The sequence below is a fragment of the Chamaea fasciata genome, unplaced genomic scaffold, assembly GCF_029207755.1.
Source record: "Chamaea fasciata isolate MVZ Bird 193981 ecotype frontalis unplaced genomic scaffold, bChaFas1.0.hap1 SCAF_1, whole genome shotgun sequence".
NCBI lineage: Eukaryota > Metazoa > Chordata > Aves > Passeriformes > Sylviidae > Chamaea > Chamaea fasciata.
The window spans coordinates 91,027,422-91,171,600 of NW_027094086.1; the positions used below are offsets into that span (position 1 = coordinate 91,027,422).

The 144,179-nt window shown below is 41.4% G+C and overlaps 1 protein-coding gene across 5 annotated transcripts; it reads left to right on the forward strand.

Moving 5' to 3' along the window:
- Positions 1-319: 319 nt before the first annotated feature.
- Positions 320-89,895, forward strand: RNF144B (ring finger protein 144B). Of its 5 annotated transcripts, none has more exons than XM_066189220.1 (12): positions 356-408; positions 10,392-10,632; positions 11,240-11,502; positions 14,563-14,578; positions 37,637-37,801; positions 54,015-54,203; positions 67,222-67,326; positions 75,042-75,102; positions 79,638-79,842; positions 80,984-81,128; positions 82,862-82,951; positions 83,151-89,895. In XM_066189220.1, the coding sequence occupies exons 6-12, from the start codon at positions 54,039-54,041 to the stop codon at positions 83,289-83,291; spliced, it is 912 nt and encodes a 303-aa protein (XP_066045317.1). In that variant the 5' UTR covers positions 356-408; positions 10,392-10,632; positions 11,240-11,502; positions 14,563-14,578; positions 37,637-37,801; positions 54,015-54,038; the 3' UTR covers positions 83,292-89,895. The 5 variants fall into 5 exon arrangements, with proteins under 5 accessions (XP_066045335.1, XP_066045317.1, XP_066045330.1 ...); XM_066189233.1 differs by having other exon boundaries at positions 11,255-11,502; XM_066189238.1 differs by lacking the exon at positions 10,392-10,632 and having other exon boundaries at positions 320-408; positions 11,255-11,502.
- Positions 89,896-144,179: the final 54,284 nt, after the last annotated feature.

The following is a 144,179-nucleotide window of genomic DNA, read 5'->3' on the forward strand; positions in this document are numbered from 1 at the left end:
GGGTACCGCCCCCGGAGTGCCGCCCGGCCCGCACCCAGGAGAAACCCGCGGCCAGGCAAAGGTAGGGAGCGACAGCGAGCGCCGGGACTCGGCCGCCCCGCAGTGCCCGTGCCGAGCGCGCCCCGGCAGCGGGAGGCGCTGCGCTCCCAGCGTCGGCGCCGCGCTCTTCCCCGGGGGGCTCGGGGAGGCACCGACCGGCACCTGCAAGCGCGGGGAAGGGAACTGAGCCCCTTCCCTCCGTCTCCCGAAGCTTCTCCGCCTTTCAGGTGAAGAGGAGGTGATTGCTGACTCGAGGCATGTGTGTTAATTGCGTTACCTTCTGCAAAAGAGGTGAACTTTTAAAGTTTAACTGAAGTTTGCTTTGGGATTTGCGTGGGGTTCCTCTCGACTGGAAGTTTGGGAATGCAAGTATGCTCCGGGGCTAACATAATGGGATAATGGCATTTAGTGGGGATTTCATTTTGCATCCTTACAAGTAATATTCTGAAGCCCAACTGAGGTTTAATTTGTATTTTCAATCACATTCATTTAAGCCTGTACTCTAATTTTGACAGTTATTTTAAGCTATTTTTGACATACCTTTTCTTTAGGTGTGCTTTGCTACGTGTAAGGCGTGAGTGCAACTCTACAAAAGCTTCTTAGCCTTGAAGAGACTACTGCTGTGATTACTCTTTACACTTCTCAGGTTCAGGCCCTTAGTGTTTACTATGAAATACATAAACTAGATGCAGAAACAAATATTAAACTATCCAAATGTTCCCAGTCCATAGTTGAAACAATTGCATTTATTATATGAAAAAACAAATCCCAACTGAAGTTGTTTAAAGGTTTATACACCTGGCTGTAATATTCAATCTACCTTAAAATTCCATGTGAATTCTGTATGAATTATGCCTTATTTTTAAATGAATGTAACTTTACACTGAAAATACTCATAGCGTATTAAAGCAATATCCATGGCCTGGCTTAGACTAACAAAAGCCATAAAGTTCAGTATGGAAGCAAAGAATTTTTATCCTCATTTCACCTCTGTATCCTAGGTTTCTAGGCATTTCTTCTCACAAATTATGTAGTTATTCATTGTTTGACCCTTGCAGGGCTTTAGGTTTAGTGAAGTAAGTAAACGCCAGGTGGCCAAGTTCGGTTTCCAGCTACTTCAGACTTTACACCATGGTAACTTTATTTATTTCAGAACTGTCACTGCAGATTTACCTGAGTGTAACTGGAGCCCGAATTTGTTCAATAGCTTCTGTCATATTTTTTTTACTTTGCCAGCTTAAGTCGAAGTTTTTAATACAGAATTTGTATGTAAATTGGATAATGGAGTTTAATTGATTCTCCTCTTTGCTAGGACTTGCTGAATTGGAAATATGCTTTTAGAAGAGACAAGAAACTGCAGTGCTGTTTTGTGTGGCTAAAAGCTATAAGCTTTCAGTCCTGGTGACTTTCTGATATGACAGAACTAAATGCTTTAGTGAAACTATTTTATGTGTAAGCACATAATGAACTTGCAAAGTTGAGATGAGAGAGGCTTTTAAAATGTTAGAAGAATTCCAGCAATGACATTCTGAAAGAGAGACAGTTTAAATATAGGAAGCTCATATTTTTCCTTTCTGGTGGCTGGACTTCAGAGGCTTCACTGGTTTCTGCATCTGGCTTCCTTTTAGTGTGAGGTGGGCTCCACCATCGCCTAGGACACCAAGGAAAGTTGCAGGAAGCCTGTAGAGAGCTGCAGAGGTTTAGCACAGGACAGAAGATTTAGTGTTTTGTAAGTCAGGTTTTGGTTTGTTCTTGTTCTGTGTTAATGTGTGTTTAAGGGGGCATTCAGGTAAAGTTTGTTTTCAGTATAAGAGCCTAGAAAGACATATTTTAAATTATTAAAGTATGTAAAGGGAAAATTTTATTTTTTATAAAGAAATTTGATATTCAGGTATGAATGAATGGAAACAGATTGTCAATGTTGTAAATGTTGTCACAATACTTTTAAGTGGAAATAAATTTTGAAACACTTACCTGAACTATCACTTTTGATAGCAGTACCCTTATTTTGGAGAAAACATGGTTTAATATCTGATTTTGTATGTGAGACTCAACTGCTTGTTATATGAAGGGGAAAATTAAAAGAAGCATTCTGAAGTTTTTGTTGAGCTGCAGTCTAATCTAAACATTATAGAAAGGTTAGAACTTTGTAATTGTAGTCTCTGTCACTATATTTCTCCACCTTGTTGCCTTTTCATTTATCATTTTTCCAAGTAAACTTTAATTGATGTGTTTTATTTAGAGTTTGGAGCATGGTAGATTTGCACTGACATGCATACATTACATAATTCCAAGAGGTATCCACATGCAGTAATGATTATGAAAAACCATAAAAAGGGAGAGTGCATTTAGGCTGAGACGACTGAATCACTCACCATTCTTTCCAGTGGAGCTACTGGATGAAGAAGCTCATCATTCTGAAATGTGCCATTGTATAGTGCATTCAAGTGATGTGGCAAGGTCTGAAAGCTGTGAAACTATTAATTCCTGACTAACAGCTGTGAGCACGGTGATAAAAAATTTCTTTCTTACCAGAGCTTAAAATAAAGACTGCGCCTTGGTAATTACCAGATAAAGCAATCTGGCTTGCAGAAATTACAATAAGTAAGAGAAAAGTCTCCATGTTAAAACTTCAGGTGGATAATTTTGCTTGTAACAAGCAGGGGTGAGTGAAATTCAAGGACACTCATTACTTTGGTGTAGTATAAAGGAATGAAGATGCTGGCATAGGAGTGATTAGAAATGCTACTATGCAAAAGCTAGAGCCAGATTTGCAGAATTTGACTTCTCCCAAATTTTTCCCTAGGAGTTCAGCCATTCTTTGTGGAGGAAGACACTGACTTAAATTCACTGGTCTTGAGTGGCTGCTCAGCTTTTTTCTTTCTGTATGGGAGAAGCATGTAGTCGTAAATTTTATTGTTCCTTGAAACAGATTTTTTCATATTTTGTTCCTTTTCCCGTGACAATAGCAGATACATTCAGAAGTCTTCTAGTATAAAGTAGTGTATTTACATGTGTTGATGGATTTTAGAAAACGTTTGCTCAAGATTTAGATATTTTTAACCAAATATTGCTTAGTTCTTCACCTTTGAAAAAGTGGAAAGGTTTTTCCAGTATGGAACTAGAAGACAAGTTACAAGTCCTATATGCATGAATCTGAAAGTCACCTCCTTTGTCATCAAAGACAAATTAGTGAAAGTTTCTGTGTCTGGGCTTTGTAGGTAAAATATGGAGTAAAAAATTACAGATTCACAGAATATTCTGAGGTGGAAGAGGCCCGCAAGGATCATCAAGTCCGGCTGTTGAGTGAATGGCCCATATGGGGATTGAGCCCACCACTTTGGTGCTCTTAGCACCATGCTCTAACATGGATATTCTGAACCTCGCTCAGAAAATGAAGCATTGTATTATGCCCAGTGAATGGAAGCTGTGTAAGTTCTCAAAATGGTTCATGGAATTGTATGTTATATTTTAAGTTGTGCCTGTAAAGTTGGGCTAAGCCTTTCTGGTCAAAATACCCAAACACAAGAGTATCCACTTAGATGGAAATCAGTACTTTAGTATCCTATTTATTTTGCAGATGATATCAATACACTGTTTTACTTCATGTAATTCTAAAAATTAGATTGCTCTGCAAAATACTTTGGTTACAGCAATCCCTGTACAAGTCAAAATTATTGCAAGGATGTCACAGAAGGAAGAATTTGAGTACTGAATTGCCTGAAGATGAATGATGCCACATGTGAAATGTGGACATTACAAACAGACTTTCCAGAAATAACATCACATCATTACCCACATGCATCCTTGGGTAATTGGTTAAGCTTTTCCAGAAAATTCACAGACTATCTAGGTAAAATTCTTAAACTAGTTGAATTTGTCAGTTAGTGTCTCTAAGTGAAACCATTTCCAAAACACCACATTTGGAGTAGTTACTCAGGTACAATCGGTCAGTCGGTGGTTCTTTCCTCTTTTTTTTTTTTTTTTTCTTTCTCCCATTTTGTGTCTTCGTAAATTGAGGATTAACATACTATGAATATTATTTAATAACAGAACTGGAAATAAACTGCAAGTCTGCTGATTTCCATCCATATTGTGTAGGCAGTGGAAAAAGAAAATGGAAATTTACAACATCTTTCCTAAAAGTCAGTAAAAAAGGGTAGAGTAAACTGATCAAACAGTACAGTCCCAGACAACCTTTAATTGTTAACAGGAACAGTTTAGCTGGAAATGGTTCTGATGCCCGTTCTGCCTCCTTTGGTGGTTTTTCTGCCTATGAAGCAGCAGCCTCACCGTGCTCTACAGCTCAGTGTGTTAGGATGAAATGCTGGGTTGTGATCCGTGGAAGGCAGCTGGGATTCGGGACAGAAACCTGAACACATACTGGATATAGGCTGATGATTCAGGCTGATAGAGGCTGATTTCACTTCCAAATATTCTTTTCTGTGCTTGTGAATGTCTGTTGGTTTTATGATGCATGTTTTGCTGGCATGAAAACTGTAACACAGTTATTCTCTTCAGTTTTTGGGAGTGACTTGAGAACTTCAGCTGTTGGTGCTTTTCAGGATTTCAGCACAGAGCAACCAAACATCTGTTACTGTAGGTCCCCTATCTTAGGGCCAAGAGGTGTTAGTGAGAGTAAAGTATGCACAGATCTGATGCCTCCTGTGTTCTCACTTCCACATTTTTTGTACATTGTGAGCAGATTTTAAGGTAGATCCTGTAATGCAAGATTAACTTCAAAACAGATATTTTTTTGATGTGTTGTTTAAGATGGTACATTATTTAGAACATTATGTAGAACAACTGTTTCACTTAAATCTTATTAATGATCCAATATCCACAGATAGGTGCATTACAATAATTTTAAAAGGTTTAAGATTTGGTAAATAGACCTTGGGTTTGTTCAATTTCTGCAAAAGTTTCTGAAGTGTTTCAAATTTTACTCTATAGTTTTTATATAAATAATTTTACAAGACACTTCTGACTTTTTATTCTTACAAAACTTTGTTGTTGCGGGTATTTTTACTATTTCTTCAGTTTAGAGGAAGGTGATACGTATTTCAAAAGAAATATCCCAACTTCTCCAAGTAATTATTTTATAAATAAGGTAAAAGTCTTTCATACTGAAAAATGAAAACCATCAAACTTGTCAAAATCCTGTGATTCTATGAAACTGTCTACTGCTTTTGGAACAAAACATGTGTAGTTATGTGGACAAAAGTAGCTTTGTGGAGTAGAACGTATTCTCATGCTTTTTGATAATTTGTTCCTGATGCTGAAGATCAGTGTATAAAAATCAGACAGAAGTAGAGAGCACACAATATAATGCCTGTGCCTTGAATTCAGTTGAGTTTTTTGAAATAAATTATTATGTTATGTTCTTGTTATAATAGGTGGTAGTCTGTAGTAGCTGCTAAGTGGAAAAGTTAGGTAGGAATTTTCTCCATTGTTTTATGTCTGAATGTTGTCTTTGCATATTCACAACTTAATGAAATATTCTCCTTTTCTGATGAAAATTTTATGTTTGGTTTTAGTCCAGAGGTTGACTTTCCTGGAAAGCTTATGGGAAAATACTTTGGCTGGTTTTGATTAAAAAAAAAAATTGTGTGCTTTTCCCATTTGAAATGTAGCTGGAGAAAGAGACTGGTGTTATATAAACACAGCTGTATATTTCAACAGTTTTAGCCTGGCCATTTCTCATTGAGGGTTTAATTACTTTGGAAATTGAAAAGATTGAAAAAGTATTTTAAAATTCTGGTATCTGTTTCTAGTTTACTCTTAGTTGGTTTATGCTGTTTTGAAGGACTTGCACCCCGGTTACTACCATTTGGTGAGGCTTGTACCACTGTGCTCCTAAACTGCTGTAAATTAGTACAAATTAATAAATACCTACTAGACTTGCTGCTGCCTTTGCTGGGATGAGGCTTCCTTGGATGCTTAGTTAGGCCTTAAGGGAAATACTTAATCCCTGCTATGTAAAGTAGCTCTTAATACTAATGAGAATTAGAATTTTTGGTGGTGGATTGCAGCATTGATTACAAGATCCTTGATCACACATGAGCTTTGTAACCTGAACAGTCTGATGTGTTAATAGGAGTCTGCCTCTCAGAAATAGGTCCTGAAACCCCTGTGCTGTAAGTACCTATGAGAGCGTTTTCCTGATTCGCTCACTAAATAAAGATGGATTATTCACATACTCAAGGTTTCTACAGTTGTTTGCAGGATTGTAGATCTTAATAATGTAACATAGCTGACATCTCTGTAACAGGTTTTAAAGCTTTATAAAAGATTGTACTCCCTAATATTAGGTCTGGTTGTTCTGTTATACTTCCCATTTTGGGCTTTAAAAGTAAACATGTCGAAGACCCCAACAATTTGCTTAATTTTCCTTAAAATTTGCTATAAGATCTGTCAGGTCCTAAAGCCTTGTCAAATCTTTCCAATGTTTTAAAGAAATCCTGGATGTAGCAACTGTGAGAAAAGTCTTTTTGTCCATGGTAAATTGCAATCTGATGTATCCTGTTACTGAAGCCAGCTGGGAGTGTACCCAGACTGAGTGATGCAATTGCAGAGTTTCTATGTGTCACTTCTGACTTGTAAATGTCAGTTCAATTTGTAAGTTTAAGCCTTCATCTAATCTGCAGCAGGCTTTGGCTGTGAGAGAATGCATATGCTGAAAAGTGAAGGGGGATCTAGCATTAACTAGAGAACTTGAGGCTTATTAAAAACGAATGCCATGGGTCTCATCAGAGTAAGAATTTAGTTATGTTGTGGCTATTTCTTATTTAAAATGTGCATATATATGTAATTTTCTGGGCTTTTTTTTCTGATGTGTTTAAGAGGTGACTTGCCAAGGCAGAATTTGGCTTGCAGTACGCATCAGAATGGTCAATAATACAGCGGTGGTATCATATATGTATTTTCTTAGAAGTCTGAATGTTGTTAGATTACATCTTTTTGTGTGTGTGTGTTTCATTGACTAAGCAATTATCCTTTAGAAAATACATTCACCTTTAGTTTTCAAAAAAAGTTTTGATTTTCAGAGTAGTTTTTACTTTTAAACTTTATTGAAAAAAACCCCAAACCCAAGATATGTGACCTTACTTGGCACAGAAGGTCACATATTTTGGCTTTCCATCTGGTTAAGTAATTCAGTTGAAAAATGAGCTAGGCAACAGAGCCATTTTTGTCATTTTTGCAAGTGGCTTACAAAAATACTTACTTGAAATGCTTTCACTTCACACTTCTTCATAGCTACCTTCCTGCCCAGTTCTAAACACAGCCCTCTGTCTTCACTGCATTTTGTGTCTCAGAAAAAATGAATAGCAGCCTCTAAGCTTGCATATGTAGGAACATTCAGGAAAAAAATATTCTAAATTGCTACATGGACATTCTGTATTATGAATTTGAGCTAACTTCAGAAGTTTATGAATTAAATCACATTCAAATCTGTTATGGATTCTTTTATTTGGAAGTGACTTTTGTTTGTGAATTCTAAAGTAAATCAAGTTTACTTCTTAAGTAAATTAAACAAGAGCATTTTACAGTCACTTTTAAACTTTAGTTACGGTTTAACTAATGCATTTTAAAAGCTTTTTCAAATTAATCTTCCCAAAAGTTCTGGCTAATAAACCCTTCTAAGTTGTAGTAGGGTGATTGCAGAGGTTACTATGTCTAGTTTTCTGTTCTGCCCTTCTCCTCAGTCTCCTGGACAAAGAGCAGCAGAACAAAGTGGATACTTGTTGAGCAGCCAGGGGGGTTCACAGATGGTACATAGCACAAACTTACGTTCAGAGAAAGCAAATACAAGGGACTGTGAACTCTGGAGGCACGAGGCATGGACAGATTGCTTATTGTGCTGCAGTAAGGGCCATCTTTTGCAGAAAGTGGGGCAGGCAGCAAAAAAGGGTAACATCTTCGGTGTTCTCTGACATCTTCAGTTGCAGGTTTTGCCAGGACTTGTGTCAGTAGCAAGAACATCTCTGTAAATGATCTGTCTACAAACAGTGGAGAAGGAATGTGCTCTCTCCTGGAAATCTGATTTAAGTTAAACTGTATAGTGAGGTGGTTTTGGTGGTGTTTTATTTTTGTTTGTTTGTTTGTTGTTTTCTTTTTGGTTTTTGTTTTGTTTAAGTTTGTATTTTACTGGTACTGAAAATGCTTCTTTCAAAGGAACTTGCTGGAAAAAAAGGCAGAAGGTACAAAACCTGCATTGCTCCACACTGAATCCAGCTTTGGGTGTTACTGAATATTTTTGTTCAATGTAAATTGTACTGAATTATAATGCTCATTATACTGGAGCATTCAGCTCATTACATGTGGAAGTAGTAGTTGAATGTTTGAATTTGTACTATATATTCATATCCTCAATTAATACAGAGTAATTTCTTTGTGTAGATAAGCTGTAAGGGTCCTTTTCTTCATTCATGCAATTCTTGAATGTATTCTTGAATATCTTTCCACACTTTTCAAGCAGTACAAAAGTCTGCTTCTCATGTAGACATTCCTGATTCCAAAGATCCTCACACAGTGAGGCCATCCTGGAGAAACTGCAAGAGGAAATTTTGAATGCAGTTAGTGGTGGGATAAGGCAAACTTCCTTCTCTGGAGTTATGATTATATTCTGTACAGATTGATTTGGATGAACATGTGGAATCTTTCTCGTTTATGTGGTTCTGGCTGGGAACACTGACTACTTTTCAAACTTGGTTTAGTAACACATATTGAACTTCTTTATAAGCTGTAAGTAGTTACACATCATTTTCTTCTCCTGTAATTTAGACAATAATCTGGAATTTTCCTGGTAGTAACCTGCAAAAAGCTCCAAAATAAGCCCCCTTAAACATTCCTGATGCTTCCCAAACCAAATATTCCCTTTTGACTAGTCAACCAGATCATGTTCTTTGGCATGGGCTCTGCTCCTGACCTCAGAGAAACAGTCTTGAAAATGAATTGAAACAGTTGAGAGCAGTTGGAAGCAGCTTCTTTGGAATTACTACTAGGTGTTGGTTTCTACTTTCTTCACAGAATACCTGGTTTTGTGCTTGGGGTTCTTCTGTAAAGGATAGTATAAGTTGTCTTCATAGACTTACAACTATTTCTATTCTGTATTTTGCTCATGTAAATTAAATGTTACATCCTTACAGCATATTGGGACTTTTAAAACCTGTTCTTTGGAATGCGGATTTTTTGCTTTCTTGCATTCTGTCGTCATTGCAGAGCTGAGTACTGGCCCATTTTGCTTTCTGTGTTGCATTTTATTCTGGCAAATATAATATGGAAATTTGTCTATATTTGTTTGTGCCAGTTGACATTTTCAGATACATTTGTAGAAGTACAATAGAACTCAAGTGTTTCAGGATATTTTAAAAGCAAATTTGTAGGTAAGTGAAAAAAATGAATTAATCTAAGTTTATAGGTGATGAGGAGAGGGGTGAAGAGAAATGTTGCATGTACAGTTATTGCACATTTGTGTGGCAGTAGATTTCCAGATCCTTCCAGTGTACAATGAGATGAAGATGGGAAGAAAAAAAAAACAGCTTGAGTGAAATTATTTGGTTTGTTTATCTATTTATTAAAAAAACAGTGGACTAGGAAGAAAACTATTTATTTATTGCAAAAGTGGTGCTGTTTTAGTGGGATCGCTCTGTCATTCATTAAACTGTCAGAAGAAAATGATCAATACTGGGGTGTGGAAGGATGTGAAAACTGCAGAACCCACTCAAACACAAAAGTTTGTCACATGCCTGACCATTCATCCATCACAAGAGACTGCGCAAGGATTACAGAGAATGGATGTGCTGGTTGGTGCCTGTTGGCCTCACGAGGTGGAGCTCCTCTCCTTCTTTACCTTGCTTTGGGCCCTTGGAGGAATTGTCCTCGTCCTCGACTTTGCATAGGAATACCTTCAGTCTGTGCTTCTGTCTCTGTCCTCTGCCTGGCCACTCACCAATTGTTGCTGCTCTTCTTTATGCTACTTCAAGCATTTATTAGCCACATGATTAACTGGATAATTGACATGGACTAGTTGGAAAGGAATCCGGTTTTTTGTCATTTAAGGCTCTGCCCAGTGCCCAGATCTTGCAGATCACATGCCAACACCAGTGCTATTCTGGCACAAATATAAGTAAGGGCCCTCTTTCTTTTTTGGGGTGTAAGATGAAAGTTCAGTTTTAGCTTAAAACTATGCCCTGGCATGTGGCTGGATATGATGCTGTCTACTACAGCTGCCATTCCCATAGGAAGAAGGGGATTTCCCTTACTTTTCTGTGCCAATTCATATACTTCCTCTGTTTCTGGGGTAAGTCCAGTAAACTGGTCTGATGAAAATGGTTTCTCTTTTTTTGGAGGTTGGCAGAAGACTGACTAAATCTTCTGTAAGATCCGTCAGTGGGACTGTCTTTGTGGTTGCACAGTTCCCAGGTCTGGTGGAGAGGAAGCTAAGGAAGAGAGATGTGAGGGGAAAGGAGCAAGTTGGAGCTCTTCTTTCAGGGGAAGTCCACAGTTGCACCAGACTGGAAGGTGTTGGAGACATTGCATCTAAATATTTAAAATAACAAAGTACAAATTAAAGTAAAATTTCAGTTGAGGGTATGTTTCTTTCTGTCCTCACAGTTCTAATGACTTGCTTTTGAATCAAAAGAGTTGGTCTTTTGTCATTAAGGGAAAATTTTATAAGAATTAGAACTACTTTGTCATTAACAAAACAAACTACTGTTTTAATTATTTTGAATGCTTCTGGGGGTTTTTTAGCTCTAATGAAATGTTTCTCTTTTCTGTGTGTTAATAAAGTCAGTTTTAATCATCAGATTTTGCAGTATCCACAGAGATTAGCTGACTGGTCTTAAAACCAAATGTAAAGTAATATGAATAATATTCATTGAGTATTTTTTTATTGAATAAAACATAGATTTTTTTTTAACATAGTATACATGGACTTATTTATATTAGCAAAACAAAATAAATTACAATTCTAGTATTGCCTAAACCCTGAAATTTATACTTGCTTTTGTTTAAACATTTGAAAATATTGATTTTTTTGTTACAAATGACTCAGATTCCCACCAGCCTGCTAAGTGTGTTAATTTACAAAAGCTTTAAAAGGCAGGAATTAAAAAAAATCAGAGTGTGCAGTGTGCCCTTCAGCACTGATTACATGCTCATTGCCTCTGACTTCCCTTGTGTGGTTTGTATCCAGGTTCTTTATTCTCAGAAGACACATGCATGTGCTACTTTGTCCTGAGTTGCTGCCTGGGAATTAAGGGAGCTGTCATAGTCCTGTTGTCCATCAGCTGAGAAGATCCAACTAGTGAATGAAAGGATGCAGGAATGAATTAAAGCACAGGCAGAAGCTGGACTGGCACAATGTGTAAAGGGATCCAGAGCGTGCATATGGTGATACCTTTGGGATGGCAGGAGGGAATGTACAGCCCCTGAAGACCTCCCTCATGCTGAATAGTGGTATGTGTGGATTTACTGAGCTCCTATCTCTCTACATCCTTCTTTGACTCATTCATCATTTGCCTGTTCATTGTCTATTCCCTTGGCCCTCTGGCAGAAGGGTTTGGGATATAAAGCTGTTAGTTCAAGCTCAACTCAGACAACCCGATGACATTAACAACAAGGGAAAGGGGGATGTGTTCTGAGAAAACAGTGAGTTGTTTGTTCACTAATATTTTAGGTTTAGGGCTACTGCTTGTACTTGAGTAGAACAAGCAACACCAACTCAGCAGGTTTGTTAATGACGCCAAGCTGTGTGGTGAGGTCGACAGGCTGGAGGGAAGGGGTGCCATCCAGAGGGACCTGGACAGGCCTGAGAGGTGGGCCCATACAAACCTCCTGAAGTTCAGCAAGGCCAAGTGCAAGGGCCTGCACCTAGGTTGGGGCAACCCCAAACATGGATACAGGCTGGGCAATGAGTGGATTGAGAACAGCCCTGTGGAGAAGGTCTAGAGGGAATTGGTGGGAAAAAAACTGAGTATGGAAGCCTATTGCATTCTGGGCTGCATCAAAAGAAGCATGATGCATGTTAAGACAGGGTATTCTGCCCCTCTGCTCCACTCTGGTAAGACCCCACCAGGAATGCTGTGTCCAGCTTTGGGGCCCCCAGCATAAGAAAGATGTGGATCTGTTGAAGCAAGTCCAGTGGAAGGCCATGAATACTATCAGGCCTAGAGCACCTTCTGTATGAGGCCAGGCTGAGAGAGTTTGGGTAGTTCAGCCTGAAAAAGTCTCCAGGCAGACCTTAGAGCAGTCTCCCAGTACCTAAAGAGGGTTCAGCTATGCCATGTGAGCCACAGATATTAAAGTACACAGTGAAGCATTGTTGAGCTGGACAACTTTCCAGAGCAGTTGGTTTTCCCCCCCGACTTCTTTTTAAACTTTAAAAAAATTGTTGAATGTATATGAAGAGTTTTACAAAGAACACGTCAAAGTTCCCAAATCCTGTTGCCTTCCCAATTACGTTTATTTTAGAGGGGAAAACTTGCTGGTTCTAATGTATGGAGCTGAGTTCTAATACATTTTTTTTTCTTTTTTATTATTTCAGTGTTGGTAAATTTGAGCTTTGAAGTCATGACCATAAAGGTTTGAGTGTATTTTTGTAGGAAGGACAATTACAGACACAATAATTGATTAATAACTAAATTGAATCAGGTTTCATAATGTTATTTAAATATTAGAGATTTATGTGCCAAATATTACTTATCATGGTATGTTACCATGAGGAACAACACTGCAAATGCAGGGAATCAAAACTGCACTTGTCTAAAGTCTGTGAACAGCTACAGGCAGCCCCTGGACATGTGCTTGGAACAGCACTGCTGGACCAGGAGAGCAGCCACTGCTGAGAGGTGACCACTCCAGCTGCCTCTGGAAGGTCCAAGAGTTTGGCTGCTTTTCTGGTTGTTTACTATTATGATTTGCTCCAAATTGCTGAATTTTAATGTCACACCATTCTTAATTCTGTATAACTGAACCAGTTTCCAATGTGAGGCCTGTGTAGGACTGATGGCTGCTCTCTTTGAAGCTTTCATAGCTTGAAGTAAACAGAGTTTACAAACTGATTTTGCCATGTAGGATGGTGGCTGTCGCATGTATTGCCTTTGTGCAGCAGCTCCCTGCTTTGTTCTGGGTTCCACAGAATTTGAAGTAGCTTCAGTTTCAACTAGGAGCTTAGTTCATGCTTGACTTTACATGAAACAGTTGTAAAATTTTAAGTGTCTGACTTTTATTTCACTTGAAATGGGTTGAAAGCATCTCGGGCAAATATATAAATCTCCTCATCTTTCACATGTAATGTTAACGGGCATTTGAAGAGATCAGTGTAAAGTCTTATGAGATCCATAAACCTTTTTGATTGGAGAAGGAAAATGCATTCATTTCTGAAATCTCTCTGAGAAGTGGAAGAGAAAAATAGGTCATTAATCAAACGTGGAACAGGAAATGTGAAGTTACAGCTTGCAAATTATTTTTGTTCAATGTACTTTTCAAAGATGAAGACAGAAGCACTTGTAACCTTTATAACTACAGAATTACAGTTCTCTTTAAAGCATTCGCAAAAGATGCATATTCATGCTATGATTTTCAGTTTTCAGATGAAGAAAATATGCTTGCTTACTTGAGTTTACCTTTGCAGAGTCATCTCTCTATAGGGATCTGTAGGGCATGGTTTTTTCCTTACCCTGACCTCTTTTCAAGGACGAGAAGAAAAAATGTTGAATGAATTTGGTATATTGTGTCTCTTTCAGGGATAGATTAGTTGATAGTTTTGGCTATGTCAGGGTGAAAATGAAACCTTGTGTTTGTGACAGTTGACTTGAGAGCGGCTGTCAAATGTGTTTTTGAGCCATGGAAGTATTTGAAAATGTTCCTGTCAAATAATGGCATATAAAGTTCTTTCCTGACCTTGGAAATTATTGCTTGTTTTAACAAAACATTCTTGTGGTATCTAGTTTCTGTGAACTAAGACCAGTAGAGTTCTTCAAAACTAATCCGTATTATCGTTAATATAATAAAACAATCCAATCCCCCGTGTCAGAGCATCATAATTAATTTGTTCTAGTGTCAGTCTGCTTTCTTTCATTTCATTTTCTAATGGAGGTTACAGGAAGAGGGAAATCATAACAGGACACTGAGAATTGAACTCTAATTTACATGGGAAAATATAATAATAGTAAAGTAGCAGTAAATTTCCTTTGGGAAAACAAGGTTTTCATTGGTAATGTTGTTCTTGGTGAAGTTGTATGTGCTTTGACCTTGTTGTTAATGGTCTCAATAGAATAATTCCATAAACTTAAATTCACTACAGGATTTAATGTATTTTCCTTTTTCTTATATTCCCTAGATAAGTTTACTGATTTCATAAGAAACATAAATTTCATTTACTTTTAGATAACCAGTGCTAATTCCAGGATGTTATAAACATTTCTAAAGCTTTTGCACAAATATTCTGTAACTGAGGTAAGTGAATTGACATTTTCATTCCATATTTAAAATAGTTTACACTTCTTGTTCTTACAGTGACTGCAACACAGAAGTATCCTTTCAAGTCCCTGAAGAAAGAACCCTGTAAGTAAACATATGGGAGTTAAGACTATATTACATATTCTATATTCTTCCTAATGGAAGAGTGAACAGGAAGTCACTATTTGGCTTTTCATATGTCTAGCTAACAGAGCTCAGACAATGGCTGGTGTTACATTTCCTAATCCTGTTCATTTAGCAGTGATTTTGATTGCACATAATATACCATTATACTAAAGGAAACCTAAAGGTGGACTTTGAAATGACATCTCGAGGATGAATATCAGTTTCCTTTGAGGGGATGTCTTTGCTCGAACTTTATTCTCAAAACTTTTGCACAGTCTTTTGAAAAACCAAGTTATAGAAATCTAATTTTTTGTAAGAGTATTTAATATATTAGCTTTTATCTCACTGCACCATTACATTTCTAGCCCTTTCTCAATTGCAGTCATGCTGTGGATATAAAAACTACTACAAATCATGAAAGAAGCAGGAATAAAGTATCTTTATACTTTGACATCTAATGCATTATGTCCCTCAAGAAAATGCTTTGGTGTAGATGAAGAATTGCCTCTCTTGCTGACAAGGATCCTTCAAGTTGAGAAACTTTTTAAAATTCACATTCAAGAGCTGTATCCAGGCTAGTTAAAGTGCTGTAGAAGTACCTGTGTAACCACTTGGTCCATACAAGTTGCACTCTTATAGCTTAAAGAACACAGTAGTTTTATCTTTGCCATCTCATTATCCTCTAGACACATATGTTCTCTACTCCTGGCATAGGTAGTAGAAGTACCTTGTCCTGGACAATTTTGGGTGCATACTGGAGAATTGTGAGAGCTGAATCAACTTCATAATCTCCCGTGCAAATTTCATGCCTCTGATGGTGGCAGTGTGACATCCAACACTTTGCTGTTGCTAAGACCAAAGGCTCTGTCTGTGCTGCTGTAAATACGAGATAGAAAGGCCTTCAGCTAAAGTAGAGGGGAGGTTTGGTGCTTTGGGGGGCTTTGGGGTTTGGGTTTTTTGTTGTTGTTGTTGTTGTTGTTGTTGAAAGCTTCCTGCAGAGTCTGAGTATGGATTTTGTACAATACTGATTGCACAGTGAAAGAATAACTCTCTGGTGTGTATAAGTATACAAGTAGTTTCTTAAATTTGAAGTACCCAGAATGTATTTTTCTTTCACATCTGGATTGTGACTGCAGTTGACAAAATAGTGTTTCTAAGGTGTAAGTGACAGTAACTTGCTGATATTAGGATACGAAAAGAAAATCAGTTACAATTTTGTACTAACTTCATTCTAATACTACAGCTTCTTGGATAAGAATCAGTTTCCCCTTAAAAATGGGAATGGTATTCATTCTGGGATAGCTGGCAACCACCCTTCACTGGTAAATCCATTAGGGATTGTTACTGGTGGGGGTTGGAAGATTCAGTAACAAGTACTGTGCTGCTAAATGAAACTTTTTTAGGAACAGGAACTCAGGATATTGGACATGACATCAGTAGACTCCCTCCAGACAAAATGTAAGAAAATTTTGTGCAATTTTATGGATTGCCACATCTCTGTCTTGAAGCTCATTGCAGTGGAGGAATGGGTTAAAAATTCTTTCTCAGATGCTGGATAGGGAACTTGAAGGCATATTCTCTGTATTTTTTCTCTATAGCCTGTGGTAGCACTGAGGAATGTCTTGGTGTGGTTCACAGGTTATCTTCCACAGGCAGTTTTGTTGACTCAGATGAGAGAATGGGGCATGTGAATGAATAAGAAATCTTAAGCTAATAGCACCTTTTCTCCACAACATGATCTGAAGGTTTTTTGTTTAAAATGAAGTAATTGTTTAAAGTGGAATGGGGTGGTCCTTCCTGAACTTACCTGAATAGAACCTCTATGGAAAAAAATACCTCTCTGGAGATAATTGCAGTGTGACCTATTAGTCACTGACTTTCATCAGTGATGAGTGAGAGGGCTGAATAAGTTTGAAAACTGAAGGCTCTTTTTCCATATATAAATAAACTTGTATCAATGAATATTATTAGTGGATGACTGAAATGTTGTTTAAATCCATGAGTCCTTTAAAATTAGACAGAAAACAATGAATTAGACAGAAAAACATGAACATATTTTCCAAATAACAGTCTTAACTATGGAATTTAAGTTATTTTATTCATGCAGATGTATCACCCAGTTACTCAAATTCATTTTCTTTCCTTTAGCTGGAGGTGTTTGGTAGATCTAATAGGCAGACATTTGCAAGGAAGTTCCTTTCTTATTTGAAATAAAATATTATGGCTGCTGTTAGTGAGCGCTAGAGGGCTCTTTAGACTAAAGCAAACGAATACAATGTCATATTTATCATCAAGGATAGGTCTGAGGCATTTTGGTATCTCGAATTAAATAATCAAAACTACTGTTTTCATTAGAATAGTCTAAGGCTTTCCTTTTCAAGAAAAAAAATAAATCAATGTCTTTGAAAGGAAAGGATTATAGCCTGTTGTTATGTAGCAAGTGTTTGAATTTTTGAGAAGCGTGGCCTTCATATGTAGGCATCCTACTGGTTTAAATTTTTATACATTTTTTTGATTAGCAGTCAAGATTTTTTCATGTTACCTTTCCAAGTGGTTAATTTTAAGATATCTTTTGTGCATGGTTTATGTTTCTTTCTGCTTGTCTGTCCACCTTTAAATGTCTTTCCTTATGTGGTGGTTAGTTTATAATAGCCCCTGTATTATGAAGTCAAGGTCTGCCTTGCAGTCTAATAAACATGATTGCTGTATGCAGAGGTGAATGCAAAATGTAGCTATGCTTCTTTGGAAGTGTTTTTCAATCACTTTGAACTTGCTTTTCAAAAAAGGGCCAAACATAATACATTTCATGAATGTCAAAAATGATTCTTAGCTGGTCTGAATTTCTAGTGGAACCTGAAAAGGCTTTGCCATCTTACACTGGCTGATATATGGACTGAGTGTGTTTATTCCAATGTTAATCGTTGCCATTTGGGGGGGAGAGGAGGAGCTGTATAACCTACTCAATGCTGATGGGGAAAAAAAGACATTAAAGAGGACCACTTTATAAGTTGTAAGGGAACAGTGGTCTCGTCTTGGTTTACACAGTCTTTCTAGTCAGATACATTTTTTTAATACATCCTCTTGGATTTTCCTTGTATAGTCATTCTTGTGCATAATTTGTTCAAGTGTTTTTCAAGGACACTTTGGTGTTGTAGAAGGTAATTGATATTAGAGAAAGGGAGAGACATTAAAAATTGAATTAGCTATTACGGCACCCAATTTACATCACTCTAGGTAGCATAATTTTTTATTGTCAGAGGGAAGCCTGAAATTATGAACCAAAATTAATACAACTGCACTTTCAAATGTAAAGCTTTTAGACACAGACATAAATGTACACTTGTTTCAATAAGACTTTGTAGAGAACAATAGTAGGCTGCTTATTTAGAAAAATGAAGGGCATTTTTTTCCCAATAGCAAGTCAATCATCAAAGCAGCAAATGAGACTCTAAATAAAAGCTGAGAGATAGTTTATTTGTGGGACCAATGTCTTAGAAACCAGTCGAGATTTTTTGGTCTTAAATAATGTTGGCAGCAGTAGGGTAATTTTACTTGAGACACTTTCTTTGTCTGTCAAACATTCCCCATTTTCTTGTATTTTCCTGGCCCTGATCTACTGTTTCCAGTCACAGGTATATGCAACTTATTTTTAGCCCTTGGTGGTGTTCTGTACAAAACATTCTGCCTCCAAATGGAATTTTTCGAAGTAAAGAAATGCAATGATGTAGTGGGCCCAAGAGCAGGAGATCTATTTGAACTGTTTTGAGATCAGAGTGATCTATTCCCATCGAGCTTTTCTTTCAGGTTCCTGAGACCTGGTGACTCAAAATGTCCATTGTTTAAAAGGGGGCTATGAATTTACGAGAAGGAATCTTTCCTAGTCAAGAAAGATTCTTACTGATGTTGAGTGATGTGTTAACTGACCAGAACAGCTTGCAAAGAAAGCAAGGAAAGAACATCGTGGTCCATTTTATAATCTTCTCCCATCCAAGTCCCATCAAGCTCACTTTATTGTTCTTACATGTTAGAAGCTCTCGGGGGAAGTGGGAGAAAGAGAATATTTGGAGAATGGTTTCTAAGAGTAATGGAGGTGGAATTGGGGTACTTTGCTTGCCAGGGAAAAAGTCAGGAAAAGGAGATTCAGTGTTGAAAAGCAATAGGCTTGAGGGATCCACTGTACTGAGGTCAGACTGTGAGGAGAAGTGGGGAAGGTTAGAGGAAAAGGAGGCAAAGAAAACCTGCTACAGGTACAAATCGTCCCTGACTGCTCCTAAACCTCGTACCCCTCTCAGAACCTTCTAACTCCTTGCTGGTACCCACTCCCTAGGGGCATTTGGGAATCCCTCTAGATCTCTTTCAGGTCCTCACCCTTTCTCCACTGCAGTCCAACAACTTCCTCACCTACTATAACCCCACTCCTATCACCTCTGCCCTACCTATATCCCTGCTCTGCTGCTGTTTCCAAATACTGCTGGCGCAGGAATGAGGACAGAAGTACTTAGTTTCTTCTCATCCTCAGGGCAGTAGCATTTAGTTTTATCTATCTTGCTGAGGTGCCTTGAAGTGATTCCATGGAGGACAGCATAGCTCTCTTCTCCCAAACACTGTTAATATTAGAGCTAACAATTACCAGAATCAAAGTAATTTCTGTTTTCTTTGAGGATGAATGCACTGTCTGTGTAGTTCAGTTTGCTGCACATGAAGTGAATTTGAGCAATAATGGACATTAGACTTCATTAAAATGTCTTCTGGACACTCTTTTGCCAAAGACATGTCTGGCTGCTGTATTTCTATTTTTCATCACTGATGAAGCATGATGTGTGTGGTGACTTAAGATTAGAAGATGACAAGCTTGAATCTGTCTCTGCTGCTACTTCTAACTATCATAGGAACCAAAATAGCATAAGCTACAACACAGTTCACAGAGCTTGCAGAACACACTTGCCTAGGGAAAATGCCAGCCAGGTATCAAATACTTTGGCAACGAGAAGGCTCCTTTGATATAATCAGCAGTTTATCCCATGAGTGCAGTCTAGGATTTAAGGAGAGCCTGTGTTGGCACTAAGCTGAACAGACAGAATGCTCAGTGAAAAGAACATAATGCATTTAGAAATTATTTCAGTCTTCTGTGTCATGGTTAGCTCTATTTGGCTAGGGTTTGTTTGAATAAAAAATAGAATGCAAAGTACTGTGATTCTGGGAAGCCCGAGCTCATTTCCTAGCTCTACTAAGTTTTTGCTAATGTGACTTAATATATACACATATGTAATTCCTACTTGAAATAATGTATTGTAATATTTTTAGTTTTTTCAATTCTAGGTTTTAGGGCAAGATTCAAGTAATTGCCAAGAATTGCAGCATATAAGGAGGAAACTAAATTGTGACTAATAGAGTCAGGAAAGATAAATGTATTTCACATTATTAGAAGATAAAGGCTTATGTTTAAAAGAATCAAGTAATTCTAAAATGCTAACTTGTCTGAGGACAGGACTCCTTGAAGGAGAATAATTTTGTTCTGTATTACATAAATTCTGAAGCAAAAACTTGCTGTAGACAACATTTGACTATATTGTTGGTAAAAACATTTTGAAAAATTAATGAAATGTTTAATTTTGTCATTTTCTAAATAAGTAGTTATGCCAAGCCTAATCATCAACAACAACAACAACAACAAAAAATCAAGAATTAAAAGCACATTTAGAATTCTGTCTTTCTGATGAAATAAATTCCATTGGGAATTTTAACAAATGTGGGGAATCCTCTTTCATATGTACTATTACTTGTCTCAATGCCTCTTTTAGTTTATAACAAGTTATATTAATATCGTTCTTTAAAGGCATGGCTCTTTCTAGAGGAAAAGGTGATGTCTTCCTGGATTGTAGAGAGAGAGTGAAAGAAAAAAAGGGAAGAGAGTGAAATGTTAATGTTAGACCCTGACTTCTGCTGATAGAAAATGGTGGTAATGGGGCCAAACCAATTCCCATTACTTTGTATACCAGTAGGGGTGGGAATGCTGAAGAGGTCTGTGGTTTTGATGAAGTTTATAAAACCCACAGATATTTATTAAGCCATGTAAGCAATATAATGAATGTTAATAACTTTTCATATAAATGCAGCTTATTCATAATCTCAGAAGGTGGGTGTTGGTGACTCTAATCACAGCTAAATACTTTTCTGTGATAGGTATGCAGATATATTTTTCTCTACCCATTATCTAAAAATTGATGTCTCCCAGTTTTCAGCTGAGAAGTTCAACTGGAAGTGGGAAATTTTATGTGGGTGGTGGTAAAAAATAACCCTTATTCCAATGCAAAGCATACAGACACGCTCACTGTATCCATGACTGTGTCCCTATCTTTCCACTCTCGCTTTTTATTTAGTTTTTATCGGACAGCCTGTCCAAAGATTCACGAAGACAGGCTGGATCCTGTGGGCTTGCCCCAATTATCCATGTTCGTTTTGCCAAGACTTCATACCTTTTCCGATTGCACATTTCCTCCACAGAGCAAATTTTGCTTTAGGCTCCATGACACAGTTTAAAAATACAAACACAAAAACTGTCTGACTGCTATTGAGATCTCTCAAATAAGACAGCAGCCAAAACCTTGTTAAATCTCTTGCTGATACAGCTCTGATATCTCACAGCTGGAGGAAACTGAAAAGCTTGCCACAAGTCCATCTTTTTTGAGGAATTGCATAGTGCACCCTCTTCTGTCATGCCTGGGCCTTTCTGTAGGTAGAAGATAGGGCTGAGAACTTCAGTCTGAGGCAGCAGCACTGATCCTTTTAGATAGTTTCTTATCAGCTTCAATAAAATGCATAAAACTTAATAACACACTCACTGGCTATTTTCTCTGAGTTAGCTGTGCGAATAAGCTCCTAGAAGCAGAAGTTGGGCAATGAAAATAATTATCTCAGGACATTTTTGAAGGCTGAATTTTTTGGTAAGTCTGTTGTCCTGATATGTTTCCTGAAAAGGAGAACCAAGAAGCATCTCAGCAGACTTTTCAAGAGACTAGGCTTTCAAAGAAAACACAGTGTGTGCAACCACCCTATGTATTCCTTCGTCTGTCCGTCTTCCCTCTAATGGTGTTGTGCCCAACTTGTAGTGGTTCCCGCCAGGTTGGAGGAGACAGAGTTCATGTCTAGTTCATTATGTTCAGCTGCTCCTGGTCACCCATCAGTGCAGATGTAGCACTAGGCTGGCAGGAGCTGGGAAGGAGGAAGGAGGAGGTGGTGACTGTAGGAAGGGGAGGGTCATGGAGAGGAGGTAGTGGAGAAATGCTGTGGGAGGACACTCGGGCAGTGATGTGTGTGATGGCGCAGTTCAGGGTTGTGCAAGATTGCTGTGAGGGAGCATAGGGAATACGGCTGTGTTGCACTGGAGGACTCAGGCACTGCATTACACTGGGGGTGCTAAATGTAGGACATGATTCTGTAAGAAAATAGGCTTCATTAGTCCTGCTGTTCCCAGGGTGACTTACAGAACAGTAGGCATGCTTTGACATATGGCTGTAAACCAGCAAAACTTTCTGTGAATGGCTGGAAGACGGAGTGCTTTCTTTTGTTTCAAAGACACATTTTCATTTCTACAGAAAATGGAATTATTGAGGGCCTGCTGTGGATAGAAAGCCTGTAATTTATCGGGGAGCTGCACTGGTAGGCATATCTAATCTGCCTAATCCATTGCCATTAGCATTGAACAGACAAAATGTTGAAAGCATACCTAAGACTGCTGGTGATATAAAAGCGCCTACAGCTAAATAGATTTTTTTTGTTTCTTGAGATTTATAGCTCACATATGTTTGCTATACAAAAAAGCAAATCCAACTGAGTAATATTACTGTAACTTAGTTAAAGCTTTCTATTGACAGCATAAATCATGAGGACAAAGCTAGATTCCCTTTTATGTGCCTTTACAATATTTATATAAAAAGAGACCTTTTTCTGTTCATATTTCTTTACAATAGTTTCAAAGAATGCAGAGGCAGTAGTTCTACTGAAATGGATCTTTAAAATTGAGACTGGCATGTAGTTGCATCAAAAGGGAAATTCAAGCACTTCTGACAAGCCAAAGTTTCAGAGGGGATGGAATCATCTTTGGTCCGTGTATCCAACTCCTCTGCTGATTGCCACTGAATTATTTCAAAAGGATACCTTTTTCTAACATTCACAAATGTGATTGTTTAACAACATTATCCCACACATTGTAATGTAGAGCAAAATAAAAGGAGGGCAGAAAGAGGACTGAATGAAACTTAGTGAACAAGCTAAGGTTGGTGTGGCAAAACAAACAAACAAAAAAGGTAAAGTGTAGTTTGGTGCACTGTTTGGCGCTCTGAATCTCAAAGGCATTTATCCTGCAAATGAGCCACTGGGAACACCAGTAACTTCCTCCTCCAGCAGCATCTATCTGATATCAGTTAACAAAGATTCTCATGAACCTGTGTGATGTGGTCTGAGGGGGATAATGTGTTGAACGCTGTGATAATTGCACTTCTTTTCAGACATTATTCACCTTTTACATAGCAGTGTGTTTTTCTTCAGTCTAGTAATGCCAGACGCTATCCAATTATCACACATCTTAATTTGCATTATCTTTTTAAGGTTTTCTGTGTTTTTTTTTTTTTACTGCAGTACCTTTGACTATGTAGTCTTCTATTTTATTAACTATTGCCCTTATAAGCTAGGGTAAATAATAACTATGACCTGCGTTTTGAAGTGTTCAGTATTTTTTTGGTCTTGAAGAACCACTGAATAACTGATCAGAGATGGTTTTCAGGTCACGCCATAGCATGTTCGTTTAGCACTTTGCTCAGCAGCTGTTTGAAGGAGATGGGGTACAGCAGCAGAGGGCTTTTAGCACCTTTTTTTCCCTCTTGGAAATCTTATTGGAAATTCGCGTGCAATGCTAGTATGCATTAGTGATTTTGTCTTTTGCAGAGGTTGAAAAGCTCATTAGATACCATCAGGTTTGTTTTGTGCTTGATATTAAGACAAATAATGCAATTGTATGATCAAAGTACTTAACTAAACCCTGTCCAGCACTCCAGATGTTGGAAACATGCTGCGTTGAACCTTTTGACTTTCAGGCCAGACCCCTCTGTGACCTGTTTCTTGTTTTACTGTAGTTTTACTCAACATGGAGCAGTTGTCCCGAGAGGAAGTCTACAAATGTAGCACAGCCCAGATGAGGCTGAAGAGCTGCAGGGAACACAAATGGGCCAATACTGTTTTCTTGTAGTGGGTGTCAATATGGGGGGAAGGGACTGAAAAATATATGTATATAAAAAAGAGGAGAGCTTGTTCAGTTGGGTCTGGCTGGCAGAAAAGATTAATTGTTCACACTTAGAAGTGGAGGTGAAAACAGAGGAGGAGCTCTGTAGCCCGTGATGTTTCTCAAAGGCAAAAATCTTTCCCAGTGTCTTAAAATCATGGCAAGGCAATGCTCAAGAGTTATCTGAGCTTCAGGAGAGCAGAGCACTGTTTTGCACACACTGGGTTTCAATTACTCTGCTAGACAGTATTGAGTAGTATTGAATCTGCCACTTGACTGGAGGCAGGCTTGATAAAGACAGGATTCATGATAATTAAATGGCTCAAACAGACTTTGAAAAGAGAAACGTGTCTAGCTAAGGACTGGGATAGTTGATCCCTTGCTGACTTTGTCAGCAGGGCTTCAGACTTTGTATCTGAGAAGAAGCAAAGCTTTGTGTGACACTGCAAGGGGGCTGAGTCAGGGGATCACTAATATGTCTGGCTACAGCCAACCAGTGACAGACGGACAGACAAACAGAAGCTTTCTAGAGCCTGGTCTCTGTATTCTTCTTCCTCTGTTTTTCAGAAAGCTGATCCACACAGAGCTGTTCTTCCAGAGTGGCCTGTGGAGTGGTCCTTGATTTCATGGCATTTAAACACTGCTTTGTTTCTATCTCCTAACTAAGAGCTAATCCCTCTTAGAATAGTTTCCTTGTATCTTTTTTCTGGACAATCAGTTACTGAGGCTCCAATTACATATGCCAGGGAAAGTTCCTCTCAGTTGTACCTGTCAGCATAATGTCTTCTTTTATTAAGGTGACTCCCATTGTGGAGGAAGGCTACATGGCAAAACACAAACTCTGCCAGAAACACCTCCGCAATTGAGGTGTTGGCAGTATTTGTGTCATGATGAAGTAATTGGAGCACCCTACTGATTACTAAAACAGGTTCTTCACAGACCTGTCTGAAACAGTGAGGATTTTTGAGGGGGAGAGGGCAAGTGGGTTGGTGGATGAATGAGGAAAAGCTGAAAAGGGGGGAAATCTCCCAGGAATTATTCACTTAATGCCATGCAGGGACTGTCAGCTTTGGGATAAAATGTTTGAGATCAACTGTTGCAGGAATACTTCATGGGGCTCTTGAGTCTGGAAAAGTGTTCTGGCCAACGGATAAAAACCTCTTGAAAAAGTTAGTTGTTGTTTTGGGGATTTTGTTGGTTTTTTAAGTGACAAAATGACCAGTTTGGAAACAGTGAAAGGAAATGTGTGGTTTTGCTGTGAGTGTTTTTCAGGCATTAGGTGTTACCATCAAACATCCTGTGGTGCTGGCTGTGGCTGTTCAGCTGTTTGTTCAGTCCTTACACTGGCCTGTAGCTTGTGCTGAGAACCGTCTCTCCCACAGCCTTTCAGCAGGGAGGATTGCTGCTTCTCCTCTCTACCTTCCTGGTCCTCCACAACTCACTGCTACTCCCTTGTCTTCTGCCATAGATGTCATCCATGCTTGTGTTGTTATGAATTTTTATGTGGGCCCATCTATTAAAAAAAAAGCACCTTGCCTTATTATTCATAAGGGAAACATCTCTTCTTTCAGCTTCTTCGCTTCCACTATGACTTGTACCAGTGGCTAGCCAACAGTGATGACTAGTTAATGCTGGTCAAGAATTGCAGCTGTTTATTTTCTTGATGAGGAGGAAAGGAGGCTGAAGAAGAAATGTCAAATGTTCTGACTGATTTCATTGTGTACAAAAGTGTCTTGTATCTTCTTCCTGTCACATCCTTCCTGCGTCGCTTTTCTTGTTATTTCACAGGTCTTCCTCTGGTTCCCTCTGACTGCAACTCAGACTGTGAGACTGTGAACTCTTTCTGGCAATGTGTTTGGGTGATGCCTTGCAGGGGGTCCACAGTCTGAGTAGGGTCCAGAAAATCTGTAACATAAAAATTATTGATACCAGGCTACTTCATAGTCTTACAACGTACAGCTTCTTATCATTACTTTTAAAAGTAGAAATGTTAGCAGTTAGGATTTGTCAAATAGGTGTTACCTGAAGGAGTTGCCTTCTGATAATCCTATGCACACATTAATGACAAACATTAATGTGTCATGGTCATGCACATTACATTTGCAGTAACATGGGAACCCAGATGTAAATACTAGAAGAAAAATTGTTTGTTCAACACATTTCACAAGAAGGCCTTTAAGGCAAAAACAAGGTCAAGCACACTGGAGCATTTTTTGTATTTGTACAGATACAAAAAAATCATGAGCTAGTGCCATATGCTCAGTGGGATATTTGGGATTCTACTTACTGATAGAAGTAACTATTCTGAAGAAAAGGTGAAAAGATTTTAGACTTTTAGAGTAGATTCAGACAGGTTTCAGACAGGTAGTGCAGGAAGTTTTAGACACTGTCTGCCAAACATTTTGTGTGGCTGAGATAACAAGATAGAAAGGGCGTGAGTCAAAGAGAAGATGGTGGGAAGGTGGGAGAAAGAATACAGGAAGAGATTTAGAAATGAGAGGTATCAGTGGCCCCTTGGCTCTTCTGCAGGCATTTTGTATTTCTGTTGTATTAGCATCTAGTATTAGCAGGTAGAACGTATACAGCATTTTTCTCTTCTACCTTAATTAAGGCAGGATTGATAGAAGCACATGTAGACACTGTGTATTGTTTGAATGGTTATTTGTATTATCTTCGAACCAAATACACTTCATCAGATCAGTGATGTTCATTAGTGAATTTCTTTTTATAGGGACTAACTTCACCTTTTAATTCACTCCAGATTTCTCTTTGAAATTTTGCGTTTCGCTGCTTTGCCCTTGAATGCAAGACACTTTACTGTAACAAAGTGTACAGGATAGCTGAGGCATGTGTTGTATACTTTGTATACAAGTAAGTAAGTAAGTTTTTTTGTGGTGTTAGATATGATAAAATTACTGTGCTTTTCCAGGGTCAGAGGGTGTTTGTGGCAAAGCCTAGAAAAAACCCCCCACAAAAAAACCTTTATCTGTGCTGCAGATGTTTTTTTTGTTAAAGAGCTGGAAAGCCTATTGCAAAACTTCTGAGGTTGACTTCCAATGGTCAAAACTAGAATGTCAAATAAAAGCATTTCCTCTTCCTATTGTGTATAATGAAACTGAAAGGCTGTATGTAGTCACACATTTGAAGAGTACCCAGTAAAGTGCCCTGACTTTTGCTATGATTTTGTGAAATGATCAGTCTAATCCTTAAAGGTTTGAGCTGATTTAAGTCTCCTGCTTAACTGAATTTCTTAGGGAAATAGAGCTTATGTGGATTACACTATTTGTCTGCTGATACACTTGACAAATTTCTGAGCCATTGATGTAAAAAGGCAGGCAGGACTCCCCTGTTGTACATTTTCTGGTACATCCTGTCAAAACACCAGCATCACATATAAGGCTCACTAATCAGTGTGCTTGTGGGGCAGGGGCACTTTGGAAGCCATACCAGGGAACTAGGGTTATTGTTTTAGTAGTGTTAAGGCACACAAATCCTTAGAAACCAGGCTTCATCAGTTATGTTGCTCAACCATTTCTTCGCATACAGGTTTGGAGCATAAAATCTGCCAAAAAACCTCAATTCCAAAGGAAAACCATGGTTTACAATGCCTTCTGAATGAGGAAAATAATTTATTCACTGACAGTTTTTCAGCAACATGCTGGAAACTCTTGTACAAGTGTTCATTATTTTAAATTCATAAGCTTTTTGGACTCTTTTTACAATAGAAAAAATAAAGTTGTTTGGCAATGGATGGTATAGAGAGCGGAGATCTTGATCGTCAATTTAGGGATACTTTAATCTGAGAGAATCTTAAACCTTCATACAGTGCCAATAACAGACTTTGTGTGGTCTAGACAGAGTGATGGATGGGCCATGTGGCCCATAATAGTTTTGAAACTCAAAACATCTTGGTATGTGGAGTGTTGCACATTTGGGTTATCACTAAGAGATAAAAAATTTATTGTGCACTTGTTGCCATTTGAAGGAGGCTGAAGCAACTTCTCTGTTTCCTGGAAAGGCAATCAAGGAATGAAAGCACATTATTGGAATTTTTCTTTCACTGTCACTATCTGCATTCCCGTCATATTCTGTTGTGTTTAGTGGAAATTAACTGCAGCAGAACGTCCAGAGAACATCTGATTTCCTGTAAAACATTAATTTTATTTATTCTTCCTACGTGTTTTTCAGTTCTCTCCTCTCTGTCCTAATCCTGTTGACAACAAAAGAAATTAGACTAAAGATCAACTGTTGGCTTTATGTAAAATATTGCATCAAAATAATGATTCATTGAAAAAATATTTCACACAGTAAACACACCCACAAATACCCACTCAGGTCACAAAACCATAAATACTATCAATAAGGACAAAGGAAGTTGTTATTTTAGTTTTTGAACAGTCTTGATTCATGTTTCCTGTCATTTTGCTTGGGGAAAAAGAAGCTTTTATCCTTAAAAAAACAATTTAACAGAACTGCCAGAAATTCTTCAAATCCTTAAACCAGTATTATCAGGAATAAATACATAGTTGAAATAAGCTACATTCTCCTGCTCTCCAAATTCAGTTTCCACATACAAGTTTGAATGCTACATCCCACATCACAATCTGATATTATTTTTAACCCAAAGGCAAGAAGCCATTATTGTAAACCCTGTTTCTGTGACATAGTGTGATGTTCACCATATTTCAAGAGGATCTTAGGTGGAGTTTCTTGGTTCTAACCAAGTTGTGCTGTATAATTACTCTGAGGTTTGCTCAGTAGGAAGCAGTCTATTTGTTCCAGTTTTGTCAACCCAGAGAGGTGCTTCATGCCGCCTTTTAGCTGAAGCCTGTGGTAGCTTGCTCCCTGGGACATTGAGAGACTGGTGAGATGTTTCTGATTACCAGCAGGAGTGCTGGGGATGCTTACATGTCTGGATTTTGACACTGAGTTTGTTCTCTGCAAGGCTATTGGGAAGTGCTGTTTGTCATTTTTTGTTTATGTTGTTCAAAAAGCCATGAAGATAGACAAAGCTAAAAGGTCTTAGTGTTTTTTCATGCAATGTTAGAAATATTCTGTAAGTGTATATGATTCTTCTTCCCTTTCACTTGTTTTTTTTTCAGTATAGCATATGTACTCTATTCATGAACCAAAACCAGAAAGACTGGACAGTGTTATGCTCAGTCTCTTCATGCTGATAATTCCATATTCAGGAGAGTCAAATGGTTTCCCTGCCTTTGGCCTCTGTAAGAATCATGGAACATTTTGGGTTGAAGGGACCCTTCTATTACAACTCCCCTGCAATAAGCAGGGACATCTTCAACAGGATGACATCTCTCAGAGCCACATCCAACCTGACCTGGAACATTTGCAGGAATGGAGCATCCACCACCTTGCTAGGCAATGTGTTCCAGGGTTTTACCACCCTCAGTTCCTAATATCTAATTTAAACCAACTCTCCATTCCCCCATTCCTGTCACTACTCGCCTTCATAAAAAAGTTTCTCCCTAGCTTTCATGTAGGTCTCTGGAAAATGCTATAAGGTCTCCCTGGACCTTTCTCTCCTCCAGGCTGAACAACCCCAATTATCTCAGCCTGTCTTCGTAGGAGGTGTGCTCCAGCCCTCTGATCATCATTGTACTCCTCCTCTGAACTCACTGCAGCAGGTCCATGGCCTTCCTGTGTGTGGGACCCAAGAGGGGCAAGCATCACTCCATTTGGGGGTCTCATGAGAGCAGAGAGGGGGAGAATCCCCTCCCTCACACTGCTGGCCATGGTTCCTGTTATGCAGCCCTGTCTACGGTTGGCTTTCTGGGCTGCAGGTGTACATAGCTGGTTCATGTCCAGCCTCTCATCCACCAAACCTTCCTTGAATTTTGTGTGAAGTTCCTCCTTAAACTTCATGTTCTCTCATACCTCTTTGGCAGATTTCCAGATCCTGAAAGTCTCTTTCCATCTGCCTTCTGCAGGTGGGATTTGACCCAGCTTTGCTCATTTGGTAAGTGGGAGAGGTGTCAAGACTTCTTCCTTGCAAGTAGGCCAGTTGCTTCTCCTTTTGTCTAAAGTCTCTTTCTCTTCTTCCACAATGCAGCGTTTCCATTCCCTGTGATTTAGGATATTGTTTTTCCCAAGATATGGAAATTGCAAGCACGCAGGGAGTCATCCTAAGGATAATGTAAGGAAAATTTAGTTTAGAAAAATCTACTCACAGTCAGAGGTCACTGAACAGATTTCTTCACTTTGTAAGCTAGAGCTCCTGGAAACTAAAAATTCAGAGTTCGCAATTCAAAGCTTCATTTATATTGTATAATGCAAAGTAATTCTCTGTGGGAACAGATTTATTGATGCATTTTGCTCCGACTGTGTTTTGTTATGTCCCAGGAAATACGTGTATACATATAAAATCAAAACTTGGAGGAAATACTTGATCTGTTTAAATTTCTTCCTGATGAGTATAGGGCAGTTAAGTGGAGCCAGGGGCTTTTCAAAGATGAAGTCAAGCTTAACAAAAAGATGAGTTCACTTGTCATTTCTTCAATGACCGCAGATAGTACTGAAGCAAAAAACACTATTTTCTTGGATTTTAGCAGTGTTTGGAAAAGCAAAGGTTTTGATATGCCTCTTGCCCTTCTGCCCCTGATCAGTCTTGTAAAACTCAGGTTTCTTTTCCTAGAGATTCTCTCTGCTCTAATGGGTATTCCTAATTTTATAAGAGTCTTAAACAAATTACTAGGTTAAAAGTGCCTATTTTTATTGGAGTTATTTGGCAGTTGATTGTAACAGATACAAAAATAAAAAAAATTAAGTAAACCCCTCCCAAATTATTTCAGTGCAACTGAATAAATCCTTACGTCACTTGCAGCAAGCAAGCAATGTGCTTGGCTTTGAGTTCCCACTATCCTAATTTTGGGATTGTTGAATTTAACAACTGCTTGCCAGGTGGTGTGTGTTAAAGGTGTCCTTTCAAGGAGATTGTTGTAATTGCTGCCTGCTCTGCTCTGAACAGAGGAGGGGAAAAAGTTTTATCACTATCCTAACAAGAGACTGGAATGTGAAGCGATCTTGGATTTCATTACTACAGTTGTGATGTGATAAGAATGCCACCAGCAAACAGTTGCACGTGTTTTAACACGTTGCTGCTTCTCATCTGGGAAATGGTACTGTGTCCTTGTTGGATGCTGCCATTACAAAAGTGGCCAGCCTAAAACAGCAAGGAGAAGATAGGCTCACTCAAACAGCCCTGCTGTGGTGGACTGAGAGGTTGAAATCCTTAGAAACTATTAGTTGTGTTATCTGACCACATGAATCAATTCCATAGAGAGAAAAGTGGACCTGGAAAAACCTTTTCCTATCTAGTCTCATCATAAGTGGGTGAGATGTAAATTGTGGTAGGGAAAGGAGACTGTAAAAGGGGAGGGGAATGACATGGAGACCCTTCCTGGAAGTTGAGTAAGGAGAAGGATGCTGTGAGTGAGGGACAACTTCTTGGTTTTCCCCTATGCATAAGTGTCAGCTCCATTATTTCCCTGCATAGCCAGTCCATTGGAGTAACCCCTCTCCAACTCCTCTTGGAAACTATTTCTCACCCTAAATTAACCAAAGGTTAAGTGTGTCATACTTAAATACTAAAGAAAAGTTATGAATCAAAGCTATATATTAGCTCCACACCTTGGTCCTTCCTGCCAGATGTCTGTGAAAGTCCTATTGTTGGCTTTTATAGCCATTAAATTAAGTGCCTCATCTCTGTCTCATCTCTGACCTGCCCATTCTTGACTTCAAAGGTTAGTTAAAACAATAGGGTCTGGGCTGAAATGCATTATTAGCTGCCCCCTGCCACCCTCCCCTCCAAATTCTATCTGTCTTTTAAACCTGTAGATACTCTCATCAGGCTAAGGCAAAGCCATCACCTAGGAGACAGGCTTGGGTTGGAAGGAATGAAGATGTCTCTTAAGATTTCCAAAAAAAGCAGTTAAGAGCTTGAGGCAGGACAGAAAACACAGTAGAATCAGAGACATGAAAACAGTACACATTTTTATCTCATGACAGGGACAGGTTGATGACCTTCTCTGTAACAGAGGAAGCTTCCTGTGTTGGCTGCCAGATGGTTTTTTCCCCTCTTAATTTTTAAAGTGATGGTGATTCTGATGTCTGAAATCACTGCAATTCCAGGTACACTGCCAAAACACTTTGTTAAAAGTCAACAGAATGTGTCATTTTGGGTACACAATCAAAAGGAAGAAAAATATCTGTGTATGGTTGAAAGTCTGTGCCATGCTCTGAAGTTAGCTATAAGCACAGTTAGTAGAAAATAAATTAATTTAGGTAAGCCTGAAGTTATCCCCATGCAATTTTTATATTCTGTTGTTAAAAAATGTGTGCTAACTTTAAGAGAAGGCAGGAGAAGAGGACAATTTCAGTGCCTCCTCTTTCATGTGTATTTAGTATGGTTCCTTCAATGCTGCTTTATAAATTACTCTTTTCACAGCTAGAGAATCTCACCTGTTACCTGATTCCCATAAGAACTGAGCAACTCCACTTCTATATGTGTAACACATGAATATGAGAGCAAAGCAAGCTATTTGATTTAATTTTATTTTTCATCATCAGTTCACGAGGTGGTGCTGGTTTGGGGGGAGCTACATGTGCTGTCCAGCTGGGGGACTGGACTTGCTGGCACAGGGTGGCCTCTGAGCCCAAGAGGTGTCCCTGGCTGCGGTGTGTCCGGAAGTAGTGTTGTCACTGATGATCACACTGTGGCTGGGGAGGGACACAACTGCCTTATGTCACAGGAGAAGGTCAATGGGGAGTGTGACAGTAGCCTGCCTCTTCCCTGCGTCTCGACTGCAAGGGGGTGGCTGAGGATGTGCCCTGGGCTGAGGATGCTGCTCTGTCTGCCCCTGGGCTGGACATCTGCTGTTCAGTGGCAGCTCATCCAAGTCTTATTTACAGCAGGCTCATAGTAACTCAGCTTGTTTTCTTCTTGCAGACTGGTTCTTCATACACTTAGTGAGCAGGAAGGAGTCAGGCTAAGCAAAAATTTCTGTAGAGTTTTTGCAGAGCTGTTTGGTTGCCAGTGGCAAAATGCCCGCTCCTGGTGGTATTGCCAGTAGAGCTCTGCCACCGGTAGGTTTTGCTATGGGGCAAGTACACTTTGTCTCGATGCTTCCAGGTCCCAAGAAGACAAGATGCACTGGAATTCCAGTAATATGCTCTCAAAGCCATTGGCCTGGATCTTTAAGCTGAGAATTTAAGTACCTGAAATGCACCCACTGGGGTAGCAGGCTGACTTCTCATGGTTTTCTGCTGAGGCTTTATTTTATTTTTTTCCTCTAGCACGGTTCTGTATGGATCAAATACCAAAAGATAAAGTACAAACACAGGAAAAAATATGGATGGAGAAGAAATACAGAACTTAGGGAAGCCATATGATTTTGCTTGGAGATGGTCCACTGTGCCAACAATTTTAATGAGTATTGCAATTTGCTTTGTTTGTAGGAACAGGATGTGTGTAAGTCACCTACCACTGTTCTTTGTGTCAGAGACAAATCCACACATTTTGATATCATAATCATAAATGTTCAGTAGACAGTGCGCCATCCCACTCCCTTTTTTCGTGTAAAATAAAAAGCCCCTTACATTGCACCTACTATTCTTTCAAAATAATTGAACTTGATTTATTTCACTCCAATAGAAAACTCCTTATAATAAAGTTTTATGTTTTAGCTGAAGGGATTAATGAAGATTTCAAGCCTGGTTTGTCAGTGAGTGTCTTGCATACCAAGTCAGAATTGTAGAACAATAGGGTTATTTAAACAGGAAAAGATGTGGTCCTGATTTTCTTGTAGCTATACTGATTAAAGCTTGTCTGCATGCAAAATATTACATAGCTCTGTATTTTTCTGCACTTACATCTGATTTATAGCATTGTGTGATTGTATAAATACGTATTTGAAATAGAGATTCCTTTTAAAAACATTTGGTTTAGGAAGGTACCATAAATGATTTTGATGGTGTAATCCCCCTTTAAAATAGTTTCTATTGAAGATAACTATTAATAGTCTGTGACATCAGGGCCGTCACACTTGCAACTTCAGATAATATATGTATACTCCCTGAGCAAAACCCCTTCCTGTTTTGTTTTCAGCATGGTTATGTTACTCATTAGTATCTATTTTTTCTGTGGAACTGTCTCTCTTATGTCTACAAATACTTTTTTTTTTCCATAGGGAAATGAATTATTTGCATGTACGCTAAGTGAAATGGATAAAGACTCATTTTTTTTAGTTAGGCTCTGATTTTAAAAAAACTTGTCATAAAACCTACTTTTATATTACACCTATGGATAGCAATTGCTTTTCAGGTTATTAGTTTTTTGTTAATTGAAAACTGCAAAACGGTACCGAAATTTTATTTTTTTCCCCCCTCAAAAGTTAGTCCTATTTCTTTATGCAGAATTACAGTGAAACTGCTAGTTATACACTAACTTGGTGTTTTCATTTGCTGTTAATGGTTTGTGGGATGTGAGTGATCTTTTCACTGGTCACACTATTACTTTTTTACCTATCTATGTCAAAAATTAATTAGTAATTTCAGTTAATGCAGAGTGGCTTAGTCATTTCTGAAGTATTTCAAGTCACTGCAAGGATGACACAGCCATGTTAGTAATTAACTATGCCAGCCTTTATTCTTATTCTGGCTAGTAACTCAACTAAAAGTTTCCAGTGATATTGCATTTTGACATCTCAAAGGCTCGGCTATTCCCCCAGTCCGGATGTATAAAAGCATCAGTTAAGAGTGTCCAAAAAATTAATTAGACCCTCTCAGTTTTGTGCTTTACATCACTGTTATTCAAGAAGAAAGCAGATGGGGAGAGCTTAGCTTGTGCCTTGTCTGGAATTGTGTGACAATGTGAACTTCTTTTTTATTTGCTGGCTCAGAAAGGAAACCAATCAATCTGGTTAAGAGATTCAGGGATTTGAGCTGGGTAGCAATTTTAGCATGACTCATAACACTTCACAAAATTAGCTTGCCAAGAAGATGTGCTTCTGTGAAACTGTGAAGTACCTGGGCTCGAGGTATAGCTGGAAGAGAAATCATTTTGACTGAAGAGCTCATAAAAGTCCAGCTCACGTCTTTTGGTGATGTCAGTAGAAAGAATCATCAGTATTGATCATCTCAAGTCCTTACAGCTTGAGCTCCTGCACAGTGCCACATCACCTTCAGCTCCTCTTTGCTATGGAGATCCTGGATAAGCACCAAAGCAGGGGCAAATACTGAAGAGAGGATGGAAGTAGGGACATAGCCAGTTGTCCACAGAGCATCAGTAAGTGATTGTCCAAAGTGTAAATCTGGGCCCCACAGTTTAGGATTTGATACCCAAGAAGTGGAGTGTTTGGAACAAGCATATCTTAACATTTCCAGTTAATTAAAAGTCTTGAGAAACATTCATAATTTTTCTCACCAATTTTGTGATGTCTAAGGGAAAATAATTTTGTTGTAAGCAGTTTTGCACATTTATGCAATCACATTATAACTTGCATTAGGACAATGGGAAATGGGATAAAAATATGATGGGATGTTTCTAGCTGAAGTTTTCAGAATTTTTGTGCATTTTAATGTACTAAATCTAGTTTTCATAGTTTAAAAGAACACCCCCTCCCCAGATACAAGCTGGCCTCATCATTTATCTGAAGGGAAGATGACTAATCTTTATGGTAGTTCTGTCTCTTCACTGGTGGAAGTTACTTCAGTAAAGCTTGTTTTTATTTTGTCGTGCCAGCTAGGAGTAAATATCAAAGGAGTTGCTACTTTTGCTACTCTGTTACTGGCAGCTGCCCTGCTCTGAGTCTGAATTTACTGCCCTGCCGTTTTCCCTACACCTGCATGGATGACTTGATTTCCTTCATCCACCCTCTCTCACCACTCTCCTCTTTGAGATAATTGCCTTTTGCTGTTCAAGTGCTGTGGTGCTGAGCACAGGGGCTGAGAACAGGAAGAGTTTTCTTGCTGAGCTTCATCTGTGGCCTGTCAAGTAGTTGTGTGATGGAGGCAGAGTAGCAAAGGGGGCAGCTGCAAGAGGAAAATATAGGAGCTGAAAGCAGAGGTAAGATAGTGAAGAGAGTAGTGGTGGAGCCTCAAGCTATTTCATACTAGAACAGAACATGGAGGATAAAAATCTAACCACAGAAGAAGAATTGTTTTCTACTCACAACATTTTCCAAAGAATTTCCAAAGAATTTTCAGTACTGCTCTAGAGCCTAAAAAAATAGCTCTGAGCCCTCAGTGTTTCTTGAGTCTTGTCTAGGATTGGCCACTGCTGAGAATATATTCATCTGCTCTGCTGGGAAATGCTCTGCTAGCTCAAGTGGCACTATATGTAACGTGGTCTAGTTTGCCTAATCCTGTTGTAACCCTGTTGATGAACATCATAGGGATCAACCAGATTCCACATGTTGGAACAGCTATATTTTTTCTGGTTATTATTCCCTCCCTCCCTAAATATAGATAAATTGTATGTAAATATATTAAAAATTGTAGATGTAAAATTACATAAATTATATATGTTATATAACTATATCTAAAATTATATATAACACTCAGTGTTAAATAGATAAATTCTAAGTTTGTACTTACTCTGAAAGGAAAAGAGTATAAGATGGTAATTCAAGCAAAGCTGTAATAAAATGGAATAATTCAGCAAGGAGGCTGAATTAAAGTTGCACAAGCTTTTTTTTTTTTTTTTTTTCTTCCTTAAATTAATCTGATGCAGTATAATTGTTTGAAAATAACTAAAAGCTCTGTTTTGAGCTTTTATACACCCTGGAAGAAATGCCTATATATAATTTTTCACAGGAAAATACTGAAGGCAAAAAGCCAGCAATGATTGCATGAAGTACAAAGTAAGTTTATTTCATCATAAGAAAATTGCAGATTAACATTTATACCTCCTTCTGTTTTTCTGCACCCTCTGCACTTTGATATATCTATATTTCTTATCTGTGGGTGTGGTGCATTTCCTACAGCAGGAAAAGTTCTTGAGGGTTTGGTGTCATGTGGCACAATTAGATATTCTCCTGCTACTTGGCTGCTGTGAATCACACCCTTAGGTCTGGAATATGGAACGGCAGGATTCCCAACCCCTCCTGCACACAGGGACAGCTTAAAGAGTGAAATTTTAGTATGGACTGAATAAAATGAGCACCATCATTAAACACTCAGATCTGAAATTACACGGGTACTTTAAATTTTTTGCTCCCTGCTTCACTGCAACGTGAAGAAAGCACTTTTTTTTTTTTAATTACTTTTTTCACAAGCAGAAGCACAAGGTTTCAGATATTAGCTGCTATGCAAATTGCTCTTCCCAAACAGGTTAATTTGGGAGGGCTTTGATGAGTGTCACATCTGATGCCTTGCTGCTTTCAGTTTTACCTTGTCAGGGCTCGGATGGGAGTTGTGGTTAAAAGCTGCACAGAGACCCAAGTCAGAACGTAGGGGTGTGCATTGGCTGGGAGCTGACAGGGTTTAAGTAATCACCTGCAGCTGAATTGAGTCTCGGATGGGAAGTAGGAAGTGCTGCGCTCAAGCTTCCTGTACAAATAAATGCAGCTTTCCCACAGCTACTGCATACAAGCTGCGACGTGCGTTTAAGGTATAATGACAGCGCGCACTTAATAGCAGGGAGGGAATGATTTCTCGGAGTGGCAGAGGGGCTGGGAGACGAGTCCTGCTGCAGTCCTTAAAAGTGTGCAGCTGTCAGATACCCAGAGAAGAAGAAGGGCGTGTGAGAGCAATCTGCTCCTCTCCTCACTGCGAGCTCCGGGGCTCTGTGACATCGTGGTTCTTGGGAATGCCGGAGTCTGCGTGCAGCCGCTGAAAAGTCACACAGCTGGCAGTGAGCGCTACTCTCCATTCAAGGTATGTTGGAATACAGCTTTGGGTCTGGTTTTTCCTTAAGAGCCAAGGAAACCCTAAAAGAATAGAAAGCCAGCATTTGCTTCTAATAGAAGAAAGTGGAAAAGGCGCTTTTTTTTTTTTTTTTTTTCTTCTTTTTTTTTCTTTTTTTTCCCCCCTAAGGTAAGGACTAGAATGATTAAATAGCTAAAAAAAAAAAATGTTATTTGTGGTTTGGCTAAAATCAAACTATGTGGTGCTTAGAGCTGAGGCAGAAGAAAACATTGGTGTCTTGACTCTTAAAGGCTGAAAATAAATAGACATCAAGTACTCCCTGAAGGGTGAAATGACTTTTGTCAGTGTAACTTTTGGAGAAATATCTGTGTGAAGTGTTTAAAAATGCTGCAGTATTAGGATCTATCTGTGTGGAAGGCAACTGCTAAAATGGCATACTGTCAGTATGTTTTAGTTTAAATAGAAGAACTTCTTTCATACTGAAAAAAATACTGGATTAAGCTGGAGAAAGCCTGACTTTAAAATGCTGATACTTCCTCCTGGTTTAAAGGAATTTCTTTTGCCACAGTCTCACACAGCTGCTATCAGGAAGGAAAAAATCTGTATTGTAAGTGTTAGCTTCTAATCTGTGTTAATGTACACTTCTAATCTGCTCAGGGTTTAGGGTTATGTGGTTTATGTAAGCAGATACAAAATATACCATACTTTTTTTTTTTTTTGCATTTAAAATTTTTTTGGCACTAAGAATAGACAACTGCATTTACTGGAATGTTTGTACTGCTTTCTCATCATTAGGCTTTCTCAGTGCAAAGCAGCTTTAGTAATGAAGATGTTTCAGTCTAGTTTATTTTAAAGCTCTGTATTTTCTGTAATACAAAAGCACTCTGCTTCCTAACAGCATACAGCAATATCAAATATCTTCCTTCAGAGAATATCTCTGAAGCAATATCTTCCTTCAGAGAGCACTGTAAGTTGTAAAATATTTAGAATTACTACAGTAAAGAAAGCATTGCAGGGTGACTTTGAATCCTCTTAGTCAACAGACACTGATTGCTTTAAAGAAGGAAATGTTAGCAGAGATACAGCCTGTGACTGAAATCCCCCCATGCAGCTTTCCAACTGCCTGTGAGCAAGTATAGCAATCTGATATGTTTGGCTGCCCTCAGCCTGAAGGGCAAGTGGTCTCGGTTAAGGGCAGGCACCGGGTTTGGGATTCCAATATTAACGGGAGCAGAAGTTTCAAAATCCTGTCCTTAAATATTTTTCAAAACAAATATATTGTCCTGATTCTTGTCCTGTATAGGACTTGTCTATGCTTGAATGTGAGTGGGTGTCTGGGTTGTTGCTTTAACATGAAAGTGGCTGAAACCCTTCCGTCAATGAACGTAAGCTATTTTGGAGAAAGTACTGCACATTGATAAGGGCATGGCTGCAGTTATGCTGCTGACAGTAATGCTTTAGATTATGGATTGAGACTTATGTGTTTGCAGAGTGTCTAAAGCTGTAGTAAAGTGGAGGTACTCTTTCAAAATAAACTAGAGCTACTCCAGGGCCATGCCAGTGTGATGAGAATCAGACTCCTTTTCTCCCATGCATCTCACTGTCTGATGGGGGTATTTCACACAAAGTCCTGTCTGCTCACACCAGGACACAGAAACCTCCCTAGGCTTCTTGTGGAACTAGCATTTGGCAACCTGGAGTAGTTTCTGTTCCCCATGCTGGAGTATATTGTGCACACACCTCGCTTGTGGGCATCTTTCCAGCAGATGTGACATTTTGGTGATTATGTTTGTGTGATAGTAGGCTTTGGGGCAAAAGCTAGCAATATGAATAGCAAATAATATGAATAGCAAATAATATGGAATTTTTTCTCTCTATCTAGGTTCTTTGATTGCACTCTATTCTCTAAATGCTTCGTAAGCTTTGTAGAAATAAATAGTGTGGAAGTGGTTGTCTGGCCTTTCCATTTTGGTGGAGGAAAGTATGTGCTTGTCCGTATTATTATTGTGAGTTTAAAACACAACTGTGAGAAGCAGCAAGCCACTCCGTACGGAAACAAGCAGTGCTAATGCTTAACCTGGTTCGCAGCTCATTGGTATGCCTCTGATAATATCTGTGGTGTGAGCCTGAGCCCTGTGCCTGCAGTTCACCCTGTTCAGACCTTTCAGTGACAAGACCCAGTAGAGTGTGTTGCTTTGATGTAGCTCAAAAGAACTGCTAGAGGCTTGCTGTCCCTCTTCTGGAGTGGGGAGTTTTCTTGAATGTGCCTGAAACTTCACAGTGCCCATAGGTTATACCTATCACATCTACAAATATCTCCTGGGCTAGTAGTACTGTGATATGTGAGACCATAATTACAGCTCTGGGCCCATGGATATCTCAGCCACATGTGAACAAAATACTGCGGCAGGCTGCCAGTGTTGCTGTGAACTGAGTCCATCAGACCTCCTTGCATATCCTAAAGCAGACATTGCCTTCAGCTTCATGAGGCTGAAAGTGATTCTGGAGCTGTGCTTTTCCTCTGGTACTTGCTCAGAGCTGGGTACGGTTCCCTCCTCCTCCTCTGGCTTCTGCATGCTAAAGCGGAGCCCAGTTTAGTCCACTTCAAAAACTGGCTTCTTTGTCCTTACATTCATTCCATTTGAAAACTAATATTTTGGTTTGCAAAGGGAAACATTGAAGAAAACAAGAAAGAACAGATCCAAATGGAAAGACAGCAATGATATTAAGCTCAGCCTCTAACATTCTGTATTTCTGTTGAAGCATAGCTGAGCTCCAGTGCTAGACTATGAGCCCTCTCACTTGACAGAAGCACAGGTCTGAGGGCCATCGTACACTGCAAATTTACCTAGTCTTGGACAAACATTTACAGAGATGCTTGTGCCAAATAACTTTCTGCTGATCAGTAAGAAAATACTGTTCAGTAATTGTTCTGTGTCTCCTCTAAATGCTTCCTGCATGGAGTTTCTTCCTGTGTATTTCCTGAGCTTGTCGTAAACACAGCCATCATGGGAACTTTTTATACATGCTTTTTGTTGGAAGGAGAGACAAGAGAGCGTAGAATCATGGAATGGCTTGGGTTGGAAGGGACCTTCAAGACTATCTAGTTCCAACCTACCTGCCATGGGCAAGGACACCTTCCACTAGACCAGGTTGTTCATAGTCCTATCCAACCTGGCCTTCTAAGGAAGAGACATCACAACTTCTCTAAGCAGTCTGTTACAGTGTCTCACTATCCCTCTGAGGAAAAAATTTGTTCCTAGCACCTAATGTACATTTCCCCTGTTCTAGTTTAAAACCATTCTGCTTGTTCTGTCACTATCTGCCCGTGTAAAAATCACTTTTCTTTTTTTTTTATAGACCCCCCTTTAGGTACTGGAATGCCGCACTGATGTGTCCCTGGAGCCATTCCCTCTCCAGGCAGAACAATCCCAGCTCTCTCAGCTGGTCTTTGGAGCAGAGTTGTTCCAGCCCTCTGATCATCTTTGTGGCCCTTTTCTAGACTACTCTAACAGGGCCATGTGCTTCCTGTGCTGAGGACCCCAGGGCTAGATTCATAATTCCAGGTGGAGTCTCAGCAGAGTAGAGGGGCAGGATGCTCTCCCTTGACCTTCTGCCCACTTTGCTTTTGATGTAGCCCAGGGTGTGGTTGGCATTTTGGACTGCAAGTACTGATGCTGTTGACTTATGTCCAAGTTTTCATCCACAAGAGCCCCCAAGTCCTTTTCGGCAGAGCAGCTCTCAATGAGCTCTTCTCACATTCTGTACCTGTGTCTGGGATTGCCCTGACCCAGGTGCAGCACTTTGCACCTGGACTTGTTGAACCATGTAGTTCTTATGCACCCACTTCTCTAGTTTGTCCAGATGCTGGTTAGGAGACAGAATACAGAATCACTTTTTATTAGAAGGAAAAATTACCATTTTACTGTCATGCTCATGCTTCTGCCCTTTAATTGAGACTATCAGTATTTATATCCATTGCAAGCTTTTCTGCCTTTTGCTTTGTTGTAAAAATGAGGAGAGGATGGAAAGTGTAAGACATGAGTCATTACTCAAGGAGTGGACGTTGTCTGCGTATCTGACAGAGGCTTTGATGATATTCATATTTGTTTATACAAACTGTTGAATTTTCAGATAGACAGGAATGAAACTTACATATCTGAAGAAATTTATGTATTCTATATATTTTCAAAAAGGAAAAATCATTGGAACAGAAGAACTGTATCTGTTTTCAAGGGCTGGAACGATTTCTTTGAGGCTACTTCTGCTCACACTCTTATGTACTGTATGTTGCTGTGGCATGGGGGAGATTTCTTTGCACGAGTATATATAGCTGCAAATAATTCAAAATTACATGCTCTATATCCCTATGTACATAGAAGGAAAAACACATTTCATGACAACTAGCATCCAGGCTAATCCTTTGCATGCAAAGAAAATTCCAGAATTAAGTAGAAGCAGTGCCACGCAGGCTGGCACTGGTTATGTCTGCGCAGTAGATGGGAGATTTCATGTGTTCTGTTTGTGATTAATTTTTGAAGCATTCTGATGAATATGGGGAGGTGGTGAAGGAAAACAAGTCACTCTTTCCCCCCCTAAAAAAAAAAAAAAGTTACAAAGCTGTAGTCATTGGGGAAATCGAGCTGATCCTGTGGGCTGTTTACCATTGCACTCACTGGAACATTTTTCACAGCAGTAGGCACTCTGCCAACCACTGATACTGGAACTCTTCCCCATGGGGATTACCCGTTTTAGGACTAAGATAACATCCATGGGGCCAGCAATAACTTGCTTGCTGAAATTTTGCACAATGGAGGAGATGCAGTCTTGCACCCTCTTGACCTCTCCACTGATGGTTTCAGTGGTGGGGATTCTTCATCACAGTTTCCACAGAAAATCTGTGGGAAAGGCAGTCATGCCCTTTGCCAGGAGTGAAGTAGAAGCCACATACATGTATGTAATTTAGACAACGCTACTATGAGGACATGTATTTTTTTGGATTGGTCAATGTTTTTGTTGCGAATACCCAAGCAATGTGCATGGCTTGAGCAATTTCAACCCCCTTGTTAACTTTGCTTATCACATTTTGGGAGGATGGACCAACAAATTTAAGGAAACATACACTTGTGAAGAGTAGAGAAAAAGTCAAGAATTCTTGACTTTTGTCCAAATTCTGCAATAATGAGGACAAAATGCCTATTTTTCTTTAGGGCATTAGTTGTCACGGTCATAATTAAAAGACCAGCTAGGAAAAAGTTTCTAGAAAGGTTTTTGTAAGACTGTTATTCTATAATATAACAAGTCTATGAGTTTTCATTTGTATTTACTCATTTTCTGAGAGTTTGGCAAGTGGGATGGCTTGTTTTGAAGATAAGCTCCCAGTTGCTTATCTTTGCACACATAATGCACAGGTCCATTGAAAAACACTCCTTTGGAAACACTCCCATTGGCAGGACTTAGACTGCATGGCTAAGATCATGTAGAGACTAGCCAGTTGTTACCAGATGCTGAGGCACTTGAGGCTGAAATCTCGTACGTTTCCAGGTGCTGTTCTCCCTTGTAATTATTTCTGTAATGAATGTTGAAATTTGGAATTGAAGTGAGGGAGTGATGAATGCAAACCTCTAACTGCATTTGATGGACACTTCTGTTTATTACATGTCTTATACTAACATCTGGATTTCTAAATAGTTGCTTTGAGCCCCTGAGAAATTAACTGTGTTCCCTGTGCTTGGCACAGTACAGGTAAAAATCTTGTGAATGCTTGGAGCCTGAAGCACAGAGACAGAAGGGGGATGTGGCAAATAGGGTGGGAGAGGGCAGGGCAGCCATGAGACAACCTTGTGTTATGTGAAAGACTGTCATCAGTCAAACAGCTGTTTTACTCAGATTTAAGAAAATGTTGTATTTGTCTTACACTGTTAATAAAATGCAGAGCAAAATAGATAAAGTGTGTTAAAAACGTTTATTTATAAAAATGGGAATATACAGTTGTTTTAAAAATACATGGCTGTTAAAGTCAGTCAAGACTGTGAGTCTAATAGTAGTTGAAGGTATTTTTGCTATTCAAGCATAGTTTGCAACTTCTGTTCAGTAGCCTGTACATGAGGCTTATCAGAGGTTAGAGGTGCCCCAAATTCAAAGCCTGGGCACATGGAGCAGTAGGCAATATGGAAGGAATTGCCTGCAGCAGAATTCCTCCCAGGATCTCTCTTTCAACATGCTGGGCTCTTACCTTTTCCCATGTGTTGGCTGGGAAAGAGGGGGATGAAATGTGAATGCTGAGAGTACAAGCAGAGAGATGCTCAGTCGGGGGATTGTTACTGGTGTTTACTTCTCCTTTTTGCCTCTGCAGATCTGGCCAGAGCTGGAACTTGTCCTTTCCTCATCTCCAGTTGCCTTTGGAATGACTCATTGAGGAGCTGGAGCTCATGGTTTAGGGATACACTCTGACTAGTAAAATTACCAGTCATGAAAAACAGTAGTAATAGCTACTTCAGTAAATGTGTTTAGTTTCAAAACAGCCTCGTGTCCGGGTCCAAACCTCTACTATTGTTTCTTGCCAAATTTCAGCACAGTCAGTAGCTGTTTGTGTTGTTTTCTTAATGGCAATGACTTGTGTTAGAGATAGTGACTTCCCCAAGGTCTCATCCTCAGATTTGATTCCCAGTCTTTGATTCACTGACTGTCCTTGTAGCTCAGACCTGAAAGTTACCACTGGGTAAGTTTTCCAAGTCATTGAGATACATTTTGATCAAGGGCAGTTTTCAATGTTTTAATTGTTTTGTTTTGGTTACCTCGATAGCGTATTTACTCTATAATAATGAGTGGTGTATTTGCCTGTAAGATTAGATAGGGGCATATTAAAATATTATATGTATTTTGTTCATTGAGCAGTCACACAAAAATTGTTATAAAAGGAAAATCAACTTATTCTGATGTTTCTGTTGATGTAAATCTAAAATGATTAAAAGTGCTTTTCAATGCTTGCAGTGGAAAAAGTCTGTAGGACCATATTCTTGCAAGTTTGCACTTTCTGTGGCTTGACAAAACAGAATGACAGAGATGTTAAAGGTATCATCTTATTGCAAGCACTGAAAGAAAAATTCTCAGATCACTCCAAGAATAAACACGTTAGTTTTTCTTTTTTTCAATAGATGGCTTTCAGTACATTTTGCAGAATTCGGTGGAGGGTCAGTTTCATTGTTCCTGTCAGCTGAGTTGTTCCTTGGCTTCTGGCAAGCTCTGCATGCTTCTCCTGACACCAAGAATTTTCTTGCTGGTCCTTTTGAGTTCCGGCTTTGTCACATCTCTATTTGCCTTGACCTGCTTGCCTTGCAGTCAGGACACTGCTTGCCCCAGACACAGCTTTGGCAGTGTCCCACCATGGGACCCCAAGAGCCTAATTAGTTTCTTGTTAGAAGAAGAGTGCAAACTACAATCACATCAAGCTCTCTGTTTACAGTGGAAAACAGGTCCCTCTGTCTTCCACTGCTTTTCCATTGTTTTCCACTGCTTTCACTTTAACAATGTGTGTTTACAAATATCTCCTAAAAATCCTCGATGTTAGAACAGGCCAATGTTGCAAATGTCTTCGGAACACACCCTATCTAAACTGCAAATGTTCTAGCTCAGGGATTTAGCATATCCCAAGGTTTTATTATCTGATTAACAAAAGTAAACTTTTTTTTTTTTCTGTGTCAAAGGCAAATTGTTACATCTGACTTCCCATTCCAGTTTCAGCAGAGTCAGCTAGCAAAGTTATCAACCCATCTGACCTCCTAAAAGTTCAATTCCTTTTACTTAGTAAATGCCACAGTTACCAAAAGCCTTCATGTGGTCTGAAAGAAAGCTCTATAATTTGTAATTTTGAAGAATTTGTTATTATTTAATAGTGGTATATTACATCTTGTCAACAGGATGTTAAAAGTAAAGTGAACCAAACTAGTTTGGGTGGAAATTCCTTGTAGCTTAACATTAACATATGCTACATAGTGTCATTAAGAACAGAGGATGTTATTTAGAAAAGCTTTAGATTTTAATCTCAGACCTGGTAACCAGTACTTGGAATTCCAGTTCGTATAATTTTGTTGTTTGAATATGTTTTGGAAATATTTGGAAGTGTTTGATGCCAAAACACTCTAGTTCTCTTGTCTGGCTGCACATTGTTTCACTGCAATTTGTGCTGATCAACTGCTGAGCACTGGGACCAGGATGAACATAAAACCTTAGGAGAATCCTGCTGTTGACCTCGTGCAGGACCAGATGTGTCACCATAAGCCTGTGCCTGGGGCCAGCACCATCCCACTGCTCAGGCACAGTAAGGTTCATACATCTGGGTCACCCCGAGATAGAAACCCAGAGGCCTGCCCAGGACTCACATCCAGTAGATCTGGTGCAGGAAGCTGTGGCTTTCCAGCCTGCCAGTGTTGATAAAGCTGTGTCCTGAACTTTGATATGGCCTAGTTTCAAGCACAGAACTGAGTGAAAGTGGAGGCTTCTGCAATAGTGTCTGACCTCATCCCATGCAGAATGGATTGCTCCCATCCTCATGGATTCAATGAGTATTGCCATTGTGTGGCTCCTTTCAGTATTGGAAAGAGTTGAATACCATGTTTTGATTATGCATTTCAGTTTAGTAACAGGCTGAGTTATTTCTCTTTCAATTGACAATTTTTTATCTTTAAGTGATCCAAAAGTGTTTTTCCTAGCTCCCTTCAGCTGTGAGTAGCAACATTTATTTCACCATTAGTTCGTAAATTTATTTCACCATTAGCTCATTCTTGGACTCTCCTGCTTTTTAAGAGTGTAAGGGGGAAAACCCTACTTTTTTCCCCTCTTGCTCTTCTCAAGCACTATTGCAAGGAAGTCTATAAAGGATTCCCACAATTACAGAGTCACATCTGTTTCAGAAAACAAAATATATTCTGCCATATTCAGTTAATATTCATGATCTTGCAAAATACCCCACCTCCCTGAGGACATATTGACATAGGGTCCCAAGAAGTTGCTGTGAAGAACTGGTGTTCTAAATTTTCAGAGTTATTCATACCTCACAGTATTACAGTACAGTAGAAAAGTTATCCAACAAGTGTACTCTCACAGACTTGTGGAGACTGATGTATGTGCATCCTAGTGGTGTATTGGTTTCTTAGAATGTTTTGGAATGATTGGGTGCATGTGATATTTTGGGAAGCTGTTCAATGTGTATTACTGAATGAATGCTGAATTACTATAGTCAGTCCCTTAACTTTTTTTTTTTTTGTGCAAGAGGCTTTCCACTCACTGCGTTCCTTTAAAAGTATTTGACATCATGCTAGCAACCAAAAAATAAATACATGAAAATACTCCATATAGCTACTGCTTCTTGAACAGCAGCTCAAGGTTTTGGGTTTTTTTTTTTTTTTTTTTTTTTTTTTTTTTTTTTTTTTTTTTTTTTCCCCCAGGCATTCCAATAAAAACAAGTGAGAGAAATTGCCTTTGGTGTGTTCTCATGTACCAGCATATTTACTTAGGCTGCTTGTCCTTTAAACAAGTTTTCTGACAATAAAATTTTACAGTGTAGAAAGCTGTCATGAAATATTATACATCTGACTTTTCTTAAGCCTTGCTCAAAGAGAACAGATATTGAAATGCCTTTATTCTCTCTAATGCTTCAGCTTGGTAGCATATTATGGTAATCCAAAAATAGGTTCTCCTCATACATGCATGTAATCAAGTGCTTGCTGTTTTAAGGCTCAGATGTAATACAGTAATTCTGAATATATTAAAAATGTATTTAAAATGAGACCTTCTATTTGTGGATCTGGTTGCATTTTTTGAGGCCATGATTTCAGAAAAATCTAAGTACATGTTTAACTTCTTAATAACGTCATTGCAATGAAGCAGAACATTCAGGCTTTGATACCCAGGAGCACTTAAACTTATGATTAAATGTCATTCTTGAAGATGAAGGCTTTTTTAAATTGTGGCTTTAATCATATGTTTTACAGCCTAACTGGATCACTGCCTGATAAGTAATACTGTATGGACTGGATAGGTAGCTCTGTGTAGGCAATGGATATTTTAAGGAGAAATTAATGCACCGAGGGTTAGTGGTCTGCCTGTAAGACCACAGAAGCTCTAGTGCAATTGATTCAGACTAATTCTCTGAGCAGAGATGCTGAGTTTAAAAAAAGCTGTCTTAGTAATGAATTTTGAATGGCATTATCTTGAGGGAGTTGGGACAGCTAAGGACTTGTAACCAAAAGTGGTAATGATGGCGTTTCACTGAAATTGATAGAAATGTGGGTTTCTGACAGCTGCTTTCACAAGTTCTAGTTTCATAGCTCAGTTTATATCTTGTAATTTGACCACATTATCTTAATATCACTTTATTTTTTAAATCTTTCTGTAATTGCTCTTTTCCCCCAAGGACCTAATTTTTAGCATTGGTTTTGAACACTCATGCTTTTCAGGTAGTTTTCTTTCTCTATTTTATTTTTTAAGGAGGGAACCTTAGTCAAACCAGGTTTTTGTATGGCACTGAAGTAATTTCATGATGGGTGGAGTACTTGAAAAATCTCTAGGGCATGAGAAAGGATTACTTGCAGTGCTTGCAAATGCTTCTCCAAGAGAGTTTTGTAAATATCTGGTACACTAAATAGGAATGTAGCACACATGCTGTGAGTGTGTTTTGATGGTGGTGGTTGTTTTTGTTTTTTGGGGTTTTTCTGTTTGTTTTTGGTTTTTGGGTGGTTTTGTTTTTTTGGTTTTTTTTTTGGGGGGGGGGGTTTGGTGAAAGGGGGAAGTGCTATGCTAGGTATTAGATCCACTGAGCATACAGCTTGACTAACTTCAGCAGAATTGTTTGTAAAGCAAGACTTGAAGTAGCCTCTCCAAGAGCTCTGTTTTTGCAATTGTATGCAGCATGTGAAAAATGAAAGCTTAACTTGTGGGGATGAACATACTCCATTCATTCTCCTCCAGCTTCAGTGCAGGAGGCTCCAATCATTCTATGTGGTGTTTCTAAGTGGTGGAAGTCACATTCAGACACTTTTTTTTTTTTAGCTAAATACAGTGAGCTGGTTGCAGGCACACTGACAATGTCCTGATGTTGCAGCTCAGGAGACTGACTTCTTTTCTCTATTGCATATACAGAGTAACTTCTGTTCTTTGGTAGTAGTCGTGGTATGAGGCAGCTGGGCAGACTCAAGTGAGCCTTTGTGTGAATGTAACAAGGATGTTACCTTAAAATTCCTGCTTGCAGGGAAAGTTTCAGCCGTAGGTTGTATAGATTTTTGGGGTTGCTGTCTCCTCAGACACCCACCCAGCTGCTCTCTTACTCCCATCACAGGGAGTTAGTAGTTTCACCTTCAGGACATCAATGCCAGGATTTGCAATGGGTACCTGTCTAGAAGCAGGCATTGTAGATACTTGCTGTTAGAAAGTCATTTTCAAGTCATCAGACACTGGTGTCAGGAGGCCCTGAAGGCAGACAAGTTCTGCATTCCTTCCTCCAGTGCTTTTCTTCTGTTTTTCGTATTTCACTCAAAATCTCCATGCTTTCGTGTTAGTGTTTCTGCTTGAACTTACCCTTCTCAGTCCTTTCTGCTTTGAGCGTATTCAATGTTTTCTTGCTTATGGGCAGCGTTGAGATGTTTCAGTGCTACAAGAAAGAGCTAAGCTTTGTCACCTCCCAGAGACAAAGCAAAAGTGTCCTCAGGCAGATGAGTGGAATGGAAATTTTGACAGGTCTGAGTGCTTGGCAAGCTGCGGTCCTGGTGACTGTGCAGTTTACACCCTCACAGCACTGACCCTCCGTGACTCGCTCGCATTTGTTGAGACTTTCTGGTCCTGCCTTATCCTGTGGCACCAGCACCATCAAGGGTCGCACCCAGGGAAGTATGAGTCTTCTTATAAGGTGAGCAGCATGCAATTTGAGGAAAGATGTCCAATTTCCTGGAAATCCTGTGCAATGTAAAAGGAGTATGATCTCTGTGTGTGTGTGTACGATGCTGACAGAAGTAGACAAAAAAAGTGGATCTTCAGAGTTCCTGAGTGTTTACACATGCTGGGGCCAGTTTGACCTTCCCTTGCCATGATTCACGCTGGTGCAGGATTCAGACCAGTATATTTCTCTGGATTAGATGCCCTTAAAGAAGTGTTTATTTGTATTCTACAGCATCTCACAGGAGCCTGCTGTTCAGTGGAGTTTGTTTTTTTTTTGTGGAGTAGAGGTCCTGCACTACAGTTTTAGTGACATTTCTTGCTTTGTTTGGGATGCCTTCCTAAACAGGACATTTGTGTTTGTAAGCATGAAAGGGAAGGTTTTAATGCTTAACAATGTGTTGTATTTATATGATTGTCCATTGTTTTTCAGAAACTTTCCATTTACTTTAACTTCTGATCACTTTTGTTCACATAACCAAATATGGATTGATCCTAACTCATTCTTCAGTGACTCCCTCTTCCCCTGCACAACACATACACCCAAGATGCTTCATTTCCAATCTAACCTATTGGCATCGCACTTGTAATTACAATAGGAATTTTAATCCTCTGTAAAGAGGACTGATGGATGTGTAATTAAGTAATGACTGTCTGTGGGATGAGTGTAGCAAAGTGAAAGCCATACAAATTCAGAGCAACTGACGTGGAACTTCACAGCTTCCCTGCAGCACCTCAAAAAGTCAGTTCTGCCGGGCTGATAAAGTTGAGGAGATAGTTGGAGAGCTTGAGAGAGGACAATGCATTTTGAAGTGTTGAGGAAGAACAAGAGTAGAGGCTGGGAACTGGAGGAAGATGTGACTTCCTTTCCCTATTGTTACCACCATCTGATCTGATGATGAGAATGAGCCTCCCCTGCAGACCTGATTCCAAAGCCCAGCTGCTGCTGAATGGGACTACCATTCTCCCTAACCCTGAGCTCTTCCCTTAGCAGCAGCCCCAATTCTAATGGGCAGATGCAAGGACTAGTGGGCTGGATTGCTCTGGGAGAAGGAGCAGACCAAGCAGGCTGTGCATTGGCTCTCCCTTTGACAGGCAGGTGTTCAGCACTAACAGCATGGCTTTGCCTATGCCAGCCTGACCCAGAGAGAGTTGCTTGTGGACAAGCTGCCCTCTCAGGGACCGTGGAAGGAGTGCTCTTTCTGGTAGCCACAGTGTTTCCTTCAAGGCTGAGCAGGCAGAAGACGGGGCTGTCTCCATGTTCTCTGATCCTGTTCCCTTGGTTTGATGCACTCCAATGGAGTTAATGAGGCTGCAGTGAGGTCAGCCCACCTGGGCTGTCTGGGGGTGGATCCTCTGATGTGCCAGGCTTGCTTGGTGCTGTCTGCTGGAGATTTCCACACGGTGCTCTGCCTATTTTAGGGAGAACCTCAGCTGTGCTCTGGCATCCTGGTGTGAGGGAAGGGCAAATGTGTGGACAGAAAGAGAGCAAAACTGAATTGGACCTACAGTCTTCAGTGACAAGTGTTATCATCAATGACAATGGGATATCATTATCAGTCCCTACAGCCGTCACACTGTGGCACTAGGTTGCTGCTAGCACAGAGCGGTATGTCAGGAGCCTGCTCTTCACTGTCACACTGAGTGCTGGATTTAGGCCATCTAAAATTAGCCTCTAGCCCTAAACCTCAATCATGCACCTGAATCTTCCTACAGCTGCCTGCATGCAGGGTCATAACCCTTTTAGTTATAAGAAGAACACTGACTTTTGAAACAGCTGTATCCATTTTATATCCATTCCCACTTCCTGAAATATTCCTACCTGTTCTTTTGTGTGTCTGTCCCTTTTAGCATTGCTGCCTTTTACTGTGTAAATGAAAAAATTTTAGATCAGTGCAGAGTGAGGGCGACTAGCTCACCTGTACAGATGCAGGTGCCATTGAAAAGCAGCCTGAGTAAATGTATTACAGTTCTCCTAAATACTGAGATAACGTCTAGCACGTAGGTTTAAATAACAGGTAGTTCTTGATCTGCCTTAGCATTTCCAGTGACTCAGTGTTCCCCCCCACCCCGCTGCGGTAATTACAGAAGATTGTTGCAGTTCCTGACTCAGAGGGAGGCTTCCTTCTGAGGCTTCTGGCCATGCTGGAGCTCCAGCTCTGTAGCTGTATGGAGCAAATTGTGAGGGGGCATCATGGTAGCAGGCCCTAGGACTGCAACAAGAATAATGTGGGAATAGTGTATGTTATGAACTAGTGATAGCAAGCCATAAAAAGAGAGTTTGCTTTGGATTTTTGGTCAGGGATTTGGTTGGCAAAATCTTTGCCATGATGCTCATATCTCTGTATGCTTACAAGAAAAGCATTCCAAAGTACAAATCTGATGGCTTCTCTGACAGGCTAGGCTAGAAAACTGCCAAGTGTAAAAATTAAAAAGGGGTAAGTGTTCTCTGACCCAGATTTGTGTTGGTTTTGTGGCTTTTGAGGAGAAAGTGTCTTCCTGCAGATTGTGGGGACACAGGGCATGAGACTTTGGGGACAGGCTTGGGGATGGGCTCAGCTGTGAGTAAGGTTATGAGGTGGGAGCCGCAGGGAAAGGTTCCACAAACTCCATGAGCCCCATCATTCTTCCCCTAGGGAGGAATTCGGCAGGCACTGCAAGTCAGTATGTCACATATGCATTGACAGTCTGCAGCTGCATTGGCCGCTTCTGCAGCCACAGAATGGCAGCAGGGACGTGCTGCCAGATGTGACCTGACAACCCTGCCCAGAGGGTGCTTAAGACTGCAGGGGAGGCCAGCAGAGGAGGACCAAAGGGCTCAAGTCTCTGGTTTGCCTCATGAGATGTCAGATCTGACAGGCACATTGATAGGCCTTGATTGGTTTCACATTCATGCAGCCTTCATGCAGCTCTTCAGATTTAGTGGAGCTGCACTCTTGGTGCTGCTGCAAGCAGCTGTGCACAGCTGGCCATCACGTCTCTGCTTGTAAAATATGAGTGAAGGTTGTCTTGCCGTCAGGAAAGTGTATTCAGAAGGTCTGTGGAAGTTGGGCCAAGGTTCTTACAGGGGGGGATAGATTTTCCTGTGCCTTAAATACTGTGGCAAACCCCACTGTCTGTGCTGATGTGAGTAAAATCTGCAAATAGACTTTGCATTGTTTCAGCTTAAGCACAAGGATATTCTCTTTAATTCCTTTTTCAGTGTTGTTGTGTAAGAATGAAGGTCTTGAGATTTTTTATGAAATGGTGCAGTGTTTTCATATGCTTAGGCCAGAGAGCATTACATGCAGGCATGACATTTCCACTTGCTTCTCAAGTGCTTCTCTTTATCAAGGAAGAGAAATTTCATCCCCAAGCACTGCTGTGATGTGTTGTGAAAACAACAAATGGAGAAGAGTTGATGAGCAGCTCTCTGTCAAAGTGTTAGTGCACTTGGTTCACAAACATCAGTTAAATGCCTCAGGGGCCTATGAAATAAATAGAAGTGCTGGATGCTAGGAAGTGGGATGCACAGGAGCTACTTTTTGGCATCATTAAGGCAATGCAAAAAAGAGGACTGCACATGAAATGCTCTTACTCATTTGGTTTTAAGCTCCAGCTCTGTGTGAAGTAGCACATGCAAGCTGAAGCCCTATCCTGGCTTTAGATGCCTTCACCACCCCTCTGGCAGTAGATTGCCAGCTCTATCCCAGTGACAACTCATGGAGAAGGTGGAGTTCATGGTGCCCACTACCTGCATTACAGAGTAAATATTTGAAGTGCTTGCCTAGAAAGTGGGAATCTGTTCTTGTCTTGCACTGTCTAGGGGAGTTTCCAAGCCACCAGCTGGAATAGAAAGTGGGAACAGAGACACTCACTGGAACTGTGTGGGTGCAGTGAAGACTGAAGGATCCCATTTGAGTGGGAGCAGTATGAATCTGAAACTCATTTGAAAAGGCAGAGTTATATATATATATATATATGTATGTATGTATGTATGTATAATGGCCCATCTGTGTGAGTTTTGGTTTGTGTTTGTTTGGTTTTTTCTTTATTTTGGTGTTAAGCTGCTGGACTGAGGTGCTTTGTGCCAGCAAGGTAAATGCTCTCAGAGAACCCAGTCAGTTCAGATCTTTTGAGGAGGTGTGCACTCTTCGTAAATTTTGAATGGCCTGAAGTTGAGACTGGACCCAAGATGTTGAGTAGTACATTTGGGTATGCAGGTACTTTTATGGATCTGAGATGTAAATTCTCAGAGCAATGGAAATGACCGCATGGTTTGTGCGATGTTTCAGCTGCTGATTTCTCTTTTCAGGCTGAGTGCACCATTAATGACTGAATGGGCTCTGCTGGGAAGGCTTGTCCTCACACCATGACAGCTGACAAGTCAGAAGCTGGAGAGTTAGCTCTGGAGCCTCTCCTCACTTGCAAGCTATGTCTCTGTGAATATTCCCTGGATAAAATGACCACTCTTCAGGAATGCAGCTGCATCTTTTGTACAGCGGTAAGATCTGTCAGTGCCTTTACATTACAGAAGCAGGGTAATGGGAGATGGACAGAACTGTGAGATGGGATTGCCTGTATAACTCATAAGGAGTATGTGTTACCCATGCCAACATAGGATGCTTTTCTAAAGAGCATTTGGTGTTAGCCTGTCTTGCCTTATTTAAAAGATTTCTCTTGTTATTTTGCTTTTTGATAATTTGTAACTAACATATGCTCCCATAAAAATTACTAGTAAAACTCAGGAAAAGGAAAAGTAAAAGGGAAAAAGATGCTGGAGAACATACACAGTCTGCACGCAATCTCAGTATTTACTTTTTTCTGAAGCAAAACCCTGAAACATCATAGGATAGCTGTGAGCTTTTGTTTCCCTGATACACTTTTTTGAGTTCTCAGAGACCTTTAAAGTCTTCTATGTAACTTTTAAGGGCAATCAGAAAACCTAAACAAAAATGGCCTGTTGAACTTTTGCCTCTGTGCTGCAGAGATGTTGTCCAGGTCATTCATTGCCTATAGTAGTCAGTAAGGCCTTTCTGGCCTGCAAATTCAGATCTAATAAAGCTGGTGGAAATGATAGAGGGAGAGGTTGAATGAGCTGATAAAAGCCCTACAGATAGTAGTGCTCTTCTGGTCTCTTTGTCAGCATGGGAAAAATGGACCTCGTTTCTCTGGTGATTGTGACTTTGACGTACCTCACTAATGATAACTAATGTACCTGACCTGAAAACAGGTCGGAAGTCACTGGAGAATGTTGGTGTGATGGTTTTTTTGTTGTTTGTTTGCTTGTTTGGTTTTTTTTCTGGGGAGGGGGGTTGTGTTTTTTTTAAACTCTAGAATAAATGTACTTGGTTTTATTTTTTAAAAAGCAAATTGTGGATAAGCATCAAGAAAATATGTTTAAGTTTTACCCTTGATTGTTTGAATTAATGAAGAAATTCGATATTTGTTAGGCCAGCTGGGTGATAATATCTTCACTTATGCTGAATTCAGGGTAGCTTAAACAGAATGAGAATCTAGCTGTGTGTTTCAAGAAACTAGGATAAGATTGATTAATATGAATTTCAACCTGAACTTCATGAAGTTTATTTTCCATACCAACTTGTACAAAACATTTCTGTACATTTTAGTTTGTAACAAAAGTTTCAAAAACACATACCTAAAAGGTAGGTGTGAAGATACTGCTTTAAATACAGAAAAAGAAATTGGAGAAGCTGATACTTTTACAGAGGTCCCACTATCCAAGAACTCAGTGTCTCTGATTTAGTATCATTAATGGTACATTAACCTCAATATTAGCTGGGTAGAGTAACACTTAGGGAAGGGTGGGCTACCGAGGTCTGTGCCAGGCAGAGCTGGGCTCTGCACTCCAACAGGACACTGGCCAAAGGGAGAGGTCAGGGATGGCTGGGGATGTTGCTGTGCCCACATGTCCCATGTTGGTGTCACAGCTGCCATCACATCCATACACTCCTTCCCTGGCCAGCACCAGGAAGAGCGTCCACTGTGAGCTTGGTGCTCCAGTGCTGTTCCAGTGACATGGAGGGTGTGGTCACTGTTATTTGGCATCTGTGCAAACTTCGCTGACTTTGAACCAAGAGCTAGCCATGAGTGAGCCTGAATGCAGCTGGGAGAAGCTTTTAGACATGCTCTATTTATTTCAGTGGGCATAATATATCTCAATTGTGTTTATGCTCCAAGTCCAGCCTTTGTCTGACTGTTGTCTGTGTCCCAGCGTCCTCCCAGTGGATGTGTCTGGACTGATGTATGCCCAGACATGTAGATCTTGCATCCTATAACAAAGAGGGCTCTGGAAACTTTTAACCTGGCTACATAGCTTTCTGTCTTGAAGCCAGAGCAGTTTCTGGGAGGCCATATGAGTTGCACTTTTGGAAAGCCTCCAAAAAGCAGTGTCAGGAGTGCTGGGACTTGCATGGGGGATTGCTCAGGGCACAGCCTGCAGCAGCTCTACTGGTGTGCCATGCCCTAAATTTCTTCTCACCCATGCCAGGACATCCAGGTACCTTCACACTACAGTTAAGAAAGATTTTGGGGTAAGAATATTGACTGTGAGCTATGAGGTTGAGCACCCATCAGTTTTGCAGTTTTTCAGCTAGCATTGCTCTCAGCTTGTATAGCTTATTTTTCTGTCACAAAGTGTAATTTTATAGATCCAGGAGTAGTATTAAACTTGAAATAGAAAAAGACTTGACATAGTCATAATAGGTTCTGCTCCAATTAGCTGAAACTATTGCTTTTGTTAATTTTTTGTTCTGTTACATGTGAAGTCTTTTTTTTTTTTTCTTCCTAACTGTAGTTGTGATGCTACAATGATGATTGTTCTTCACAGCATTTGTGGCTGTGGAAATAATTAGAAATTGTTACTGTTTAGATATCTGTGGGGGTGAGATTATATTTCCTTTCCATTTGTAGCCTGTAAAATGAAGGCATTCAAACAACTTAGAATTGTGTACAACAATTTTTTTTTCAGCTTAGAAACTCTTGCAATAAACAAAATACTCCATAAAAGCTGTGTTCTAGCCAAAGTAAGTAAACTGTGCTTTAGAAATGTGTATATTTGTATTTTGTTGGAATGTTGCTAGTAGGGCAGGAGTTTTTCAAATAACTGTAAACATTTTTACTCTCTCTGTTCTCAGCAGAAAAAGCAGATGGCTTGCAGAACATACTTGCCATCTTACTTGGTAGCTCAGTGAGGTCTGAAGAGGCATCAGCCTTGTAATTTTCAACATGTGTTGCATTTGGCATAAGATTCCACTGCAGTGTGAGATAAAGCACACATTTACACATCCCAAGAATTCAGAAATGGCTGCAGTGTACCTAATGACTTGGTTTCATTGGATTTAAATTAGTTTTGAATGAAAGACTGATCTCTGAAGAGAGTTAGGAAGGGACATGAGATATATTTTATCTGTGAAAGTTTTAGAGGGCTGAACTTTACATTATTCAGTTCATTTCCTGTATCTATAAAACCTTTGCAGAGTGCCATGCTGTGGTGTGCACTTTTACATGTGGATATTCAGCAATATATGTACTGCTCAAACTGCATGATTTTATGGTCCCTTTGTCACTTTAACTTGTCTCTTTCCCAAAAGGGGAGGAGGTCTTATCTGTTCCTGATACTGCTCATCTTGTTCCTTGTCTTCCCACTTATCCTTGTATATTTGGGGGGGATGTCCTTCTTTTCAGCAGTCCCTTAGGTTTACCTTTTGCTGCAATTTTTTCTTCCTTGGATGTGCAACTACTCAGGTTTTTGCCCCCATGGGGTCATGGTGCTCACTTTTGTATGTGAAAAAATTATACGCTGTGTCTGTCCACACCATTATGGTGTTAAAAAATACAGTATTTTAGTGCACTTTAGTGCTTCTGGCTTCAAAGCATACTAATATTAATTATGTCTTGATTGATCCACTTACAGAATAATATTTTGAATATTATACTTATTTCTAGTAAAATTTCCTAAATGTTTGCTCTTTTCCTTCTTTCCTTGCCCAGAGAGCTCTTGCAGTGCCTCACTCAGGTAAGACTCAGGAGTGCTCTGGTGGGGCAGTGTCAGAAATGGACAGGCTACCCTCCCTGCTTTGCCTTTGCACAGCACACTGGGTGTTGCCCAGGCTTTGGTGCTCATTAGACTGTATGGAAAGTGTGCATCTAGGAGACTCCTGCCTTTTCAAAATGTGTCTGAAACTGGGAATCCAGCAGGGAGAGACAGTGCGTGCTGTGATCATGTGCATCTCACACTCCCTTGGCTGGAATTGCCCTGGTGTCTGGCACAGCATAGTCTACCCTTTGGAAGAGAGAAGTATAGGACTAGTAGTAGCACTGAAAACACCAAGGACCCCATGAAAGACTTGTTGTGAGTCTGTAGCCTGTAAGCAGTTTTAGAGGGGAGTTTTTAGCAGCTGGCATAAGATTGCCCTGGTGGCAGTGGTGACAGGATGGAATCAGTGCCAGTGCTGTTGCAGAAACGTGGTCTTAGGAGTCAGTAAAAATCACAGTGTTGGCTTCTCCCTGCATACCAATTCTATCTGGTTTTGTCCTTCCTCTTTTCTTCCTCTACTCTTAAGCATTTCAGGGACCCCATGAGATCCAGGTGAGTAATAAATGGGATTGCTGCTATTTCTGTCAAGCAGCAGGTCATGTCCATCTCTCTTGTGTGTTATATACTGGCACAGGGTTTGAGATGTTGGAGACAACATGTAACAAACTGAAAAGATGCTTTCAAGTATGTTATTCTGTGTTGTTGGCACAGGTTTATGCTGAACTAGCATGATTCACTTTTTTTTTTTTCTCCCCAAGCAAATTCTTTGTTGAGTCTTGTACTTTTGAGAAGCGTGTGAGGCAACTGGGTTACAAAATGTGCAAAACAAATACCATGATGATCTACCTGTTTGTTATTTTGGTGCACACAGTGCAGTCAAATGAGATTAAACTTCATGCAGCCTTAAAAGGAGAAGTCAGCATGCACACCCCGGTAGCTTCTGTACTGTCTTGGGCTCCTACAAGTAGGAGGTGTTCCAAAGGCAATTGGAGAACAAGATTTTCTGCTGTAGCTTTGTGTGACAACAAGGCAAGGGGTAGACATGGGTTCCAAAGGCTCTTTTGCTGGTGTGGACAGTGTGGTGCCATGGGCAGCTGCCTGCCTGGGCCTTGGGGGCTTTAGCCTCAAAAAGAGGCTGCTGCCAGCTACTTTTAATAGAGAAGAAGAAGAAGAAACTTTTACAGAAATAGAAGTTTCTCTGCTGGTACATAATCAACAGGACACTCTAAGGCTCCTCTACTTTCCTTAATCTCTCCAAGAACAACTGTGCATTGTCCTGCCTCCTTTGGGTGGCTGAATAGTGACATTTCACCCTAATCATTGTGAAGTTTCAGATTGTTTGTGGAGGGGAGCACTGGAAAACTGGAAAAACTAATGTGAGGGGTCTTCGCAAAAAACACGAGTAGAAAAGTCTGAGAGCGGAGGAGACTGAGTAGATCAAGGACAAGGAGGAGGCAGATGGCAAAAAGAAGGGGATACCTGCTAAGTGAAACAACTGTGTATGAATAATCCACTGAAATAATACTTAGTAAAACTTATGAGTAAGGGAATATTTTGGTTTGCCATTGTCTGTCCAACACTGCGTTTTAGTATCACTGCTGTTTTTTTGTGCTTATTTTCAAGAAGGGGTTTGTTCTCCACTTTTTTCCTCATCCTATGAGACACTTTCTCACAACTGCACCACAACACTCACTGTCTTCTCCTCCTCCTAAATATACCTTGTGCTGCAATGCCCCACTTACTTTATATAAAGCTCACCTCAAGTTGTTTTCCATTTGGAAGTGTTGAAATTTGGGATTCTTTTTTTTCCCAGCTCGACATTTGAAATGTTTCAGAATAATTTTTTTCAAGTTTTAAAAAAGAGAATTCCTACACCTGGTAATATTGGCATGGAACACAGACCATTTCAATAGTAATTTTGATGGTTTAAGAACTTCTTGCATTTCTGTGCAGAGTAACACCAAAGGGAGCATTGGGGTACCAAAAGAGTACAGATGTACCCATTGACTTTTGATGGATGCTACTATTCAGGAAAGGGACTGCATGTTTCTGAAGTCAGTAGAGGTGGCAGCCTCTGGGTCATGGCCAAAGGAAGACAGGAGGAAGAGGGAACTAATGTTTTAATGACAGCATTGCATTGATGCAGTTGGTGTTATCTCCATTCAACCAATGAAGAAATCAATGTGAAGTAAATTGTCAGTGCCTCGAGGTGCCACAGTAACTGAGCCAGATTGTGACATAAGTCTCATGCTCATGTCTGTTTTGTAGCTGTTGGTAAGGCCAGGTTTGGCTTGACACGGATTTTTGGCAAGAGAAATTATGTTTGCAGCTGGTTCCATTTTGTGAAGGGTGAATTTCTCTGGTCCTGTTCTCTGGTCCTTTTCTGTTTGGTGGTACCACTTCATGGCAACGATTATCAGGAACCTTTCCTGCTTTTTATGAAAGGCTGCCAGGATGTGTTGGGCCATGGGTAAATTGGTTTCAGACTGTGTTTCTGAGCAGAATTTAGCAGCACTGGTAGATATTTTGAGGCAAAGCTGATGACAGTGTATTTCTCAGGTACATTTGAAGGATTCCATTAAAAAAATGACTTGTGGACCAAGTGGAGGCAATTATATTCTGGTCCATTGTCATGTTTGCTTGGTGTTTTCACCTGGTTGTGACAAAATTTAATTCTTGTTACTGATGTTATTCCTTTCCTCATACTGAGCCATGAACTGATTGTATGTTCTTTGAAGCTACAGGGGCATTTTTTCACTTTCTTTCAAGCATCTTTCTTGATAAGGCTCTTATGTGGCCTGATCTTCTATCCATTTGATCTTCTATCCATTCATTTATCACTGTATCTGGTCTCTAGCAGTTAAAATAGAGGTTGGGCAATATGCATATTTCATTGGAATTTTGTTCCTCACGTTAAACTGTGCCTATCACAAGTTTATCTGTAGCAAATTAAGAAATTTCTATTTTTGTCATGTAGTTTCTAAAAACTTTAATTGGAAAAGCCTCACCTTTTTTTTTCCAAGTGAAGTGCAAATGCCTCCAAGCTAATTGCCAATACACTTGTTTCATCTAGTTTTAAGACCTTGTGAGAGATACTTGAGGAGTTTGAGTACCACACATTGAAAGTGACTGATCCGTTTGGGTGATTGAACATGCGGCAGCGCAGATGTCATGGCAATGATGAACATATTATTAAAAATTATATAGATCTGCCATAAACACTCTGAGTACTGTCTAGGGGGGTATATTTATCCTAATACACATTTTATTAGATACTGGGTGGATTAGGTGGTTAAATTTAGAGTTTTGACGCGAACTGTCTCACCAAAATTAGTAATTCTAGATTGTGTATGCACTGAGAACAGGTAACATTTCTAAAGTATAAGAATAAAATGAATGTTATATATTTACTGAATAAAAAGTACATAACCATGGCCCAGAACTAAAATAAAAACTGGATGCCTATTTGTTCATCTGTTCTGAATCATGAGACAGTCTGGAATGTCAACTGAAAAGTTAAGTATTCTCTCCATATACAGTATTTCCATGCCCTGCCCCCAAACCTGGAGTTTGTAAAAAAGCCTAGGCTAAAAAAACCCGAACCCGAAAGAAATAGTTTTGAGGACAACCATGGATGAGAGATTAAACTTTGTAAATCGTTCCTGTGGACAGGGAGACCTGTGTTTTTCTTTTTTCTTTTCTTTTTTTTTTTTTTTTTTTAAATGGAAATTGTCTTCAAGTTTCATGTTAGGAGGAAAGACCTTCTTGTTTTGGCAAGATGATTTCCATAATTTTGTGCTTTTTCACGTTTCATGTAGATCATGGCCTAGTACTGCCTGGGAAATACTGTAGATCTGTTCTTTACCTTTGCATAATTGAATTCAAGAGAAATACCCTTACCTATCCTCTACCAACTGCTAAACAGTGGCTGGCAGCAGTATCAGTGGCATTTGATGGGAAAATTAGCCAGCGTTTTCAGTTTCTTTTTTCTTCCTAGCCCTCCCTCCATGTTTCTTAATAAAGGTACCTGTTCAGCTTTGTCATGTCACATGGGGTTTCTTTTATGCTTTTGTATCCAAATTAGAGAGGCTGCATTTTGGGAGCTGAAGAGTTGCAAGCAGGTCGGAGAGGAGCAAGGTAATGGAACATGGCCACGTACTTGAAAAGCAGTATGAAGGAATGATTGAGATCCATCTTTTGTCTTTGATACATAATTATCTGAAAGTGGATTTGAATAGAAACTTTAGATTTCACAGTGAAAGGGGTATAGTGTCTTTGTCACATCATTACCTAGCAATGTAACACTGAAGTTACACTTTGAACTCATTTTTATGTTAAAATGAAGAACTGTTATGATCCTTTTGCAGAGTGAATACATAACCAAACAGACATATTTTTATTGGTCAGTACATAAAAAATACCCTCTGTACAATATACTTTGGGGAAATAAAAGGTTGAAGTTAGAGCAGCATGCTGAAATGTCGAAATGAAAAATCCATGAATAGTCTGAACAGAATTTTCTTTCTCAGGCTCAAAGCTGACCACAGAAAGCACTTCTGTTTATTACTGTAGAAGGAATTTTTTATATTACTAGTTTGTGCATTCCTTGATTAGACTTTTTAATGTATTTTTAAAGATATTTCCATCATGTTTCAATTTACACTTTCAACCAACCTTTAGCTCCAGGAGAGGAATATGTACTTGGGGCGTTTGTAAGAATTTGCCTAAATCATAATCTTTCCTACAAGTCTTGCAAGATTTTTTTTTTTTAAAAAAAAGCAAAAAAAAAAAAAAAAAAAAAAAAAGCATATATGTTGCATGATAATTTGATCCAGGTACTTTATAGGCCTTAATTTACTAGATACTCATGAATAGCATTTTGTGAAATAGGTAACCGGATATTGATCTTATTTTATTAAATAGAGGAACATGATGGCCTGAAAGACAAAAACAGCATAAGAGGAAAAAAATCTCACCCCAAAACACTTGGACAGCAAATTATTGGAAAAAAAAGTCATTATACATTATGAATCTCAGGCAGAGAAAAAAATAGACGTGGTCCTCTTTTGACTGAAGTTGTCAGTAATCCAGCAGGAGCAAAACATGCTTTGCAAAGCTAGATTAGCAACAAAACATTCTGTTGGGTATACTGAGTCTTACTAGTGGAATTACATTATTACATTTGAATTGATCTCTCTTGCTTGAATGCTTCAGGATTTTATTATGTTTCCCAGAACACAGATATTTACACGATATAGTTGCTCAGTGGGGAAAATCTGAGTAAACTGAATGTCACTGATTAGAGCACATTTGCAGGTATGGGAATTAAAACTACTTGTGTTGGTGTCTGCTTTTTATTTGAGGGGTGAACATAATGGAATGAAACCTCCAGGGTTATCTGTAGTCAGAAGGATTCTAACCTGTTCAGCAAGACCTTGGTAGATTTTTAGTTTTTGTTTCCACCATTCTGCCTTGGCTACGTGACACATTCATGGAAACTTGCTGGCTTTGGCCATGGAAAGTAAGAGGATGGCATTAATGTCACTGTAAGCCACAGATCCTGTGTTGAAGCTACTCCAGCCACTGACTGCTCTCCATGTTCAAAAGTCACCACACTGCGGGAAATTGGTGGGAGACTATGGCCCAGGGTGTTGAGTTTTCATGATTTCTTGGATGTCAAGATTAAGACCCTTTCAGGCAACACTTTATATCACAGAAGGCAGAGCATCTTGATTTTTCCTTCACTTTGAAGAGCAATTAAGTAGCATATGTAGTGTATGCAGTTTTCCTGAGATACTGCTGATTTTTGTAGATAAAATGCACAAAAAAATCTTGCCATTTTATGTCTGTAATAATGTATTCTCTAAAGTGTGGGAGGACACACTGCTGAGAAGGTCAGTCGTGATTCATTATACAGACACGGAAACATCTTTTCATCATGTTTTTGGCTTGCATCTTTTCAGATACTCTTAGTTGCCACTTCTCAAGTAAGCAGCTAAATTAGTAGCTGAGCTGTAAATAATGGTAAAACCCCTCTGAAAACAGTTTTGCTGCAAAGTTAGGGCATATTTTAGTGATTTTCCAGTGGGTTTTTTTTGGTGCTAAGAGGGAACAAGAAATTCGCATCTTCCTTCACGTACATACTTTGGTAAAAAGCTTAATCCTCCAGCAATAAATATTAAATGATTCCGTCAAGTTTCCCAGTAACTTTAAGCCCTTCTTGTATTGCACCCAAAGCCCCTTTTCCAAGGACAGAAAGTCAAGACAGAAGATTTCATATCTATAAAAATGATTTAACAGGGAGATTTTCTGGGATGTACTTGAATATCTATGGCACTGCACAGCCCAATTACAAAATCTCTCCAAGCTGAAAACACAGCAGCCTCTAAAAGAACCACGGAAGGCTTGGTTGCCCACCGTTGCTCACCTACAACCAAGCAGTGTGTTAGATGAGAAGAAGCCAGATCCATTAGCAATCCTCAGAAACCTCTGTTGTCCTGGCTTAGTACCACTTAATGACTTAGATACTGCATATGGAAACTGATTGTAAGATCTATACTGTGGATCGAAGGTCCTTAAGAGCTTCATGCCCATCCTTGTATGGAAGCGTAATTGTCAGTGCTCCGAGCTCCTGTCCTGAGTCTAAATTAAGAACAAGCCTCTGGGCTGCTGCTGGGCCTGCAGTAACTTCTCAGGCTTTGTCCTCTCTCTGTAACTACCTGACCTGAGCTGGCCCCAAAATACAAACCCACTGTACCATGCTGTCAAAACAAATTACTAAATATCAGGCGGCAACACAGAGGAGACAGAACCCAGGATCTTAGCAAAAGTAAAAGGTTGCTCTCTCATGCTTGCTGAGGAATTAAGGCAACCTGAATGCTTTGGTGAGAGGGAAACATTTGCCCTTCACCAAATGCTGCCTTGAGCCTTGATCCAGAAAGTAATCAGGTCTCCCATGAGGAGATGGAGTGAGATGTAAGGAGGTTCTGCCCACATATCTAAGAAGTGCACTCAACACACTGCAGTATGTGCAGGCCTTGGGGAAGGGACTCTGAGGGCAGAATTTTATGTTTACATTATTTGTGGAGGAGGCTGGGTACAGGTACAAGCTGGGGAGAAAATCTGTGTAGGGAGTGAGTACTTGCTGCCTTGTTTCTCCTGTGATATGTGCTGAAGCATGTGGGCAATGCTCAGTGCTTAATGAATATGGAGCTGGAGGACAAGGTCACCCACAGCCTCCATCTGCATCAGTAATGGCACTGGGAGCCACCCTGGGCTCTGGGCATGGTTTTTTTTTGGGCTTTCCCTATGTCACCTGCTGCCACTGCCCAGACCATGGTAGCAGATGTGGGCAGGGCCCTGGCAGCTCCAATGTCACCAGGAGTCCACTCCCAGGCACCACTGTGGTTCCATACCTGCTCAGTTTACTGCTCTGTGAGGAAGCTGCTGTGCTGGAGGGTGATTCGATCTGGTGGATAAACTGACTTTGTAGAAGCCCCGTGCCTGGATGCCTCTCGGAGAAGTAGGCGAGAAGATGCGACAGGGCACTGAGACTGCTGTTGGAATAATAAAAGAATAACTCCTGGTTAAATCTGGGCTGATAATCCCTAGGGAGCTAATACTGCCTTCAGTGACTGACACGATTTCTTTTTTGCGTTTCACTTGTGAGTATCTCCCTTGCCTCCCACGTACTACTTGCACCATCAATTCCTTTCAGCCTGCTCTGCTGCTTTCTTATAGAGGTGCCTGCTGGATCTGAATACATTAGTGCTTAATGAGGTACATATTTAAAGCTTACCAGTTAGGTTATATCCCAATGTTCTTCTAAGAGAATACACTTCAAATATTTACAAATCACAAGTAAGTTATTTTAAAATGCTACTAAGTTAAGATGATTCTACTTGCTTGAGCTAATATCTCTGTATAGCTCATCAGAATTAAGCAAAATGTGGATATGGACATTTCAGTAGAGAGACAGAATAATAAGGAAATCTCATTTCCATTTATAAAGGTCCTAATTATCCTGATGGTTAACAGGGAATCAGTTTTCCAGTAAAAAAAAACAAATGAGGAAATTTCTTTAATCAGAGTGCAATATGCAAGGTTTTCTCAGAATAGTCCAGACTAACACAGGCTTGAATGTTACATGCTTACAAATAATAAAACTATGTTTTTTGAAGAGTCTAAGGCTGCCATACTTGGAAAGGCTCTGATTTCCCCATCACTCACCTATTAGCTTTTGAACTCAGTGCCTCTTCTGAAAGTTTGCAGAGAGACAGAGGTCTCAAAACCATGTTTTACTTTGACATATTTCTTGAAAATTGATGGGACATTAAGGGAAGAAGTCAGCAGTACTGGGGAGGAGGTTTGTTATGTGGGCATGAAATATAAAACTGTAGGGAAAAAACTACATCAGTCCTACTTTTCATAACATATGTTTATTTTCATTTACAGTAAACTGTGCAAGCTGATACCAAAATCTGTCAGAAATCCATGCTTTGTTGTTCTGTTGATGATGACTTGCAATTTATTGTATGCTTTGCCATTGTTTTGAGGAAACTTTGTTGTTTGGTTTTATTTAGAAGTGACCTTACTTACTTGCCTGTGCAATTTGGAGGAACGGTTCAAGCACTGTTCTTTGGTCCATTGCATGAGTTTTGTGCCATGATTTTATTGAAGAGTATAATATGTGTTATAAGGACAAGTTGAATATATTTGAAACTGGCATGCCAGATAAAGTGTGGGGGCATAGAGGCCCTCAAATAGAGGGCTTTTTGAGCTTGGAGGGAAGCCTGCTGGTTTTGTAATGGAGCAATTTGGAAACATTCATAAAGTGGCCTCCATGCTGGAAATAGACTTTGGATAGAGTGGAGGATGATGATAAATTGTGATAAACTGTGGAAATTATTTGATCTGTGGTGGGGGGAGGTTGAGGGGGAGGAAGAAGTGGTAGCTGCACATCTTATAGGGCAGATTGTAACCTCCCAACCAAGTGCTATACCCCTTTCCCCTTTTGTGCAACTAAGAACAGTGGTGTCTTGTAAATGAGTTCTCCTACAATGGAGACTGCTGGCTGAGAGTCTCAATTAAGAGCACAGGAGGAAAAAACAAAGACACAAAGCCTGTTTAATTAGAATAAGAGATACTCACCCCTGCCAAATCCTCCAATCCCAGTTTAGCAGAGCATAGGAGTTGTTAGGGCTGAAAAGTCTGACTTGCTGACTTAGGTAAATGTGGTGCTCGGCAGATGAAGTCATGCATAATTAATTGTTCTTTGTTGCATTCTTTCCAATGTAATGACTTGTAGCATTCATGCTTATAATAATTGATGTTTGCTATGTGTTGGAGCTTCAGGACCGCCAATTAAGGCGGTGAAGGTGGGAACTGCACAGCATCTCTGACATCTGGTTGTTAACAACATGTGGGCTATAACCTTTTTTTTCGTTTCTTTATTTGTTTCTAGTGTCTAAAGCAGTACATGGAGCTGGCAATTCAAGAGGGTTGTGGTTCCCCTATCACATGTCCAGACATGGTATGCTTGAACCATGGAACCCTACAAGAAGCAGAGGTATCTATACTTCTCATATTTTTTTCTTTCTCTCTCTCTCCCTCTCTCTCTCTGTTTTTAACATATATCCCCTGAATTTCTTGATCTGCATAATAATAAATATAATCATATATTTTTTCCTCCCTTTATTTACCTTTAATGAGCTTTTGGCAAGAGGCCCGACTGACAAGAGGAGATAGAAACAAACAGATGTTTTTCAAGGGTTTTGCTCCTTTTTCCCTCCCCTCTGCTTTGCGGGGGGAAGTTCCCTTGGCATCTAAACAGCCTCTCAATTACCCATGCAGGTGACTTAACCAGAATACCCTGTATCCCAGAATTGCTGAGTCTCCATTAGACTGTCAGTTCAGTCAGATTTGATTTGACTGCAAACACTGAAATTCTTGCATCTTTCTTAGGAGCAAGAACTCAGACTGATGGTATGCAAGGCCAGAATTTCCTTGTGTATGTTGATCTTGGGCTGCAACGACCAATTTGCAATCCAATATAATCATGCAGGGCTGTATAATTATATGGAAAGAAAGGTACCTGCACAACATCAGGTAGAAGTAGGTCTTAAGAGATATATGGAAGGTGTTTCTTGGGATACACCCAAGAGATGCTTGCTTGCCTGCTTTGTGAGGCAGGAATGTCCCTGCTGGGCCTGAGAATACAAGTAGGACAAAAAAAACGCCAGGAAAAATAAGAGGGCTAGGGGATTTTGATTGGTTTTGTGCTTTTTCTCAGCATTTGTTTGCAGGAATAAAATCAAGGAGAATTAGATCTCCATCCCTGAACTAAAGAAGAGAAATTTGTCTTCTGGATTCTCTTGAGCCCTGTGCATACAGATGCCATAACTGTGGCAGAAGTATATAATTTTATTCAAATACCATCAGTGACAGTGTGATTCCCAATACCAAAAATTACTTTTTCTCCAGAAAAAATTCTGAATCTGCTTTCCAGCATACATTTGAAATGTTGTGCTTAGTTGAATCAGGGCATGGGACTTTCAGCTATGTTATAGCATGCAGGCATATGGTGGAACCCTTTTTTTGGCTGAATCCAGCTATTGAGAAAAGTAGCCAGCTGTTTTCTTTCCTCCTCTTTCTGCAAAGATACAGAGAGGGTGTAGCAATGTCCTTCAACCCATTGGACCAGATTGGAGGTATCTAACCTTTATTAAAAATGTATTTTTAAAGGAAAATGACCAAATGACAGGAAGAATTCTGCTCTGTTCGACCAGGGTTACAATGCTGTAAGAATTAAGAAAGATAAATTTTGCCTTAGTAAAGGACACTCCAGGGACGTGTATTAATGGACCACTGGCCTAATCCTTGGGTGTTTTTTGGGCTGACAGCAGAATGACTAAACAGCCCAAATGTGCATTAGTGTCCCGTGGATGACTGAATGTTCTGACACTCCCTTTTGGCACTGTGCTTGAAACACAAGCCGCCTTCTTGAATACCAAACAAATCCCCAACCTGGTTAAAATTACTACTTATGTATTTTACCAAATACCTACTTCTTTAAGGAAAAAAACCACCCAGAAGAAAACCCATAATGACAGAATAGATTGACTCCATCCACAATCTAAAAGAACAGTATGTAAACTACAGATTTGTATATGAACACTCTCCCTTTTTTTTCCCTCTATACATGAAGGCTGTTCTTTGTGAAAATGTGGCCTTTTAAAGCTATTTCTTAAAAAAGCAGAACCTTACCAGATGATACAGAATGTGCTTAACTTGGGCTATTGTTTGGCATGGAAGTACTATTTAGAGTTACAGTTTATTCCTTACACACTCTCAAACTCCTGGTGTAAAAGTATGAGGCTGCTCACCTCTGGGGGATCTGTATATTTTCTCTGGCTTCTATCAGGACAAAGTTCCTCACCAGGACCCTGGTATGAGGAATGACATATTGCCTGTACTGTGAGGAAAGCAAAAATAAAAGGTAATTTTTTTGCCCTCTAAGATAGCATCAGTGTTTTGAAAAGGTGTATTTTTCATGTCATGTTCATTTTAGACTATGCTGTGACTGCTGTTCATCAGGTACTGTTCCAATTTGGAGAAAAAATAGCAGTTCAAACTGTCCTTGTCATGGACATGGTGTTCAATTGGTTCCTATATTTCCAGCTAAATGCATCTCGTTATGTTAGCTAAAATGGTTGTTTTGTTTGCTTTTTTAAATACCTTTTGCCATAGCCTGCACAAGGGAGATAGAGGTGAATTCAGGCATAATTTAAAGTGAAGGAAACATCTTCATTGACTTCAGTGCATTTTGGATTGAGCTTTCTTCGGTAAGGAAACTGAACAATTAATGACAAAGCTTATAAGCATTTATTACACAGTATAGCTATCAACACAGTACAGCTATGAAAGTTCTTCTCCCTCTCAAGGTCCTTATTCAAGGTGTGTAATATTCCTTCAGTGCTTTCCAGTAACCTATTTTCCTTAATTTAGACAAATCAGAATTAATTCCTGTTTATTTTCTCAGAAAAATTCTGAAGAGTTTGTCTAGTTTGGTCCTAAATTACTAGAGCCTTTTCAAAGCTCTTGCCTTGCTTCTGATGCATGTTCTTCTATTGCTTTTGGGAGATGGATGGAGGAAAAAACTTAACAATTTAAACACAGAATAGAATTTCTTCTTGTATGTCTCATGAAGAAATGAGCAAGTGTGAATAGTTGGAATGTGTTTCGTTAACACGGTTGAGTATTTCATTGGTGCTTGGGGAGTAAACTGCTTATTCATAGACTGTAGGAGATGTTGGGAATTAAGGCTTTACTTTCTGAGGTCCCTCTGGTTTTTTTTCTTAAAATGGATAAAGTGAAAAGTCATCTGAACTAGAATATTGTACTTTTCAGTACTTTGAAAATATGTTTTCTGAAACCCTCTGGCTTAGGTTTCCTTTTCCTTCAACAAAATCTAGTTGAAACTGGTTTCAACCAGCAGTTTTTTTGTTTTGACAAACAGTGCATTCAAACAGAAGGAACTGTTCCACTGAAGTGCTTGAAATCAAGTGCAATCCTAGGTCGTGTCTTGACCTGTTACATGTAGATGGCAGCTGCTTGTAGTATAGCTGTCTTTTAGCAGAAATAAATGAAGGGTGGTGGTGGTAAGGCAATGGTTTTGGCTACAGACTCTTTAAAATAGCTGGTTGCAAAAAACAAGGGCAGTTTAAAAGCAGTCTTGTTGAACTGTTAAAATGTTTGCCCTTTTAAGCTCTAACTGTACAATAAACAAAGATTATTTGGATTTCTTCCTGGAAGCAGAAGGTAGAAGGAACATCTTATGTTAATGCAGTTCTCTTTTAATATGCAGACTTCTTCTGTCCAGAATATTCCTGTCTCTCTTGGGAACTTGCTCCATTGATTTAATTGTACCAGTTAATATCCCTAATCTAAATAAGGGGTAATTTATCACGGTTTGAAATGGTTTTACTTGGTGTGAATCCAGTCACCAAGTGTAAGTGTAAGCTATGAATCAGGGGAAATCTCCACTGCATACAGGGTTTTCTACTGCAATACTCACTTGGATAATATCTAGGGCATTGTGCTTTGCTGTTTCTGATTCGTGTATTGTTCTAAGGTTTAAAGCATTCATGCAGTGATCCGTGTATACATAATCTGATTTGGATTAAAACTGTGCAGTAGTTAGTAAAGGAGGTACTGATTTGGGCTCTCAAGTTTGTCAAGAGTTATCCCTTTGCATGCAGCACAGATTCTGCTCGTTGGCCCTCTGTCTGTGTGAATCCGTGATCCACACCAGTGCTAACCTGACAGAGGGTTGTCAGCACTTTGTAAAGTGATGCTGAAATAGGACAGTAACCCAGATCTTAGAATTCTTAATTGCGTTATATTCCATACATAGCCAAACACAAGATCCCACTGGGACTCAATTTAAAATATCAGTTTTATTTTTAATTTCAAAATTGGTTTATTTTTTGCAGCAGAAGAGATTGAAATGGTAAAATGAGAAGGAACATGAGAAAATATTGCAGGCTGACCTATCTTTTTCAGGGTCAAAATAAAAATTTTTGTTCTTCTTATTTACTTGTTTTTAAATAAAACCTAGGGGAGTGAGTGAGAGAGCCCTAATTTTGTTTTTATTTGTTGCTAAATAAGAGAAGAGCTCTTTAATGAGGAACATGAATAATTTAGTATCTCCTTATGACTCTAGTGAGCATGGTAGCTTGACAAAAAAAATTGTGGGTGTAATTTCTAACAATAAAGAGATTGAGCTTGCATACCCCTTTTGAAAGCAAACCAGAGCCCCTGTTGAAGTCATTTTACACTCCTTGCAAAACAAGACAGAGCCTCTGTGGGTGGGGCTTTGGCAGAGGTGGGCAATGCCACCCTTTAAAAACTTCTGCTACCAGTACAGGATCTGCCCTTGCTGCCTGTCTGATAAAGTGAGAAGCTTTTGCCCTGCTGAACTTCCCTCCCTTGGCGTTATCAAGGTTTGATTCATATGGGTGTGAAAGGAAGCAAGATCTATTCCATTTGCTTGATTGCCTCCCTGCATCTCCCTTGAAAGCCCAAGAATAGGTGGAGTAGTGATTTTTCCTTTCCATTGTGGTAGCCAGTGTTTAAAAACAGCAGAGTTTTTCTTCCTTGGGTCCTGGTTACTGCACTGCCTGGAAAAGTTTGCCCCCATGTACACTGAACCAAATTATTTTGAACCCTTTCAATTTCCTTTCTCTGCTCTTTTGTCTCATGTAGTAGCAGGGACCCTGATTATTGTGATACATTTGATTACATGATCTTTTTGGATGCTGGACAGGGGTCCAGGTGGAGCCCTTTGTGGTAGTAAGCCTTCAAAATTTTGCTTTTGTCCATAGATACTTCAGGTGAATGCTGCTGTTCTTAGCAATAGCTCTTGTGTGTTTTTGTGCTGTATAGCAAGAGTATTTTAACTGCAGATATTGCTTACAGGGTATGGAAAATCAGAAAACTTACTTCAACTCCTAACAGCCTGATAAGTCTCAAATTGAGATATTTTCAGGAGAGGAGAGTTCTTGCCTGTATTTTTTTTTTTAAAACCCTCAGTATTATATAAAAAAGTACCCCAAACCTATCCTCTAGCATTTCTTCCTACATTGAATAATTTCATAGCCTAGAATAAGAAAAATCTGCTTTCTGATATGCTCATGGTCTTTCTCTTTTGGCTCTTTGTCATCTGCTGGGTTGCTGTTTTGCTCCCTCCCCAGATTTCCATGCCCTGACCAACCCAGAGACATGAGTGGTTGTGCAGGAGAGGAGGTGTTTGGGATGGTCCGACACCCAGGTGGGGCTTGAGAAACTGTCTGGAAATGAACATTTACACTGCTGCCAAGTAGGAGGAGATAAACACCTAATCCCCTTATTGTACTTATGACTGTCCTTCTTGGTTAGGTATAAAAGAGATTAAAAGTTCACTGAGGAAAGGATTTGCTGGGGTGTTTTTTTTGTTTGTTTGTTTTTGTTGGTTTTTTTTGTTTTGTTTTGTTTTTTTTTTTTTTTAATGGGGACCTGATATTTATGTTTTGGATTTTTTCAATTAAGTTTGCACATACAATTTTTACATGGCACTGAATTCAGGCAGCAGGAATTTATGCATTATTTTCTTGATGCCTAAAGATACTAAATCTGTGAGAGGCTTTGGCTCAGCACCTCTCAGGCTGACCCGTGTGTGGGTGCCATCAGGACCTGGTCTTTCCAAGCCTGTGGGATTCAGTGGCACGGGTGATGGGCTGTGTGTGTTCAACGCCCAGAGCTGCACACAGGGAGGGGGAAGCTGTGAAGAGGATATTCAGGAAAAAGAGTGGAGCTGAGTGAAGCCAGTGGGGAGAGCTAGCATGGTAAGATCAGGTTTCCCCAGGAGAATAGGAATCTTTCAGCACTGCCTCTGCTTCCTATTGAAATCTGTGTTAAGATGCATAACTCCACTCCCACTGTAATCAAAAAGTCTGATTTTTAATACATGGGAAATTCTGGGCTCAATAGAACTGCTCTTGAAAAAGCTGTTTGTTAAATGTGAAAGCAAGTACAGAAGGACCCTGGCCAGCTAAACAATTCACTCAAGTGGCTCTTACAGCATTGAAACTCACTGTTTTAATTTAGTTGTAATGAAGGAAAATTTAAAGTAGTTGCCAATGCTCACCCAGCTAGAGAAATGTAGATGACTCTTTTCATTTTCCAAACTATTTATATGTGAAGCTGCCCTAGGGTGGAGTGGGCAAAACTGAAATGATGTGTCATTGCTGAAATTGCTAAACTTCACTCTTTTTACCCATTTGATTTAATTTTTTTGTGTTTTCTAAGAGTGTTTCAGCTGACTTCTGATGAACAGGTGAAGAGTTTCCCAGAAAAATATCTGTGTCTTACAGTCATATTAATCTTAAATATTAATTAATTACAGCCATATGAATCTTTAAATAATTAAATCTTGACATAATTTGGATTCATTTTTGTATTACTCTGGCTTAGGCTAAATAAATGATCCAAGCATCTGCTACAACATACAGTTGTGTGCAGTCAAGTCCAATTGATTTTAATAAGGCAATTTCATATTTTATAATACAAATTTATTTTCTTTTTTCCATCTGTGAAAGAAAATGTAGTCACAGCATGATATTGAATATATATTTGATTTTTGTCATTATACTTCTTCTCATGAGTGCTATGCCTGTCAACTGAGGAGGACAGCAAGGGCCAGTGTCCACTTCACTGAGGGCAAATTTTGTTCTTTGCAATACTCTGAAGGACTGTGGTTGGATACTGGACGTGTGATTTTGAAAGCCTATCACTTTGAAGCTGTCAGTTCTACACTGTCTCACATTGCTTCAAATGATCAGGTCCCAGGTCTTATATTAGTCCAGGTTTTTTTTTCAGTAAAAGAGAACAATATTTCCAGTGCTGGTGCAATATTACAAATGGATCAAATAAAGAGAATGATCCCACATTCTGAATCTGACAAACATGTGACTCCTGAAGTGCTTGTGAAGTTTCTTTTAAATACCTCCATACCCTGTATGCAGGTTTTTCTATTGGTTATAAATAGGGCACTTGATCTTACGTAGACTGTTAATTAGAGATTAGAGCATTTAGCCTTTTAGGCTGCTGGTTTAATTATGGTAATGTGTAAAACATATCAGCAAAGCCTGTTTGTCTATGCCAACTGAATTTGTTAACTTCAGTTGGATTCCCAATAGGCTGCTCCGTGTCTAAGGCAAATTCCAACAGCAATGGCATTAGCTGTCTTGGTCCAAACCCTGTGAATTGAATAAAAAATGGAAACCAGGCTGGCTTTCAGTTCTTGAGAGCTAAGTGACCCCTGCCATTACAACTGGGAGACATACATGATGAGCAATTCATTTGAGCTATATTTTTGTGCATGAACAGCGTGCTGCAGTCTCCAGGGCTGGCAACATGTCACCCTTTGTTACACTAGACCAACATGAAATAAAACTGGGAAGCCTGAAGTAAATACGGAATCCACAGAGAAGGTTTTTGTGTGCATGGTAAAAAAGACATGGGCTGAACTACTGGGTTTTGTGGCTGAAATAGGGGAGGTTCAGAACTACTTTTTTAAGTTTTGGAGAAGAAGTTAGAGTGTGGAGGAACGTGGTACAGAAAGCAAGCAGGAACAAAAAGGTCAATTTGAGAGCCAGCTCAGGAAAGCAGGTGTGAGAACGTAGTGCTTATTAACTTTTTAAAGTCTGTATTTCTAATGCTTATTTTTTGTATTTCTCATTTCAGATTGCTTGTTTGGTTCCTGTTGATCAGTTTGAGTTATACAAGAGGCTGAAGTTTGAACGAGGTGTGAACCTTTTTGTTTCTATTACCTTCTCTTTTGTCAGTGGAGGCACCACTGTTACACAGAGTGGAGACAGAGCCTGTTGAGTGAGTTAAGGAAGAGACTGAGAAGATGTCTTTGTTTTGAAATAGTTTAAGAGCAGTCACTAGGTCCAACTGTGTTCCACAGACAGATATGAAATTCTCTGTTTTGCAGAATCAAAGAAGCAGCATCTTAATGAATTATCAGACTTTTACTCAAGCTTGTTGGCAACACTCTCAGATTGTGTGCCTGGGGCTCCATTGTTTTTCTGATGGCACATTCATCTTGGGTCCTTGAGGTGGTTGTACTGGTAGAACTTGTCAAGGGGCAGGCTGGTACAGGCTAGGGCACACAGTACTTCTGCACACCCATAGGGATCTTCAGAGCTTCTGGGGGACACATGTTCTGAAATGCAATGTGATTTTTTGCAAGCATCCTGCAAATTAGCTTTGCTTATATGGAAGCCTCATGTGTTTTCATCTAGCAGAATTTTTCTTCCCAAGGAATAGTAGGTACCCTTCTTCCTGAGGAAGGCCTACTTTGTAAAGAAGTCTGAAACTGAAAGTCTCACTGAGGCCAAGCTTTCCTATGCCCAGAGGTCACCCTTCTGCATCAAGAGATGGTTCCTTGCCAAGGCTGAAGAAGAAACTTGCAAGTCAGAAAGATGAGATCCCATTCCTGGTTTTAAAGACTGTCACCAGCTTGAAAGTTTCAGCTGGAAGGTGCAGTGTTTTTCAAAGAACTCAGTGTGTGGTAGCATGCAGAGTGGTGTGTCTGAGACAGTGCCCCACTCTGCCTGCTCTCAAACTTTCCTTGAAAGACTGTATTTATATTCTTGCTCTGCAGGCCTGCTTAGATGCAGTCGATTGTGTAAGATAATGCAGAGGTCTGCAAAAATCAGGCAAAGTAATGCACTTGAAAATTGGTCAGATAGAAGAATATATAGGTTTTTACAGAATCTCATCTGACATGAGTCCTTGTGAATGACCACAAAATACAAAAACTGCAAAATATTCAAATATATCCTAGAGTTGATGGGTAAGCGCAGATTGTAGCTATGATTTTCAGGCACTCAGGCCAAAAGAAGAAAAGGGAAAAAAAATCCCAAACCTTGCTTTCATTTTTTATTTCTTTCTCCTCTTTTACCACCTTCTTGTTTATTCTTAATTCCTTACAAAGTCTCTCCAGTTCATAAGCTAATCAGTGGCTTGTCTACAGTCCCAGACAATGGAAATCAGAGCTTGTTAAATCACCATATTAAAGGGTTAAGAAAAAGAGACTTTCTTGCAATACATTAATCTGTTTTATGTAAAACCTTTTTTAACTGAAGACTCTGAACTATTGGTTTCCTGCTGTCTCCTCCTCTATAACTAGCCAAAGCTGAACTCATGATCTTTTGTCCAACTCACTGTTACATCTGGGTTTTTTTTTTCTTTCTTTTTATACTGCCTCCCACACAGAGAAGCCTGAAACTTGTCTGGTTTTAAAATTCTCCTTTCCTTTTCTTTCTTGCCTGAGTCTGACACATCCTCTTCCCCCTCTGCTATCTCTCTTCATTGTGATTCTAAGATCTGTCCTTGCTCCTTTATGATAAAACTGATGTCCAAGCAGCAGACTTAGACATAGCCCTTTTGCCTTGCCTTTTGGCCCCAGCAATAAATCCAGCTTAGTGATGTCTGGGAACAATGATTTCTGCTAGTTAAAGCTCTGACCTGGACACGCAGCACTAATCCCAGCCCTAGCCAAGCCCTTTTGCCTGTCTTGGATTTAGTGTTGTCCCCAGGGCTGACCTTTCTGCACTCGTCAGTGGGACTTGGCTTATTAGCTTCTGCTGGCCTGGAGCTCCATTCTCAGACCTGAGCCTTACCTGGCAAGGCCTGCCTGGCCTGGTCCAACACTCTTTTTCTGAAACTAGCAATAAACCTCACTGATGGCATCTGCGTGGGACGAATTCTGACCCAGAATCTGCCCAGAGACTCCTTCCTGGTCTTCAAGTGACTGACATAGCCCTTCCAGACATTTTCCATTGCGAGATGAATTTTAAGGAAAATTTGGAACGCCCCAAGAAGGACTTATGCATCCAGTTTCCCCCATCCCCCATCTGTGCTAGCTATGTTAATAGAATATATTTCCTCTCAATTTCATGACTTTCTTTTTTAATGGGCCAATAATATTGTGTGAAAACATAGTGAGAAGTAATTGGTATAGAATGGTGTATCTATAGACAATCCTTAAATTTAATAATAGATGCACTGACAACATGCTATTCTCTTGTGGGTTTTGTGTTCTTAGAATGCAGATGTGTTTTTAGAAACAAGATTTTTTTGCATATCTGTAGCTTCTCTGCATCCAGTCAGGGCCAAGCCACAGAGCTTCTGTGAAGCATAGTCATTAGAAGAAACAGGAATTGCTCTATGTCTGTTTAAGATGGGGTTGATGTAGTCAAAGGAAGTAAAGAAATAGAGGAATGGTAAATGGTTAGGGCATATGCATTATGTTTGTTTCTGTGACAATTACTCAGTAGGCTGAGTGGTAGATGAAGAGAATCTCCATTTTATGCCTGACTCAAAAGTAGTCCGTTTTAAGTGGAGATTTCTGTGAAATACAGTCATAGTCTTATCCTTTCATTGAGTACCTCTTCTGAGCCAGAAATTATTTTCTTCAGGGTGCTGTATTCCCCCTGTCTGCCACCCACATCTCACCTGCTTGCTTGCATGTTTTATGAAAACCGGCCAGATCCCTGCCAGAAACTGGCACTGTTTGGGAAGGCTTTCCTCCTGAGAGTGGAGGGAGTTATGGCTGCACTGGCTGCAGTGAAGCAGCAGAAAGGCTCAGGAGAGAAATGGCCCTAACCAAGAGATGGAGAAACTTGCCAGAGCAGGATGATAGCCTCTTTCCCTTTTTTTTTGGCTGTGCCTTTTTAGTTTTTTTCTGGTTTCGCTTGTACTCCATGGTAAACCAAACAGTATGAGACAGCATGGATTGCAAAACACCATCTGTAGGTTCTTTGTAAAATGGAGGAAGTGGGAGAGGAGGGAGTTTCATCTCATGCATTACATCCTGCTGCAACAAATTTGTAAAAAACAGGTTTACAACCCAACTCCCCTCCTCCCAATGATGTCAAAACGAAACCAGACATTCTGTCTTTCACCCAAAAACAGGATAGGGGAATTTAGGTTTCCAAAGCTCCATTTTCAACAGAAAACATGCAGAACCTGTCATGTGAAGGATTAAATGCAATAGCAAGTACTAGGCCATAGACTTACCCAGTTCAGGGTTTCTTTTAAGATACACCAAAGGAACCTAGAAAAATAAAGATTTCTCAGTCAGGACATTACCTTTTAAAAGTATGTAAATATGAAAAGTTACTTGTTTGACTGCGGCTCTCTTGTCCCTACAAATGGAGCTGAGAACTAGTTTTTTGCTTTCATTCAGTAGAATGCAAAATATTTGTTTGTTTTGGGAGGCAAAGAAAGTGTGTGCAAGACAGTAAGAGAGAAGAATGCAAGTAGATCCATGAAACGGCTGAAGGTAGATGGTACAGGTGTTCTGCTGTCACTGCCTAAATTGTAGGTGACAACCTTTGCATGGACATAGAAATTCTCTACATCTTTTGGAGCACTCTGACACAGACTCAGAAATTACCTGCAGTCAGACCACTATGTATGTACCTGTGTGTCCTGCAGCCAGAGAATGTGAACATCCATATGTGCTTTCAGCACAATTTGCCAGAGAACGTATATATGAGGTCCTTGTGCAGCTTTTTGTTTCAGGTGGGACAACCAATTTTATCTGCTGGAGGTACCTTGTAATGGCTTTTGCCATCTCAGAGTCAGGATTTCCACTGACTTCGGAGACATCCCCTCCATCAATTTATTTTCAGTGGTGGTACCAGAGAGCTCTCAGGGAAGGAAGAGGGACAAGGTAGCTCCTGCATGACAGCCCTTTTCTGGGAAGGCTCTGCAAGGTGTGAGTGTTCAGCTGCATCTCATAGAATTGAGTAGCAAATGAGCAACAGTGACTGTGTCCCAGCTGGGTTTTTGTTGCAAATTCCTTCAATAAAGATTGGCAAGTGAGAGAGAAGATCAACATCATTCTCTGCCATGTGGTAATGACTTGACATTAATTTAATTACAGTCCTTCTGCTGTTTAGGTGGAAGTTACTGCATGGCTTGCACATGTGAAAGACATGGAGTGGCCTAGTGTTACAAAAGACATGTGCTTCTCAGCAAGCAGCAATTAGGTTCATATTTTGAACCTTCCTATAAAAAGGCAAGAAACACATTCTGTGTAGTGTATTTCTATTGTTGCAGTGCTTTCAGTGCAACTGCTTAGCAGAGCACAAATGCAGACCTGACTAAAGAAGAGAGGGCCCAAATGCCCATGGGCACGGGTGTGGAGTGCTTTGGCTCCCACACCCTTGATGCAGAACTGGGTGTTGTACACCTAGACACATGTCACTGGAACAAGAAGGGGACTGTATAAAGAGTTTCATTTCTCTCTCTCTTGCATTTCAGAAGTCCACTTGGACCCCCAGAGAACATGGTGCCCCACAGCCGACTGCCAAACGGTGTGCCACATTGCACTGAGCGAGTCGGGAGCACCGGTGCCAGTGGAGTGTCCTGCCTGCCGCCTGACCTTCTGCTCCTCTTGCAAAGAGCCATGGCATGGGCAGCACCTGTGCCAGGAAAACCAAACTACTCTGGTACCAGCTGAGCAGGGGTAAGATGGGAATCCATGATGGCCATGCAGTCCTTCGGTTCTTCTCATCGCAGGGCCTCACGTCAGGTTCACAGTGCAACTTCCTTAGGTCCACAGCTCAGAGACTGTCCATCTCTTCTGGTGTTTCCTAAATACAATTCCAGTCTAAGTATTACTTTAAATGATAATTTTTTATATATATACCTAATATTATTTGTGTACTTGTCAAGCTTGGGTTGCAATTGGCACTTCTGAAAGCTTGAAGGCCTCCAGGACTTGAAATCTGCTCAAAGGCTTTGTTCACGTGCTTGAATAATGACCTGTGCTCATACAAAAAAATCCAAGATACCATTATTGCAGGATCCAAATTTTGCCTATGCTGTGATAAAGAAATCACCCCTGTTTAATATTTATAGAATCTCTGCATAGAAAAAACCTTAACTCCTACACAAGAGTGTAAATTTCACTTGGTGTGAGAAGCCTGATTTATGCTCATTTTCCTTAAGCGCAAACAACCTACAGATCAGGTTGTAAAAGCCATTAATCTACAGAAGAGACACTTTTGTATTCAAATTATGTCTTGTCTTTGGCTATCCATCTTTGTTTTCAGAATCAGGTTATGTTGAGTCATGTGTTAAAAGTTTTTTATCATTTTTTTTGAAGAAATGAAAGACTTAAAACCTAGAGTATTCTGTTTGCTAGTGACTCCATTGAATAGGAGTTGCCAAAAATCTCTTGCTATAATTTTTCTTCTCTGGGTGTGATCTCTGTCTGTGATGGAGTTTAAGCCTATTTTGTTCAGACAGGGACAGTGCTCTGAGTTGCATAATCAAGTCCTGTTAAATGAATTGTGCAAGGTCTCTGTAACAAAGTCCTAAGTTTTAATGCTATAAGTGATTAATTGTGGGTGTAGTGGGTGTTGTTTTTATATAGCATAAAGGAACAAGGCAAGGGATTTTCACTTTTATGTGATATTAATAGTCTTACACCTAGTAGTGAGTATGCTTCAATGTATTGTACTGAACATAAGAAGCTTCACATACTGAGTGAGTTAGGACAACATTAGATGCTCTGAAAAATAAGCACAATATGCATCAGGCAGTGGACCTGAATAACAACAATTATGTTCACGTCTCACTTTAATGTTTCCTTACTTTTCTAGATTCCTTATTGGAGCAGAGACAGAGTCACCAATTAAGCAGTGCCCAGTTTGTCGAATTTATATTGAGCGAAACGAGGGCTGTGCTCAGATGATGTGCAAGAACTGCAAGCACACATTTTGCTGGTATTGTTTACAGAACTTGGATGTAAGTACTGCAGAAAAAACTCCAAGATAGAGAATAATGGGGTTAGGGTTAGTCTGAGGCCCTGCGCAAGCTCTTTGTTAGTTCTCTCCTAGTGAATTTCTTGGCTCAGTTCAGCTTCTGACTCAGTTTTTTGCTCTTCTTTCACCCAGTGCTTTTATTTATATCAATATAGTTTTTGTTTCTTCCGTAAAGGGTTGTAGCCATGTCTATGGGTCCCACGTTAGTTCTTTGAGGAAAATGGGACTAACATGTTTCTTTCTGGAGGTTTGTTTCAGCAGAACCTTGCTCAGATTCCCTCTTCCAGTAGCTAAAAACAGTTTGGTTGAGAGTGAGGGAAATAAATGCCTTCCACCTGTTTCAACAGTAAAGGACATAGCCTGTCTAAAAAATGGTGTGGTATGGGGTGAAGGGGGTTAGTCCATGGTATGGTGGCTTAAGGGCTCCCTGCTAGGAAGGAATAGGTCTCCTTTCGTAGTCCATTTCTAGTGCCATCTTTGCTGAAGAGAATGATTGGTTGTTAGGCTTCAGGATAAAAATGTATCAAGAACATGGATTGTGAAGTGCATGTTGCTAATGATGTCTCAAAGGTTGCAAACCAGTCTCAACTCGTGTGGACTTCAAGTATCCTAGCAGCATGAAGAGTCCTGGAAGTAATGCACTTGTATGTGGCAGCTTGCCCTTTCGGCACTGTCATCAGTAACAGCTGTGGGAGTGTGAAAAGGACTTCACCAGCACTTGAAATAAAATGTTATGTGCTGCGTGGATTTTCTTGTCCTTTTTGTACTCCACAGCCAGCAATGAGACTTCCTCAATCCTCATCCTTTACTCAGCACGTTAAACAGGTTTCCCATAGTGTTACGTCCCCTTTCTGTGTGGGTGAATGTGCTTTCTCAACATGAGTCTTAGGGCTTGCCTCAGAGTACATGCAGTACATGGTGATTGCTTAACACTGTGCTGAACCAGAAGAGTGTCACATTCTTGCAGACTCCACATACATGCCCTTGTCGAGTTTTTGTCAGTTCAAAGAGAGAAAGAGAGAAAGAAACTGTAGTTGTGTGATTCAAATGTAGTTTTTCTAAATGTGTGGGGGTTACAGGAACTCCAGGCGTAGATAGAGGTAATACCTGCAAAGCCAGAGAGCAGAGCTGAAAATGAAAGGGGAAGCAGCATCAGGTTACAGCACAGTGGTTTAGGGAGGGTAATACAGGGGATGACTCACCTTCTGAAGAAAAGAATGGGTAGTTTAATGAGTATTAATGGTAAAAGCAAAATTAAACAGGATTTTTGTACTTTCTATATTTTCCTGTTAAGTCTAAGAACAAAATTACTGTGAAGTAATCAGGAGACAGTACATCAGGAGAACAGGAGGTGGAATACTTCAGGAAGATGATCGCTCACATTGCTAGTTTCCAGAAATGCCTGTTGTTTTCAGTCCCCTTTATCACCATCAAATTATAGACCAGGTACTTGTGCAATAGGTACAACTCACATGCTTATGCTTTTTAAAAGTGGCAGAGAAAAGATGCTGTATGATAGCTCAGGTGTCAAACATACACCAATTTCTGAAACTGCGAGAAGTTACTCCAGATAATTATTTAGAAGACAGGTAAACTTGTCTGCTGGCTGCTGGCAATTTCAAAACAGTGCCAGGAAGGTTGTGTTTCCACTCTGGTCTTGAATCTCTCCCTGCAGTTCTGTAACCTGCTCTTACAGCTTCTCCTTTTCTTTTTCAGAATGATATTTTCTTACGACATTACGACAGAGGCCCTTGCAGAAACAAGCTGGGCCACTCACGAGCTTCAGTGATGTGGAACAGAACACAGGTGTGTTCCTAGCCAGCTGGGCAGAGCTTTCATGCATGTATGAAGCAAAGAGATTTTACCCTTCAGAGAAGAACCAAGATGATTATTTTCATATTTTCATCCTTTTTTTTTGGTGACCTATGCTATGTATGTGCATGCACATGCATATTTTATTTTCCATGCTATCTAAATATGCATTTTTCACCACCCTGTCTTTCAGGTTGTGGGGATCCTCGTTGGACTAGGTATCATAGCGTTGGTGACCTCCCCCTTGCTGCTTGTGGCATCTCCATGCATCATCTGTTGCATTTGCAAATCTTGCCGGAACAAAAAGAAAAAACACAGCCTGCCGACAACCTAAAACTGTGTCTTTTTGAGTCTCCATCTGTACAGTATATGTATGTGAGAAAGCACAGTGGTTGTGTTTTGGTGCCATACCTATCAAATAATGCTCCCTTTTTTTTGCCAGTTCTTGGGATAAGTGCCTATTCTTGACAGGTTACTCTATCACTAACAAGTCCTAGTGGGGGAAAAGTCTAGATTATTGTGCAGTACATTTAGTGTAGGTTTTTGCTTCCTGAAGAGAAAATCAGGACACCATTCAGTACTTTTTACCAGAAATATGATCTACCATTCAAGACTGATAGAACATTCCCATTTTCCGTCAGTTGCACACGAGTTGATCCTGCTGCATTACTCTGTCTTTGCAGATCCAGTTATTACTGTTGTGCTTGCTGTTGTTTCTTGGTGACACTCAGATTTCTCAGAAAGTTTTGGGTCTTTTGTAAAAGAGGGAGTGGGGAAAGAGAGCCTGATTAGGTTCTTCTGCCTGCTAGCTTGTGTCCAGTTAAATGTAACAGACCATTAGGAAAATAGGTTTGGTAGTTTCCTGTCAATTGGCTGCCATGGCATTTCTTTCAGCATTCAAATCCATCTGATTTTTACCATTGATCTCAACTACAGAAGTAAAAAAACAACAGAACTTCCTAAGATAGGACTCTCTTTTAAGAGACTGGACTACCTTGAGAAAGGTATTTTTTTTCACATCAAACATGACATGTCTACCATGAAATATTAGGAGAATGCCTATTTCCCTAGCATTGGGCATGCCTTTTGTCAGTACCATGGGTGTAGCAAACTCACAGTGAAGGTAATATTGTAAGAAATCTGTGATGCAGTTCCCATTTTGTGCAGAGTTGGGATCCTGCTTGCGTGTGTATGGAGTGACGGTATGGGTGCAGATATACCAAGTACATCTGAGTAGTCGGTAGATTTTTTTCAACAGTTTACACGGGTTGGCAGCAAGAACCCTGTTAAAAAGTCATTGAAACCAGGCTAAGCCAAGGCCTCCTTCAAAACCTTATGGATCTGCTGAAGTGAACACTTGAGAAAATGCTGTGTAAATGTGAGCTCCATCCTTTGGTGAGCATTTCTTTTGCCCTGCTCAAACTCTGTTACCAAACTCTGTTACTGATATTTTTTAGTTACTCTGAATCTGGAAGGCTGTCATTTAATAAGTGCTTAATTTTAATTTGGTGCCTCACCACCAAACCAGTTCAGACCCTGGTATAGATTACACCTGTAAAAGTTCACTGAAAGCTCACTGAAGAGCTGGAATTACTCCAGGCTCAGTCAGGAGTAGCTGAGATCAGACTCTACTCCCTGGAGTTTATTTCCTTAATGCATGGTGCTCCTCACAACTGGGGCCGGTGGGGCTTTTGTTCTGGACTCCTGTCAGTACATTCTATATCTGTGGGAACAGATGCAAGTTTGCACTGTATAATTGGTTGTAATTCCAAACCCTTTTCCATGAGGGCTGTGAGGTTTGAAGGAGATGCTCAGCCCGAGAGTGGTGTTTAGCTCGCGCTCCGCCCGGCTGCCCCTCTCCGAGCACGCAGCGCGGGTCACCTGGAGAGTGCTGCAGGGGTGACTGTGTGTGGTGTTTGGCCAAGCCTCAGGAACTTTGCCTTCTTGGCAGCTGTAAATGTGACCTTTTTTCTGTTTAACTTCACTCTCTGGTTACTGTAACAAAAGTGGCAGGAGTTCTTCTTTTGAGAATGTGTAGTCTGTTGAGCAGACTAGCAAGGACAGAGGCCTTTAATGATACTGTCTGTTTGGCTTTTTAATTGATTTCTTTTATAAATACTGTCTCACTTTGCTACCAGTCATGGCTGGAGGGCAGGCAGTGCTTGCCTGTGTGAAAGGCTGTATTTATTCTTCATCTTCAGCTTTGAAGGGAAGCAGAACGGTAGACAGTACATTCTAAATACAGAGTGCAATGCAGGCAACTGCCATTTATAATAAATAAAGAATGTTTTCTGTATGTGTTTTCTTGAAGAGCACTAATGGTAGTGCTTTGGGGTACTTGTGACAGATTAAAGTGTCCAGCCCTTGGCTTTGCACTATTTTTCTACCTACGTTTTTATGGCACTACTGTCATTTCCATTTTATTTATGAACTTGAAGTTGCAAGTCTTATTTTAACAAAGCCTCAAGGACAAAGATGTAGGAGCTGTACAGTCTCTTTAAGCATAACCAGCATTGCAATGTACCAATATCCTTTGCATGTTAAAATTTGAGGGTTTTTTATGTTTAGTGATCTTACCTATGGCCGGTGCATCCTTTGCTACTCTGGTTTCTTTCCTTGTCCTTGCCCTCTTTCTGTTGGCCTGTTTTTGCTAAAATGCATATTGGAATGAAGGTGTTGGATCTTTTTTTTCATTATTACTGTTGTGTTAATGAAACTGTGAGGTTCTTCCCTCTGTTAAAGAAACGCAGTGGAAGGCAGCTCTCTTGCAGAAGTTTAGGTGCCTGGTGGGCATACCAAAACTGGTATGAATTAATCATGCAGGAGTTAACACAGGCTGGCAGCCTCAGTGCCAGCCCTGGCATCTAAGAAATCTGGATGTGGATTGGTAGCCCAGGCTTTTGCTGGAGGTCTTTACACAAAAACTGGATAAGAAGAGCATGAGCTACAGGGACCCCTTCTTTTGGCTGTGTAGGTGCAACAAATGGACCAAGAAAGAATCTCTGGACATCTTCAGAGATCAAATTAAAGTTTTACAACAATAATTTTCTTCAAAAGGCTGTGTCCAGTGCCCCATGTGTCCTGGCTTTTCATTGCATGGGAATACTTGATCATGTGCATTAAGTAGGCCCTGGCCTGGCTGAGTGGAGCAGTACCTGTGCTGAAGCGCTGGGACAGGAAAGCCCTGTTACTTTGTTTTCCATAAGGCAGCTGTTTTGCACCAACTGGCTATGTTTGCAGAGTTTCCAGAGAAACAATTTAGCAGGAATCTTTTTTACAGTGTTGGCTTTTGCTTTTGTGTTGCTTTGGTTTTTGGGTATTTTTTTCCACTTTATAAGAAATATTAAAGTCACTTTATAAAAGATGTATTGAAAGCATGACAAATAATACTAGTAATAATTAGGGAGAATGAAAAAAACCCAGGATTCTGACTACATCTGACTCACCTTCATCAAGGTATGTATAAATCCACCCTCCTGAGCTCCATCTGTGCATTGTAGTTGGTACTACCAGGCTTCACTGCTCTTCCCATCTCTCTTCTTGCCCCTGTGGCAAGCAGCAGCCAGGGGAGAGCTCAGGGCTGTGGCAGTGCAGGTACCACACAGGAGCACATTGCCCACCCTGGACTCATCACCAGTTTGTTCTTGAGCCTTGAACCTCTGGGAGACACCTTGGGGGTTTTAGGCCTTTAATGTTACATTGAGAGCATTCACAGGTGTCTCTCTTGGAGAACAGAAGTGGAAAGTACTCCATTCCTTCTGAACCAGGAGCACTGAGGCCTTATGAAAATTGAGCTCTAGGTGTTTAAAGGTGAGCTCCTAAACTTAAGAGACCAGTGCTAGAAATCTGGATTTGTACTGTATCTGGCCACAAATCTCCATGGCCACATATCATGTCATTTCCCATCAGTCACTGGGTCTGTGTCAAATACAGCTGAAGATCCCATTCAGTATTCCATGTCCTTATGTTAATATGAGGATAATGATACTTGCTCCCAAATCCATCTCCTAATGAATATATTTGTCATGCTATAGCATAGGTGCATCTCTGCAGTATTTTTTTCCAGAACTATAGTGGGTGTTCAGTGCTGTCCTTCAGTGAGTGATGGTTTATTTTTGGTGCATGGGGTTGCTTACCCCAAAGAAGGGCACAAGGGGTAACAATAGTGAATGTATCTCAGTGCTTAAATGATGCTAAAAGCTAAGTCTTGTTGTCTGTCCAGTAACGCAGCATGAAGTCCAAAAATAAGTTTAAACTGTACACAAATTTTACTTGAATGAACTAAGAGAAACTGGATATTGCCTCCATAGTTGCATGAAGGAATAATTACAAGTGGACAGATACAACTGCATTTCCACAATGGGACAATAAAATCAACTTTTTTTCCATTTTTTTGGAACCACAAGGGGTGGTTGTGCTGTGATGCCTGCTGCTTTAAAAATTTGAAATCTGTTTTGCACTGTAATCTCCTTCTCCCAGTTGCTGTTTCTCAGACTAATTCCTTGTATGATCTTATTTTTCATCCTGTATTTTAGGCCAAAGATTCTTAGAGCAAAGCTAGTAGATTTCTTTGTATAAGGATAAAAATCTTCCAGCCATTTTCTCCCAGGTTTTAAAAAGAAATTTGATGCTGAGTTACCTGACCAGAGATAGAAATTCCAGACTTGGCTTGTTTAGAAAAACTTACTGAGACTTAAGAACTAGTCTTGTAAGACCTAAATAAGGGCTACTTTGTTAGAGCTCATAGATAAGGGAGCCCTACAGCTTTTGAGCTTCTGAGAAGAGATGCTTCTATTGTTAGGCAGACTTCTTTGGAAATGTGCTGGGGAAAAAAAATACGTCCTGTATACATATTTTTATTATATAAATCAAAAATACTTCTCTTGTACAGATTCATAATTTAGGGATTCAGACTCTCTGGAGGCTTTCTAGGGTATGCTTACCTGGGAAGATGATCTTAAAAATATGCTGAGGCAGTTGAACAGAGTGTGCTAGTTATAAAACAGTTGTCAGACATCTCTCACCCATGAGTGTGTAGGATGAGATGGTAATTTACATGGCTGGAAGTAAAGATGTGAAAATTTACCTTTCCTGGAACAGCAAGAGTTGGTTCTTCTGCAGTCTTTTGGAAGGTTAACTTATTGCTAAGACTCTGGAGAGCTTCAGTCTCATTTTCATTTGTCCTCTAGTTAGTAATGTAATTAAGCTGATTGGTGTTGCTGAACAGGAAGCCCAAAGGTCTGTCTTGTGTCACAACCCTCAAGTTTCTTATAACCAATGTGGCTTTATAATTTATTATTATAATTTATGCAATACAAATATAATTTATAATTAGTAATTATAAAATACTAAGGATGAAGTATCATCGCCTTTATCATATGATAGAGTATGATAGATTTAATTTAATTGCATTCATACTGGAAGGCTTTTCTCTTCTGCTTCCCATAGAGAAGGTCATAGTGCACCTGGCAAAGTAAGTTTCTGTGATCTGGTGCAGTCCACAGTATATTTTTCCTAATTTGTAGTTATATCAGAGGTTTTTTTATGATCCCTCAAGTTAGTTCTTTAAATTGAGCAAATCTCTGTTGTTAGGAAAGGTAGTTTCCTAGCAATGAATTTTATTGACCATCACAATCTGAGCTATGAAGGATGATACTGGTTGACAAGGTCCACCAGCTCTTCAGAGGACACAACCTCATTCTTCTCCCTTCTTCCCAAGAAACTTTCTCTTCTCTTGGATGAAAATTAAGGATGTCAGTAATTTGCTTGTGCCTTCTGGATGTCCAGACAGAAGCTGCAGCTTCTGGTGGCTGTGTGCCGGGAGATCCCTGACAGGTTGAATGTGTGATGCTGCAGCACATGTGCAGCGAGTTGCATAAATTTCAAGAAGGTGCCTGAGCTTTGTGGCTTCCTGGGGCCCATACAGTGGATGTGGTGCACAAGGGACTTGTCCAGATGAGGCTTCAAGTGCCAAGCTCTATGGCACGTGTTGTGCTGGGCCTTCTGTGTTTGAGTGTATCCTGGATGTTCATCAGGGACCCTATCTCAAGCTTGCCCTTTCCATAGCTACCTACCCACCTCCAAAATACCCCAGAACTCAGAGCAAATCTGTTCATTTTCCAAGTCTCTTGCTGCTGGTCTGGTTCAGTTTCACAGAAGCTCCAGTTCACATGAGCTATTTGGAGCTCAGCTGGTCTGATCATTTACTTTTCCTTAATGAGGAGCAAGGCTTGGGAATGAAGAGAAGCAGAACTGTTCCGTATGCTGGTATTGGCATCATAGACACCAAGGGTCACTGTGTGAGAGCTCTTTTAACTGCCCCAGCATTGCTTATTTCTGAAAAAAGCCTGTGTTTTAAATGTGGTCAGATGGAAGTGTCCAAGTCTCACACTGGGTGTGTTTGTGCATGTGGTGTGAACCAGCAGCGGCCACAGACCCCTGTCCTGCCCCTCACAGATTTTACATTCTGTTTAACTATTTTTTTAGGTTTTTCTTCTCCTCCAGGTAATACACTTTCTTCACCATTTTTCTTCCGGTGAAGGGCAAAAGGGTTTGATCTTTGTAAGATTTGTTAAAATATTTTTGTGTTTATAAGAAGAAAGCTGACATGTATAAAGAAATAAGTGCTTTTGTAATTTTTTTTTGTGTGGTATGATTCAGCGGTTAAATGTTTTACAGATGCAGTTTTTTGCACTCTCTCTGCATATATTCATAAAAATTATATTTATTTTCTCTCTTTAAGGTTTACTTCGGGGTTTTTTTTCTTCTAATGTTATAAAATGCAATATGTGCAACATTAAAAATTAGTGTAAAGATATTGTCTCATTTTGTTGTAATCTTCAACTGCCTTTAAAAAGATAACATAGAAAATTTATGGAAAGAATTTGAATACATCACATGTGCTTAATGGAAATATGGAGGATAAAAGAAGGTAAAAGAGCTGGGATATAGAGTCTTGACTCTTATTTACTTTCTCAAGAATAATTGACATTAAAATCCTTTTAAAGAGTGTGGGGCAGGCTCTGGATTAGCCCTGGGAGCTGCTGCAGTGGCGTGCAGACAGCAGTGGTGTTTGCACTCTGTAGGTGGGATGCAGAATTACTAAAGATCTGCGCTACAGAAAAGTCTGGTGGAGACTGTGGCTTGGGAGCTACCAGGAGCACCTGGAGGAGTTGGAGCTACCCCAGGCAGTGGATGTGGGATGTGTGACAGGCTGCACAAAGCAAAGTCTGCTCCTTCAGAGCCCCCTTTCCCTTCACTTGCTCCCTCAGCCCTGCCTTGTCCTTGCAGCAGAACGGGGCCTCCTGCTCTAAGTTTCTGAAGGACCTGATGGAATGCTACATCCTGCCGTGCAATTTCAGACATTTGTGCTCCTTAGCTCTCACACACCCACATCCTGCAGTGCTTACGAAAGACAATCACAGCTGTGGTTTTGAGCATCACACATGAAGGCGATGTTTACCATTAAATATTTCTAGCTTAGCTACAATTACTCAGCATCTGAAGGTAGGATTTTCCAACTGGGTGACACATCCCCGAAAACCTTGCATGTCATCTGTGGGGCTGTTCACTTCAATACATTATCTGAAAGGTCTTGATAAATTTTGCCTTTGAGAACATGTTTTCAGGATGAAGGTTGAGGAGAATACTACCATTTTTGCTTACAGCTCAAATTGTGGTCATGAATGTAATTTTTTCCCCCACTAGTTTGCTTAGAGTAAATTCAGCACTGATATTATTCCACTTAAACTCAGTAATATATATATATTTTTATGCCTGTGTGTGTGTTCAAGGCTCTGGTCTTGTCCAATAAAACAGGAGAAACTTACCAGTCCACACATGAACAAAGGTGTTGAGTTGCAGCAGACTGAAGGTTTCCAGCACAGTGCTTTTCCTTCAGAGGATCTTGCTGATTACTGAGGAATTGTCTTTCTGATGGGAATGTGTCTGTTCTGTCAGACTTGCGGTGGACAGCAGCTGCTGTCAGCCAGTGTGCCTGGTACCCTGCCAGCCTACCAGCTGCCAGTGGTGGGCAAACTGCCCGGCTTCCCACCTGGTAGACAAGTGAACTGCCAGCTCCTCACCTGGCAACTTTGAAGGAAAACACCAACAAAGTTTTTCCAAGAAAAAGATACACATTTCTGAATTTCCAGTATTTAAAATTCCAAATCACACCAATCTAAGCAACCCAAACATCTCCTGGCCAGTTTTGGAACATTAAAAAAAAAAAAAAGTCAATGGATTCAAATTTGATTTGATCCCAGCTTCAAGGCGCAATTTCTTCTCCCAGCTCCTGCATTTGTTATGAAGACTAGTTTTCTTCAAAAGCCTTTTATTTCAGAGTTATTTGTAACCAAATCCCTCAATTTTAACATCTCCATGTTTTTGAGATTACATAAGATGTAATTTACCTTCTGAACCTCTTTGTGTGCACATCCATCCACTCACCCACACCCACTTCTACACTACCCACAGTCTGATCCATCCTTCCAGTTTGACAAACACAACCCATGTCACCCTCTTAAAACACCTTTCCTGGTCTCCCATTTTTGCTCTGGGTTGATCCTGTGGCTGCCCACCCCATCATCATTCTGTCATATTTCCCTGTGGGGCCTGTGACTCCTCCTGGGAATCCTTGCTGCTCTGTAAGCAGCGATTGCCTGCCTCTCAGAAGGATTGCCCTTGCGAAAACCTTTCCCAATGTCCTTTGATCCTGGTGCCTTCTTGGCAGCTCCTTTCTCTTTCAAGTTATACAACTTTTCCAGTCTGAAAACTTCTTAGTTTTTGGAAACCAGAAATCATGGAAAATTAGAACAAAAAGGCTTGTCTTTCTACAGAGCTTTCCATGGATATCACATAATTAAAAACCACCAAAAAATCCAAAAACCCAAAGAAATCCACAACAAAAAAAAATAAAAATAAAACCGAACCAACATCCCATACCACCCACAAAATCATACTTCTCAGAGGAAATGCTTTCCACTTGGTGCCATGGGTTACTTCTTGCATGGGATGCCTCATGCTGAGCTTCTCAACCTAGAGAACACCTTGTTAACACCTCTGTAGTGAGTCATGTCTGCAGCTACTGCCATGCTGAGTCTAACTGGTGTCCAAGAGGCAAACCCAAAGCTTCAAATCGGTACTGTGATACTCAATGTAAAAAAACCCTAAATCCGTTCTTCTCATTTCTACCCCTAATATGAGCTCCAGCTGTGCTAGCAAGCAGTGCACTTAGCAAAAGGTGCATGTTAAAATTGAGCAGGGATGCTGCAATAACCATGTCAGAGCTTTTAAGCAAGTCTTGTGTACACCTCCCTGGAGACATGCTTGTGTTTTATCCAAAAGGGGAAAACCACAGGATCTCTGATTTCTCAGAATAGGGTTATAAAAAGTGTCTGCAGAAGGGTGAAGCCTCTGAGCAAGAGCACCCCATGTCTTTTTCCTTAGTAGTGTCGTGTAGCAAAGAAATGAAAAATCCTTCCTGGTGCTGACCCTTTCTTAGCATAATCCATTATCAAGCACAGTCAGTAATTTCACAGTCTTGCTTTCTTGAGATCTATGCCACTGTCAAAAGGTCAGACTTTGAGAAACCTGGAGGACTGGCCAATTAGTAGCTAATTGCATTTTCCTGGGTCTTGGCTAGAAAATTTGCATTTGAGCCCAGGTGGGTGCAGCTGCCTGTGGTAGTGTGTGTGGCTCCCAGTTGTGGGAGGTAAGGGACTGCTGCTGCTTCCAGCAGCTCCTGCTCATCCTGGGTACTATATCTAGTTGGTAAGCTGCTCTGGGAACTGTTCGATTGACCTACGTGAGTGTGTCTGAACTTCCTATTGCTTGATTGGGTTGCCCAGAGAAGTTGTGGGTTCTCTATCCCTGGAAGTGTTCTAGACAGGGCTGTATAAGACTTTGAGAAACCTGGTCTACTGGAAGTTGTCACTGCCTGTGGCAAGGGGCTGCAACTAGATGACCTTAAGGACTCTTACAACCCTAACATTTTGTGGGATGGGGGGGGGGAGTGTCTGTGGGTCAGACCACAGGAAGATTTCAGGGAGTGTCCTGTGAAAGTGCCCAGAAGCAGTGCTTTGGATATTAGAGGAGGTAGTTCAGGACCTTGAGCCTTGCTCAGCTAAATGTCTCTTGAGAAAGCTTTGAGGATTTTTATACCTGTACCTGCTCCAATTTGGAGTTTTTCCTCCTGGTTCCCCTGGGACTCCCAGTCAGAGTAGACAGTGAGATATGCAGTGGGAAAGATCAAGGGACTCTATCTGACTCTGTTGGATACTGAAGCTTGACTAAACTCTATTCTGCCAGGAGAGGGGAATTAATCTGTTTTCTGCTAGGCTGTGTTCAGTTTTGCTGACCTATACTTTGCCTGTTTAGCTGTTACCTGGAAGGGACAGTGTTCCTGATGATCTTTTGGCAAGAGAAGCCTTGTGACATGTCTGCCACAGAGTTGGCTGACATGAGCAGTGTTGTAGTGCCAGTGGCACCAAGTGAGGTAGTGTTATTTTAAAAACATAATCAGAATGAAAAGGAAACTTCTAGCTTTGCTCAGGCTATGACTACAAACAACTAAAATGTGACATGCCCTGGGGCCTCCAGCCTGTGTCATCACAAGGTTCAGTAGCAAGCAGTTTGTGGCTCCTTAGGGGCAGTGGTTTCAAAGTGGTAACAGGGATGTTCTGGGCTGCAGCCAGACCTGAGTCCTTCTTGGCTGGGCAAGGAAGTGCAGCAAGGCCTGATATATCTGTGGTGGCTCAGAAACCAGAAGGATGCTTGTGGTAGTAGTGGGTTGGCTGGGTTTTGCACTCATTTCCACCACCTCTGAGCTATGTTGTCTTCACATCACCCCAATGTGTGGTCTAGGGCTCTTGACCACAGGAGAACTCTGGTAAACAGAGTGGAGGTTTGGGGTGGCTCTAAGAAAACTTTCCTCTTCTCTCTTCCACCTAATGTATAACATAACATGGTGATACGTGTGTTTAATCAAAGGCTTCAGTCTGTATTGCAGGTAGCTTTTGGAGGAAAAGACACTTCACTAGTTAGCCAAAGGTGTCCTGGTTAAAGGTCAGCTGGTAAATATGACCCTCTTACTAATTCTATTTATGAAGATGAGTGATTTCCCATAATATCCCATCCCTCATACGTACTGTGATGCTTGTGGGTTTTCTTTCTGCCTGTTCTCTCCAGACAAGTGTCACAGCTGTTCATGCTGTTATGTGATTATTTGAGCTGGCACCTGGTAGAGCCACTCCACAGGATCTCTCTGCTTGAACACTGGGAGGTGGTAAATGTGTCTCCTTTGCAGGGCTGTGCAGAGCTTGGGTTGGACCTGTTAATCACTTGTAGGGAGCTTGGACAGGGCCCTACCATGGTGAGATGAAGGGAGAGTTTTGTCATGAATTTGGTCCTTTCACCTCTCTTCACATAATAGTCAACTTCTTTCAACAATGCCCTAATCCTATCTTACATGAGCCAGTAAAACTGTCTGTATGCTTAAAGTGAAACCCATTTTTAGAGGAATGGGCACCATTGTAGAAGCTTTTTGTCTAATGTCCTGAATCCCAGCTTGGGACCTGAACAGGGCATATAAAAATTGCTTCAAAGAGCCTGGAAGAGGAGACAGGTTTGGGGACCCAGGGGGAAACCAGACTGCTGCTGCCGCAGTGTCTCTCCTGCCTTCCAGGGCTCTTCTCACATTGGCTGCTTGGAAGCTCCTGGTGTAGCAAGACCCTTCCTCTGAGCCCTTCCAAATCCCTCTGGAAATGAATATTGCAGAGAGAAAACAAACCTGACTGCAGAGAGAGAAAAACACTTTCAAAGTAGGGAAAGGCAAATGCCTGTGTAGGAGAACAAATCATGGGAGTAATGTGTAAGATTATATTATTTTTCTTAATTTTTGTAAGATGACTTGGTTCAGCTGCCAGAGTTGAGGCACATGGGATCAATTATAAAAATTCAAAGAAAAAAGCATGTATGTTAACAATGGGGGTAACTCAGCAAAAACCAAGCCTGTACTTCTTTGTTAATTAAAAGCAAGCCCCTAATTCTAAGCTTCTGGTGGTTCATAATCCCTCTAAGGATTTTGGTCACTCTTCCCAGCTGTGGCTTGGGTTCAGTGGTGCCAGACCTGGGCTTGTGGTTGTGCTTGGTGTTATGTGTGCATGTGTGTCCCACTGCTGCCAGTATGGTCTGTGCCAAGTTTGTGCCTGTGTATAAAGTTTTGTCAGCTGACAGCTCTGCAGGAGATGAGCCCTGAATGGCAGTGGGCATGGAGACCGGTAGGATTGTGTGCCTGCCTCCCTCCAGCAGCCTCATCTGTTGCTGATGCCACCCAAGGGAATGGAGGGTGGTGCCCCCTTCCTTTCCTAAGCACCTTGTGTCTCCTGATCCTGCATCCATGTATTTTGGGTGTTACTGAGGCATGGTGAGGCCCAGCCTCCTAGTTGAAATCAAGGAGAGACTTGATTTTAACAAGACTGGTGGCTTTTCTAAGTAAGCAGTAAACACTTTCAGTCCTGAGTGACTTCAGCAACCCTGGAGTCTGTGCAGGCTGGGATGGGGGTAGTTAGAGCTGGAAGTATCTACAAGGACTTCTCCGGCACAGGCTGTGATGGTGGCCTAGAGGGAAGTGTGTGCCCTCACACACATACCCTGGCAGGGAGGTGTGTCTGCAGTTCACCTCTCCTCCCCCAGGTTGATCTGTACAGGAGCAGCAAGGTACTCAGTAATCCTGCTTCCACTCCTCTGGGAAGGCAAGTCCCTCTCAGACCCAGGGTTTGGTGTCAGTCCATGTCTGCAACTGATGTTAAGCTGAGGTCACACTGGAAGGATAAGCACCAGTGACAAACCAGGATTGCTTATGACCTCGGCAGTGGAGGTGTTATTATAAACTCCATTACTCATATGTTATCATTATACTATCATATAATTTTATATAATTGCCATTATCTAACTATATATTTATATGCACACGGTGATCTTGGAACACCTGAAGTGACCAGTTGCTTCCCAAATGGGGTTATGCTCCAGTGCATGTAAGACTAAAATACCTGGCTGGCTGAGGCCTGGGGAAGTCCAGGGTAGATAAGGCACTTGAGCTGTGTAGGACATTGCTTTGCTGGGGGAGGATGGAAGCATGTTCTGGGGGAAGATGAACTTATTTTGCTCTTTGCAAATCATGTGTCACCATCATCCTTGTCCCCCCTAGCCCTGGCTCATTCTTTGAAATGACAGTGATTTTGGCTGAAGATGTGCCCTCTGCCTCTTGTTACGGGATTTTGCACATTCAAAGCTTCCTGTAAAGCTGGCACTGATGTGGGCCTACTGGGATTGCTGCTGGGCTGCAGCATTCCCATGGCTTGGCAGGACAGAGGAAGAAGAGACTGCTTTATACTCTGTGGACTGCGTCAAGCAAAGTATAATAGCTTCCTCCCCAAGATTAGTTTTAAAAAATGGATGCTAATGTACTAAAAGCAAAGATGCCATTTATTTTTAAATAGGGCTTAACTAGAAGCCATTTGCACTGTTTCATGCTGTATCATTTGTGTTTCACTTACATCTTTGGGAGAGCAGTGCAGGAAAGAGGTGCAAGCCCAAGGTGGGAAAGAGAGAGGCAAAAGAAAAACCAGCTATTGCCTTGGATGTAGGGTTCTGCTATTTACTGTTCTGGTACCCACAGTAAATCCATGGGCTCCATTTGGTGCATCTCTGGGCTAAGCTGGTAATATCTAAGAGTCAAATGCCCTGGGGTAAAACACAGCTCACCACCCTCCTTGCATCCCTGAGGAGCACAGGGCAGGTGATGTGTGGGAGAGGAGCAGCAGCAGCGCAGGAAGAGCGGCTGCTCACCAGTGACTTTGTGCAGAGGATGAAGTGAGTGTGGGAAGGGAGGAGAGCAAAAGGGAAACAGTGATGAGTGTCAGAGAGATTTGTCTTGCACTTTTGAAGTTTTCCTTGTCCATCATAGCCACCATTGGAATGTTACTGCAGGTTGTGCTACGTCGTCTCTGTTCCCCAGGAAGTAACGAAGCTGCCAGAAAATCTGTGGAGAGACATCAGTTGCTGGCTGTGCTCCTTGCTCTGAATCTCCTGCCTGTGTCATGGCATGGAAACAACTTGTGAATGAGGGATTACATGGGTGAACAGGCAAAACAGGAGCCAGGAAACAAAAAGCAGGTTACAATAATTGTCTGACTCAAAGGCAAAAAACCAATGTGGGATTCTTGCCAGCTGATTTCATGAAGTGATTTAGCTGTTTTTTCCTTTAATGTTGCCCAGTCTCTGCTGGGAAATAACTGATGTGGGCACACTGTCAGACTTCACACTCCTGGAGGAATCAGAAGGGATTCTGGATGTTGGAGGTGGGTGTTGAGGGTCTGGAAGTTGGGTTTCTCAAAGTGGTGGCTCAGGAACTGGCACATGGATGGACACCACAGCAGGAATTACCCCATGGAGACCTGTGTGTGTTGCTGTGTTGGTGCTGGCTCCACAGGGCACAAGAGAGCTACAGCTACCCACAGAGCGGGGGCTGTGTGGGGACCCTCCTGCCTTGCTGTCATGGGATGTCATATGAGGTCATGCCTTCTGCCTAGTGGATCCAGCGCTGGGGTGGGACAGAGCCCTGAGCTGACATCTTAGACACCAGTGCCTAATCTTCTTCTCCAACATCTTTGGGGGAATTTTTCAAGCCTGTATTGGGGATTCAGGTGGGCACATCTCCCTTGACTTGACCCTGCAGATGGAGCTCTGCTGAATAACTCTTGTAGGCACCTGACTTGAACACCCTTGAGCAATAATGGGAGGCTGTGTTTATGTCCTTGTCCCTCCCTGTTCCCCTCCCCCACTTCCCCCAAAGATCTTCCTTGTGTGGCCTCAAGGATGGGTGAGGCTGAGACACTGGGCAGAGCCACATTCCTGCTCCAGAAAGTAGGATACCTTTTTTCTCAGAAGTGTGTATCCACCATGGTCATGCACTCTGGAACAGCTGGGCCAAGTCTGGGGACTCTCAACAGTGTGAACAAGGGTCTTGGAGGGGTTGCAGAGGAAATTGAACCATGCCTGTGTGAGGGCTTGCTGACTCGATGATGGGGCACTTCCTGGCTTCTGGCTGAGCATGTGCCAACTCCCCAAATCTGAGAAGAGAGGGGCAGGAGGGTATGGAACCATGCAAGCTGCTGGATGGTGTCCATCTCTCTTCTCTGACCTCTAGCAAGGGTGGGAATAGAAATGGAATAAACTAGTGAGATTTGGCCCTACATGGATCCATACACAGCAATTTCCCCTTTGTTGCAGTGGAAGGGTTAAACACTGATTTGCAGCACAGCTGAATGCAAGCTCTGCTCCCCTGCCTGGCTGTGCTGCAGTGGTTGATTCTCTGGAAATAAGAGAAAATTCAGCCAGAGGAAGTAGGTTATGTTCTCCAAATGCCAAAACATCTGACACATCCAAACATGGTTTGTGTTGCTGGGGTGATGCAACTTCCCATTAACTGGGATAAGGGTTTTACCATGGATTGCTGTGCACTTCAGCTGTGATGTGTAAGGCTCTGTGGGAGCAAAACAGAGTTGCTTTTCATGGAAGTAAAAGGATGTGTCTGAAATGCTTCAGACACTTCTCTGTATGGAAAATTTCACTATTACTTGCAGGAACAGAGCCTTTACAAGTCTGGAAACAACCTGGTTTTCTTCTGTGTACTGAAGGGCTTTCTAGGGACTTTTCTTTGCTGCTCTTCCCTTTTCTGCAGGTGTGACCCAAGGCAACAGCAAGGGGGAGGGTTAAGGGAAATCGCTGATGTTCTTGCCCCTCTGCCAGGCAGCTGCCCTTCCCATGGGACAAAGCAAAGGACTAATCCAGAGGTTTCAGCTGAGTACTGTTTTGGAGACAAAGCTGCATGAGTGCTCTGGAACTGCAGAAGCAGCCACTGTGGCAAGGGCTGGGGCGTGACCTTCCCAGCAGGTGGTAAATACAGCTGATGATGACAGCTAGTACTTTTCCTTTTAGAAAATTAATACATTTTATCACTGAGTGGGCCCCAGAAAATAGAGTTAGACTTTTCCTGCTGAAGTCTTTATTTTCTTCGGCATGGATTCTGAAGGGTCTGGAAATGCCAAGGATTCCCTTCTGCTGCCTGCAAAGTTTCCCTGGGACTGCTGTTGGGTTGGATAGAATGCTGGTGAGGCTGAAGACTGACTGCTGCTAGCAAATATCAGTGGGGTAGTGCTGCAGCAGGTTGGATTAAATGCTGAGAAAAAGAGAGGATGAAATAGCAGCCTCTGAGTGAAATGGGGCTCTCTGAACAGAATCACTGACAGAGTGAGTGGTATAGCAGCACATTAACAGGGTCTGGGTGAGACAAAGGTCAGAGAGTGTGTTTTGAAGGAGAAGCTTTAGCAGAGAGGAGGAAAGCAGCCTTAACAGTGAAGGAGAAACACACACAGAATGTATGAAAGAGCTCCCTATTTTCACTTCACTTTTCTTTTCCCCCTGGTCTTTAGAAACCCAGTGAAGGAAGGAACCTGGGCAGTGTTAGCACAGAAGGGAGAAGGAAGTCAGTTTAGCTAGCCAAGTTTGTGCAGCTTTAAGGTACAAAGCACAGGTCTGCCAAAATGACCTCTGACTCTGTCAGGTTGCTGTCAGCACTGACAGCTCTCACACGCTCACCCCCTGCCATGGGACTGGGACTGTAGCTGGGAGATGCTGCCCCTCCCAACTCACACCCCAGACCAGCCTAGGCATGTCCTGGCTGCAGAAGGTTGCTAAGGCAGGTCCTGGCTGCTGCTCCAGGCACCTGTGTCAGAGCAGGCTCCAGAGGAGAGATGAGATATGGGGTTCCTTGAGTTGTGGACTGCTCTGGAGTAAGCGTCAGGGGTTGGGTGTTGGGGAGAGCAGAGGACTGAAAAGGGGAATAATGTGCACATGATGCTAAATGCATCTGATGTCAAAGGGGAAATTAGCTGGAGCTTTGGCTGTCTGTCAGATCCCATCCTTCCTCCGGTAAGAGGTGCTCATGGTCTCCCCTACTGCCAGTAAGGGGTTGAAAGGTGGCTATTATGGATTCAAGACTAGGGAATTAGTATGGTTCTCTTTACCTTCTGTGGCTGATTCAGAAGAGCAAGGCAGCACAAGGCTGGTGCTGGCAGGTTTGGGGGCCCCCAGGAAGAGTCAGGCAGCCTGCAGAAATAAATAGAGGGGGTATGTGTTCTATAGTGTGTTGCATGAACCTAAGAACTGTGCTGCTGTAGACAAAGGAGTCACCTCAATCCAGTCTTGTCATCTTCACCTAAAGAATGAGCTTAAAAATGGAGCGTGACAAATGAGGTTCCCCAATACAACCTCCTCAGCTTCCCTTGAGCAACACTGGAAGGCCCATAAAATAATCTCTCAAGGTACTTCAGAGGCTTATGAGGGGTGCACAGTTTGAGAAGCTGAACAGCTGGGTGCCTCTGTATGGGAAATAAAGCTGGGGAAAGTAAAGCTGTGACCAGCCTCCTTGCTCCTGGTTCTTGTGCCACAGAGGAGTTTGTTGTCATACACTTTAAAGATCCTATTCCATGTTGCTCTTTCTACCCCTGGATAGGAGGCACCAATGTGTTGGCAAAGGCAGGATATATGAGTGACCCTTCTGCTCCCTGAGTGGAGCTGTCATGGGATGTGGTGTGGGGAAATGCACAACGTATGGTCAGGTGGGTGACCAAAGCTGTCCTTGGTCTCTAAACGAATATTGAAAAGAGAATGGAGCAAATCCAATGGGTTACTCCAGTTATTTTCTTTCTCTGGCCTTCCACCCCATCAGGCAGGTGAGGAGGGCATCTCTGTAGGTATGTCAGGACAGAGGGATGAGCTGGGACAGCCAGAGACAATTCTGTCATGCAGATCAGTACAGTTATGTAAAAAGTTGGCTCTAATAGAAAATAAAGCAGAAGAGAGGTTGGTGAAAGAAACAGAGGCCTAAGAGCTGAAGGAGAAGTGAGTGTGTGTGGGAACAGCCTGAAAAGCAGCTCCAAATTATCATTGGGAGAAAACAGCTCCATCAGAGGGGAAAAGACAGAGATAGTGGGTGGGTATGGAAGACCAAAGACAGATATCTGGTAACTGAGGAAGGTTTTCACAAAGCACAATGCAGAGCACTCTGCTGACACCAAACGTGTGTGACCCCTGCTGTTGTAAGCACAACTTGAGAAAGCATCTACTAAAGAAACCAGGGGCCATTGGAGGAAAGATGCTCTTGAGGAGGCATTTCCTTCCTTCTGGAGGTCCTGACTTGGGATGGACTGGATATGCAGCTGGCTGAGGACTTTTCCAGCAGATCCCTCTCTCCCACCTGGATGTACAACATTCACTGTTGGGAAAGAAAGAAGTGATATGAGGCAGGCGTGATAAAAAGGGCATAAAAAGAATTTGGAAATGGGAACATCCTTCCAGCTTCTTGGAAAGGTAACGCTCACCTGCATTGTGAAACTTTAGAGGTTTGGGGCTCCATCTGTGATCTTCTTTTGTGTTAAGGATGCTGTTGGGTTTGTAAAGCTGCTGGACTGTGATGGGCAGCAAGCTGTAACCCGAGGGATTGGTGTCCCGCGTAAAAGGGATTAATACTCCCGGGCAAAGTGAGTTTCCAGCCCCCAGAAGCTGCCCCTGCCCGCAGGTGAGGGGAAGCTGGGGGCACTCAGAGAGGCAGATGCCCATCTGGTTGCCAAGTGCAGTTTCTTGCTGCCATCTAGTGACGTTCACGGGTAGCTAAAAATGTCAAAAAATGCTTGGTTCCAGTGCCCGGCTGTGAGCGGAGTACCTGAACTGGCAGAGACACGCCAGGGACACAATCCTGAACCACCGTGGTGTCTGGATTCTGAATCTCCTACAAAACAACCGTGGGAAACTCCGGCACTCCAAGACAGGTTTTGGTGGGTTATTAGTCATGAAACGTATTTGTTGTTGAATAAGGTTTGTGTTTTTGTGGGTTTTTTTTGTTCCCCCCTCCCCCCCAGATTTGAGACAGAATTAAAGCTGGGATTTTTTCCTCCATAGCGTTGTGACTCCTCATTGGAGCAGGTTGGCTTTGCTTGGCTGTGGTCATTCCTTGTAACAGTGCCTTGGTGATGCCCCTGACAGGGCAAGAAGCCCCTGAGATAAACTCTGCTGATAAATCTGGAGCGATCTCAATAAAAAGGGGGAAAAATTATTTTATTTTTGTACTTTTGAGTGCTTCAGGCTCCCCTAATAATGATGGACCATGACCCATAATATTTTTTCCCATGGAGAAGTGTAAGGCAGACCTAGAAAAGCAGACAAACAGGGCATTAATGGCTTGTTTAAATGGTTTATTGGGATCACATAAATCTTGACCCTCACAGCTCTATAAAATTAATAGGATTGCAATTAATTTTAACATATAACTGGACTTTCTTGAGTTTACAGGTGAAAATATGTGCATTTTCTACAGAAATTAAAGAACCTTCTATAAATTCTGATTAGGCCAAAAATTCATTATGAAACTTGCATGTCCTTTCACTGCTTCAAAATAAAAACATGATGAAGACAATATTTTTACCTTGCAAACATTTTCAGAAAGCTTCCTGGAGCTTCTCTGCGTGTGCTGCTGCTGCTGTGGCCTGTTCATCCCATATTATATGTTATGGGTACTCAAACCTTTCTCCTGTGTCTCTAAATACCCTTGACAAGAACCACCTTTGCATGCTGTTATCACCTAGCAGGTTTCTTCCCTGCACCTCCAAACAGCCTCTTGCAGGATCTGTGATGGAAACAGCATATTACACAATGACTTTTCCTTACATCCTCTTTTTCGGTGCCTTCTTCCTAGCCCGAAGCTTTGCAGGGAGACCCACTAAGAGGTCTTCAGCTGCTGAAAGCAGGATGCCTAGAAATACTGCAGGTGTCTCATTACCATTCCTTCAGTCCTTTTTGTTCCCTGGCATCTCAGGGAGCCGTGGTGCCAACAGTGATAAATCATTGCTGCTGGTGGTGTCTTTGGGGGCAGCCGTAGTAATTACTTGGAGTGACCCTTGCTTTCAGCCATCAGAAAAAAACTTGCCATCATCCCAGAAGAGCTTAAATCCTTGATAAGATGCAAACTGCTGGCACCAAGGGCAGTGCATGTAGCCAAACAGGAATATAACACTCGAGCTACTGCTCTCCAACCAGTGTATTTTTAAAACAAGGTTAATGATCTCTTGTTAAAAAGGGAACAAATGTGTAATGGCCTTAAATATGTGGTGACTGTTTATCCATCTATAACATTTTAAAGACTGTTACAAGGGAATTAGAGATGACAGTCCCCTTCGCTGGAGTCAGGAGGTTTGTTTGGACACAGGAAGGTGATGTGTGTGTGACCCCAGGGGAGCTGACAGCACACTCAGGTGGGGATGTGAGAGGTGAATTGGGGCTGCTTGTGGGTCAGACAGCCTCATGAGGGGATGGTGGTAAAGTACTTCCCTGCTCTGAAGGTGAATCTATCTTTGCCATGATAGGTTTGCTATGCTTTTTGATCACTGGAGAGGTACAAAATTGGACAGAGGTAAAGTCAAAAAACTCCTGGAGGAGTGCAGATGAGACTAAGGTGGTGAAAGGTACACAGAAAGCAGAGCAGTGACTTTCACAAGGTGAGACATGTGCCATTTTCACACCTGCCTCATGCAGACAGGCCAAACTTTCCCTTCCTGGGCATGTACCATGGCACTGCATAACTAATGAGGTCCATCTGGTTTGGATGAGCCCCTGTTTTGCCCCAGTTTGCCCCCAGTAAGAAGCAGGAGAGATGTACCGGTAAGCTTCTGGGCTTGTGGCTGAGGAGGCTGCAGCCTAGGGGCAGCAGTGTTGCTGCTGGGCACAGGCAGCTCCTGGTGGGCACTGCATCCCTCCTTTGCTGCTCCCATCAGGAGGCCAGCTTGGTGAAACATCTGGCCACATCACATCTGGACTTTAATTCTGGAGCAGGATAGAACTTTGGGGGCTATGGGATAGATGTGTCCTCTGCAGCAGTGGAGATGCCATTGGTCACACTTGATGACTAAGAGTCACTATTCAGGAAGGATCTGGCACTTTTTCTTGTCCCACTGAGACCATCTGGAGGAATTTAGCCCACAAATACCAAAGCTTGGGCATGTAGTACCCAACAGATTTAATAATGGCAAGCTAGGAGTGGAAAAGAGTCTCATAGAGCATTATCCACCACATGTGGTGCATGTCCAGACTAGAAACCAGACCCAATTTGTAACTAGGAGTATTACTCTTGGAACACTTTTTCTGGGCTGTATGGTGAAATCTCCATCATTTTAAGTTGCCAAATCAAGATGCAATGTCTTTCCCAAAGTCATGGTGTAACAAAGCCATGAATAATTTGGCTCAGGGCATAGCAAGAGCAGCAGTATATACCCCAAACTTATTAGGTGATACTTCATAAGACTCTTATGTTGATGTCAAATCCTAATGTTTGCCATATCTTCCTTCCATTTCCAGAGCTGTTCTGTTACTTTTTACCTTTTGCTAGTATAAGGATAGGGGATCAGAATCTAGCAGAGGTCACACTCAAGTTCTTGCCCTCTATCCTCTCTTTCCCCCAATATATCTGAGGATGGAGAAATGACCAGCTGGCTTCAATGAACCAAATCAGAAACTGACTCCAGTGGAGTAACGTTTGAGGCAGAGGAAAAAGAGAAATATTATATACAAAGTCCCATTCACAGCTTTTCCTCATGCTAGGAACCATGCACATGGCAAACATTCAGATCAACTTCACAGCCAGCTGCATCAGAGGACCAAAACTGGGACCTCAACTCTCCTTGTAAAACTAATGAAAAGCATCTGAGAAAGTGTTTTGCTTTACTTGCATGGCAGGCAGAAAACTGTGCGTGTCTTTTGGAGTTTGCATAAACATGTGTAAGCACATGGGTAAACTATAATTCTCTGATATTGTTTGAATTAAATAGATGGATTAAAAAAATTGGTCTGGCTTTGTCTTGAAAGGATGCCAGAAGATATAAGTTGGACAAGAAACCTAAGTGAGATTGCTGAAATTTATGTATCAAACCTAAAGCCCCCAGGCTGAGTGTTGGATGCTAAGGCAGGAAAAATGCCAGGCTTAGAGTTTCAGTCACCATCTCTTATCAGTCCTTTGGGCTGGGACTCCTCAAGCAGAGAGTTTGATTTAAAAGTATGTAATTTTTTGTTGTGCTCAGCCACAGGGGTTTAACTGAGGGCAGCCTTCCCCAGAGCAGGAGATCTGCAAGGGCCTCTAGTGGTGGATCCATGCAGAAATAAAACAGATGTGAACACCTTGGTTTTTAGCATTGCAATCTATTCGTTCCCAGGTGGAACATTCCTGGGGTAAGAAGAGAAGCTAGAGTATCACTGCATCCACACAGATGCCCTTTTCTGTTTGATTTGGTGGCAAGAGACTGTCTTTCATTTCTTCACTGGGTTATGATGCCTTGCAGATGTTTTAAAAAATCAGTGCTTCTATCTGGACAGTAATGTCTAATGAAAACCTCTTCACTGAGTTTTTCTGCATCTGAAGGCGTGTTGGCTTTCATGGAAATGAGTATGATTTTGGCCTTTACTTGCAGTGCCCTTGAGGTGGAAATTATGGTGGTTTGCCATCGGGTTTGTCCAGTAGTTCTTGTGGTGAGTAACAAGGGGCACATTCCTGACATGGTAATCCTAATCAGTTCTACTCACCTCATCACCATTATCTCAGGTCCCTGTCTGTCCCAAGGGAGCTGTACTTCTGGGCTCTGTCAGACAGTGTCTGAGCCGGATAATTGAAAATGGAGTTGGCCTTGCACAGGGAAATTTTTTGACAAGCCTAGATTTTGACCTTGCGTGGATTAAAAATGTTTTGCAACTTTAGCGTTTGTTTAGGCAACACATAGAGTTGGGGACCACTCATTTCTTGAACCTCCTTCAAGCTGTGTGTGCTTGCAGAATCAGCTGGGACACTGCTGTAAGTGGTCAGAGTGCCAATCACCATGGTGCTGGCTCTTCAGCAGCTGTGGTGGCAGAGGGGCTCTGTGGTGGTGACTTAGTGCAACAGCTGGGTGAGTGGAAGTGCCAGGTCTGCATCCAGAGCAAAAATTCTTCTTTCAGCCTTCAGCTGTGCCTTGTGGGACTTGGAAAAAGGAGAGGTAGCCCTGAGTGTTGTGATCTGCTACAGGGATTTGGCCCAAATTCATCAGAGACTTGCTGTATTGGTTTATTTAGGTTTATCTGTGTCCTACTCAGAATGGCTTTCTTAGAGTTTGATTTGATGTCTGCAGGATCTACCCATGCAGGCAGTTGGTTGATAAAATGCCTGTATTCCAAGACTCCCTGTTTTTCTGAGTTATTAACAGCCCTCTCAAACGTATTCCCATTGAAACCTTATTTTACTTTTTCATATTATAGCTAAGCATTGTGTGTATTATTATTAAAATATAAATATTGACAGTGAATTAAGCTTACTTATATTAATTTATTAGTAAGATGCTTGTTAAATGATGCCTTCAAGTACATCTTGGCACACATGGGCACGTTTTTGGTTTAAAAGTATTTTGAATATAAGTTTTACTTTTAACTGAAGCTCAGTTGAATGAGAGTCCTGAGAAGTTCCAGCTGCTCTGTATCTGTTGCAGTGGACATTGTCACAGATCTGGTCTCTGGCTAGAATGAAACCTCCTCCATGGAACCAGACTTCCCTTGTCCTCTGTATTCTGACCCAGCACTCTTGCCTGCTGTGATGCTCAATGGGCATTTAGTCTCTCTATTCAGCACAGCTGAATTTGACTGTAGCCATCTATTGAGGACAAAAGAGTCTCACCACAGCCTTTACTGATGTTGATTTCTTCAGTTCAAGATGCCTACAGCAGAGACACATGTGTTTAGTCAGACTAATCCCATTCCTGTTATTTTACCTGATTTTCCCCCTCCCTAATGTGGTACTGCAGGACATCTGTTTCTCATCTTCAGTATGTGAAACAGATTTCCTTGGATAAAACACTAAATTCTTAAACCCATCCCACTTAGCTCTCTCTCCTCTGAAATAAATTAGCATTGTTCAAACTAATTTTTCTCATAAAGTAATCCCCTCAAGACCTGATTGTTTCTGTGTCTCTCTAAATATTTTACTATTAGTCCTTATCTTCCTCACAGTGTGATGCCCAAAACTGGAGACCATATTCCAGCTGAGGCCTTACTCATCATCCTGAGTAGAAGAAACAAATTGCTATGTACAGGAGCAGCAAATTTTCTTCCCATTTCCTCTGCAGCTTTCTAATATTGGTCTTTTCAGATCAGTTTCTCTTTTCCAGAAAACTATCAGTGCCCTGTCATGTGTTCATTCCTCAAAACTCTGAAGCTTCAGTATACTTGGGTTTTGTGTGCTTTAAATCACTGTCCATCCTTCTGTTCTGCCTGTTCCTGGGTGTGCAGGCTAACATACACACTAGGAAAATGCTGAGGTGTGTGAAGCCTGGAGGAACAGGCTGAAGTAGCTGCTGCTTCCCTCCCAGCCAGATCATACCCGGGCTTTCTCTCACCTCATTCCTAACAAAATCTTCTTGGTCTGAAGTCTGGAGCAGCCTGGGACCAGGTCCATCTTAGAAATATTCGTCTATCTGCACTGTTATTATCACTAGTGGAGATTCTTTAACAGGAGAGGGTGGCTACTAAGAGGGCATTTTCTGAGTTTTTGAGATCTTTCAAGTGGTTTACTTTTTTTTTTCTTTTTTCCTTCAATTTATTTCTACGTAACCTCAGTCAGTGATTCCTCAGGAATAATTTATTTCTCTATCTCTTCAAAGGCTTCAAAGTTAGACTTTTGTTTGATGTGGATTAGAACAATTTTTGTAGGACAGTCACAGAATTTTTCATTGACTGATATAACTTATTATTCTACAGAATACGTATTTCCTGATATTTTTAAACTGAATACTGGTAGACTTAAGAAGTTTTAAAGGAATCCAGGTTTATTTGGTTTTACTGTAACCTGATGAGTTTCTTCCACTGGATGGAGTGTAAGAGAAACATCTTGGTGAGACACCTTGGTGTATAAAAACCAGAGCATCATTTTCAACTTCCCTGTTGACCCAAGTTCAGACTTTATAATATTGAAAATATCAGACCAGTGTCTACTTTAAAATTTGACTCTGCAAGGGATGAATGGATGGAGAGATAAACTAGAGATAGAAATTTGAGGGAAAGCAACCATGAAACAACAGAATCACTGTTCTGGGGAAAGAAAGGAGTGAAAGGAGCAGAAAAAGAGTAATGAACTTCAAAAAGCAGACATCAACAAGCCTGGGAAACAGGCAAATGTGTGTCTTCTGGGAAGATAATCCCAAAGATAAATGAACTGTCAGCTACTGAAACTGCTGTTAACAAAAGCAGAATGGTAAGCTATCCTGATGTGAAAGAAAGAGGAAACCGAGCAGGAGAGCAACATCCAACTGCACCAGGAGCCAAGACGTGGAAATCAAAGGGACTTATGTGATAGGTAGAAATGGGGACTCATAACTGACAGTGACTGCAACAGAGCAGCATAAAACTGCTGGGGTGCAAGTGGAAAAAATCACATGTGAAGCCAATTAGGAAAAAAAAAATCTAAACTGCTGCCTTCCTATAAATAGACAGAGGAAAATACACATATTTAATTTAATGAAAAGAAGTACAAATAGCAGATGAGGCATCAGAGTTGGGAAATCCAGCATTTCCTTCACTTTATCTGCACGACCCCGTTGGTGGCAGGCAGAGTGGTGTGGCATGGCCGCACAGCGAGGTCGGGAAAGCACAGGCTGCACATCGGATGTAAAAATTAGAAAACTCTTATGTACAAAATGACTCCTGCCACGTTTATGGTCTGTTTTATGGCTCTTATCACCAGGCATTTTCAAGGAGTGAGAGCACATTTCCTCTATCTCCTGCAGGAAGGAGCTCATTATTCCTTATTAATTAGGTCTTCAGTCACTAATCTGTTATGTACCTTTCCAGCAACTGTTTACAGAGAAGTGTTGTAGGATCTAATTGATGGAGGATAATTAGCTCCTCCCTAATTAGAGTGAAGTGTGCTTCTTTTCACTCTGTGGATGATCGCTTATGAATGAAAGGCCACAAATGGAAAGCTCAAGATGTGCAATGTGTCAGGGACTAATTTGCTTAAACTATTTCTGAAAGCTTATCCAATTAATACCCAAATAGTAGGCTTATACATGAGTGTGTGCCACTGACTTCAGTTGTAGGCAGGCATGTGGTTGCCACAGAGTTGAGCATTAATGTCACGCTCAGTTACCATACGCTGTGCAGGCACCAAGAGCAGCAGGTCTGCAAGCATCAGTACAGAGGATACAGTATGTGGAAATAAAGAAAAACCTTCTGGAAGTTTTATCTGCAGCTTCATCATCTCACATCATTCTCTCAACTCTGAAAAAGAACGAGTTGCAGCCTAGTGGTTGATAAATTTTGGGGTGTCCTTTTTTTTTTTTTTTTTTTTTAAATGGCTAGCCTGTGAAACTTGTAAAGGTGTCTTAATGCCAGTGAATATTCAGTGTCCTTTGGAAACCAGATCCTTATATGGTGCCATAAATTTTGGCACCGAAATGGCTAGCTATTTTCTGAAAAGCTTCTCTAAAAAGACTCTAGATTATTCTTTCTGTAACACAGATATGGGTTATTGTCATAAATGATCTCTGTTACACCACTTTTACTTCTTCCCAAAACGTGACTTCTTTTGCCTGTGACTGCCTATGGTCTCCTGGCTGCTAAAAGAAAACTGGAGATTGGCCGATGATCACTGTGAAGTACAAGTGCTGAGGCTTGGTGTATGTGCTGATGTATCAGAAAACCTGTAAGAGAAGATGTGGAATTTATACAATTAAAATGTGAAAAATTTATATTTATGTCATAATCAAATTGTAATTTATATGTTTAAGATGTGGATTCACAGCACAGCCTGAATGCAGACATAGGTTTATAGGGAGATACGCTTCTTTCTGGATTAAAACAATGTTTGGTGTTTGACAACAGCCCACTGCCTGAGAGCCCGCTAAAGGTAATAGAAAGTATCTCCTTGAGTTTCCATGTACTTTAGCCGAGATGACACAGCTAGAAATACCAAGGGAAAACAAGCAGGCATCCTTTCTTAGTTAAGAAACTATCTTGAAATGTGTCCCTTAAGGATTTGAAACACTGGAAAACAACAACACAAATCCCATAAACTTTTTCTCCCCAAGAGGTTTAAATCAGTTTAATGATTTGGGAAGTTATGTTCTGCTGCATTGCTGCCAATCTAACATATTGAGTGAGACAGAAGCTAGGGAGTCAGAGGGGACACGGATGAGGTTAGGATTACCTGCAAATTTCTCATGTTCCCTGAGAGTGGAGAATTGCTCCAGTTCCCTGGAAGCCTAATACTGTTAATCAGCGAAGAAAGATTTCACTGTTTCATTACTTGCTGCAGCTGAAACTCAAGGAAATTACTTGGGTCTCATTATCAGATAAAGGTAAGATTCCAGTATAAAAGAAAATTCTTTTTCACACTCAGGTCGAGAGTAATTTATTTTTTGTAGCTCAGATTTTAAAAATAGAGAGCCAGCAGAGGAGAATACGATAGAACCGCACAAAATCTGGATACCACAGATCTGCTTTGATACAATAACAGTTTCCAGCCTCTCTTTTATCTTCATAACCATTCCTAGGTATGGTGGGAAGAGATTAGAATTGCAAGCTGAGCAGTGCATCTGTCCACTGTGAGGCGCTTGCCCCACTCTTATTGTGTAGGGGCTGGAGCTGTAAAAGGGGCTGTTACCATCATTAGGACCTGGTGCTGGCCAGTGTACCTTGGAGATTAAACAATGCTCAGGGGACAGAGTGTGCCACCTTGCAAATGCATGCAGGGAAGCAGGGTCAGACTCTGCATCTGGTCTCATCTTCAGTTTTCCCTCGTGGGGAGTGACCTCAAAGGCCTTCCTTGGGGCAGTGTATCTCTCTTTGGCATCACTGGCACCATGCTTGGGCTGGGACCCTGGGCCCCCTGTTCTTTGTGCTGCCTGCTGCCACATTGAAAGGGATGCCTGGGAGAGCCTGCTCACTGCCACTGGCATCCAGCCCATCCTTAGGCACCCTCCTGCCTTGCCTGGGGAGAGGCTGATAACAGATGTGCGCTCCCAGCAGAGGTCATGTGGGTCTGTGAATGGCTTTTGAGTGGGATTGGTGGTGTGTCTGTGTGTTTTACTGCTGCAGAAACCAGGTCTGTGATACTGTAAATCCTAAGAAAACTCCTTGCTGTTAGACCTCTGGGCATTTTCTCCTGGGAAATCTTGCTGTAGTGAAAGCCAAACTGAAGGGCTTGGTTACGTCCTAGGCAATGGCCAGTTTCCAGAGTGGTTTGATGCCAAAGTTCAGATGTTTTTCTTTTCCTTGAAAAATACAGCACTGACGAGCTTAGGCTCGTTACAATATGTGAACTTACAGAAACAGGATATGCCAGCAGGAATGACAGCATGAATGTCCCCTTCTCTCTTGTGTCATTAGAAAGAGATGCAGCTGCCAGCTCAGGTGCCTTAATCCAGAGCAGGACTGAAACAAAGGAGAAGCCCAGATGAGTTCTTGTTTTCCTTCTAAATAACTTGGTAAGTACTTGGCAAAACGTCTGTGAGTCTCAGTGGTGAAATACAAAACCTTCCTGTCCCCTTGGGTCCCCAGCCACATCTGAACAAGGACATGTGACTTTCTGAAGGGAGCTGACAGGCTAATTGGGAGGTGCCGTGACCTTCACCCTGCTGCTCTTTGCCAATGTCCATTTTTCCCCTCCCCCCGCGAGCTGGGAGTGTGGAGAGCCTTGCTTTACAGCCCAGAGGAAGTCTGGAGTGTCAGTGCTGATTACAAAGGGGCAGAGCAGTCTTCCTTGGCAGAAGTCTTGAGGGCCAATGTAGCTCCAAGCCCCAAATCACCCAGTCTTTAAGCTAAGGAAAGCTTTTTGGATGTGCATTATGTTTGCTAGAAAACTTTTTTGCTTTCTCTTGTTCAGTGACCAAAATTGATGTGCTTTTTCATCACATCAGCTAAATATTACGTAACAACCAAAACTAAAAGTTAAAGTTATTTCACGGAGGAGAAAAGGCTGATAGAGAACTCAGTTGTCTCTGAAGTCAGATGGCATCTCCCATTTACAAGGTTGTGTTACCCTGAACTCATTAGCAGTCAAAAACTAGAAGGCTGCTTCTTTATTCAAAACCCCCATTTCCTATCACTTCTCCTCTAGCTCAAAAACCCCATTCTCCACCTTTCCTATGGGCTGTGCACTGTGCCACACTGATGAAGGGCCTTTCTCCTTCTCCACCTGGATCAGCTTCTCTCCAACTCCCTCTGTCATCCTGACTCTCTGAAACTAAGCTCAGCCCTATCATTTTTAACTGAGAGACCTTTGATTTCTAAGGCACCTTATTTGCCTTGTTTTAGGAGAGTAGGACGCTCAGCTTTCCATTTCAGTCATCTATCTGTGGGGAGCTAGAATTAGCACTTTGCACAAAATTGAAAGGATGGTATGAGCTGTGATATGAGTCAAATAACTCTTAGTTGTTATCCTAGTTGTTAGTTGGTAGCCAAGTTGAACAGCTCTGGCTGTAGAAATTGTATGTGCACATTTGGATACATGGTTCATTTTCAGCCTTCTTTTTTTGAGTGGGAAGGAGGTCTGAAATGCCAGCACGCAGCTATGATTCTCAGTGAACATAACTCTTGCAGTTGTGAACTCTCTGACTTTTTAGGTGCAACATCACTGCCCTCTCCTAAGGTGAGCTCCCCCTTCTTTCTAACAGGAAGTAGAACAAGACTTAAAAAAACTGCAGTAAATTTCAATACCCATGACTTTTCTCCAGCACTGTTGTGAGGATGGGGATTGCATCCTTTGTTGTTCTCTGCAGAGCTTGCCATTCTCCTGAGTCTGAGGACTGCTTACAGCATGCAGGGAAGCAGGATGAGCAGGCAGGGAAACCAGAATGAGCCAGTGCTGAGGACACCTATGAATGCTCCAGGAGACTTGCACCTTCAACTCATTGTTGCCCTTTCAATGTGACCTGGTGCACAAGTGAGCAGCAACCCAAGGAAATGAACCACAAAAGCGGCAGAGAGAGAGAACAGGATACCCCTTTCTCTAGCACATAATCAGTTCCACTCTGAGGCTTTCCTTTATGTATTTCTTTTCTGTACCTGAGGTGCAAATGAAAGGCAAACAATACAGGTCAGGTGTGATGGTCTTGGGTAATGAACAGCTGGGAATAATTACCAGCTACCAGGAGGAAGGATGATGGATGGAGGTGAGGAGCAGCTGTGTGGCATCTTCAGCTGGCTGCTGTGACAGGAGGGGAATCAGAAATGCCCAGAGAAATTGCTTGGAGGGGCTGTGGGGCTGAGGCAAAACATTAGTGCTAGAAACTGGCTACGGCACCCTGCTGGGGAAACACTTTCAGGGACATTTCTGACTGTGAGACCCTTGTGCTTCCTTCAGGAAAATTTAATATTAGCCTTGGCTTCCAGCGAGACATCTATTTCCCTAATGGGCTGTGGGAAGCCTCAACTCTACTCTTTTTAGCCTGGAACTGTGAGCTGAGGTGTTTCACTGACTTTCCACGTAATATGAAGCAAGAGCAGAGAATGTCAAGGAGAAAGGGACAGCAGGGTGAGGTCAGTCTGAGTGTTCACATGGGAACAAATGTCCTTCTAAGGTTCTGGGATGCTGTGCCTGAGGAGGGAGGAATGAGTGGAGCCAGAGAGTCCCTGCTTTCTGGATAGCAGAGCCAAACACATGTCATGGGCTATGTTATATGGCTGGGACAGTTCCTGTAGATACCAGCTTTTCCCCGTGGCTATTTCCTACAGCTGGGGCTGGGAGATTGCTGTCACCAAAATGTATGAGAATCTCCTACATAGCCAGGAGGCCAGTGAAGAGCCCAGGAAACTGTTCCCCTTAAATAGTTAAACGACTGCCTCTCGACAAGCACAATGTCACATTGAATTTGAAACAGGGAACTTTTTATATTTTCCCCCCTGATTGTGCTGGCACCTGGCAGATGCCTGTTTACCACAGGCATCCATACACACAGCAATCAAAGGAAATCAGAGGCACGGATTAGCAACAGCTGCAAGTCATTAGTGGCAGCCATGGGAAAGCACAGCTCTGCACCCCGCTTCGAAATAACCAACGTGAGTATTCCAGAGCACAGGGGTTACCGCGGGGCACTCTGCGGGCACCAGGGACAGCAAACAATTGCCTCGCTTGTCTCTGGAGATGGTTCCTTCCCTCTCCACAAGACAGCAGTGTGTTATCGATGAATCAATCACACTTTATTGGCCCATTGAACATTAACTCTTTGGGAGGCTGACTTTTGCCGACTGGGAGTTGCCAGAACTGGAGGATGGGGTCTCCACCTATACAAAATTTCTAGTTATTCTTTATTTTCTTTGAGCTGACTGCTGGCATTTTTGGCAGTGTCTCAAAACAAGTGAGGACTTGGGATCTCCTAGAGTTAATGCTCATTTTACAGAAAGTTTTATTAGAGCGAATGTAAAGCAAAAGCTGACCAAAAGCCTTATTTGTGTATCTGATTTCTTTATTCAATTCATTTTGAACCAGAATAGAGTCCAGATTTTATTTAAAAACTTAATGTTAATTGAAATTTCCATTGCAGATTTAGGCAGCTTGGCTTTCTATTTTGATCAGTCCCCGGAAAAGCTGATTTTACTTCAAAGTGTCTCTGACTCTTGGAGGAGCAGGAAGCTGGTGCCCTATTAATAGAGAGCAGAATCCAGCATCACTGAGGCGTGGCTGATTCCCCAGCAGCCCTGACATATTTGGCTGTATCTGCCCTCCTTTCCCTCTGGATCAGCATGGCTTTCACAATCACAGGTGCAGTGCCTAAGCTGTGTGTGTGGTCTCTGTGGTGCACAGGAAGGGCCTGCTTGCCTCCCCCGTGCCAGATGGGAACCCCATCCCTGCCTTGCACCTGACCATTGCCATGAGGAGGTGGAAGCATGTGAACGAGTTAACAGCAAGAAGATGTACAAATGCTGATATCCACTACTTCAAAATATTCCTTGAGCTTCTGGTTTTTCTCAAGGAGGGGAATAGGTGGAAGAGGACTGGAAGCAAGGAAAGTAGTCACAGAAGCTAGAGAAGTGGAATGCTGGGGGGACAGAAAAAAGGCCTTTCCTGGAAGACCATGGTCATCCTGACCCTTGTAGCCCCTGGGTTTCTTTCCAGCCCCCAAACCTTCAGTTCCTTTCAGCTTCCCACCTGAATCTCCCACCACAGACCTTATTTCTTATTTTCAGTCCCAAGCCTCACTAATTACCAAGGTTTGGTCAGACCCAAATTTTTCCAAATCCCTTCCTCGTATGCTCTCTCTGCTGTTACTGGAAAAGTTGAATTTGGTTTCCCCACAGATTAACATCATTTACGTGGAGGCAAAAATGGGATTTAGCCTTGTCTTCCAAGGCCTCATAAGATGGTCCTGCAAACAGTAAGGAACATGCAAACAGAACATTAAAGGTAACAAAGGGAAGTATAATTTTAAAGTAAAAGAAAATGAATAGTCTTAGAAGACCAAGTACTGTAAATACTTACATCTTCTAGTGCAAAGGTGAAACCAAGGAGAAAAGAGGGTGAAGGTATGTTAGTTCCAACACTTCCTCAGTCCTGCAGCTATTTCCATTTGAAAACTATTTTAGGATCACAAAAGTCTACAGAGAGCAAGACAGGTATTTTTAAAGGATCTTCATTGCCACTAGAAAATGGGGTGGCTTTCTGTGTGGTGCCTGGTGGAAGCAGACCAGCTTTGGGAAAAGTCCTAGGTAAGTGCTCATTTTTAAAGGATTTACTGATTTACTCTTAAGTTTGTGAAATGTTGAAAGAGTGTTTCCTCTTTCATACTTTTGCTAAAATGTTAAGGAAGAGGTACATTTTTGAAGAACTTTTTTTTTACATTTCCGAAGAACTAGGTTTTTTTCTCAGTAGGAGACACTGTTTTCTGCATGTTTTTCTGTCCTATGTTCAACTTAGGAGTTAGTGTTTTACTTGCTGAGTTACAAGTCAGCAATTACAATCCAGTCATGCTGGATTTTGTTTTGGTACTTTCAAGTAAGACTGTGGTTCCTCCTGTGCTTTAGCTCAATGTAGCCTCACTGGCTGGTGTTCAAAGTACAGTGTGCTGTGCTCACTTGTGATGCTCAGGTGTTCTGGGCTCTTTAACTTTGAAATTCATTCTGCAGTTCCTTCTGTTCCAGCTAGATGTGCTAATCCAGACATTTGCTTGCTAATGTTCTGAGAACAGTGGATTGTAATTTGTACCTTCACTGTGAAAGGGACTTTGTTGTCCAAGTGGGAAATTGTCATATAAATTTTATGCCTTCAGAAAAATTAACTTCCTATCTTCTTGATATTCCTTTTTTCTTTTCTTTTTTCCCCCCCTACCTATAACTATCAAGTTCATGTTGAAAGGACCATAGTCCATCTCTGAACTCTTAGTAGAATCAGTGCTGAGGTGCAAAGAAAATCTGAGGGAAGGTCAGCAAAATGATGAGGGTGTTAGAAAATCTGTTTCTGAAGTGAATCCAATGAGGTTTGTGCATTTCAGTGAATCAGAAACAGACTGAGGGATAACTTGATCATTCCATATAGGTACCTATATTTGGAAGACATAGACACCTTTTCCAGAACTATTTTTCTGTGAAAGAGCTGCTGCCTAGTCCCTGCCAGTTCTCTGAGTTTGATCTTGGTAAGAAAGATGGAATTGCAGGTATTTGAGCAGTGTAAATAGAGGAGCAGCTCAGCAGAGGAGAGCTTCGCTTGCAGCTTTAAAAGAAAGAAAGAAAGAAAGAAAGAAAAAAATAGATTTTTTTTTTTTTGTTTGGTGTATTTTTTTAGCAATAAGACTGTGTGTGAACTCAGCAACTACTTCTTGGTACAAAGATCCCTTCATTCCTCCCTGTCTTTGAGGATATTCAGGAAGAAAGGGTTTCTGTCCATGGGGCAGAGTGCTGTGATTCCTGCCATGCAATAGCTTGCAGAACGGATGTCAAACTTCATTCTTGCTTGGCAGTAAGGCCTTTTCCGAGCTTGAGGAATTTGTTCTTCTGGATTTTTAGCTCTTATTTTTTCTCTGAAATATCATGGTCAGCAGAACTCTGGATAGGGGACCTAAACCCCCATGGATGGGGCTGGTTACATAATGCCCAAAGTCAAAATGATGTGTGGGGTCAAATGATGAAGACCTTAAGGCTTTGTTTGCTTTCCTTTGCAATATAGGACACAAATTGCCTTTTCCAGATGTCTCAACAACTGAATTTCCAGCCATCACAGGGCTGTGGGATCTAATAGTGTCACCAGCCCTTCCAACTCTTTCTGATACACAGGCAGTGGTGTAGGCTCTTGAATAAACCTTTCAAAAGCTTAAAACTTGGGCTTTGTGGACACATGTGCAACACCCTGGCACAGGTGGGAAAAACTGGTCTATCAGACCACTGCTGACACTTGAAACAGTGTCATGTGGGAAATACGAATCCTGTGTTAAAGGTCTTAATTTCCAATGTCAGATTATTCATAAACACAAAGATGGGAAATTAAGGACAGATATTAGGAAGAAATTATTTACTATGAAAAGGGTGGCTAGTTACTGGTTATGTTTGCCCCATCCCTGGCAATGTCCAATGCCAGGCTGGATAAGGCCTTGCACCATCTGGCCTAGTGGGAGCTGTCCCTGTTTATGGCAGGAAGGTTGGGACTAGATGATCCTTAGGGTCCCCTTCCAACCCTTAACGTCCTATGATTCCATGTGAAGTAGCAGAGTTTGGTACTAACTTTCATAATGAGGGGAAGCAAGGACTGCTGTCAGTTTGTTTGTACGTGAAAAAGCAAAGATCTCCTGTGTGTTATGTATGTATCATAGCTGCAGAGCCTACAAAGAGATGGGGTTGTGAAAACTGAAAGATAAAGCTTTGTCTCCCTTCTGTAATTAATGACTTCCATGCTAGATCAAAGTTAGTGTTTTCAGCTTTTTAAGTTTGAGTGTACATGAGGAAGTAGGTGAAATACATGTTTGGCGAGCCTTAGAAGGAAACTGGGATCTGGATTTGTACTGAGTGTTTTTTGTCAGTTCATTCTTAAAGACTAAAAGCAAAAGCTTATTACAATTCTGATCCTTTCTTCACCCAACAGCCAGGTAAAAGGACATACAATGATTTGATCATTTTATTTCAAAGCTGCCTAAACTGCCTGATCATAGCCTGTTAGCTGGTTTCAACTGGTTTTCTTGTGTGAGGTCTGTTACACACAGGTCACTGACCTTTATCTCAAAAAGTCCTTGACAGGGAGCAGTGGTCCTCACTCAGCCCATCCCACTCCAGTCTAGTGTGGGTAGTCACAGCTGTGCTTGGTCAGTCTCCTTGCTCCCGGGACTGCAGAGGAAACTTGTGTTTCTGAGTTTAGCTGCTGTGAATAATGTCCAAGCTGGATGGCTGGAATTGCTCTGAGAGGATGCTATGAATACCTGTCTTTATGTAGCACTGGCATCTCTGTTCAGGAGGGCCTTGAATGGGGCATCTGTACTGACTTAACTGCTTTTCACATCTGTTGGAGGCTGTATGTGTGTACCCTTTCAGGTCAAGAAAAATGATTTTGTAGAAACCTTGCTGTTAAAATGACTTGCTGCTCAGGATTAAAAACCAGAATGATTCCATTTTCCACTCCTGACAAGGATCTCTAATTCTCCATGAGCACAAATACTCAGAAAGACTATCTCATTCTTTCCAGGGAGCTGTAGTGTCTTTGACAAATCGCAGGGTTTTTTCCTTTAAATGAAGCCCTGGGGTGCTTTGCAAGATGCTCTTGGTTCTGATTCACCATCTGAGTGTGTTTGTACGTGCAGGGGGAATGAGGCTGTGTTGCACATAGCCCTAGAGGCCTCATTAAATTGTGATGTGTAGTGTCACATTTCAAACTCACAATTCTTGCCGTCCCTAGCTTAAAACTTGATGCAAATGATGAGTAACAATGGTCCAGAAGCTGTCTTGACGAAAAAAAAAAAAAGTGCAGAACAATGTATAAAATGATCTGAAATATCCACTTGTTTTATGTCCTTGGGTTTTCAACTGCTCAACTCCATGACCATTGTACTTGAGTTGTCAGAGGTGTGACATGCCCTTTACTCCCCTCCAAAACACAAGGCATCAGAACCAAGTAAGCACTTTGGAAAATACTCTTCATGACTAATGTGTGACTGGCTGGGATATGTTTGGTCATGTCTTTACGCTCCCATTTGTGTTTCCTCAGGAAATCTATCAATGCTGTTTTGATGAAGGTCAGCATCTGTTTGTACTCGTTTAACTAAAAGAAATGTATTGAGAAGGTCAGCAGCTCTCGTAGACCTGAGAGAATAATTAGCAATAAATTATTCTACTACACAATTGTATTTTTTTCCCTATTTGTTAATTATCTTCAGCCAACTTATACAATGTGTCAGCACTAAAAGAACTATTCAAAAATAACTACTTGACAATTAGTTTGAAAGGGTGCTGGCAGGTGCTGTGGAGGTGCCATGTTCCCTGCCTTGAGGAAGGCCAACAGGGTCACACCGTGGTGGAGAATGGGCAGGGGACATGGTATTGGGCTAACCTTGGTGTGTACAGGAGGTTTCTCTTGGCCACACACGGCTTCTGTTCCTCTCAGCTCCAAGGTGCACTCCTGATACTACCAAAAATCCCCAGGTAGGCAGCAGCAGACTAATCCTGAGGTTTTAGAGAATGCAAGCTGCCATTTGTTTGCTCAGAAGAAAAAACTTTAGTTGGGGTGTGTTAATATCAAGCTCTCAAGGCCATCAAACTGAAACAGATCATCCCTGGGACAGGAAGAAGTTGGTGTTATTTCAGAGAGGTCACAGTACCATGAAATGGCTTCAAATGGTGAGTCAGTCAAGTTGTGACTTCTTTTTTTCCTTTTTTTTTTTTTTTTTTTTTTTGCATATATGTTCTCTATGTACTTCTGGCCCTTTGGTGCTGAGCCTAAAAATATGCATGAAAAAAGATGGAAGAACAATGTGCTGATGGTGTTTTGGTGGATCTCTGTCTTGTAGAAGTCTGAGTTGAGATGTTTGATTTGCACCAAAAAGTGTTAAATTATCTCCTTCACGTGTCAGCAATTATTCTCATGAATGAGAACTATTGGAAGAATCTGTCCACGTCAAATTCAGGTCCAACTCTGTTCTTGTGTGAAACACTAATATAAACTAGGAGTATTAATCGTTGCTGATCTGTGCACTCAGTATACTGCTTTTAAATTATGGGAAGCCAGCTGTTCTTATAGTTACTTAATAGATTTAAGTGATGCAATTTCTGACTTAACAATATCTCAGAGGAGAAAATAAGTCTGTAATAAAACACTATTTCATTCAGAATTTGTTATTGTGCAATGGGACTTACGGGCAACATCTTTGTGGAGTCTGCCTGACTGTTTTAAAGCTCGGGATTTTGTGTGTACTGGATACAGTAACTTGTTGACTTTTGCTGTCCTTGTGTGTGTCCTTTCTCTAGGAGTATCTAAAAGTGTTGACCCAAAGGCCACTTTCTATAGTGGTAAAAGATAAGCCTGTCCCTATCTTGATTAGTCTTAAAACTTCAGGGGCATGACTCAAGGAGGACAAAGATGTAATGTTAATGAAATGAGCTCAAGTACTAGCAATCAAGTTAATTCCTAAGGATATATTTGATTGAGTATTACGCTGGCTAGTAAATAACCCTCCACCTGCACTGATTTCTTTTGAAATTTGTTTGCATAGTTCATGCTTAAGTGGATTTAAGATATCTTCAGAATAATCTTGACATGAAGAGGCTGCCAGAGGACAAGAACAGTCTTTTCTCATTGGTTTACTCATTCCACAGCTTGGAGAATCACAGCTAATTGATAGTGTTTCCATTTAATTACACATAATTTTTCTGTTTTGCTACCCAGTGAGCCAGGAGAAGAAAACAATACTCTGTCTACATGCAAATCTTCCAATCAACAATTTAAAACCTTTATGCTCCCAAATTTGTTCTCTTTTTTTCAAAATGAAAATGTATGTGGTTGGGCAGGTTCTTACAAGTTTTCATCTACTGGGGTTACTGTCACTGACATTCAGACCTGTAGTTTAGTGCAAGAAGCTTCCCCCTCCCTTTCCCTACACACTGGGGATTAGGGTTGGCATTTAGGCCTGGTGTCAGTGCTCCCAGCTCCCATCTTTTTGGGAAGAGGTGCCCCACAAAGAGTAGATGTTCTGGTCCATGGGCTTCTTGTGCTTAGAACTGAAACCCCTTCTCTCTTGTCATGTCCCACCTTCAACCCTGAGCAGGAATGGTTGTACCTGTGTTTTGGTGAATGCTCTTGGTGCAGGTACCTGGAATGTTGCATTGATTGCACTGGTTTAATGAAAGGTGCTGAGGTAAAGAGCAAATATAGAGGGATAGGGTGGGGAAATTGGAGGCTTCAGAGTAGAGTTTTTAGAATTGATGCTCCAAAGTAGAAGCCAATGAGAGTTTGCTGTGTATTTAGATGGACAGAGCTCTTGGGTACTCCAAAGAAGAAATTTTGCATGGATGGTGGGAATGTTGCTGGAGCCAGGCAGGAAAGATGTGCGTATCCAGTCCCTTTTGGCAGTAGAGTCTGCGGAGGCCTATGCAAAGCTTTTGGAAAGAAAATAGGAAATGCTGTAGGGAGGAGGAAAGGGGGAAGGCAAGAAAGTATTTTTAGTAGAGAACTGCCCATGTTTCCACAAATGATGGCAAAGCCTTCCTGGTCTAGTTTGGAAAAGTAAATATTGGCTGTGGGAACAGTGCTCCAGATGCACTGAATCTGCTTTCCTGATGTTGGTGGGCTCAGCCCTGTGGACCTGAGGCTTATATATGGTTAATCTAAATGCTTCAGAGTGTAGGAAGGCTGATTTTTGCCTTGCCATGCCTTTTTGTTTAGCCAGGCGCCAAGTATGCTCTCTGAGCAAAACCAGGCAATCTGTGTCCCAAGCAAGCCTTGCTGACTTGTACTGCAACTTTATGATGAAGACCTGAAAGCTGATCCTACAATGTGACAAAAATGTGGAGGGTTTTAAAGAAACCATTGTCTAACATCAGCTGTGCTTTTTCTTTTTCATGAGAAACTTTTTCAGCACAAGTGGAGTGTTGAGTCCAGTTGTTTGGATGAAGGATGGGGTCTCCTGGCACTTTATGCAGAGAGGTGGGAAGCCACCAGGTGCTGTGGGCCAGCTGCTCTCAGTGGGGCTGTAGTGTGTGGGACCTCCCCAGCTCCCATGGCAGGATGCCCTTTTTGCCCTGGAGACTGTAGCATCTCTCATATATTTTTTTCCCCTTCCCCTTCTGTTTTAAATTCTTGCAAACCCATCTGTTTGTACCAGGGCTGGTGACTAATGCAATAACTCTTATTAGGTCAAAATAGCTGAAATCATACGGCAATTACACATGCACGCTCACATGCACACAGAAGGGTTGTTCCCCCTGTGCCCCCCTTTTCCCATCTCTGGAACAAAACATTCCCTCACTGTTCCGAGGGCTGGAGCAGCTGCCCAGCTGGCAGGAGCAGAGATGTTAATGCTGTCAGTGAAAGGATGAGTCACTTTGCAAAAGTTATTTAGGAGGGTCACCCTTCTTGTCCCCTTTCCCCTCCAGCCACCGGTCCTTTTGGGTTCATCAGATGCTGGAGGTCTGCCCTGGCTGTTGCCTGCAGAGAGCACAATGAAGGCTTGTCAGGGCAAGAAGGCTCCTGATGGGAGTCATAAAAATGAGTAGTCCCGTGTTTGACTGATCTGTTAGTCTCCTGAAAAGAGCTTCTGCCTGTCCTGGAAGCATGTGATACCAGCTCCAATGCTGGCCTTTTCTTTATTTCTGTGTGCAGTGTTTTTTGCTGGTTTTTTTTCTTCTTCTTTTTTTTTTTTTTCTTTTTTTTTAAAGTTAATTAGAGGGGAGTTCCCTGTATGTGAGAGGGAATGAGAAGTAAAAGATGTAAGGGGAACAGAAAACTGTAATACAACTTCCTTTTGGTTCTTAATTTTTTGGAAATAGGTCACTAAAAATCTGCCTTCCTCCTAGGAAAAAACAGTTCCTTTAAGTTTTTTGGAGGATGCAGAGCTGTTCTAAGATCTGTCTCTAGCTGAGACCCCTTTCATGACCTGAATCTTATCCTCAACCCATAAGATTGTGACTGATGTTTGCTGTCTCTCCAAACTCCTGTGGGACCAGAGTACCCCAGGAGCCGAATCTAGTGCACAAGCACTACTTTCTCCCTCATTGAGAGCTTAACCATGTGCTCCCAAGTCAGCACCGGTTTGTCATAGGGCAAACTTGGCTTGTTTACTTTCTCAGCTGGGAAAAGCTCTGACTTTTGTGAAGGTAGCATTTGAAAGAAAGCTGGAGGCCAGCCACTGTGAAGGCTGGTATTGGTGTAGTCATTGCAGTTTTGCTTATCAGATATGTTCTGATAAAGATAAAAATAAAGGTCTGTTTAACCTGACTATTCGCTATGTTTTCAATTCTCCCTCTTAACCTGAAATTGCTGAGTGTTTGCCATGGCTGTGCCCGTGCACTCTCACATGCATCCAGTGATGGAGACCAAGCCCTGCAGTTCCCCCTGAACAGAGCACGGCCCTTCAGGCCCAGAGTTGTGTTGAAAAGGTGTGGTGTCCTCTGCACGGCCTAAACCTCCTTAGGTGAGGATGCCACCCTGCAGAGCTCTGGTTATCAATGCTAAAACTGAGCTGTTGCTGGGGTCGTGCTGATGAGGTGGGACTGGAAGCTGTTCTGGCCTCTTCTGTGATTTTTCAATGTCTAAAGGGAGCATGTGCATGACATGCATGGATCATCATCTGTGTCCTTCTCCTTGACTCTATGACTCCTGTGAGAGGCTGCTGAGAACTTTCTATCACTTCTTAATGTCAGCAGTTTCTCTGTCTCCTAATATGTGTCAGCAAGGCTGCTAAAATTTGCATTGGCTGCTAGGAGGGTTCAGTTTCCTTGATTCCTTCATCCTTTGGTCCTTATTTCCTGTCATTGGTTTGGAAATTATAGGAATATTTTTTAAATTTAGTAGAGGGAGAAAGAAGAAAAAGAAAAAAAAGACAAATTTTTTTGAGAAGATTCAGGCATCCTTGATGACAATAGTTCTGGCTGGATAGAGGAAAAAAATTCTGAATCAAATCTTTTGTTGCTTTTAACACTTAAAATGTTTTGACACTTCTCATCATTCCTTTAGAAATGTTGCTCATCACTTCTTAAGTGATCTGCTCATGACAGACAGGCATGCAGTCCCTTTCCGGCTGTGCCACAAACGGAGAAGCGCTGGCTTACTGTACTGATGTGGCAGAGACTTCCATTGAAAGCCAGTTAGTTGCATGTTCCCTTCTGAGCACTCTATACCCTTGGTGGAACAGCTACATCTAACTGATTAATCCCACAATTAGGTTATTTATTTTTTTCTTCTAGATGATCTGATGCTGCTGTAACAAAAAAAGTTATTCTTTATTTCTAAAAGCCAGAGAGGTGTGCAAATGTGCCCATGTGTATGTGTTTTCCCCCTTATCCTCCCTTCGTACAGCTTTCCCCTAGGGTACAAAGGTAACTGTTTAATTTGGTGGATAAATTGAAATTTTGATGTTTGAAAATGGCAGGCAACTTAGTTAAGCAAACTTGCATATGTGAGGGGGAAAGAATGGTCTCTTAATGTAATTTAAATTAATATCTTTTTAAGATAATATGTTCTCTTCCTTGCTACCTCCCTGGAAAGATACCCCTAAGTTGACCATGAAATAACAAGTGACTAAGTGTGCTGGCAGAAGAAATACAAACCCAGAATACTCCTCAGTGCCAAACCAGTCTTGTGTCATTTTGTGGATTTCTAATTGTCCCCGTGTAAAATACCAAATTAAGCCTGAATATTCAGATTAGAGGACTAAAATAGCCTCTATCAGAAGTTTATTCTGTTCTCTGATATTTTTGTCCTATTTTCAACCTTTATAGAGGTGACACATCCCTGCTCAGCGTTACTGGCTGCGTATTGTCAGTCTGGAGTACTGGCGCTCCATCTGTGAGCTCCGGCTAGCAGCAGGTACTGTAAATCATAGAGATTCATGACAAGGCTGTGAAGTTTTCTGAAGGACAAATCACAGTATCTGTGCAGAAAATTACTGTATCTAGTAACCAGTGGTGGCTCTTGATTTGTTAGATGCTGCTGGGATGTATGTGGTGATGCTTTAACCATTGTGAATCAAATGCACAGAAACCACAAGTGTATTCATGTATGTTCTGCAACTCCCATCTTCCTCATGTGTTCAGTTTCACACTCATGCATATGTTTGTTGCCTCCAGAAGAACTGAGCTGGAATGGAGCATTGGGTTGTTCCAAGGTTTCCTTATAGATTTGGGAATGGAGAAGGTTGAGTCACCCAAAAGCCATGTGCCCCAATGCTGCTACAGACTGTACTGGCTTGGATGTGAGGGACCAAAGCATAGTGGGTCCAGTACCTAAAGAGCCACAGTCTGGAACTCCTCCAGTCTGTGATGACACAGGCTGCTTTGTGGTGATGTCCTTGGAGACTCTGCTCGGCTAGTTTGGAAGCAGGTGCAGTTTGGATTCAGATGTGCACCTTCTGCACATGTTTTTGGATCTGCTCTTCCCAATACTGTAGGTCTTAAATTGTCCTGTGGGATGCCAACAGATGAGTGCTCCCAGATGGTGGAGACTGATAGTAGGAGCTTTTGGGATTCAGGAGGCAGCTAATGGTGACCAACAGGGTGAAAACAAAGCAAAAGGGACCTGCCTGAGAGGATGCAGCAGCAGCCCAAAGTGAGTAGTTCTCACTGTAGGACCTGATGGAAGAGTGCTTAAGGCAGATAATTTCTTGTGAATCAAATGCAGCAAAGCCCAGTCAATGCAAACTCTTCACTGCTCATTGTCAGACCCTGTCCCTGCGTGTTGTGTGTGGGACTGCCTGTGCTGGTTGAGGTGGAAAGAAGGGGTGTGACTGGGAATGGGGGAAGCCTTGGGGGCTCTCTGTACAGCCTCTGCTTGTGCAACCCTGCTCCATCTCCTTGACTTCAGATGGTGTGCAGAGACACCCTTGGACTAATATGGATGTACTCAACAACCATCTGCAGGGAACTGTGCCTGGAGAAGCTGCCCTGGCACGTCCCTCAATACATCCTTGGGACATCTGTGCGTGCCTAACTTCATCCTCTGTATTTCCAGCTCTTCACATGAATTCTTGAGGGAGACGAGAAATGAAGCTATTCCTAGAAATTCCACTGCAGTTACATGTCTTTTTTTCCTTCACTGGCGGACTCGTCCTTGCTTCTTTTTGGTGCCAATGTTAACACGTCTTTTGGCTGTTAAGGGTAGTTTTTAGACTTGTTTAGAAGAATCTCCTCCCTTTTCCCAGTGTGCCACTTGCTGTGCTCTGGTTAAGGGTGCAGGCCTATGGCTGTGGAGTATTTCACTTTGTAGGCTTTTGAGTCAATGCATTTCTGTCCCAGTAAGAACCTGGGCTCAGCCCAGAGCAGCACCATGGTGCAGAGAACAACAAATGCATTGCAAATGGTTTCTGTGCAGTGCCTGTGCTGCATGGATCACTGTAAGTAATGAAGCATCATTTTGGCTTTAGGATACTTGTTTACAGCCTGGTATGAAGACTGTGCATAAAGCCAGGAGAGAAGGGCATTTATGTGTGTTCTTATACATCAAATCTCCTTGGGCTGCCTTACCATCCGATGCAAGACTTTCATACAAAATATGTTTCTGTCCTTGGTGTGCCTGCCTTTGTTCTCTTGAAAACAGGAGAGTGATGTGCCTCCTTTAGGGCTGGCCCTGCTCCAGATTTCCTGGAGCCCCAGATGTGCCCCACAGAGCACCCTTGCCATCACTGAGCAGTGCTGTTAATGCATCAGGCACCAAAATACAGCTGGTGACTTCTGACTTATGCTTCTTCCATCCCCCTTGACCATGAAGGGGGAAGGAAAGGGGGGGAGGTAAAAAAAAAAAAAAAGAAAAAGAAAATGGTAAAAACCCAAAAAGCACGTGTGTGGAAGGAGAACATTTCCCAGCTCAGTTTGGGATCAACCTGCTTTCCATCCTGCTGCCTGGGGGACTGTTTTTGGTGGTGATACCTTTGGCACCATGCCTGACAGCAGCCATTCTCTTCAGTTTGCTGCTTCTAAAACACACTTTGGGCAAACTGTGTTTCTGAGCCCAGTTCACAAGAGTGTTCTCACTTGGGACAGAATTTAATTGCACGCTGGAGTCAAACTGAGTTTGAGTGGGACTTGAGTGAAGCCTAAAGAGAGGGAATAAAGTTGAGACCTCGATCTCATTTGCAGGCTGCAACTGCCCTGTTGCACCAAGCAAAACCTGCAGCTGAGGCAGCCCTGGCCACTCTCTATTGTTAGCAGATGACTACAGGGGCTGACTACCCATGTTAGGGCAGGAGTTTGGATTTTGTTGATCCTGCACCTTGAGTGCATCAGTGATGTGCTGACAGGAGTGATAATTTCCATCCAGCTGCACAGGTCTGTCCCTGGACCCCATCTGAACTGAGGTGTTATCTCTGGACCCATGGATAAGATGCTGCAGGGTCTCCAGAGAGAGACCAGAGCTGTGGCTTTTGAGGGGAGAAGATGTAGTATGAGATGGGAACCCTGCACAGGAACTGTGTTTGTGTTGCTGCAGGAATGGGCAATACAAAGTAACCCCTCTTCCTTGTCCCTGTTCTCACAGAGATTTCATAGAGGGTTGATGCTGTCGACTTCCTTTTCCTACTGCAGTGGGAATTTCAGGCCCCCGGGGACTCTGTGTGTGTATGTGTGTCAGAGATCAAAGGAAGGGTGTGGGAAATATGGTTTCTCCTGTATGTCCCTGCCTGAGAAGCACTCCCACAAGGACTGTTCGGCTCTTATCATCCCAGACCATAAGAGATAAACTGCTTTCTTCCAATCTGAGTAGCTCCAGGTAGTTTAGGATTGACCCTATGGGCAAAGGGTAAGGCTTTGGTTTTCCCCATTGCATAGGTGGGCTTTAGCTGGGGTGGCTCATTGCCAAGGACAGAGAGTTTTGAAACTGTATTTTCTGGTTTTGGCATCTGGTATCAGAAATGTATTGTGGTCAAAACCAGTGATTTTCTCTTCAGAGGAGTAAGCCCAAGAAATCTGTCTAGCAAACTTGTCCACTTCTGTGGGACTTTATTCTTTATTTCAACAAGTAAGTTAAAGTGTGGACCTCACACAACTCTGGTTGGAGAAAGCATGCAATTCCACCAATGAAGCAGTGTTTCCTAAAATAACAGCTTCGGGAACCTCTGCAATCTGTTTCCCTGTCTCCTACCCTTTTACAAGAACTGAGGAGTCTTTCAGCATTGTGAAGCAAGGCTGCGAAATAGGAACCAGAACAAGAGTGCCTCAGTCTCTCGCACTCTATCTGGGGACTTATTGGGCTATTATTAGCAGGAGATACCAAATACATTCTGTAAATATTTGAGAAGCCCTGTGAAGACACATGCTCTTTTATGAGCCCCGCAGTCGTTAAACCCAGGCAAAAGGCAAAGGAAGAGCCAGAGCAGTTCACACTTATCATCCCGTTTTGTTCTTGTCTGTGGAAGGAAATGCTCTTGGATGACTCTTGGGTCAAGGCTGAAAATTCTCTCCCTAATTCTTGGCAGAGAGGGTTGGTTTGCAAGTGGAGAATGGACACCAGGGTTCCTGAGCCCCTGGGCTGGCACATGGTGGTCTCCTGGCACAGAACTCGTGTGCTGGGGTCTGGGAGATGGTCTGAACGTCACCGGGCTCCTCTCGCGTACTGCGAGGTGCCTAACTTTTGTGGGGGATTTCCTTACAGCTTCTTGTCCTCCTTCGGAGCTGGGATGACCCGCAATCTCAGTTTCCATCGCTAGAGGGAGGAAAACTACACGGAATTATCGCCCTCTCCGGTCTCTGCTCCGTCCATCCACTCCCGGCAGGAGAGCAGATGCTCTTAGCACCTAATAGATAAAGAACACGTAGAATTGTAGTAGGTGGACTGTTTTCCCTAGACAGAATTTAATAGAAAAAAACCAAACCCCACAAAAGCGGATAGAAACTTTTTTGTATTCTTGAAGCAGTGCACCACAGACATATCTTTTTTTAATTGAAAACATAGCAAATTAAAATTAGTTTAAGAGATGACAGTTTCAACCTAGGAATGGGAACACAGTAGTAAACACAATCTGATCCCGTGGGAAGTACTGGAGAGCAACTTCCCTTTGCTTTCAGAACCTATTTCATGAAACCTGGTAGCTCTTTACCTGTCTGCCCTAGACTTGTGATTAAGAAAATTACCTAAGGTCAGCTTTGTCACCAGAATGGCACTGAGTAGCTACGCTGTTTTTACCTTCATCTGCGATTAAAGAGGACCATCTATTTTCCCTACGAGATGTGGTTTGGTTAAATTAGACATGTCAGAATGATCTACTGTCCCTGTAAGAAGAAAACTCATGTGCATCTCTGCTCTAGACTTTTTTATGACAGTCATGGCCATAGCACTGTGCTGTAAAGTGCTGCAGGCAAAGGTGTTGCCATCTCTTGGAAGATGCACTTTTGAGGGGTTGCTCGTGAGGGATGACAGTAGATTTTTTAAAAAAAATAATGTTTAAAATGAAAGAAAAAAGGTAAGACAGTTAATTGCAGCATGGAAGGAATAGTAATAAAAATAGTGAGTAGAATAATAATAAAAATAGGAAGCAAAACTGACCAAGAATGAATGTGACCACAGCCTGTCTGTTGCTCAAGGCTGAACAGATATAAAACAGAGACACTAACAAGTCAAGAGAAAAGCCACATGTGTGGATTTTTGTTCTTTTTTTTATTTTTAAAATTTATTTATATGTTTAAGTACAAGATATTAGATGTTGTTGGTAGCAGTAGAAATCAAACAAAAAAGTCAGCACTTCTTTTCTTTCATAATGAAAGGAAGCAGAAATGGTGCAGGACTCTAACTCTGGAGAAAATTAAAAGATGGAACCATAATGAGATTCTTAATGTGTGACTCAGAGGTGGTCATCACACTTGTAACTGACTGGGTCATTTTCAGGAGGGGAAAAGGACAGGGCAGAACATGCACCCCCTCCTTCCTCCTGCCTTTATCTTTAGATGCAAAAAGAAATGTGCACATCCGCGTTGTGCAAAATGTGGCTCCTGGCAGTGAAAACAGCATGAAAGGGATGAAACAGCAGCAGGTCCCTGTAGGACAGGACAGGAGGTTATTCGGCTGTGCTCTGGGCTCAGCCTTCCCTGGGGAAAGCCCCGTCTGGCTGCAGTGTTGGATGGGACTGGCAGTGGTGGAAAAGAGGCAAATTTCTTCATCCAAAGCCCGTCCGAGCATTGCCGGTGCTTGGGAAGAGAGGACGGGTTCCAGGAGGGGATGAGTGCCCAAGAGGAGGGTGTGCCAAAAAGATGTGGCTGGCAGTGGAGCAGCTGGCCTCTGCTGCTAACTCAGATTGGCTTGCCCAGGAGGATCCTAATTACAGCACAACTGCTGTCTCCATAATCACTGCGGCAGGAGCAGCGCGGGCCATAAGGCACTGAAAGGGACCTGGATGTGGCAGAGGAAGATTATTAGAGCTGCTGAGCTCTGTCCTGGCCATTGAGTTGCACAAAACCTACCAGATGTCAGGGAGGAAGAAATGGGTCATCCTCAGCGTAGGCTTTTGCAGATAATGTCATTGACTGCTTATATGTGAACAATGTGATTGCACAGTGGGTTATGCCTAACTGAGAGTATTCGTGGGGAAAGCTTTGAAAATGCAACGAGTCTGCTTGGGCACTTGGGTCTGATTTGCAAAGCAGCAGCTACTTGTGTGGCTGTTGTTGGATGGGAATGAAGAAAGATGCTCAGGCAACTCCTGGTGAAGGACTGGAGCCGTGTCGGATGTTCCCTGTGTACCAGGAATGCTGGCCCTCACCCACCCACACCATCCACTGACGAATGAAATCATCCTTGACAAAACCTGGGCCTGGCAATTATCAAGAAAAGCAGTGATGAGCAATAAGAAAACTATGCTTTAGGATGTGAATGTTATTATTTTTTGTTTCCTGGTATGTTTCCAAGGTCAGCTTCTTCAGATATATTTTGAAATCAAAACAGTAAGCTCAGACAACAAGCATTCAGGGGGAATGCATTAAAGCAGATGTGATTTTTGTAGTATGGGCAACGTGCTGGCAACTGGAAGTTCCTGCTCATGCCTGTTGCATTTAGGATCTAGGGTAGGAGTTGCTTCATTTACAAGACAGAAGCATCAAAGATTTTACAATGCTCTTTTTGGAAGTGCTCCCTCAGAAAAGGACTGTGATATGTTAAACCTCACCTTTGACTTTCAGGCTAAGTGTTCCCTGAGTGGAAAATCTGGTCCTTAGTCCCTGGATGGAAATAAGGGAAGCGGGGTGCAGGTAAAGTGTTATTCATTCCCTGCATTCTCCCACTCGCTTCCCAGCAGAGGAGAGCCCCCGCCTGCTTCCCCCCAGGCTGTGCCCGGAGCACACATTTTTCCCTTGCGCCAGACTTTAATCACATGCAATCGCCTTATGGATAGCTGGGGCAGTAATGGTGATCTTAAACATTGCTGGATGCCTCACATTCGCTTTATCTGAGTCTGTTCACACTGTTGCAGCTTTTCTTGCTGGTGACGATGTGGTGGAGAAGGACAGAGTGAGAGAGTGAGATAGTGTGGAAGTGGGAGGCCCTGCCAAGGTGACGAGCTTGCATTGGCATCTGATGGTGCTAATCAGGAACCGTGTACTTTAGAAGGTGTCTTTTGATAACGTGCTTTTATAATTTAACCCTCCTTATATTTTTGGATATATAATTTGTGTAGGGTTTACAACCTGAATCTGCTTAGGTGCCTCTGTTTTCTGACACAGCAGCAGCCTTTGAATCAGCGAGTGTCTGCTCTTGCTGCTTAATCTCTGAGGCAGCCAATTTGGGGACAGAAGGAGTCTTTGCTTTATCTGCTCCAAACACACTTGTACTTTATTCCTTTGTATTGGGAAAACAGGGCAAAAAAAGAAGCAAAAAAAAAAAAAAAAAAGAAAGAAAGAAAGAAAGAAGTGCTGTGTGTGTGAGCACGTGTGTGTGTTTATATAGTATGGGAGACAGAGACTAAACTGAGCAAGTGTGGGAGGGTGAGAACCTTTATTGTGCAACAAACTGATGGCACCAAATATGCTGCATTTGTTGTGAGTTAAAAGGTTTATACAAAGATTTTCTTAGTAGTGTCTAAGATCTTAATAGGGTAATTAATCTTTCTAAGTGTTACTGCCAGATTATGGGATCAGCTATTACCCCTGGCTACAGAGTACTCCTTTGTGTGTTGCTATGAACAGGACTAAGTGATGAGACTACTCTGTTTGCCAAACAAAGATATGGTTGCTGCTAGCTTGTTTATGTTTGAAATGTGTTTTCTGGTGCAGTAAGAGAAGGCTGCACCATTTCTATGGGAATATTGGTGCCCTTTGAAATGAGTCTTATTAGGAGGAGAAGGGCATGAAGCGCTGCAGAATTTCCAGAGCTTTATAGAAAAGTGCATATATACTTTAAGAGACATAATGGTGAGTTGTTTGGTTTGGCAATCTTTTTTCTTCAAGCAGGAAAATAAATAGATAGGTAATGTAATTGTAAGAAAGCAGCTGTAGGAATAGATTAAAAGTGGTCTCTACTTAAAAACTTCTGCATGGAATTCAGAAGCCAAACACTTCAGTTGAGGAATTAAAATCCAAATTGTGTTGCAGGAGGATAGGGTAGGACACAGAGGACGTGAAGAATTTCCTCAAGAAATAAGCTTTGCTCAATCCTGTTTATTCATAAGTGAGTCAAAACTAAAGGTTGTTTTATTTGCTAGATAAGGGTACTTTTTCTCCCGTGACAGCGCAGGCAAGGGGGCAAGGAAAGAGGAAAAAGCACCATATTACCCCATGCTTGTCAATATTGAAACAACTGCGTCATTCTGGAGAAATGTCTGGTCAGCCAAATTTTGATATCTCCTGTGCTGCTGAAGGAGCAACTTCTGATCAAGGTCAGTATAAACTATCCTGTCCACATCATTTAGCCTGGTCTAGTGAAGGCTATCATATTCTTTAGTGATGATTAAGGAAAACTCCCACTCCAGGCTTTAATGCATAATATGGCTGGCTTGAACCTAGGTTTGCTTTTAAGCCATCCCAGGGACACCACCTGTAAGTGACTGTTCATGTGTGGGCAGGTGTGCTTTGTGTGTAGTAGCAGTGGTGACATTGTCATGTGTTGAGATAAAATGCTTTGGGCTGGGTTGAGTTGCTGACTTTTTCTTGGCGTTGGGTGGGAGAACACACTCACAGGGTGTGTGGGAGGAAACCTTTCTTTGTGGCTGGAGAGGTGGTCAGTTTGAAGAAAGGCAAGGAAAAGGGTGGTCACGGAGACTGGAGTAGGAAGAGGAGGGGAAGTTGCCACCTTCTGTCCTGCTGGAACACAGTGATGCTGATGGCATGCTGCAAGCCTGGGACCTTCCCTTTCTGAGACCAGGTACCTCATATTGGGTCAGCAGGCACTGCCCACTCATCTGTGTGGCCACCATGGGGTTATCTGCTCTCTTCTTTGTCTGCTCTACAAAAGCTTACAGCTGAGCAATGATGAAAAGGAGAAGCTGCAGTACCTTGTTCACCCTCTTCTCAGTCTCAGCAGGAAGTTAACATTCATCCAAGACTTGGAGAATCCTGAAACTGTGCCAAACCACCAGAATAAAGTCATAATGCTACAGCTTGGCATAGTGTTGAAGAAGACTCCCCCAGGGCACACTGTGTGGAAGTAGGAAGTAGGATTGAAGCAGGGGGTCAACAGGGCCTTGTTGATATTTATTCTAGATGGTAACACACCTCTGCCTGGATTGTCCCTAGATTGAGACGGTGAAATGTCAGCACTGCTGTCCTGGTAGGGCTTGTACAGTGCTGAGCTGCTCCTGGTGGGCTCATTTGGCTTCCTTTGTGGTAGCTCCTGCTGGCTGGCCACTTGTTAGGTTCCAGGGAGGAGTGTGACTTTGGGGATGCCTTCCTGGTCCAGAGGGTCTGGGGTAAGGAGCTGCTTAGCTGATCATGGTGGGGTGGGCAAATCACCAATTCCTCCCACTGGGCTGTGTCAGTGGGGCTGTTCACAAGGATAGAAAAGGGCAGTGGTGCTTGTCCCACATCTCTAGGAGTGGTGATGGTTGAAAGACCACCATGGCTTTCCAACCTGCTGCAGAGTCATCATCCTTCCTTTAAGTGATTGGAGTATGCTTCCTAGGAATTGAATGTTTGCCTGAAAGCTACAGTGAGCTTCTGGCTCCATCCTGGTGTCCCAGCACATGCAGAGCCTCTCCCCCTACACCTAGCATTGGAATTTCTCACTCTGTACTGCTGCAAAGATGTGCTCTTTTGTAAGTAGATGTCTTCATTGGTCAAATTACATTTACAGCTTTCTGCATTCAGTATTTGGGATGTAATTTGCTTTACAAATCTCCGTTTGATTCTAGAGGTGATATGCAACATGAGATGCTAAAAACTCTGAAAGAAAGTCTTTGAAGATAATTACAGCTACCTTACCACAAAGAAGCTCTGAGGGTTATAAGGAAAAAACCCAAACAAATCCCTATTAATGCAGAGTTAAGATGACCCAGTTGTAGCAGAGACCTTTCCAAATGGAAAATTCAAATCCAGGAAGTACAGAACCAACGTACATGCCAATAAAACATTAACTCTGGCCCCCTGGAGCTGGTGCTGCTCACTGGGAATTATCTGCAACCAATCCAGCTGCAGTCACTGCATTAGCTGGAGCTAATTGTACAGTGGGAGGATTAGCTGGAGTTTGGCAGAGTTTGGAGGATAAAAGGAAAAAAAAATCAGGGTGGGTGAGAAGAGAAGCTGAATGCACATCCCTGTGTGTATGTGTGTGTGGGAACTTCAGAATTTCACTTCAGCATCGAGATGCAGTGTGGAGACATACCTAAAATTGGGGGTTTTATGGTAGAAAGGCATAAGATAACACTGACTTACAGGTTAGGGCAGTATGAGGTGCTGCTGTAGGCTGAGTGTCTGGGTTAGATGTGTGTAGCTTCCCTCTGGCACAGCACACCGGCAGTGTGCACAGCGAAGGGCTTGGATGCTGTCTCACTGTGGTCATTGATGGTTGTTCTCCTCTCCTTGCATCTACAAAGTGTGTTGTTGGGGAACTGAGGTCAGGAAACAGTTGTGCAACTGAATTTTCTTATTTTCAAAGGATTGCTTACCCAGACTGATACATATTACTGGGCAGCCCGGGCTTTCTGGTAGCAAAGGTATTTGTCAGTGAATTTCCTAGGTTTATTCGATAGTAATAGAAATGGGGGTTTTTTTCATCTCTTTCTTTTTTTTTTTTTTTTTTCTTTCTGTTGAAAATAGCGGTGACTTAAGCAGTTGAAGTTAACACATGCATATTTCACTAAAAAGGAAATAGAGTGTCTTATGTTCAAGTGGGTGCATTCCTTTTTATATAACAAAATCAAATTTTTTACTCTATAATGGAAATTATAGTAAAGTTTTGAAAAGTCTGTGGGCTAGCAGAAGAGGAAAGGAATTCAAAATTGTGGTCTGTCCTTCCAAGTCTTCAGTATTTTCTCCTGTGGGGGCTGCAGAAGCAGGCTGATACATCTCCATCCTGCCTCCCTGCATTTCAGGCAAGGTGTAGTCTGAGTCAGCAGAGATTTCAGACCTCTTAGAAGAATCAACCTTTTAACAGGAAAGATTTCGTGGCCTGCATGTGAGCCAAGCTGGCCCTCTGATCTGTCAGAGGCACCTGAACCTCTTCTCTTATCCCTGGTTTCTGGCAAACCCAGAAATATGAGGAAACCACTGCAACGAAGTGAAAACATTATTTCAAGAAGGAGCTAAGAAAAGCCCCTGGGAGAGAAGGAATTTATTAACAAGTCATGGGACTTCAGTATGCCTCAGGCAACATTTTCAAACTGTTGCTCTCCCAAATCAGTCACTATAATTATACTACTTCCCAAGCAGATAAGGACAACATGGGAAATTCATCTAATGTAATATCATAGGTCTGAGCCTAGAAGCAGAATAAAATAGGTTATTGTAACATAATAGTAAAATAGGTGTGACTGCAGAATAGCGGGTCAAAGCAAATCTTCAGATGAGTAATTATTTCTTACTATCCTACTTGTTCTATTTCATCCTTAGGTACTTAATTACACAGTTTTCCTTTTTGCCTGTCCTAACATGCACCACCAGGCAATTTTTTTTTTCTTCGAGTCTTGGAAACAGTACCACTTGAGCACCTTATTGGAGCTGCTCTCTTGAAAATAAAACTTTGAACAATCTGAGCAGTGGTGGGAGCAGATTTTGTAATTACGGCTCTGTCTGGAGGGTGTCCTTGTGCTGGGTGCTGTACCTTTTGTGTTAAGGCCGGAACTTAAAAGCAGTAGAGCTCTCAAGAAAACCACTATATTCTGTGCAACTTGCAGCCCTTGTTTGGAGTTAATTCCATCCTTTGAAATGGGTTAGGTGCAAGTTCAAACAGGATGCTGCCTCAACAGTGTCCCTATCTGGGTATGAGAGACTAACTTCTTTGCTAGGATGTTCATTGGCTAAATGTAGTAAATGATGCCTCTGTGTTACTAGGCCTGGAAAAATAGGACTCAAGTGTTTTCTTAAAAAAACCCCCAAATCCCTGCCCTCTTAGGTGCTTACAATGTTCCTGTCATTTTAGTCTTCAAACGCCTACTATTCTAACATCTCAGCTGATAGCACAGTGAAAAGTAAATCTCTCTCAAGCATTTTCCTCCCTCTGAGTAATAGCTAATCTAATAATAGTTTGACTCCTACCACCACAATAGCTCTCTCTATAAAATGTGTAGAGGGAGGAGGCTAAAGATTTCATCTCCTCTCTGGTGATCCCAAACTCCTTGGAAGTAGTGCAAGAGTACTGAACTTGGGCCCTGCACTGATAGCGTATTACCATAAAGATGTTTTAGAGGTTTAAATGTTTCTCAGATTTGGCTATAAAAAACCCAGCAAATCCAAGCAACCAACCCTCGCCAGCAACACACGTCCCTTTCACTTTTTGTTATTTTTTTTTCCCTCTTGTGTTAATATTTCCCTTGTTAGTGTTTCTGCATGAGATCTATTTATTCATTTATTTTGTGCTTTTACATCAGCCCTAAATGATCTTCCTATTAGCACAGGAAGCTGGCAGCAGCCAGTCTGCAGCTTTTGGATAGTCAACTAATTAAGGGAAAAGCAGGTGTGGATGGATCTATTGAGTCTATAAATAAGTGCCAAAAATTTAAGTTATTGGTCTGTGAGTGTTAACAGGTGGAGCACAGTTTTTATACCTTCAACGGAGAGGAAAAGAAGGGTAAGAGGAAATGATTTCTTCCCCCATGATTTAAAAGCTCTTCAGTCATAAAATATCTGTTCCCTAAAAAAAGGTCCTTGTCTTGTACATATTTAGGCTTGAAGACAAATAAAAGTAGTGTAGTGGTTCTTATTTACTTTGACCTGGACTGGGTGATGAAATGGATGGTCTGCAAAGAAATAATTCATATTCTCAGGCTGACACTCAGAAACATAACTCACAAATGAGTACAGATGTTAGTGCCTATTGTTCCTTTGCAGTTCTGTTTATAAATAAAACTTTCTCTGCCTTCAGTCAAATGCTCAAAATGTTCTAATCTGAAAAAAGCCACTTCCCTCAGTACTAAAGAAAAATATGATCTATTGAGCAAAGTATTATGCAAGGGATTTTGTGTCTAAGAATATATTCTCTCCTCACACTGATTTATCCTCCTCCCCAATTTCTGTACTGGCTTTCTTCCTTTGTGCTTGATTTAGTAATTTATTCAAACACTTCTAACCAGGGGGCGTTTTTCACCAGGGTGCAGTGGCAAGAGACCACAAAAGCATTTCACAACATGTACAAAATACATTAAACCACTTTCAGGGTAGTATAACGTGATAGGATAATGTTAGAATAAAAACAAGTAAACCAACCACCTACTAACTCAACTGGTTTCATTAATTTTGATCTGACTGATATAAAGTCTTCTTCATGGATATGTATTAATCTTTTATGGGCTGTGTATAAATTTAAATGCAAGTAATGAATTAATGCTTATACTAAAGCTTGCATGTGTCAATCTGGGAAAAGCAAGGTGAGAAAAAAAATCCAGCAGTCAAAACATATGCATTTTTTATTAAAAAAAAAACTCTGGGAGCATCTAACCAAGCTAACAGGTGTTGATTTGCAGAAGTAAGGAAGGGCATTTGTACTCTGAGGCTTTTTAGAGGCACTGATGGTTTTAGGGACTCAAATTTCTTAATGTGTGTCTGAAATTCAGAATGGGACATTTGCCTTTCCCCATCTTTTCTGCCTCTTAAATGCTTGGAGATGGGGAGGGTTTTTGAGGTTAGATGGTCACTATGGATCATCTTTTAGTGTCAAGTCTGCTTCTCAGGGCACTCAATCATGTGCACATGTGACCTCTGCCTCCTAAGCTATAGGATGCTCTGGCTTGGAAAGGGGGATGTTTATAACTTGTTTTTGCCCCTGGTTCCTCTTTGTATAGTTAATGAGATATTCACTAGAGCAGGGATTGGGACAGGGTTACCAACCTTCCCAGCTAAGTGTACTAATTAGTCTCTCTTTCTCTCTCTCTTAATGAATTCATACATATTCATTGAGAAGCAGAACAGCTCCAATAGGAGAGAATCAAGGAAAAACTGAATACCCTGCAGCCTACCTGATGGTTATAACTTTCTCCTGATGGTTACAGAGCATGGCTTAATTTCTTTGAAACAGGTGGAGGGAAGAAAAATGCTTTTTAGCCTCTAGGGTGAATACTCTGACCACTAGACAATTGCAGGCAGGAGTCTGATCTCCTTTTGCAGCACATGTGTGTATTCATCCTTACTTCTGATCTTCTTTCACTGCAAGTGCCTTCAATACAAACTTTCTTCAAACTGGATCTGAAGAAAAGGTTTGGCTTGCACTTGTTTGCTGGGCAAAATAAATCTTAGTTTTAAAAGCTGATCTAGAACAGTTAAATATTTCCCTTCCTTATACTGCCCCAGAAGTATTTATTTGGTTTGATAAAGGTGCAAGGTAAAATGACATTACTGATGTCATTTTACTGCAGTGCTTTTTAAAGCACTCAAACCCTACCCTGCTTTTGTATTTAATCCTCAGGAACACTTATGTGTTGCCATGCAAAAAAAAATTGTCACTAGAACAGAAATTATTAAAAAAGACTTGAAGGCAGGTGAGTAAGCATAGGCAGAGAGTACTGACAAAATCCATCCTGCTGATGTAAAGCTGGCTGTGAAATGGATGCTAAAAATAAACCTCAGTTCTAAAAGTCAGTTCTGACAGACCTGGGTCCTGTTTCTCTCTGTAACATAATTTGCCACAATCTGTGGGCTGATGTTGCAGTAAATTAGGTTCGTGATACTTACTGTTAATGAGTCACTGAATAAATACATCTGTATAAATTAGCCCACAATTTGCCTGTTGCAAAAATAAACAGTTTTGATTTCCTGTGTGAACAGCATGGCAAGCATTGTGCACATGTAGTTTTACTAAACACTGAAGATGTTAAACTGTGAGAAGAGAAAGTGTTCATGACCAGGAACTTCTGTGGCATCTGGTGGGATGCAGAGGTTTAATCCTACTCTGCATCCCATTAGGTTGGAATGGGTATGTGTAAGGCAGGGTGGGGCAGGAGGGGTCAGCATACAGATCTGGAGAATCAAGACCCCGAGGTCTCTAGTGCTATCATCTTGTTTTAAACTAGGTGTCTGTGTCAGGACATATGAGAATAGCAGCAATAAATCATGTACCCAACAGCAGTGTTCAAGATGTTGTGTTTTGGTGGCATGGTGGCTTGAACCTCGTTGCACTAGATCCTGTGTAAGACCAAAGTAGGAAATGTTCCACTCTCAAAGTATTTTACAGTTCAAGTCTGTGAAGATGTAATAATACTTGGAAGGAAGACAACAAAACCAGTGATGAGGACTTGGGTTTATATGGGCCAGATATTTGCACAGTCACAGTAGATGCTCCTACACTTCTCGCGTGTGTTTTTAATCTCCAAGTATGGTAATCCAAGTGTTTTACAAGTTACCAAGTCTGGAAAAACTCGGTAAAAAACTACCTGTTTTTCCTCTGTGACAACACCCCACCCTCCCCATCCCTGCTCTTCCAGCTCCCATACAATGACTTCAGCTGAGGAAATGCGGAAACAGAACTTAGTTCAATTCTCAGTCCTTGTGAGCTGAGTAGTGGATTTAGCTGTGGAGCTGTGCTGCAATACAGAGAATAATCATATTATGTCAGTCTGCCTGAAATGGCTGTCTGTATTAAGCTCTGGGTCATTTCCAAAGGTTTCAAGGAGCTGCCTGTCTGCTGGCACTAGTCATGTGACCTTAGTGAAATGTCTCCTTCAGTATCTACAGGCTGTGATGTGTCACTCTGATACACATTTCTACCTTAGCACTCAACAGCAGCTCCCTGATGTGACAATGTTTTTCTAATTCATAGATATCCAAGGAGATGGATGCCTGTGTAATGTTATGTCTCTTTGGTTAGCTGGTCTGATAAAATGGATATCCTCACACAAAGTCATTAAGCGAGTGGCTTATGACAGCATGCAGGAATGGGAACTTCAGTGCTTATTTCACCCCTGTCCTGTTGCAGACATTTCTTCTGGAGATGACTGACCATATTGTCTAAAGAGTACTTAGCAATTTGTAGGGACAATTTGGTGGCTTCTTTGGGTAAGAGATGACTTCAAAAGCACCTGGTAAACCTTTGTCTGGGTGGCATTTTCTAGGCAAAGAGTTGTGAGCTTTTTATGCAGCCAACTTCTGTCTCTCCTGCCATCAAGCATGGTCCTTACTTGTTGGCACACAATACTGTGCTTCCTCATCTTCTTTATGTCTCAGAACACTACATGCAGGTGGTCAAGCCAGAATTTTCTGGCTGGCTGCCAGCCCAGGGAACACGTGGCCCCTGCTAGAGGATGAACTTACCAGGATCCACCAGCCCCAACCATCAACTGTGCACACAAAGCTCACTTCTTTGTGAGTGCCTCGTGTGCTCGGGGAGGAAAAAACTGGGAGGTATATGGAAAGAACAGAATGAATTAATGAGCCAGCTATGCACTGGGAAACCCTAATCTGACCAAGAGGAAACAGAGAGCAGGGCTATTTAAGCTTAACCTTTTAACAATGAGATGCTTCTCTGAAAGTCTATTGTATACTGAAACAATAATTATGAAGTTGTTTATTGTATGCACATGAGTGTGTATATGCACATGTGTGCACGCACACACACACACATATATATATACATCTGCGCATGATCTATACATACCTGACTCAAAGTCAATTTGCTTCTGCAAAGTAGTGAGCAAACTTGTTCTGGATGGGAAATTTGTAAACTCTTCCATAGTACTGAAGAGGTATTTGCAGAGGTTATCATTTGCCCAGCAAGGTTAATGTCTCCAGGCTCCTGCTCTGGTCAAGGTGGAGGCAGAAACTCCTCCTATATGCTAAAGCAGCAAAGACAGAATTTTTTCTTATGGTAATTTCCCTGTGGGAGAGCTTTTCTCTTGACAGAGATGATCTTTTTGGAAAGACTGAATAAACATGGATCACAGGGAGATGTGAACTAGGAGAGGCCGATTTTTTCTGGTTTTGAGAGAAGTGTTTTAAAGTTAAGCTCCTACCTCAGTGTTGAAAACAGACTCGTGGCTTTTAGTCAGAAAGGAGGGCTCCTGGCTTTGCCCCCAGCTGCCAGCAGCAGGACCTGGAGTTGCTGCCCCACTTGCTGCAGGGCATTCTGGGGGCCTGAGGCTGCACTCGCTTCCCTCTTGATACGCTCTAAGCCTTGGCTTCATTTCACAGCTCTTCATGGAAATGACTCTCTGTTCTGGGAGGGACTCAGTCTCATCTCAAATGATAATGCAATCCAGACATGAATTGGCAGAAATGTCATGAGACTTCTTATTCTTGTGTATTTCCAGTGCGAATGCTCTCAAAATATCCTGGGAAGGCAGCCTTGGCATATTTTCTGATGAACTGACACTGACCTGACAGCTTATTGTGGTTTCTTCCCCCAAAGACAGTTATATGGAAAAGAAACTGAAGAATCCCTTTCTCATCCCTAGTTTGTTTTCCAGCAGTACTTATATTTAAAACCATCATTTTTCTACACTGAATTTTAATAATTGCTGCTCTATCAAAACACAGTTGAACTCCACCTTAAAGTATATGTCAACATTAACTTAGAACATATCAACCTTTGAATCATGTATAGCATGCATTTTAGGAGGCTTAAAGCACCAGGTAGAAGAGGGTAAACAAGAATTCAATATCCTCCTCTGAGCACAAATTCAAAGGGGTAACTTCCTCTCTCAATATATGGGCAGCTTAGGATGACTTATCTCCTTCAGTGTTGGCACCTAAATTTACTGCCTAGAGTTGGGCAGAGTGAATAGCTGCTGGTTATTATGTTTTTGTCTTGAGATGACAGGATCCCACTTTGTCTGCTTCCCTGTTTCCTCAGGTCATAGACAGGGATTCCTGATATATCCTGAATGATGAAGGGAGAAAAAGTGTTCTACAGGCTTTTTCCAATGTTGTTTTCATATGTAAAGGGGCTACTGATGTGGTACAAGAACAGTCACTAGGAAAAAGACTCTGAGGATGGACTGGGGTCAAGTACTGTTTTTGAAATCCTCTAACAACTGGGAAACATGAGTGCCTGATTTAGTGACCTCTGATGTTGTACAGTGATAGGGAAGGACCTTAATACAGACCTTGGCCCCCACTGTGTGTAGTCTGCCCATTTAGGGGAAGTTAGGCTTATTTTGAATTCTCTGCCTAATCTAGACAAACTTTCCTAAGAAAGAGATCCTTGATTGTCAAAACCAAACAGGTGATTTGGGAAAGAAAATTACATTTCTTCATGTGTCTGTCCAAGATATTTATGAATGAGTACAACAAAGTAGGTGTGAGAAATTTAGCTGAAGTGTCATAGGAGAGCTGTAGTGGAATTAAGAAGAAACACTGATCTTCAGCCCCACAGAGCTGACCTTCCTGTGGGCTGTTTTCAATCCCCAAACCAGAATGGCGGCATTTCATACCATGTAAATGCATCATTTTTTATAGGATGGAAGATATGAGGCACTGGAGGGCTGGATTTGCAGGGTTTTTCTTCCAGCTGTTTTTTGTTGGGGAGCTGAGTTTGCTGCCTGTCTCCTCTGGCCTTTCCTGGCATTTCACTAGGGCCAGGCACCTCTGTGGTTCCTGGATGCTGATCTTTAGCCAACAACCACTGAGATGCCAGAGCAGATGGGATTGCTGCTCAGAGCGGAGCTTGGGAAGAAGCTTTCTTCTTGTTTCTACCTCTCCCAAACACTTCTCAATGGCAGAGATGTGTCACCTATGGACAGCTGAGCTGCTTCTTCCATGGATGAAAACCTGGGAGAGAAGCAGGTGATCCTCATCAAGCTGGTTTTGGGCTAGTGGCTGGATTGAGCTAATAGTTTGTATGCACCTGATAAAAAGTCAAATGTGTCACCTGGCCAAGCACATAATTTTAAAAGCAAACTCAAATATATTGGTAACACCTGGCAACCTGTGAGTGGTTGTTCACAGAGAACTGAACTGCAGCACACTTGTGAGAAAGGCAGAAAACACAGTCAGTACCAAAGCTGCAAAAGCACTGCACTGGTAAAACATCAGAGCATGACAGGGACATCACAAATCTATAGTACAGAAGAGTTTGAAATACAGTGTGTAGAAATATTTACCGATCAGGGAGATTAAGAAATATTGCTGACATAGTTGGGGGAATCAATACATGAGGGTAATTATGAAATGCCACTGTCTTCTGAGGCAAAAAATATAGATCCCTATCCTACCCTAAGCGTACTTATTGTGGACCTTTATAACGTTTTGCTGAAAGCAATATAAAGTTCAAGGCATTTCTGTTCCTCAGCTGAGTTATCTAACTGGAGGCAGTATTAGCTTATAGAAATGTGTCCCTTTCTTCTAGCTCTTTTAAGGAAAATAAAAAAAAAATCCTGGAAAGCAGCATTAATGAAGAGATAAATGATAGGAGAAAGGAATATTTAAAATG

Bases quoted from the DNA above. Each gene is read 5' to 3' on its own strand.
- RNF144B (XM_066189238.1), top strand. From the start codon at position 54,039: ATGGGCTCTGCTGGGAAGGCTTGTCCTCACACCATGACAGCTGACAAG. The intron at 54,204-67,221 runs GTAAGATCTGTC...ATTTGTTTCTAG, and splicing joins GCTGCATCTTTTGTACAGCG to TGTCTAAAGCAGTACATGGA. The intron at 81,129-82,861 runs GTAAGTACTGCA...TTTCTTTTTCAG, and splicing joins ATTGTTTACAGAACTTGGAT to AATGATATTTTCTTACGACA.